General features: G+C 33.7%; 31 protein-coding genes and 1 pseudogene across 40 annotated transcripts; 31 read left to right on the top strand and 1 right to left on the bottom strand.

Annotated features, from left to right (window-relative positions):
* The first annotated feature begins 2,359 nt into the window (after positions 1–2,359).
* Positions 2,360–4,018, top strand: LOC135131721 (cytochrome P450 2J3-like). The gene is made up of 5 exons (XM_064059568.1): positions 2,360–2,672; positions 2,717–2,862; positions 2,914–3,075; positions 3,186–3,792; positions 3,843–4,018. The coding sequence occupies exons 1-5, from the start codon at positions 2,360–2,362 to the stop codon at positions 4,016–4,018; spliced, it is 1,404 nt and encodes a 467-aa protein (XP_063915638.1).
* Positions 4,019–10,020: 6,002 nt separating this feature from the next.
* On the top strand, positions 10,021–10,718 carry LOC135131722 (cytochrome P450 2U1-like). The gene is made up of 2 exons (XM_064059569.1): positions 10,021–10,492; positions 10,543–10,718. The coding sequence occupies exons 1-2, from the start codon at positions 10,021–10,023 to the stop codon at positions 10,716–10,718; spliced, it is 648 nt and encodes a 215-aa protein (XP_063915639.1).
* A 5,207-nt stretch (positions 10,719–15,925) lies between these two features.
* LOC135132692 (cytochrome P450 2J3-like) lies at positions 15,926–17,856 on the top strand. Its single transcript, XM_064060864.1, has 6 exons — positions 15,926–16,099; positions 16,155–16,467; positions 16,529–16,668; positions 16,720–16,922; positions 16,972–17,600; positions 17,649–17,856. The coding sequence occupies exons 2-6, from the start codon at positions 16,155–16,157 to the stop codon at positions 17,822–17,824; spliced, it is 1,461 nt and encodes a 486-aa protein (XP_063916934.1). The 5' UTR covers positions 15,926–16,099; the 3' UTR covers positions 17,825–17,856.
* Positions 17,857–20,208: 2,352 nt separating this feature from the next.
* Positions 20,209–25,704, bottom strand: LOC135131723 (cytochrome P450 306a1-like). Its single transcript, XM_064059571.1, has 6 exons — positions 25,647–25,704; positions 23,863–24,093; positions 23,669–23,814; positions 23,427–23,620; positions 22,769–23,370; positions 20,209–20,387 (listed from the first exon to the last, which is right to left on the bottom strand). Exons 1-6 carry the CDS (start codon positions 25,702–25,704, stop codon positions 20,209–20,211), a joined length of 1,410 nt encoding a protein of 469 aa, XP_063915641.1.
* A 42-nt stretch (positions 25,705–25,746) lies between these two features.
* Positions 25,747–27,508, top strand: LOC135131725 (cytochrome P450 2U1-like). The gene is made up of 5 exons (XM_064059573.1): positions 25,747–25,785; positions 25,872–26,188; positions 26,238–26,383; positions 26,447–27,292; positions 27,339–27,508. Exons 4-5 carry the CDS (start codon positions 26,770–26,772, stop codon positions 27,506–27,508), a joined length of 693 nt encoding a protein of 230 aa, XP_063915643.1. The 5' UTR covers positions 25,747–25,785; positions 25,872–26,188; positions 26,238–26,383; positions 26,447–26,769.
* On the top strand, positions 25,873–26,632 carry LOC135131724 (cytochrome P450 2J6-like). The gene is made up of 3 exons (XM_064059572.1): positions 25,873–26,188; positions 26,238–26,383; positions 26,447–26,632. Exons 1-3 carry the CDS (start codon positions 25,873–25,875, stop codon positions 26,630–26,632), a joined length of 648 nt encoding a protein of 215 aa, XP_063915642.1.
* Positions 27,509–27,764: 256 nt separating the features above from the next.
* Positions 27,765–29,681, top strand: LOC135131726 (cytochrome P450 306a1-like). The gene is made up of 7 exons (XM_064059574.1): positions 27,765–27,830; positions 27,875–27,940; positions 28,026–28,341; positions 28,391–28,536; positions 28,588–28,781; positions 28,836–29,458; positions 29,504–29,681. Exons 1-7 carry the CDS (start codon positions 27,765–27,767, stop codon positions 29,677–29,679), a joined length of 1,587 nt encoding a protein of 528 aa, XP_063915644.1. The 3' UTR covers positions 29,680–29,681.
* A 524-nt stretch (positions 29,682–30,205) lies between these two features.
* LOC135132755 (cytochrome P450 306a1-like) lies at positions 30,206–31,965 on the top strand. The gene is made up of 5 exons (XM_064060949.1): positions 30,206–30,518; positions 30,568–30,713; positions 30,770–30,972; positions 31,033–31,664; positions 31,717–31,965. Exons 1-5 carry the CDS (start codon positions 30,206–30,208, stop codon positions 31,890–31,892), a joined length of 1,470 nt encoding a protein of 489 aa, XP_063917019.1. The 3' UTR covers positions 31,893–31,965.
* Positions 31,966–33,458: 1,493 nt separating this feature from the next.
* Positions 33,459–35,319, top strand: LOC135132863 (cytochrome P450 2U1-like). Of its 2 annotated transcripts, XM_064061077.1 has the most exons (6): positions 33,459–33,495; positions 33,577–33,892; positions 33,942–34,087; positions 34,150–34,352; positions 34,411–35,033; positions 35,082–35,319. In XM_064061077.1, exons 4-6 carry the CDS (start codon positions 34,267–34,269, stop codon positions 35,249–35,251), a joined length of 879 nt encoding a protein of 292 aa, XP_063917147.1. In that variant the 5' UTR covers positions 33,459–33,495; positions 33,577–33,892; positions 33,942–34,087; positions 34,150–34,266; the 3' UTR covers positions 35,252–35,319. The 2 variants fall into 2 exon arrangements, with proteins under 2 accessions (XP_063917147.1, XP_063917148.1); XM_064061078.1 differs by having other exon boundaries at positions 33,577–34,087.
* Positions 35,320–35,679: 360 nt separating this feature from the next.
* On the top strand, positions 35,680–37,466 carry LOC135132364 (cytochrome P450 306a1-like). Of its 2 annotated transcripts, XM_064060437.1 has the most exons (6): positions 35,680–35,729; positions 35,815–36,130; positions 36,180–36,325; positions 36,377–36,570; positions 36,621–37,243; positions 37,289–37,466. In XM_064060437.1, exons 2-6 carry the CDS (start codon positions 35,815–35,817, stop codon positions 37,462–37,464), a joined length of 1,455 nt encoding a protein of 484 aa, XP_063916507.1. In that variant the 5' UTR covers positions 35,680–35,729; the 3' UTR covers positions 37,465–37,466. The 2 variants fall into 2 exon arrangements, with proteins under 2 accessions (XP_063916507.1, XP_063916508.1); XM_064060438.1 differs by lacking the exon at positions 35,680–35,729 and having other exon boundaries at positions 35,736–36,130; positions 36,377–36,583; positions 36,634–37,243.
* Positions 37,467–37,990: 524 nt separating this feature from the next.
* Positions 37,991–39,750, top strand: LOC135132363 (cytochrome P450 306a1-like). Its single transcript, XM_064060435.1, has 5 exons — positions 37,991–38,303; positions 38,353–38,498; positions 38,555–38,757; positions 38,818–39,449; positions 39,502–39,750. The coding sequence occupies exons 1-5, from the start codon at positions 37,991–37,993 to the stop codon at positions 39,675–39,677; spliced, it is 1,470 nt and encodes a 489-aa protein (XP_063916505.1). The 3' UTR covers positions 39,678–39,750.
* Positions 39,751–44,420: 4,670 nt separating this feature from the next.
* Positions 44,421–45,189, top strand: LOC135132365 (cytochrome P450 2J3-like). Its single transcript, XM_064060439.1, has 4 exons — positions 44,421–44,456; positions 44,538–44,853; positions 44,903–45,048; positions 45,112–45,189. Exons 2-4 carry the CDS (start codon positions 44,538–44,540, stop codon positions 45,142–45,144), a joined length of 495 nt encoding a protein of 164 aa, XP_063916509.1. The 5' UTR covers positions 44,421–44,456; the 3' UTR covers positions 45,145–45,189.
* LOC135131727 (cytochrome P450 2U1-like) lies at positions 45,189–46,212 on the top strand. Its single transcript, XM_064059575.1, has 3 exons — positions 45,189–45,313; positions 45,374–45,996; positions 46,043–46,212. The coding sequence occupies exons 1-3, from the start codon at positions 45,189–45,191 to the stop codon at positions 46,210–46,212; spliced, it is 918 nt and encodes a 305-aa protein (XP_063915645.1).
* Positions 46,213–46,686: 474 nt separating this feature from the next.
* Positions 46,687–48,449, top strand: LOC135131728 (cytochrome P450 306a1-like). Its single transcript, XM_064059576.1, has 6 exons — positions 46,687–46,707; positions 46,775–47,087; positions 47,138–47,283; positions 47,341–47,540; positions 47,593–48,221; positions 48,274–48,449. The coding sequence occupies exons 1-6, from the start codon at positions 46,687–46,689 to the stop codon at positions 48,447–48,449; spliced, it is 1,485 nt and encodes a 494-aa protein (XP_063915646.1).
* Positions 48,450–48,878: 429 nt separating this feature from the next.
* On the top strand, positions 48,879–50,791 carry LOC135132673 (cytochrome P450 306a1-like). Its single transcript, XM_064060838.1, has 6 exons — positions 48,879–48,994; positions 49,042–49,354; positions 49,408–49,553; positions 49,606–49,808; positions 49,859–50,460; positions 50,508–50,791. The coding sequence occupies exons 2-6, from the start codon at positions 49,042–49,044 to the stop codon at positions 50,681–50,683; spliced, it is 1,440 nt and encodes a 479-aa protein (XP_063916908.1). The 5' UTR covers positions 48,879–48,994; the 3' UTR covers positions 50,684–50,791.
* Positions 50,792–57,792: 7,001 nt separating this feature from the next.
* On the top strand, positions 57,793–59,671 carry LOC135132197 (cytochrome P450 306a1-like). The gene is made up of 6 exons (XM_064060196.1): positions 57,793–57,880; positions 57,926–58,238; positions 58,287–58,432; positions 58,483–58,685; positions 58,740–59,350; positions 59,398–59,671. The coding sequence occupies exons 2-6, from the start codon at positions 57,926–57,928 to the stop codon at positions 59,571–59,573; spliced, it is 1,449 nt and encodes a 482-aa protein (XP_063916266.1). The 5' UTR covers positions 57,793–57,880; the 3' UTR covers positions 59,574–59,671.
* A 55-nt stretch (positions 59,672–59,726) lies between these two features.
* Positions 59,727–61,672, top strand: LOC135132196 (cytochrome P450 306a1-like). 2 transcript variants are annotated; one of them, XM_064060194.1, is made up of 7 exons: positions 59,727–59,830; positions 59,907–60,222; positions 60,272–60,417; positions 60,470–60,672; positions 60,721–60,878; positions 60,993–61,340; positions 61,390–61,672. In XM_064060194.1, exons 2-7 carry the CDS (start codon positions 59,907–59,909, stop codon positions 61,563–61,565), a joined length of 1,347 nt encoding a protein of 448 aa, XP_063916264.1. In that variant the 5' UTR covers positions 59,727–59,830; the 3' UTR covers positions 61,566–61,672. The 2 variants fall into 2 exon arrangements, with proteins under 2 accessions (XP_063916264.1, XP_063916263.1); XM_064060193.1 differs by having other exon boundaries at positions 59,728–59,830; positions 60,721–61,340.
* Positions 61,673–62,598: 926 nt separating this feature from the next.
* Positions 62,599–64,288, top strand: LOC135131729 (cytochrome P450 306a1-like). The gene is made up of 5 exons (XM_064059577.1): positions 62,599–62,622; positions 62,670–62,982; positions 63,030–63,378; positions 63,434–64,062; positions 64,113–64,288. The coding sequence occupies exons 1-5, from the start codon at positions 62,599–62,601 to the stop codon at positions 64,286–64,288; spliced, it is 1,491 nt and encodes a 496-aa protein (XP_063915647.1).
* A 420-nt stretch (positions 64,289–64,708) lies between these two features.
* On the top strand, positions 64,709–66,909 carry LOC135132825 (cytochrome P450 306a1-like). The gene is made up of 7 exons (XM_064061027.1): positions 64,709–64,777; positions 65,056–65,144; positions 65,192–65,504; positions 65,553–65,698; positions 65,748–65,950; positions 66,007–66,635; positions 66,686–66,909. Exons 3-7 carry the CDS (start codon positions 65,192–65,194, stop codon positions 66,859–66,861), a joined length of 1,467 nt encoding a protein of 488 aa, XP_063917097.1. The 5' UTR covers positions 64,709–64,777; positions 65,056–65,144; the 3' UTR covers positions 66,862–66,909.
* Positions 66,910–66,999: 90 nt separating this feature from the next.
* On the top strand, positions 67,000–68,999 carry LOC135132826 (cytochrome P450 306a1-like). 2 transcript variants are annotated; one of them, XM_064061030.1, is made up of 6 exons: positions 67,000–67,098; positions 67,277–67,589; positions 67,639–67,778; positions 67,834–68,036; positions 68,085–68,704; positions 68,753–68,999. In XM_064061030.1, the coding sequence occupies exons 2-6, from the start codon at positions 67,277–67,279 to the stop codon at positions 68,926–68,928; spliced, it is 1,452 nt and encodes a 483-aa protein (XP_063917100.1). In that variant the 5' UTR covers positions 67,000–67,098; the 3' UTR covers positions 68,929–68,999. The 2 variants fall into 2 exon arrangements, with proteins under 2 accessions (XP_063917100.1, XP_063917098.1); XM_064061028.1 differs by having other exon boundaries at positions 67,639–67,784; positions 68,753–68,998.
* Positions 69,000–69,072: 73 nt separating this feature from the next.
* LOC135131730 (cytochrome P450 306a1-like) lies at positions 69,073–74,373 on the top strand. The gene is made up of 8 exons (XM_064059579.1): positions 69,073–69,260; positions 70,208–70,458; positions 70,508–70,575; positions 70,643–70,653; positions 70,719–70,910; positions 70,958–71,154; positions 73,774–74,145; positions 74,198–74,373. The coding sequence occupies exons 1-8, from the start codon at positions 69,073–69,075 to the stop codon at positions 74,371–74,373; spliced, it is 1,455 nt and encodes a 484-aa protein (XP_063915649.1).
* A 5,510-nt stretch (positions 74,374–79,883) lies between these two features.
* On the top strand, positions 79,884–80,300 carry LOC135131731 (cytochrome P450 2U1-like). Its single transcript, XM_064059580.1, has one exon. It carries the CDS (start codon positions 79,884–79,886, stop codon positions 80,298–80,300), a length of 417 nt encoding a protein of 138 aa, XP_063915650.1.
* A 334-nt stretch (positions 80,301–80,634) lies between these two features.
* Positions 80,635–82,653, top strand: LOC135132259 (cytochrome P450 306a1-like). Its single transcript, XM_064060287.1, has 6 exons — positions 80,635–80,746; positions 80,926–81,238; positions 81,288–81,433; positions 81,481–81,683; positions 81,732–82,351; positions 82,400–82,653. Exons 2-6 carry the CDS (start codon positions 80,926–80,928, stop codon positions 82,573–82,575), a joined length of 1,458 nt encoding a protein of 485 aa, XP_063916357.1. The 5' UTR covers positions 80,635–80,746; the 3' UTR covers positions 82,576–82,653.
* Positions 82,654–83,747: 1,094 nt separating this feature from the next.
* On the top strand, positions 83,748–86,774 carry LOC135131732 (cytochrome P450 2U1-like). Its single transcript, XM_064059581.1, has 9 exons — positions 83,748–83,782; positions 83,862–83,989; positions 84,039–84,184; positions 84,239–84,441; positions 84,490–85,109; positions 85,162–85,278; positions 85,988–86,194; positions 86,418–86,577; positions 86,633–86,774. The coding sequence occupies exons 1-9, from the start codon at positions 83,748–83,750 to the stop codon at positions 86,772–86,774; spliced, it is 1,758 nt and encodes a 585-aa protein (XP_063915651.1).
* Positions 83,954–90,715, top strand: LOC135132198 (cytochrome P450 2U1-like). 5 transcript variants are annotated; one of them, XM_064060200.1, is made up of 8 exons: positions 85,746–85,834; positions 85,882–86,577; positions 86,633–87,196; positions 87,247–87,659; positions 87,875–88,187; positions 88,234–89,773; positions 89,822–90,441; positions 90,490–90,715. In XM_064060200.1, exons 6-8 carry the CDS (start codon positions 89,736–89,738, stop codon positions 90,594–90,596), a joined length of 765 nt encoding a protein of 254 aa, XP_063916270.1. In that variant the 5' UTR covers positions 85,746–85,834; positions 85,882–86,577; positions 86,633–87,196; positions 87,247–87,659; positions 87,875–88,187; positions 88,234–89,735; the 3' UTR covers positions 90,597–90,715. The 5 variants fall into 5 exon arrangements, with proteins under 5 accessions (XP_063916271.1, XP_063916270.1, XP_063916268.1 ...); XM_064060198.1 differs by having other exon boundaries at positions 85,882–86,194; positions 86,241–86,577; positions 87,875–89,773; XM_064060197.1 differs by having other exon boundaries at positions 87,875–89,773.
* A 6,795-nt stretch (positions 90,716–97,510) lies between these two features.
* Positions 97,511–100,284, top strand: LOC135131737 (cytochrome P450 2U1-like; annotated as a pseudogene).
* A 338-nt stretch (positions 100,285–100,622) lies between these two features.
* Positions 100,623–102,422, top strand: LOC135132300 (cytochrome P450 306a1-like). The gene is made up of 5 exons (XM_064060348.1): positions 100,623–100,735; positions 100,783–101,092; positions 101,139–101,487; positions 101,543–102,171; positions 102,222–102,422. Exons 1-5 carry the CDS (start codon positions 100,712–100,714, stop codon positions 102,395–102,397), a joined length of 1,488 nt encoding a protein of 495 aa, XP_063916418.1. The 5' UTR covers positions 100,623–100,711; the 3' UTR covers positions 102,398–102,422.
* A 109-nt stretch (positions 102,423–102,531) lies between these two features.
* On the top strand, positions 102,532–104,539 carry LOC135132301 (cytochrome P450 306a1-like). Its single transcript, XM_064060349.1, has 6 exons — positions 102,532–102,640; positions 102,820–103,132; positions 103,182–103,327; positions 103,380–103,582; positions 103,631–104,250; positions 104,299–104,539. Exons 2-6 carry the CDS (start codon positions 102,820–102,822, stop codon positions 104,490–104,492), a joined length of 1,476 nt encoding a protein of 491 aa, XP_063916419.1. The 5' UTR covers positions 102,532–102,640; the 3' UTR covers positions 104,493–104,539.
* Positions 104,540–104,680: 141 nt separating this feature from the next.
* LOC135132303 (cytochrome P450 306a1-like) lies at positions 104,681–106,596 on the top strand. Its single transcript, XM_064060352.1, has 6 exons — positions 104,681–104,783; positions 104,836–105,145; positions 105,194–105,339; positions 105,389–105,591; positions 105,640–106,262; positions 106,314–106,596. Exons 2-6 carry the CDS (start codon positions 104,836–104,838, stop codon positions 106,487–106,489), a joined length of 1,458 nt encoding a protein of 485 aa, XP_063916422.1. The 5' UTR covers positions 104,681–104,783; the 3' UTR covers positions 106,490–106,596.
* An 8,070-nt stretch (positions 106,597–114,666) lies between these two features.
* LOC135132302 (cytochrome P450 2U1-like) lies at positions 114,667–116,519 on the top strand. 2 transcript variants are annotated; one of them, XM_064060350.1, is made up of 6 exons: positions 114,667–114,745; positions 114,804–115,113; positions 115,176–115,324; positions 115,374–115,579; positions 115,634–116,259; positions 116,311–116,519. In XM_064060350.1, the coding sequence occupies exons 2-6, from the start codon at positions 114,804–114,806 to the stop codon at positions 116,484–116,486; spliced, it is 1,467 nt and encodes a 488-aa protein (XP_063916420.1). In that variant the 5' UTR covers positions 114,667–114,745; the 3' UTR covers positions 116,487–116,519. The 2 variants fall into 2 exon arrangements, with proteins under 2 accessions (XP_063916420.1, XP_063916421.1); XM_064060351.1 differs by having other exon boundaries at positions 114,668–114,745; positions 114,883–115,113.
* Positions 116,520–121,581: 5,062 nt separating this feature from the next.
* On the top strand, positions 121,582–123,434 carry LOC135131738 (cytochrome P450 306a1-like). Its single transcript, XM_064059586.1, has 3 exons — positions 121,582–121,629; positions 122,419–122,755; positions 123,373–123,434. Exons 1-3 carry the CDS (start codon positions 121,582–121,584, stop codon positions 123,432–123,434), a joined length of 447 nt encoding a protein of 148 aa, XP_063915656.1.
* An 867-nt stretch (positions 123,435–124,301) lies between these two features.
* LOC135132200 (cytochrome P450 306a1-like) lies at positions 124,302–126,193 on the top strand. The gene is made up of 6 exons (XM_064060203.1): positions 124,302–124,410; positions 124,464–124,773; positions 124,823–124,968; positions 125,019–125,221; positions 125,270–125,883; positions 125,930–126,193. Exons 2-6 carry the CDS (start codon positions 124,464–124,466, stop codon positions 126,103–126,105), a joined length of 1,449 nt encoding a protein of 482 aa, XP_063916273.1. The 5' UTR covers positions 124,302–124,410; the 3' UTR covers positions 126,106–126,193.
* The last annotated feature ends 5,390 nt before the right edge of the window (positions 126,194–131,583 follow it).

A 131,583-nucleotide genomic window follows, 5' to 3' on the forward strand; every position in this document is an offset into this window, starting at 1 on the left:
ATAGATCACAAGTACAGACTCATCATATTTTGTACATTTTAGATATGATTTATTCCACAAACTTTTGAGCTGACGTCATCAAGTTTTTGGAGGGGATAAGCAAATATTTTTTGACTATAAATTTATTATGCTCTTTATAGCCTTAAAACATCTGCAACTTTTCAAAGCATTCTGGTTAGCAGATTAAAAATTAAATTTCAAAATGTTGTTTTATAATTTTAATTTTTTTTCCAAAAATCTGGACGTTTCGGGTGAAAAGTCGATTCAGAGTTGTAAACTACATGTGTAGGACTATGTTATTTTATACAATTGAAAACCCATTTACTATGTACAATTTTGAAGTGACGTCATCGCATTAGTGGTGGGGATGATTAGACAAATTTTGGTTAGCGTTTTACCATCTACATGATATTCTTAATATAAGTACAAAATTTCACAACAATCGGTCGAGTACTTTCGGAGATTATCTGTCTAATAAAAATCCGGGACGGCAGACGGACGGACAGACGGACGGACAGACGGACAGACGGACAGACGGACAGACGGACAGACGGACAGACGGACAGACGGACAGACGGACAGACGGACAGACGGACAGACGGACAGACAGACGGAAATGGGAGACCTATTTCTTCGTCTTCTAGGGGTCATGAAAGATCGAGAAAACGTAAAAGTAGAGAGTCGACCGACGGACTCGATTACAATACTTCCTTTGCTTACGCTCGGGAAGTAAAAATTAAAAATTTAGAAACGTCAAAAATTGAGAAATCGAAAAATTTAACACCCCCAAAACGGCAATATCAACAAATTGAGTAATTGAAGAACTGAAAATCCGGGAATCAAAAACTACAAAAGTAAAAAAATCAAAAAAATTGCAAAGCTAAATCAAAAAATTGAGAACTTAAAAACTCAAAAATTTAAAAATTTAAAATAAAAAAAATCGAAAATCGAAAATGGGGAAACGGAAAATTCCTCAAATCGAAGCAGAAACGCGAAAGATTTAATTATCTATAATTTAAGAACTGAAAATTTAAAAAATCGAAAAAGTCAAAATTGAAGAATCGAAATAGTGAAAATCCCAAAACTGAAATATCGAAAAACTGAAAAATCTAGAAATCAGAGACGAAAAATCGAAAATCTAAAAAATCGAAAAATTGAGAATCGAGAAATTGTACTTCAAAAACCGAAAAATTCAAAATCTAGAATTTAAAACTCGGAAAACCAAATATTTCAGAAATTGAAAAATCGAAATATTTGAAAAATTCCAAAATTGAAACATTGGAAAATTGAAACATTGGAAAATTGAAACATGGGAGAAAAATTGAAGAAACGAAAAATTGAAAATTTTCAAAACTGAAAAATCTAGAGATCGAAAAGTTGAAAAATCGAAGCAAAAAAATCGAAAATTTAAGAAAAACGAAGAACTGAAAACCTAAAAAACCTAAAAATTCCAAAAACTGAAGAACTGAAAAACTGAAAAGTCGAGAATTCGAAAAATGGGAAAAACCAAAAATTGATTAATCGAGAAAATGAGAAATCGAAAAACTGATAGTTTAGAAACATCAAAAATTGAAAAATCGAAAAGTTGGGTAATTGAAAAACTGAAAATCCAGAAATCCAAAAGTTCAAAAGTCGCATAAAACAAAAAATTTACAAACCAAAAAAGAAATTGAAGTAGAAACGCGAAAAATTGAATTATCTAAAATTTAAGAACCGAAAATTTGAGAAATCGAAACATCAAAATTGAGAAATCAAGAATTGAAGAATCGAAATAGTGAGAAATCCCAAAACTGAATATCGAAAAATTGCAAAATCGAACAAAAACTGAAGAATCGAGAAACTGAAAAATTTAGAAATCGAAGTCGAAAAATCGCAAATTTAAAAAATCCAAAAATCGAAAACGAGAAACTGAAAATTAAAAAACCGACAAATCATAAGAGCCAAAACCGAAAAACAGAAAAGTTAAAAACTGAAAAACTTAAAATGGACATTGGGATTAAAAAAGTATACGCTGGGGTACATAGTGAGAGAAGAAACAAAAAGGGAGAAAATGAGAGTGGAAGCGGGCAAAAGGGCGGTTGGATTTGAAGAGAAGTTTAGTGAAACCTTTGAAAAACCCTGTATATTGCTTTCGTCAAAAAAGTGATTGGTAGAAGTGATTAGTGTCGACTGGTGGTAGCTACGAAATAAGTGTGAGAACAACTGCGTAGTACTAAACTTGTTTTAATAATGATTCTTATTATTTCAAACGAAGCAACGAAAATACTTGTTCTACTAGATACTTTATGATTTAAGTTTTTATGTACCTTGTGGAAAATTGAAGGCGAATGAGGACATTATTATAACCCAGTCGTCAAAAATGATCGCGGCTTTGTGGTTCTTAATAATAATAATAGTGGTACTAATACTTCTGCCGAAAACTGGCAAAAAATGTCTCCCAGGCCCCTGGAACTTACCCATTGTAGGCTACTTGCACAAACTGGATCCAAAAGCACCTCACTTGACTTTAACAAACCTTGTCCAAAAATATGGACCCGTTTATAAAATCAAATTTGGCTCGCTTAATGTTGTCGTTATCGGTGATGGCAAAATATTAAAAAAGGTGTTAGCAAAGGACGAAGCGCTTGCAAGACCTCATCTTTACATGATAGACACTGTATTCGGAAACAAAGGTACTGCTTCTATAGAAAAGTTTGAAGACTGTATATTTTTACAGGACTCGTATTCACATCCCTTGATGTATGGAAGGACCAGCGTAGATTCGTAGCGAATTTTCTGAAAGGAGCAGGGATCTCTAAAATTTCACCAAATAAGAAAAACTGGGAGGAGATGGTGACCAAACAAATTGAAAAATTTGTACAAGTAAGTTGGTTGACAAAAAGTTTAGAACTTTTCACTCGAATTTGCAACTAGGCTGTGAAAACTCAAGCTCCTGGTGTACCAGTGAATCCTGCAGAACTTGTCACTCAGTGCGTCAGCAGTATCGCTGGTGGGTTATTTTTGGGCAAGGCGTCTTTGCTGGATGACAAACTGGTCACCGATTTGGTACACAATCTTGATAAACTAGTGGAATTTGTAACCTTTGGAGGTGCATTAAACTTTTTGCCCCTTTTACGGTATGCAGACAATTTATAACCAAACTATATTGTCTTGAACGTATCATTTTTTGTAGTTTTTTACCCTAGTTCAAAGCCACACTAAAGTCGGTAGACAAAATCGTCGGCAGAGTGCGCGAAATTCAACAGATCTTGATAAACGAATGTGAAAAATCCACTGGTGAAGATTCCATGCCAAATTTAATCGACGCGTTCCTTGTGAAAATGTCTAAAGGCAGCCCTAGCCATATCTACAACCTCGACCAACTAGATTTCCTCTTGTTTGACATTTTTCTAGCTTTCACTGAAGCTGTAATAACCACTTTCCTCTGGATTTTGCTATATTTAGCTCAGTACGACGAAGTCCAAACCCAGATACGACAAGAATTGTTTGAAGTATCGCGAGGTGAACAAGTAAAAATGGACGATTTTGCTCACTTACCCTATACCAAAGCAGCCATTGCTGAAGCCACCAGAATTCGAAGTTTAACACCAACTGGACTTCCGCACTATGCGACCGAAACCATTTGTGTTGAGGGTTTTACGATTCCCAAAGACGCAATGATAATGCCATTGTTGTGGGCGATTCATATGGATCCAGATGTGTACGAAAACCCGGAGGAGTTTTGTCCTGAGAGGTTTTTGGACGACGAAGGACAATTTTTCAAGCCGGATACGTTCGTTCCGTTTCATAGTGGTAAGATAGAAGAAGTTGTGAAGAAAAGAGGAGGGTTGACTTTTTTTTAGGGAAGAGAATGTGTCTTGGAGAAGAAATAGCGCAAACGATGATGTCGATTTTTGTTGCTACTGTCGTGAAGAATTTTAAAATCCAACGTCCTGACTCGTCGGTGCTGGATTTCACGGGTGTTTGTGGTGCTTTGCTAATCCCTAAACCCCAGAAGATAATATTTAAAGAAATATAGATGTGGAACTTTTGACATGGAAAATACTAAATAGTGTCATTTTAGTAGGTTTTTTCTTGTTTTGTAGTTTGTGCTTTTGTGTTTCATAGTCAATGTAACCCCAAAATATAGAAATCCTTCCTTAGAATTCTATATCAAGGTATCAACGTTATATTTTATTTTATTAAGGAATCTTCCAATTATAGGTTAGTTAACCAAACTCCTACAAAAAGTAACTGCGCATTAAATTGAAACATCGAAAAATGAAAAGATCGAGAAATCGAGAAGTCGAAAAATTGAGAAACTGAAATTGGCCAAAATCGAAAAATCGAAAAGTCAAAAATAGGAAAATTGATAAATCGGGAAACTGAACAATTAAAACATCGAAACTTCCAAATTTCGATAAATCGGGAAATCACAACACTGAAAAATCGAAAAATTTAATAAATAAAAAAAAAAAATGAAAATTTTAAAAACGAAAAATTGAAACATTTGAAAAATTGAAATATCGAAGAATTGAAATGAAAAATCGAGAAAGCGAAAAATCTAAAATTGAAAAACCGAAAAAGTAAAAGAATCGACACATCCAACAATTCAGAAGTAAAAAATCGGAAAATCGAAGATTCGAAATATTGAAAAATCCCAAAACTGAAATCGTAAAACTGGAAAATGAAAGAAAAACTGAAATATCCAAAAGGTGAGACCCTAAAAATTTAAAAACTGAAAAATCTAAAAATCAAAAAAGTGAAGTTGAAAAATCGCGACCTTAAAAAAAATGAAAAGTTGAAAAATTAAAATATGTATTAATTGAAAAATCAAAAAATTGAGAACTCGGAAAAGTCAAAAATTGAAAAAACGAAAAATCGAAATATTAAAAAATTGGAAAATTGAAGAATTGAAGAAATTAAAAGTCGAAAAACTCTGAGTTTATAAAAGTCAAATTTAAAAATTGAAAAATCGAAATATTTAAAACCGGGAAGTCGAAAAATCGAAAGATTAAGAAATTGAAACATTTGAAAAATTGAAATATCGAAGAATCAAAATGAAATATCGAAAAATCTAAAATTGAAAAATCCAAAATTAAAAGATTCGACACATCGAAAAATCCAGAAGTCAAAAATCGAAAAGTCGAAGATTCGAAATGTTGACAAATCCCAAAACTGGAAAATGAAAAAAAAACTGAAGAATGGAAAAATAAAAAAAGTGAAGTTGAAAAATCGCGATCTTAAAAAAATTGAAAAATTGAAAAATCAAAAACCTGAAAAATCGGAAAAAATGGGAAAATTAAAATATGTATTAATTGAAAAATTGAAAAATTGAGAATTTAGAAAAGTCAAAAATTGAAAAAACGAAAAATCGAAACATTAAAAAATTGTAAAATTTAAGAATGGAAAAACTGAAAAATCTCGAAACTGAAATATCCAAAAATTGAGAAACTGAAATATTGAAAAATCAAAAAGTCAAAAAAGTGAAGTTGGGAAATCAAAACCTTAAAAAATTGAAAAATTAAAACATCAAAAGCCTAAAAAATTGTAAAATTGAAGAATTGAAGAAATGAAAAGTCGAAAAACTGAGAATTTATAAAAGTCAAGTTTAAAAATTGAAAAATCGAAATATTTAAAAATCGTAAAATTGAAGAGGAGAAAAACTGGAAAAACGTAAAACTGAAACATAGGAAAATTAAAAATCGTGAATGAAAAATTGAAAAATTGAAAAATTGTAAAATTGAAAAATTGAATAATAAATAAACTGAAAGAAGAGTTGAAAAATCCCAAAACTGATTAATCCAAAATCTGAGATTATAAAAAATTGAAAAATTGGCAAATCGAAAAATCAAAAAAATGTAGAGGAAAAATCGAAACCTCAAAAAAATCGAAAAATTGAAATATCGAAAAGTTGAAGAATTGATAAACTGGAAAATCGAAACAGTCGAAAATCAACAAATGAGAAAATCAAAACATGTATTAATTGAAAAATGGAAAAATTGAGAATTTAGAAAAGTCAGAAATTGAAAAACTGAAATTTCGAAAACTTGAAAAATTGAGAAATCGAAAAATCAAAAAATTGAAGAGGAAAAATCGAAACCTCAAAAAAATCAAAAAATCGAAATATTTACAAATTGTAAAATTGAAGATTAGAAAAACTGAAGAATTAAAATGTTGAAAAATTGAGAGATCAGAAAGTCAAAAAGTGAAGTCGCAAACTCGAAACCTTAAAAAACTGTAACATTAAAAAATCAAAAATCTATAAAATTGGAAAATTGAAGAAATGAAAAGTCGAAAAACTGAGAGTTTATAAAAGTCAAATTTGAAAAACTGAAATTTCGAAAAATTGAGAAATCGAAAAATCAAAAAATTGAAGAGGAAAAATCGAAACCTCAAAAAAATAAAAAAATTGAAGAATTGATGAACTGGAAAACCGATAAATGGGAAAATCAAAACATGTATTAATTGAAAAACCGAAAAATTGAGAATTTAGAAAAGTCAAAAGTTGAAAAGTCGAAAAATCTAAATTATTAAAAATTGTAAAATTGAAGAATGGAAAAACTGAAATAACCAAAAACTGAGCAATTAAAAAGTTGAGAAACTGAGAAATCATAAAGCCAAAAAGTGAAGTCGCAAACTCAAAACTTTAAAAAACTTAAACATTAAAAAATCAAAAATCTATAAAATTGGAAAATTGAAGAAATCAAAAATTCGAAAAACTGGGAGTTTATAAAAGTCAAATTTGAAAAATTAAACATCAAAATACTTATTTAAAAAACGTAAAATTGAAGAAGAGAAAAACTGAAAAAACGTAAAATTGAAACATCGGAAAATTGAAAACCGAAAAACTGAAAATCGTAAAGTGAAAAGATTGAGAAATCGAACTAGCACAAATTTGACAATCGAAAAGATTAAGAAATTGAAACATTTGAAAAATTGAAAAATTGAAATATGGAAGAATTGAAATGAAAAATCAAGAAATCGAAAAATCTAAAAATAAAAAATCGAAAAAGTAAAAGAATCGACATATCGAAATATTGAAAAATCCCAAAACTGAAATATCCAAAAGGTGAGAATCTAATTGAAAAAATCAAAAACCTGAAAATTCGAAAAATCCAAAACCTCAAAACTGGAAAATCGGAACAGTCGAAAGTCAAGAAATGGGAAAATCAAGACATCGATTAATTGAAAAATCGAAATATTTAAAAATTGTAAAATTGAAAAATGGAAAAACTGAAAAATCTCGAAACTGAAATATCCAAAAAGTGAGAAATTAAAAAATCGAAAAATTGATAAATCAAAAAGTCAAAAATTGAAGTCGCAAAGTCAAAAGCTTAAAAAATTGAAAAATTGAAGAATTGAAGAAATGAAAAGTCGAAAAACTGACAGTTTATAAAAGTCAAATTTAAAAATTGAAAAATCGAAATATTTAAAAATCGTAAAATTGAAGAGGAGAAAAATTGGAAAAACGTAAAACTGACATCGGAAAATTAAAAATCGTGAATGAAAAATTGAAAAATTATAAAATTGAATAATAAATAAACTGAAAGAAAAATTGAAAAATCCCAAAACTGAAATATCCAAAATCTGAGATTCTAAAAAATTGAAAAATTGAGAAATCGAAAAATCAAAAAATTGAAAAATCCAAAAATTGAAGAATTGAAAAACTGGAAAATCGAAACAGTCGAAAATCAACAAATGGGAAAATCAAAACATGTATTAATTGAAAAATTTTAAAATTGAGAATTTAGAAGTCAGAAATTGAAAAATCAAAAAATCGAAATATTTACAAATTGTAAAATTGAAGATTAGAAAACTGAAAAATTAAAATGTTGAAAAATTGAGAGATCAGAAAGTCAAAAAGTGAGGTCGCAAACTCGAAATAATAAAAAACCGAAAAATCAAAAATCTGTAAAATTGGAAAATTGAAATGAAAAGTCGAAAAACTGAGAGTTTATAAAAGTCAAATTTAAAAAATTGAAATTTCGAAAAATTGAAAAATGAAAGAAAAACTGAAAAATCCCAAAACTGAAATATCCAAAATTGAAAAATTGAGAAATTGAAAAATCAAAAAAGTGAAGAGAAAAAATCGAAACTTCAAAAAAAATCGAAAAATTGAAGAATTGAAAAACTGGAAAATGGGAAAATCGAAAAATTGAAGAATTGAAGAACTGGAAAATCGAAACAGTCGAAAATCAACAAATGGGAAAATTAAAACATGTATTAATTGAAAAATAAAAAAAATGAGAATTTAAAAAAGTCTAAAATTGAAAAATCGAAAAATCGAAATATTTACAAAATTGTAAAATTGAAGATTAGAAAACTGAAAAATTAAAATGTTGAAAAATTGAGAGATCAGAAAGTCAAAAAGTGAGGTCGCAAACTCGAAACATTAAAAAACCGAAAAATCAAAAATCTGTAAAATTGGAAAATTGAAATAAAAAGTCGAAAAACTGAGAGTTTATAAAAGTCAAATTTGAAAAATTGAAATTTCGAAAAATTGAAAGAAAAACTGAAAAATCCCAAAACTGAAATATCCAAAATTGAAAAATTGAGAAATTAAAAAATCAAAAAAGTGAAGAGAAAAAATCGAAACCTCAAAAAAAATCGAAAAATTGAAGAATTGAAAAACTGGAAAATGGGAAAATCGAAAAATTGAAGAATTGAAGAACTGGAAAATCGAAACAGTCGAAAATCAACAAATGGGAAAATTAAAACATGTATTAATTGAAAAATAAAAAAAATGAGAATTTAGAAAAGTCGAAAATTGAAAAATCGAAAAATCGAAATGATTAAAAGTTGTAAAATTGAAGATTAGAAAAACTGAAAAATCTCAAAATTGAAATATCCATAAATTGAGATATTAAAAAGTTGAAAAATTGAGAAATCATAAAACCAAAAAGTGAAGTCGCAAACTCAAAACTTTAAAAAATTGAAACATTAAAAAATCAAAAACTTATAAAATTGGAAAACTGAAGAATGGAAGAAATGAAAATCAAAAAACTGAGAGTTTATAAAAGTCAAATTTGAAAAATTGAAAAATCGAAAAATTGAGTAATAAATAAACTGATAAATCCCAAAACTAAAATTTCAAAAAATTGAAAAATGAAAGAAAAACTGAAAAATTCCAAAACTGAAATATCCAAAAGCTGAGAATCTAATAAATTCAAACATTGAGAAATCGAAAAATCAAAAAAGTGAATAGGAAACATCGACACCTTAAAGAAATCCAAAAATTAAAAAATCGAAAAATTAAGAATTTAGAAAAGCCAAAAACTGAAAAATCGAAAAATCGAAATATTTAAAAATTGTAAAATTGAAGATTAGAAAAACTGAAAAATTAAAATGTTGAAAAATTGAGAGATCAGAAAGTCAAAAAGTGAAGTCGTAAACTCGAAACCTTAAGAAACTGAAACATTAAAAAAATCTAAAATCTATAAAATTGGAAAATTGAATAAATGAAAAGACGAAACACCGAGTTAAATTTGAAAAACTGAAATTTCGAAAAATTGAAAAATGAAAGAAAAACTGAAAAATCCCAAAACTGAAATATCCAAAATTGAAAAATTGAGAAATCAAAAAATCAAAAAAGTGAAGAGGAAAAATCGAAAAATTGAAATGATTAACAGTTGTAAAATTGAAGATTCGAAAAACTGAAAAATCTCAAAATTAAAATATCCATAAATTGAGAAATTAAAAAGTTGAAAAATTGAGAAATCATAAAACCAAAAAGTGAAGTCGCAAACTCAAAACCTTAAAAAATTGAAACATTAAAAAATCAAAAACCTATAAAATTTGAAAATTGAAGAATTGAAGAAATGAAAAATCGAAACACAGAGTTTACAAAAGTCAAATTTGAAAAATTGAAAAATCGAAATACTTATTTAAAAATCGTAAAATTGAAGAGGAGAAAAATTGGAATAAAACGTAAAACTGAAACATCGGAAAATTGAAAATCAACAGATCTTGATAAACGAATGTGAAAAATCCACCGGTGAAGATCCCATGCCAAATTTAATCGACGCGTTTCTTGTGAAAATGTCTAAAGGCAGCCCTAGCCATATCTACAATCTCGACCAACTAGATTTCCTCTTGTTTGACATTTTTCTAGCTTTCACTGAAGCTGTAATAACCACTTTCCTCTGGATTTTGCTATATTTAGCTCAGTACGACGAAGTCCAAACCAAGATACGCCAAGAACTCTTTGAAGTATCGCGAAGTGAACAAGTAAAAATGGACGACTTTGCCCACTTACCCTACATCAAAGCAGCCATTGCTGAAGCCACTAGAATCAGAAGTTTAACACCAACTGGACTTCCGCACTATGCGACCGAAACCATTTGTGTTGAGGGTTTTACGATTCCCAAAGACGCAATGATAATGCCATTGTTGTGGGCGATTCATATGGATCCAGATGTGTACGAAAACCCGGAGGAGTTTTGTCCTGAGAGGTTCTTGGACGACGAAGGACAATTTTTCAAGCCGGATACGTTCGTTCCGTTTCAGAGTGGTAAGATAGAAGAAGTTGTGAAGAAATGAGGAGGGTTGACTTTTTTTCAGGGAAGAGAATGTGTCTTGGAGAAGAAATAGCGCAAACGATGATGTCGATTTTTGTTGCTACTGTCGTGAAGAATTTTAAAATCGAACGTCCTGAGTCGTCGGTGCTGGATTTCACGGGTGTGTGTGGTGCTTTGCTAATCCCTAAACCCCAGAAGATAATATTTAAAGAAATATAAACCTTGTGACATGGAAAATACTAAATAGTGTCATTTTAGTAGGTTTTTTTCTTGTTTTGTAGTTTGTACTTTTGTGTTTCATAGTCTATGTAACCCCAAAATGTAGAAATCCTTCCTTAGAATTCTATATCAAGGTATATCTACGTTATATTTTATTTCGTTATGGAATCTTCCAGTTATAGGTCGCTTACGACTACATAAACTGGATTCCTTAATACCCTAATTGATCCTAACCAAACTTCTACAAAACATAATTAGAAAATTGACAAAAAATTAAATAACTGCACATTAAAATGAATATCCGAAAAGTAAAAAAAAATAATTGATAAACAAAAGTAGGCCAAAATCGAAAAGTTAAAAATATGTAGAAAAATTGATAAATCGATAAACTGAACAATCAAAAAAATCGAAAGATCAAAAGATCGAGAAATCGAAGTCCTGCTGAAGTCGGAAAATCGAAAAATTGAGAAACCGAAATAGGCCAAAATTGAAAAAGGAAAAGTTAAAAGTTAAAAAATTGGAGAATAAAAAAAACAAAAAAACTGAAAACTGAGAAACCGAAATAGGCTAAAATAAAAAATGGAAACGTTATAAATTGCAGAACTGATAAATAGAGAAACTGAATAATTAAAATACCGAATTTAAAAAATAGAATAAAAAAGTCGAAAATTTGAAAAAACGAAAAGTTGAGAAAGAGAAAATTAAAACCGGGAAGGCGAAAAATCTAAAGATTAAGAAATTGAAATATGAATTTGAAAAATTCGAAAAATTGAAATGAAAAATCTACAAATCTAAAAATCTAAAATTGAAAAATCCAGAAGTCAAAAATCGGAAAGTCGGATCGAAATATTAAAAAATCCCAAAAACTGAAAAATGAAAGAAAAACTGAAGAATGGCAAAACGGAAATATCCAAAAGGTGAGAATCTAAAAAATTTAACAATTGAAAAATCTAAAAATCAAAAAGTGAAGTCCAAAAATCGAAACCTTTAAAAAAATTGAAAAATCAATAACTTGAAAAATCGAAAAATTGAAAAACTGGAAAATCTAATTAGTCGAAATTCAAGAAATGGGAAAATCATAACACCGATTAATTGAAAAATCGAAAAATTGAGAATTTAGAAAAGTCACGAATTGAAAAATCGAAAAACCGAAATATTTAAAAATTGTAAACTGGAAAAACTGAAAAATCTCAAAACTGAAATAACCAAAAACAGAGAAATTAAAAAACTGAAAAATTGAGAAATCAAAAAGTGAAGTCGAAAAATCAAACCTTAAATAATTGAAAAATTAAAACATCAAAAATCTAAAAAATTGGAAAATTGAAGAATTGAAGAAATGAAAAGTCAAAAAACTGAGAGTTTATAAAAGTCAAATTTAAAAATTGAAAAATCGTAAAATTGAAAAAACGTAAAACATGCATTATTTGAAAAATCGAAAAATTGAGAATTTAGAAAAGTCAAAAACTAAAAAATCGAAAAATCGAAATATTTAAAACTGTAAAATTGAAGAATGGAAAAATTGAAAAATTTTAAAACTGAAATATTCAAAAACAAGAATTAAAAAGTTGAAAAATTGAGTAATCATAAAGTCAAAAAGTGAAGTCGCAAAATAAAAACCTTAAAAAAATCAAGAACCTATAAAATTGGAAACTTGAAGAATTGAAGAAATGAAAAATCGAAAAACTGAGAGTTTATAAAAGTCAAATTGAAAAATTTTTCAATTGGAAAAATTGAAAAATGAAAGAAAAACTGAAACATCTCAAAACTGAAATATCAAAAATTCTACAAAATTGAAAAATTGAAGAATTGAAGAACTGGAAAATCGAAACAGTCGAATATCAACAAATGGAAAAATCAAAATATGTGTTAATTGAAAAATCGAAAAACTGAGAATTTAAAAAAGTCAAAAATTGAAAAGTCGAAAAATCGAAATATTTAAAAATTGTAAAATTGAAGAATGGAAAGACTAAAAAATTCCAAAACTGAAATATCCAAAACCTGAGAAATTAAAAATTTGAAAAATTGAGTAATCAAATTCAAAAAGTAAAGTCGTAAAATCAAAACCTTAAAAAATTGAAACATTAAAAAATCAAAAACCTAAAAAGGTGAAGAATTGAAGAAATGAAAAATCGAACAACTGAGAGTTTATAAAAGTCAAATTTGAAAAATTGAAATATCGAAATGTTTAAAAAAATCGTACAATTGAAGAAGAGAAAAATTGAAAAAACGTAAAACTGAAACATCGGAAAATTAAAAAACCGAAAATCGTAAAATGGAAAATTTGAAAAATTGTAAAATCGAAAAATTGAATAATAGTTAAACTGAAATTTCGAAACATTGAAAAATGAAAGGAAAACCGAAAAATCACAAAACTGAAATATCCAAAAGCTGAGAATCTAAAATTGAAAAATTGAGAAACCGATAATTCAAAAAAGTGAAGTCGAAAAATCGAAACTTTAAAAATTTCGAAAAATTGGAAAATCCAAACTTGAAAAATCGGAAAATTGAAGAATTGAAGGACCGGAAAATCGTAACAGTGGAAGGTCAAGAAATGGGAAAATCAAGACATCGATTAATTGAAAAATCGAAAAATTGAAAATTTAAAAAAAATCAAAAATTGGAAAATTCAAAAATCGAAATATTTCAAAATCGTAAAATTGAAGAGGAAAAAAATTGAAAACACGTAAAATTGAAACATCGGAAAATTAAAAATCGAAAAATTGAATAACAAATAATCTGAAACATCCGAAAACTGAAATTTCGAACAATTGAAAAATGAGAACAAAATTGAAAAATCTCAAAACTGAAATATCCAAAATCTGAGAAATTAAAAAGTTGAAAAATTGAGAAATCAAAAAGTCAAAAAAGTGCAGTTGAAAAATCAGAACCTTAAAAAAATGAAAAATTAAAAACCTAAAAATTGAAGAATTGAAGAATTGAAAAATCGAAATTTTTAAAAATCGTAAAATTGAAGAAGAGAAAAATTGTAAAACGTAAAACTGAAACATCGGAAAATTGAGATATCGAATAATTGAAAATCGAAAAATTGAATAAACTGAAAAATCCCAAAAGCGAAATTTCGAAAAATTGAAAAATAAAAGAAAAATTGAAAAATCCCAAAACTGAAATATCCAAAATCCGAGAAATTACAAAACTGAAAAATTGAGAAATCGAAAATTCAAAAAAGTGAAGTCGAAAATCGAAACCTTAAAAAAATCGAAAAATTGAAAAATCAAAAACCTGAAAAATCGAAAAATTGAAGAATTTAAAAACTGAAAAAACAAATAATCTGAAACATCCCAAAACTGAAATTTCGAAAAATTTAAAAATTGAGAAATCAAAAAGTCAAAAAAGTGAATTCGAAAAATCAGAAAATTGAGAAATTAAAAACCTAAAATTTGAAAAATTGAAGAATTGAAGAAATGAAAAATCGAAAGTGAGTTTATAAAAGTCAAGTTCGAATAATCGAAAAATTTAAATATCCAAAAATCGTAAAATTGAAGAAGAGACAAATTGGAAAACGTAAAATTGAAACATCGGAAAACTGAGACATCGAAAAATTGAAAATCGTGAAATTGAGAATTGAAAATCGGAAAATTGAATAAACTGAAAAATCCCAAAAAGTGAAATTTTGAAAAATTGAAAAATTAAAGAAAAACTGAAAAATCCCAAAACTGAAATATCCAACAACTGAGATTCTAAAAAACTGAAAAATTGAGAAATTAAAAAGTCAAAAATGTAAAGTCGAATTGGAACCCTAAAAAATTGAAAAATCAAAATCCTTAAAATTGAAAAATTGAAGAATTGAAGAAATGAAAAATCGAAAAAGTAGGAGGTTATGAAACTCAAATTTGAAAATTAAAAAATCTAAATATTTAAAAATCGCTGAATCACTGAAGAAGAGAAGAATTGGAAAAACGGAAAATTGAAACATCGGAAAAAAGAAATCGAAACATTGAAAATCGTGAAATTGAAAAATTGTAAAATCGAAAAATTGAATAATCCCAAAACTGAAGTTTCCAAAAGTTGAAAATTTAAAAAATTGAAAAATTAAGAAATCGAAAAATCGAAAAATTGAAGTCGAAAAATCGAAACCTTAAAAATACGAAAAATTGAAAAATCAAAAAGCAGAAAAATCGAAAAATTGAAGAATTTAAAAACTGAAAAAACAAATAATCTGAAACATCCCAAAACTGAAATTTCGAAAAATTGAAAAATTGAGAAATCAAAAAATCAAAATGAAGTCGAAAAATCAAAACATTAAAAATTGAAAAACTAAAAACCTAAAAATTGAAAAATTGAAGAATTGAAGAAATGAAAAATCGAAAAAGTGTGAGTTTATAAAAGTTAAATTTGAAAAATTGAAAAATTGAAATATTTAAAAATCATAAAATTGAAGAAGAGAAAAATTGGAAAAACGTAAAATTGACACATCGGAAAATTGAGATATCGAAAAATTGAAAATCGTGAAATTGAAAAACTAAAAATCGAAAAATTGAATAAACTGAAAAATTCCAAAAGTGAAATTTCGAAAAATTAAAAAATGAAAGAAAAACTGAAAAATCCCAAAACTAATATTTCCAAAAACTGAGAAATAAAAAAATTGAAAAATTGAAAAATTAAGAACCTGTAAAATCGAAAAATTGAAGAATTGAAAACTGAAAAATCTAAACAGTCGAATTTCAAGAAATGGTAAAATCCAGACATCGATTAATTGAAAAATGGAAAAATTGATTGAGAGTTTATAAAAGTCAAAAATTGAAAAATCCAAATATTTAAAAATCCTAATATTGAAGAGGAGAAAAATTGGAAAAACATAAAATCCAAAAATTGAATAATAAATAAACTGAAAAGTTCCAAAACAAAAATTTCGGAAAATTGAGAAAATTCAACACATTTCGAACGCAATCCCCGTACATTTTGATACAGAAACTGTATAGAATTACTAGAAATACCAAAAGAAGAATAGATAAATTCATAAATGTTAAAACATTCATTGACAAACTAGTAAAATGAAACAGGTACCACTAATACAAATATCATTAACATAAATTATATTCAAAAGTGTATTTGGGTGAGCAAGTATTATATTTATAGCTTGATGTCTTAACCACAAACTTGTTTGAGTTCGTAGTTATTTTATGCAAAATGATAAAAACAAACTCTTTATAGAGCGAGTTAAATTTTGCTGCCTTGTAAGTCGAATTCTGCGACGTTTTGGGTGCAGTAATAAAAAAACAATTACAATTTTATTATACTCGAACCTGAACTTGTTTGATTTTTTTAAATTTCTAAGTAAAGTAAAGTGAAAATTTTATCACTATCGTGACGTGCTCCGAAAATAATCCACCTAAAGAAACGAAAAGAAATATTTCCAAAAGGTATGTATTTTACTTGCACCAGAAAATATAAATAATATATATAAATATTTTTCAGATGGTTATGGCCATTTATGTTTTAATAATAACAATACTAATACTTCTATTGAATTACTTCCGCGGCAAAAAACACCTTCCAGGCCCTTGGAATTTACCCATTGTAGGCTGCCTCCACAAACTCGATCCAAAAGCACCACACTTGACTTTAACCCAATTTGTGAAAAAATACGGACCCGTTTATGGCCTCAAACTCGGCTTGATCAACGTTGTTGTCATAGCTGACGCCAAAATATTAAAAAAAGTCCTAATAAAGGACGAATCTGTTGCAAGACCGCCACTCTTCATGACAAACACTGCATTCCAAAACAAAGGTATCCAGTATCCACCAACCTCGAAAAAAAATCCACATTGGAAGCTGTGTTGTTCTTGCAGGAATCCTCTTCACGTCTGTGGAACGATGGAAAGATCAGCGTAAATTTGTAACAAATTTTTTGAAAATGGCCACTCGAGTCTCACCAAACAAGAAAAAATGTGAAGCGTTGATAACACAGCATGCCGAAAATTTTGTACAAGTGAGTTGGTTGGTACTATGAAATCTGAGTAACTATTTTTGCAATTATTAGGTTGTCAAAAATGAGGCTGATTGTGTGGCACTGGATCCTTCAAAACTGGTGACCCATTTCGTAGGTGGTCTAGCTTGTGTGTTACTTTTGGGCAAACCATTTTCGTTGGAAGACACCACGGTTACTGATTTAGCACGCAATCTTGACGATGTGGTTAAAACCATAGCTTTTGGAGGCCCACTGAATTTTTTGCCATTTCTACGGTGAGGGAAAACTTTGTAGCCAAATTATTATACATTGGTTATTTTTTAGGTTTTTACCACAGTTCAGAAGAACACTAGCTACACTAAAAGACGCCGTTCATAAAGTGCGTCAAGTACAAACCAAACTGGTAAACGAGTGTGAAAAATCCATGCATGATGACAATAAAGACTCAGTGCCAAGCTTAGTAGAGGCCTTTCTACTACAGATGTCCAAAGACAGTCCTAAAGACATTTACAACCTTGATCAACTACACTACCTCATATTCGACGTTTTTATAGCTTTTACTGAAACAACCACAACGTCTCTACTGTGGGTTATATTATACCTGGCGCAGTACCACGAAGTCCAAAATAAAGTACGACAAGAAATTTTTGATGTGTTACGTACTGAAACAGTGGAAATAAATGACTTTGCTAACTTACATTACACTAAAGCAACCATTGCTGAAATTGCTAGAATTAGAACTGTGGTACCACTTGGAGCACCACATTGCGCCTCCGACAATATCTGCATTGAAGGTTTGACAATTCCAAAAGGTGCAATGATAATGCCGTTGTTATGGGCCATCCACATGGATCCGAGTGTTTACGAAATGCCGGAAGAATTTCGTCCTGAGAGATTTTTGGACGACGATGGAAAATTCTTTAAACCGGAATCATTTGTTCCATTTTCTTGTGGTAAGGCGGAAAATGTACATAGTAGTAACGTAACGGTGTTTGTTTAAGGTAAAAGAATGTGTGTCGGAGAAGGACTAGCACAAGAGATGACGTTAATATTTGTTGCTAATGTTTTAAAGAACTTTATAATCGAACATCCTGAGTCATGTCCTATAGATCTGACTTATACTTGTGGTGCTTCAATAACTCCTAAACCACAGAAAGTAATATTTAAAGAAATATAACTTACAAAATAATGTAGTGTGTAATAATAATCCTCGTTCCCGAAGGTGGCTTTTGTATAAACCCACACTCCTCTTCTAGAGGTTCCGTGATCGAGGTCTTTCTTGAATACCCATTGCGACTTCCGCGTCCAGGCTTTCTTTAGCGAACGCCGCCCGGCCGCCGTCACCGACAATGAGTCACCCATTATCGTCGCACATACTAGAAACCCCATAGGCGTCCTACTGAACTGAAAAATGAGCCTTGGTATACATCGACAATAACCTAACAGAAAAATAACGAAACATGCAGAAGTTGTTAAAAGGAAACGCTGTGAAAGAAAGACAAAAAAATATTTTTAATAAATGGACAAAAATGGATTTAGGACAAAGTTAATCAAGAATTGAAGCAACAAAAATGTCTCAATATGTTTTATAACATAAATATAATAAATAACACTATCTGCTATCTGCTCCAGTTTTTACGCTCAGGAATGAAAAGAGCGCCAAAAATGCAAAAAAAAAACAATTAAAAAAATAAACAAAAAAGGACGACAAGAAAATGTGAAGAAAGGAATCAAAAAGCGACAAAAAAGCAAACAAAATTTTTACTAAAACAAAACAACAAAAAAGGTGGTCACAAAAAGGGACATACACAACAAAGCGGAAAAATGGCGACAAAAAAGAGCCACAGAAAAACGCCAAAAAACAATAAAAATGCACCAAAAAGTACAAAATAGAAGAGAGCAAAAAAATTGAGGTTAAAAAGGGAAGTCAAAAAGTGACAAAAAATACATAAAAAGATGGCAAAAGGGCCCCAGATAGATGACAAAAAAGGCGCCATAAAGGAGAACTAAAAGAACGAGGTAAAGAAAAGTTTCAAAGAAAGCTACAAAAAAGAATGAAAAGACTCTAAAGAAGAGTAACAAAAGCATAGGGCTAAAAGAAGGAGTTAAAAAGGGCATAAAAATGTGACAATAATACAAAATAAAGTAAAAAAAAGGAACGAATCCAAAAAAAAGGCCACAAAAAGCGACAAAAAGGTGCTTTAAAAAAACGCTAAATAAAACGAGAAAACAGTGTTAAATTGAAATATCGGAAATTAAAAAATTTGAAATTGAAAAATTAAATTGAAAAGTGAAAGAAAGACTGAAAAATCTTAAAACAGAAATGTCCAAAAGCTGAGAATCTAAAAAATTGAAAAATTGAGAAATTAAAAAATTGAAGTCGAAAAATCGAAACCTTAAAATACGAAAAATTGAAAACTCAAAAACCTGAAAAATCGAAAAATTGAAGAACTGAAGAACTGGAAAATCGAAACAGTGGAAAGTCAAGAAATGAAAAAATCAAGACATCGATTAATTGAAATTTTGAAAACTTGAGAATTTAGAAAAGTCAAAAATTGAAAAATCAAAAAATCGAAATACATATTTAAAAATCGTAAAATTGAAGAGGAGAAAAATAGAAAAAACGTAAAACTGAAACATCGGAAAATTAATAATCGAAAAATTGAATAACGAATAATCTGAAACATCCGAAAACTGAAATTTCGAAAAATTGAAAAATGAGAAAAAAACTGAAAAATCTCAAAACTGAAATATCCAAAAACTGAGAAATTGAAAAATTGAGAAATCAATAAGTCAAAAAGTGAAGTCGAAAAATAGAAACCTTCAACAATTGAAAAATTGAAAAATAAAACACCTAAAAGACTGAAAAATTGAAGAATTGTAGAATTGAAAAATCGAAAAAGCGAGAGTTTATAAAAGCCAAATTTGAAAAATTGAAAATTCGGAATATTTAAAAATCGCAAAATTGAAGAAGAGAAAAATTGGAAAAACGTAAAATTGATACATCGGAAAATTGAGAACTTGAAAAATGGAAAATCGTGAAACTGAAAAATTAAATTAAAATAATAAATAAACTAAAAATCCTAAGACTGAAATTTCGAAAAGTTGAAAAATGAACAAAAAACTGAATAATCCCAAAACTGAAATATCCAAAAACTGAGAAATTAAAAAACTGAAAAATCGGAAAATCAAAAAAATGAATTCCAAAAATTGAAACCTTAAAGAACAGAAAAATTGAAAAATCAAAAACCTGAAAAATCGAAAAATTGAGGAATTGCAAAACTGAAAAATCGAAACAGTCGAAATTCAAGAAATGGGAAGCTCAAAACATCGATTAATTGAAAAATCGAAAAATTGAGAATTTATAAAAGTTAAAAATTGAAAAATCGAAAAATCTAAAAACTGAAAATCGTGAAATTGGAAAATTGAAAAATTGTAAAATTGAAAAATTGAATAATAAATGAACTGATAAATCTCAAAACTAAAATTTCAAGAAACTGAAAAATCTCAAAACAGAAATATCCAAAAGCTGAGAATCTAAAAACCTGAAAAATTGAGAAATCAAAAATTCAACAAAGGGAAGTCGTAGAAGTTTGTATAAACCCATACTCCTTTTCTAGAGGTTCCGTGATCGAGGTCTTTCTTGAATACCCATCGCGACTTCGGCTTCCAGGCTTTCTTTAGCGAACGCCGCCCGGCCGCCGTCACCGACAATGAGTCACCTATCACCGCCGCACATACTAGAAACCCCATAGGCCTCGTACCGAACTGAGAAATGAGCCATGGAATACATCGACAATAACCTAACAGAAAAATAACGAAAAATACAGAAGTTGTTAAATGGAAACGCTATGAAAGAAAGACAAAAAAAATTTTTTCTTTATAAATGGACAAGAATGGATTTAGGACAAAGTTAATCAAGAATTGAAGCAACACAAATGTCTCAGTATGTTTTATAATATAAATATAATAACACTTATCTGCTATCTCCTCCAGTTTTTACGCTCAGGAATGAAAAGAGCGCTAAAAATGCAAAACAATGAACAAAAATATGGAAAACGATGAAAAGCAATTAAGAAAAGAGACAAAAGGGGACGACAAGAAAATGTGAAGAAAGGAATCAAAAAGCGACAAAGAAGCAAACAAAATTTTTACTAAAAAAAAACAACAAAAAAGGTGGCAACAAAAAGGGACATACATAACAAGGCGGAAAAAAGGCGGAAAAACGGCGACAAAAAAAGCGCCACAGAAAAACGCCAAAAACAATAAAAATGCACCAAAAAGTACAAAATAGAAGACAGCAAAAAAATTGAGGCTAAAAAGGGTAGTCAAAAAGTGACAAAAAATACATAAAAAGATGGCAAAAGGGCCCCAGATAGATGACAAAAAAATGCGCCATAAAGGAGAACTAAAAGAACGAGACAAAGAAAAGTTTCAAAGAAAGCTACAAAAAAGAATAAAAAGACTCTAAAGAAGAGTAACAAAAACATAGGGCTAAAAGAAGGAGTCAAAAAGGGCATAAAAATGTGACAATAATACAAAATGAAGTAAAAAAGCCAAAAAGGGCCACAAAAAGCGACAGAAAGATGCTTTAAAAAAGTGCTAAATAAAACAGTGTAAAAGCAATTAGTGGAAAGTTATTTCAACAGAATTTCCCTCGGGAACCCCCAGGAGCGGTTCTAGATTCTTAGGGACCTATGCTATTATTTATTTGGGACCTTTTTTCCTACTATATGAATAGGAGTTGGTTAGGAAATTTAATTTACATCTTATCAATACTTTAATATATGTAATTAAAAAATCTCCAAAGAAAGCAACTAAAAAAGTAGTAAAAAACGATACAAAAAACAGTCAAAATGTAACAAAAAATGCGGTAAAAAATGCCAACAACAAAAAGCTGCACAAAGAGGTACGCAAAAATATAAAAAAATGGCGATAAAAATTAGAAACAAGGAAACCTGATAAAAAAAATTGGCATAAAAGAGAAGAAAAATAACCAATAAAGGTCACAAATAAAGAGGCCACAAAAATGTGAGCAAAGAATGGGAAAAAGCGACACAACAAGTCGTCAAAGGAAAATGACAGACAAGGCGAAAAAAATCAACTACTAAAAAATTAAGGAAATAAAAGCGAAAAAAGCTATTTAAAATAGAAAACAAAAAGTGCCAAATAAAACGACAAAAAGCTCCAAAAAACACAAATAAAAACCGGAAATAAGACGACAAAAAAAGAACAAAATTATTTTCATGGCAATTTTTTAAATAACTGAGGAGAACAGAAAAGGTAGTTTCCAAAAAATGTTGAAACCGGTTGATTTAAGTAGGAACAATTGCTGTCCCTATAGAGTTTTCTGCAAATTAAGTATTTGAACAATTTTCTCCCAAGATTTTCAAATGACAGTAAAAAATAGCAAAACAATTTCCAAAAATATTCCAAAGAAAACTGAAAATGTCTTTATTCGAATAGAAAAGCATTCCTATTTATGGGGGATTTTCAACCCAACAGAAACACGAAAAATAATTGCCAAAAATTTTCCAAAAAAACATATTAACACTGGAAATTTCCAGTAAATTATTATCATTCCCATGGCATTTCCATGGAAATTTTTTCAGAATATTATTATTGATGATAGTATTGTTTGTACGACGAATACGATTACGATCCTCTGAAAGCAAATGTGGGTTTATTTATTATTTAAGTTCCGCAGTCGAGGTCTTTCTGGAATACCCATCGCGACTTCATAAGCGGCGTATGGGTTTATTTCGTAACAATAGATTTTTACATTTCATGCTAAACTAAACTAAACTTTTCACTAAACAGATTTTTGCAGTCATAGGTATAATATATTTTAAAAAATAGAAAATGTGAACATACATAGAACATAGAAAACACGGATCTTATATTTTTCTAAAAACAATTTCTTGTGGTTTAGGGCGTAACGAGGCACCACAAGTACCACTTAAATCAACTGGAGAAGTGTCAGTTCGTTGAATTTGAAAGTTCTTCAGGACATCGACGACAAATATTGACATAATCATCTGTGCTATGTCTTCCCCAGGACACATCCTTTTGCCTTAAACAAACACCTTCACCCTCCAACCACGTAAAACTTCCACCTTACCACATTGAAATGGAACGAATCCCTCTGGTTTAAAAAATTTTCCATCGCTGTCCAAAAACCTTTCAGGACGAAATTCCTCTGGCTCTGCGAAGACGTGTGGGTCCATATGAATCGCCCACAAGAGTGGCATTAACAGCGTACCTTTCGGGATGGTAAAATTTTCGATGCTAATATTTTCAGAAGCGTAGTGCGGGAATGCTATGGACGCTATAGATCTAATTCTAGCTACTTCGGCCAAGGTTGCCCTAGTATAATGTAAATTTAAAAAGTCGTCCACTGGTCTATCAAGAATTTCTTGTCGCACTCTATTTTGCACTTCTTCATGTTGGGCTAAATATAGTACGATCCACTGAAGGGAAGTTGTAGTGGTGTCAAAAAAAGCTAGAGATAGGTCAAGCAAAAGGTGGTGCAGCTGATTAAGGTTGTAAATGTGTTGATTGTCTTTGGACATCTGCATCAGAAAAGTTTCGATAAGACTCGACGGAAGATCAGTTTTACTGTTAGATTTTTCACACTGACTTAACAGTTGGTTTTGAATTTTACGAATTCTGTGGAGAACCTGGTCTATCAAAGTTAAGTGTTTTTTGAATATCGGCAAAAAGCTGCAAAATCAACTTTAAATTTGTGCCTCACCATGAGTCATAAATAGTCATAGTACCGTAAAAATGGAAAAAAGTTTAACGGACTTGCCAGTGCTTTAGTTATTTCCTCCAAACAGTGTGAAAACTCAGTGACCGTATTCTTGTTCATTGAAAATGAATTGCCCACAAATAGCGTACCAGTAATATTCACAATATAGTGACTTATAAGTTCCGACGGATTTATAGCTACACCGTCATGGTTTTTTACAACCTAAGATCGGAAAAATTGTTAATAGCAAAATGTGAAACTTTTGCTTACTTGTACAAATTCTTGAGAGTGCTTTCTTATTAACGCCTCACATGTGCTCTTATTTTGCGAAGCCCTGGAACCTCCCACTACCTTCAAAAAATTTTGAACAAATTTACGTTGGTCTTTCCATAGATCTACGTCTGTGCATATGAGTCCTGCAAAAACAAGAAAGCTTCCAGTGTGGTTTTCCCCTAATTTGATACCTTTTCGTTGGAATACGATGTCTAGTACGTAGAAAGGGGGTCTTAGAACTGTGTCCTGTCTTGTTAACAATTTTTTTAGTATTTTAGCGTCGGCTATAACCGCTGCAGACACCATGCCAAGTTTGATGCTATAAACTGGTCCATATTTTTTAGCAAGTTCTGTAAAAGTCAGATGAGGTGTTAATGGATCAAGTTTGTGTAAGTAGCCTATAATTGGTAAATTTAATGGTCCTGGAAGGTCTGTCTTTTTACGGAAAAGTTTCAGAATAATTATTGTTAGTATTATTAAAATAAACACCGTGGAAATCATCTGAAAGATTTGGTTTTTAGTTAAGTAGTGTAAATTTTATTCTTCTGTGTAGTAAAAACGTAAAAACTTATAATATTAATTTATTCAAAAACACTGTCAAAAAATTTCTGCTCACAAAAAGTTACTACTCTTATCATGAATTTTTGAACGATGTGATTGTACTTAAGTAATGTGTCACTTTATATGCTATAACACCTGTAAGAAATGACGTGTGCAAGCATTTATTCATATTATGTAAAAGCACAAATATGTTATTATTATTATTATTAATATTATTAGTTGGGTCTTATATAGATGAGTAATTAATAAAAGTGTGCACGTAAATACTTGATTCCACTTTACAAAAAATCGGCATTTAATAAGCTGAAACAAGAAATATTTATTAGATAAACGTGTTGTAAATTGTTATTTACGTCAAAGTTGGTAATGGGCGCTTAAAAAAAACCATTAACTACGAGTTGTAAATTTTTCTTTACCATAACCGACTTTGAACACTTAAGAATTTGTTAAAATTTTATTTATTTACACAAAGCCAGGTTGAAGACTATTAGAAAATAACTCTGCAACTATGTAAGTAAAAATGGGTTTCAGTGAAATGCATGGATTTTGAAAGTGTCCGGTGGAAAAAAAAACGGTAAAAATTCTCTGGTTTCCTTCTGGAATAAAAATTATCCAGAGCTGGTTTATACAAACGAAAAGATTTGATAGGCACGATAAATTTTTAATCAAAGTATATTTACTTATCCCCTCCAAAAATTGATGACGTAAGCTCAAAATTTTGCCGAATAAATTGTACCTAAAATGTGAGTTTTTACTTGTAATTCATCATTGCATTCATATTTTTTATTGATCAAGTTAAAAACGAGTCACCCCATTTTCCCGAAAATGTGAAAATACAAACGTCTTGATTTAATAAGAATATAATAATGACATTCAGAACATTTTGTCAATTGTAGCTTACTATTTAATAGTTTTGATCCTCGGTTTTGAGGGGACGAACTCATTCAAATCAAACGAATTTCTACGTGACATTCTTCCGATGTATAAACATAAACACCTTCAAGTTGTTTTTCTTTTCGAAGATAACCTAAGGACGTACAATAATGTAGTTCATCGAGCAATTTGGTACTTTCATATTTTCTCGATATTTCATAACCCCTAGACAAGGCCGTAGTCAGGGGGAGGTTAGCGAATGCTGATCCAGAGTCCAGAAGTCATCTAAAAATCCTCAAAAAATTCAGGGTAATAGATAGTGACGTGCTGATTCCAAAAATATAGCATGATTAGCTATAGATGGATTTAACAGTGCGAAATTATCGTCCAAACAGTATCGAATGTTAAGACTATAATGAGGCGGAGTACCATTTTGTTGACCCCATCTGAGCATTAACGACCTGGATCTTCAAAATTCGAAAAAGTGCACGGCCTCAAAAAAAGCAATTAAATTATTGTCAAAAACAACCATTTGATGTACGATTATTATGTCTCAAAAAGGAAGGTCGCGACTGTAAAATAGCGCAAGTATACACCATATTGGCGTAGATAACATATTTTGACTTAGTCGTAGTACGGAGCTCATTACTACAGCGTTATAAAATAAATATCGTACAAAGGTAACAAAGCAAACATTTAAAATTAAACTAGTCTACTTAAACTAAAAGTAGAGAATAAAGGCAAATATACCGACATTTATTTTCAGGATGATCACAGCTGTGTCTGTCGTAATAATAACAATATTAACAATACTCTTGTTGGTAAATTCTCGTAACAAGAAGTGCCTTCCCGGGTTATGGAATTTGCCAGTTATAGGTTATTTACACAAACTGGACCCAGTGGCACCTTATTTGACTTTAACAAAGCTTGTCCAAAAATATGGACCTGTTTATGGCATCAAACTCGGCTCGATTAACGTTGCAGTCATAGCTGATGCCAAAATATTGAAGAAGGTGTTAGCAAAAGACGAAACGCTTGAAAGGCCGCCTCTCTACATGATAAACACAGCATTCAAACATAAAGGTACTAGCACTAAGAAAAACATACACTGGAAACTTCAAAATTCTTGTAGGAGTGGCTTTTGCGCCTGTTCATCTATGGAGAGAACAACACAAATTCCTGGCAATTTTTTTAAGAACAGTCGGAGCCGCTAAAGTTTCACCGAATAAGAAAGCGTGTGAGGAGTTAGTAAAAAATCACGCCGAAAAATTTGTACAAGTAAGCTATAGAAAAAAAGATGGTCTTCTAGAAATTGTTGTAAATACAGAAGCAATTTTTTAGACTGTGAAAAATAAAGTTTTGTGCGTCCCAGTAGATCCTTTAGAATTGCTCACCAATTACGTAAGCGATATCGCTGGAATTTTGTTTTTGGGTAAACCATTTTCGTTAAATAACAAGATGATTGCTGATTTACAACATTGTTTTAACATGATAGCTAAATCAGTGGGATTTAGGATTTATACTTAGATTACATATTTAATAAAACGTGGTGATTTTTTTTAAGTTTCTTACCACAGTTCAAACACGCAGTACCAGCACTAAAAGACGCCGTGAACAAAGTTGCTGAAATTCACACCCACCTGATCCACGAATGTCAAAAGTCCATGTCTACCGACGATTCTCCCTCGAATCTTATTGAAGCATTTCTGTTACGAATGTCTAAAGAAAGTCCTAAGCATATTTACAACATCGAGCAGCTGAATTACCTTTTGTATGACGTTTTTATTGGTGCTACTAGTAGTACCACAAGTTCCTTATTCTGGGGTTTGCTATATTTGGCCCAGTACGAAGACGTGCAAAGCAAAATACGACAAGAACTCATGGAAGTGTTGCAAAATAAAACGGTGGAAATGGAAGACTTTGAAAATTTACACTACACTAAAGCAGCTATTGCCGAAATGATGAGAATTAGAACTATAGCACCATTAGGAATACCGCACTACGCTTCTGAAGATATTTGCGTTGAAGGATTTACAACTCCTAAAGGCACAATGATAACGCCATTATTATGGGCCATTCACATGGATCCAAAAGTTTACAAAGACCCAGAAGAATTTCATCCTGAAAGATTTTTGGACAAGGATGGAAGATTTTGTAAATCGGAGCTACTTCTTCCTTTTTTAACTGGTAAGATAAGACTTGTAGACTAACTAAAATGTAATTTTTTTTCAAGGTAAAAGAATCTGCGTTGGAGAAGAACTAGCAATAATAATTATGTCAGTACTTATTGCTACTCTTTTACAGAACTTTAAAATAGAACGTAGTGACTGTCTAGATTTTGACGGTTATTATGGTTGTACGCTGAAACCTAAATCCCAACAAATAATTTTTAGAAAAATATGAGTGTCATTTTAGCAAGGTTCTACATTACTAAACATGCGTAATTATATTAATTTTTAATTGCTTTACAAATGGATTGAGTCTATTGGTGCTGGTTTAAAATATATTAATGTACTTAATAAACAATTCTATAAATATCACTAATTATTATGTATTAAAAGAACACGTTGTGGATCGAAAAGTTATCGTCCCAAGGTATTGAATATTAAGACCATAATGAGGCGGAGACCCATCTTGTTGACCCCATCTAATTACTAGAATGTACATAATTATTATTATCAAAAACAACCACTTGAAGTCGGATTATTATCTCTCAAAAAAGAAGGTCGCGACTGTAAAATAGTGCAAACATACATTATATTTGCGTAGATAAGATATTTGAACTTAGTCACATTACAGAGGTTACCAGTACAGTGTTGTAAATACCGTACAGAGGTAACAAAGCAAACATTTAAAATTAAACTACATACCCGTCTAAAAATAGGGAATAATAACAAATATTGCGACATTTATTTTCCAGATGATCACAACTGTGTCTGTCGTAATAACAACAATACTAACAATACTCTTCTTGGTAAATTTTCGCAACACGAAGCGCCTTCCAGGACCATGGACTTTACCAATTATAGGTTACTTACCCAAATTAGACCCATTGGCACCTTACTTGATTTTAATAAAGCTTGTCCAAAAATATGGACCTGTTTATCGCATCAAACTCGGCTCGATTAACGTTGCAGTCATAGCTGATGCCAAAATATTGAAGAAGGTGTTAGCAAAAGACGAAACGCTTGCAAGGCCGCCTCTTTATATGATAAACACTGCATTCAAACACAAAGGTATCAACATCAGGAAAAACATACTTTGGAAACGGTACCATTGTTGTAGGATTGGCTTTCGCACCTATGGATCTATGGAAAGAGCAACGTAAGTTTTTAGCAACTTTTTTAAGAACAGTCGGAGCTGTTAAAGTTTCACCAAAGAAGAAGGCATGTGAGGCGTTAATAAGAAAACATGTCGAAGAATTTGTACAAGTAAAATGTATAGATCAAAATACGAAATGTAATTTTTCGCAATTTTTTTAGGCTGTGAAAAGTAGTACCCCAATAGATCCTTTAGAATTGCTTCTAAATTACGTAAGCGATATCGCTGGAATGTTGCTTCTGGGCAAACCATTTTCATTGGATAACAAAATGATTGCTGATTTGCAGCAAAACTTTAACGTCATAGCTAAATCGATAGCATTTGGAGGACCATTAAACTTTTTGCCTATTTTACGGTACCAATCCGTGTGATTTATGATTAAGTTATACAAACTTAAATTTTTTTTAAGTTTCTTACCACAGTTCAAAAACACAATATCAGCACTCAACGAAGCCGTTACAAGAGTTACTGAAATTCAAAATCAGCTGATAGACGAATGTAGCATAGCAATGGGTACCACAAATTCTGCCTCCAATCTCATTGAAGCCTTTCTCTTGCGAGTGTCCAAAGGAAGTCCTAAGCACATTTACAATATCGAGCAGCTAAATTTTCTTTTATTAGACGTTTTTATTGGTTCTACTAGTAGTACCACAACTTCTTTGTTTTGGATGTTATTATATCTAGCCCAGTACGACCAAGTGCAAAATAAAGTACGACAGGAACTCTTTGAAGTACTACAAAATGATCCAGCGGAAATGAAACACTTCGAAAGCTTACATTACACAAAAGCAACTATTGCCGAAGTGACCCGAATTAGAACCATAGCTCCCTTAGGAATACCGCACTACGCTTCTGAAGATATCTGCGTTGAAGGGTTTACAATCCGTAAAGGTACAATGATAACGCCACTATTATGGGCCATCCATATGGATCCAAATATTTACGAACGACCGGAAGAATTTCGTCCTGAAAGATTTTTAGATGCCGATGGAAAATTCTGTAAATCGGAATCGCTTCTCCCTTTTTTATCCGGTAAGGTAAAACGTGGACAATTCAGTAATAATAATATTTTTCAAGGCAAAAGGTTCTGCGTTGGGGAAGAGCTGGCAATGATGATAATGTCACTGTTTATTTCTACTGTTTTACGGAATTTTAGAATCCAACGTCTTGATTCCTTTGAAATAGATTTTACTGGTGATTACGGTGTTACGTTAAAACCAAAACCCCAAAAAATAATGTTTGTCAAAATATGAGTGTCTTTTAGCGAGATTCCAAAATAGTTTACTTGTTGTTTTTTTCTACTTGTTTACATTGTTTCAAATTTGTATTACAGTTTCTCAAAATAGTTACAAAACTCCTGTATTGTAACAACTGAAAAAAAAATAACGCTAATTGTGGATGGTAAAATGAAATACTCTATGACACCTACGGTCAAATAATAGTCAAATTGTTTTTCAAATAGCCAACTAGAGAAGTTTTTCTTCGGTCATATGGTACCAATGTTGTGTCACTGTTTATTCTAAATTGACCCTCGGTGTTCAATTTTATTTGGCCTTTCCAGCCTCATTATTTTTAATCGCTATTAATTTTTTCATACCTTGGCCTTTCTTAACATTGTAAATATATTATAAATACCTCAATACGTTTGCAGAAAAGTATTACTTAGTATTAAATTGGTGTGTCAAGGTAAAGAATAATTCATTTAAATAACCATGTGCTTTATTTTATTTCTCCAGTACTGCAACAAGTAATAATAAACAAACCGACATTTGTTTTCAGATGATCGTAACGGTATTTGTACTAACAATAATATTGCCAGTAATTTTCTGGAAAAATGTTTATCGTAAAAAGTGCCTTCCAGGACCCTGGAATTTGCCAGTTATAGGTTACTTACATAAATTAAATCCGGCGGCGCCTTACTTGACTTTAACCGAACTTGCCAAAAAATACGGTCCTGTGTATAGCATTAAACTCGGCTTCGTCAACGTTGTAGTCATAGCTGAAGTGAAAATATTGAAAAAGGTGTTAGCAAAGAATGAAGCACTCGAAAGACCGTCTCTGTATATGACAAACACGACATTCGAAAACAAAGGTACTACTTTTGAACCAGACAAACATCGAAAATTTCACTATCGTTGTAGGACTCGCTTTCACACCTACCGATCTATGGAAAGATCAACGCAAATTTGTGGCAAATTTTTTAAGAACAGTCGGAGCCGCTAGAGTTTCGCCAAATAAAAAGAAATGTGAAAGGTTAATCAGCATCCAGGCTGAAGAATTTGTACAAGTGAGTAATTGGAAGAAGTCGTGATGTGGATAATTTTTTTTCGTTTCAATCTTCAGGCTGTGAAAAGTCAAGGTTATAGTGTACCAATGAATCCTTTAGATTTGCTTAACAATTACGTATGTGGAATTGCCAGCACGTTGTTTCTTGGCAGACAATGTTCAATGGGTAACACAATGGTTGCCGATTTAGCACACAATCTCGACACCATAATTAAACTAATAGCCTTTGGAGGCCCAATGAATTTCTTGCCTTTTTTACGGTACGTCGTGGATTTATAGTCAAACTATTAATTTTATCATTTTGTTGATTATTCTTCTAGTTTCTTACCAAAATATAAAAGAACATTGACAGCACTAAAGGAAGCCGTTGGTAGAGTTCGTGAAATTCAGAAGACACTGATAAACGAATGTAAAAAATCTATGTCTAACAATGTCAACACGAATTCTCCGATGGGTCTTATCGAGGCATTTCTGCTAGAAGTGTCCAGAGGAGCTCCTAAACATATTTACAACCTTGACCAGCTCCATTATCTTCTCTTTGACACCTTCATTGGTTTCACTGAAGCCACCATAAGTACCTTACTTTGGATTTTGCTATATTTGGCTCAGTACGACGAGGTGCAAACTAAAATACGACAAGAACTTGTAGAAGTTTTGCAAGATAAAAGAGTAGAAATGGAGGACTTTGTAAATTTGCATTACACGAAGGCAGCAATTTCTGAAGTAACAAGAATCAGAACTGTAGCACCCCTAGGGTTACCACACTGGGCATCCGAAAATATTCACGTTGAAAATTTTACTATTCCGAAAGGTTCCATGATAATGCCATTATTGTGGGCAATTCACATGGATCCGAAAATCCATAAAGACCCGGAGGAATTTCGTCCTAAGAGATTTTTGGACGATGATGGATCTTTTGTCAAACCCGAATCATTTCTTCCGTTTCAAATCGGTAATACAGAATGAGTTTACAAAGAACTGAAACATCTAGAGATTTGTTTTAGGTAAAAGAGTCTGTGTTGGAGAAGAAATAGCACAAATCATGATGTCGATATTAATAGCTAATGTGCTGAGGAATTTCAAAATCGAACGTCCTGACTCGTCTCCCTTAGATTTCACTGGTGTGTGTGGTGCTTTGCTAACCCCTAAAGCACAAAAAATTATATTTAAAAAGTTGTAACTTCCTGAAACATTATTGTCTGTTCTATCACGTGTCGTTGTTTTTGTTAATAATAAATGTAATTTTCCAGTAAGAGATGTAAGTTTATTTGGACTTTAGTTGTAGTGACAGGTAATGACTAGGTATAAATATTATTACAACATAGTATAGTGAACCAAGACCTATAAGGTTATATGGCCATCATTAAAGTAGTTGACCGCAAATAAATACCCCCTTTGTGTAGTTCGCACTAAGCTTACCGGTTGGCAATAAATCACCTTCTAAACATTTCTTGCTGATATTTAACAGGGCCGGCTTTCAAAGCGAGTGGTTATTTCGGAACCCTCAGCGGCTGCAGGTAGTAAAGAAATAGTGGAGTGGTGGATTTTCATATTTAGTGAAAGCCGCCCCTGAACGAAACCACAAGAGCCGGTCGAGCTGCAGTGGACACGTTATTTACGACCCTAAAACCTTTTCTATTGTAAACAACTTAACTTCGACACAATGGGATGATTTTATGATGGCCATATAACCTTATAACTCTTGGTTCACTATACTTATACGAATGTATTATGTTTATCCACAACCGTGAACATAATGTATCTATTACACCTCACTTCTTCTAAAATCCATAGTACTGTTACGTCAGGAACCCATATGCCGCCCCGGTACGACACCTATGGGTACCTATGTACGGCGATGATGACTCATCGTGTCGCTAAAGAAAGTCCTAGAAGCGGAACTCGCGATGGATTCCAAAAAGACCTCGATCACAAAACCTGTAGAAGGACAGTATGCGTCTAAAAAGAGTCCACCTGCAGGAACGATTATTATTCAGCGAGTTCAGTCCACGAGAGTACAGTCAAGTTGCGCCAAATTTATTTTGTACATAATCGCTGTGAAATCAGTGGTGTTTAACCCACGCCGATAATTATCACCCGTGCAACGAAACACTGGCAAAAATGGAGAAAATGGACGAAAAAATGGAAATGATGGACGCAAAAATAGACAAACAAAAAGATGACATAATCAGCAGCCTAACTGAAAAATTTCAAAAGGAAGTGGAAGCCAACAAAAGTGAAATAACAGGATTTAAGAAACAAATGATGGACATAGAAACTAATTAACTTGAAGGTTATACAAAATCTTGTCGGAGAAAATGTGGTCTTAATGGATCGAAAAATAAAAGAGGAAGTCGAACATCAACTCAAGAGTGAGTTCGAGAAATCAGTACAGGAATGTATGGAAGATAGAGTGACGATCAGCACTAAGGAAGGGCACGCCTGTGCGTTTCTAGTGTGTACGACAATGATGACTCATTGCTGGTGATGGCGGCTGGAGAAAAGTCTGGAAGTGGAAGTCGTGATGGGCAATCTCGAAAGACCTCGACTGCGGAACCTCTAGAAGGGAATATGGCTTTAAATAGAGGCCACTTTTGGGAACTAAACTAACTAAATTATTGTAAAAAATAACCACTTGAAGTAGGATTATTATGTCTCAACAAGTAAGGTCGCGACAGTGAAATAGCGCAAGCATACATCACATTTGCGTAGATAAGATATTTTGACTTAGTCACACTACGGAGGTCATTAATACAGTGTTATAAAATAAATACCGCACAAAGGTAACATAGCAAATATTTAAAATAAAACCAATCTTGTAAAAGTAGAAAATAATGACAAATATACCGACAATTACTTTCCAGATGATCACAGCTCTGTCTATCGTAATAACAACAATATTAACAATACTCTTGTTGGTAAATTTTCGTAACAATAAGTGCCTTCCCGGGCCATGGAATTTGCCAGTTATAGGTTACTTACATAAACTGGACCCAGTGGCACCTTACTTGACTTTAACAAAGCTTGTCCAAAAATATGGACCTGTTTATGGCATCATACTCGGCTCGATTAACGTTGCAGTCATAGCTGATGCCAAAATATTGAAGAAGGTGTTAGCAAAGGACGAAACACTTGAAAGGCCGCCTCTTTACATGATAAACACAGCATTCAAACATAAAGGTACTAGCATCAAGAAAAACATACTCTAGGAAGTTCAAAATTCTTGTAGGAGTGGCTTTTGCGTCTGTTGATCTATGGAGAGAATAACGTAAATTTCTGGCAATTTTTTTAAGAACAGTCGGAGCCGCTAAAGTTTCACCAAATAAGAAAGCGTGTGAGGAGTTAATAAAAAAGCACGCCGAAAAATTTATACAAGTAAGTTTTAGAAAAAAGGTGGTCTTCTAGAACTTGTTGTAAATACAGTAAAAATATTTTAGGCTGTGAAAAATTAAGCTTTTTGCGTCCCAGTAGATCCTTTAGAACTGCTCACCAATTACGTAAGCGATATCGCTGGAATCTTGTTTTTGGGTAAACCATTTTCGTTAAATAACAAGATGATTGCTGATTTACAACAGAGTTTTAACATGACAGCTAAATCAGTAGGATTTGGACGGCCACTAAATTTCTTACCCATTTTACGGTATATATGATTTATACTTAGATTACATATTTAATAAAACGTGGTGATTTTTTTTAAGTTTCTTACCACAGTTCAAACACGCAGTACCAGCACTAAAAGACGCCGTGAACAATGTTGCTGAAATTCACACCCACCTGATCAATGAATGTCAAAAGTCCATGTCTACCGACGATTCTCCCTCGAATCTTATTGAAGCGTTTCTGTTACGAATGTCTAAAGAAAGTGCTAAGCATATTTACAACATCGAGCAGCTGAATTACCTTTTGTATGACGTTTTTATTGGTTCTACTAGTAGTACCACAAGTTCCTTATCCTGGGGTTTGCTATATTTGGCCCAGTACGAAGACGTGCAAAGCAAAATACGGCAAGAACTCATGGAAGTGCTGCAAAATAAAACGGTGGAAATGGAAGACTTTGAAAATTTACACTACACTAAAGCAGCTATTGCCGAAATGATGAGAATTAGAACTATAGCACCGTTAGGAATACCGCACTACGCTTCTGAAGATATTTGCGTTGAAGGATTTACAATTCCTAAAGGCACAATGATAACGCCATTATTATGGGCCATTCACATGGACCCCAAAGTTTACAAAGACCCGGAAGAATTTCGTCCTGAAAGATTTTTGGACAAGGATGGAAGATTTTGTAAATCGGAGCTACTTCTTCCTTTTTTAACTGGTAAGATAAGACTTGTAGACTAACTAAAATGTAATTTTTTTTTTCAAGGTAAGAGAATCTGCGTTGGAGAAGAACTAGCAATAATAATTATGTCAGTACTTATTGCTACTGTTTTACAGAACTTTAAAATTCAACGTAGTGATTGTTTAGATTTTGACGGTCATTATGGTTGTACGCTGAAACCTAAATCCCAACAAATAATTTTTACAAAAATATGAGTGTCATATTAGCAAGGTTCTACATTACTAAACATTGCGTAATTACATTAATTTATAATTGCTTTACAAATGGATTGAGTCTATTGGTGCTGGTTTAAAATATAGTAATGTACAATTATACTTAATAAACAATTCTATAAATATCGCTAATTATTTTGTATTAAAAGAACACGTTGTGGATCGAAAAGGTATCGTCCCAAGATATTGAATATTAAGACTATAATGAGGCGGAGACCCATATTGTTGACCCCATCTGAGTACTAGGATGTACATAATTCGAAAAAGTGCACGACCGCCAAACAAGCAACTAAATTATTATTATCAAAAACAACCACTTGAAGTCGGATTATTATCTCTAAAAAAAGAAGGTCGCGACTGTTAAATAGTGCAAACATACATTATATTTGCGTAGATAAGATATTTGAACTTAGTCACATTACAGAGGTTACCAGTACAGTGTTGTAAATACCGTACAGAGGTAACAAAGCAAACATTTAAAATTAAACTACATATTCGTCTAAAAATAGAGAATAATAACAAATATTGCGACATTTATTTTCCAGATGATCACAGCTGTGTCTGTCGTAATAACAACAATATTAACAATACTCTTCTTGGTAAATTTTCGCAACAAAAAGCGCCTTCCAGGGCCATGGACTTTACCAATTATAGGTTACTTACCCAAACTAGACCCATTGGCACCTTACTTGACTTTAACAAAGCTTGTCCAAAAATATGGACCTGTTTATGGCATTCAACTTGGCTCGATTAACGTTGCAGTCATAGCTGATGCCAAAATATTGAAGAAAGTGTTAGCAAAAGACGAAACGCTTGCAAGGCCGCCTCTTTATATGATAAACACTGCATTCAAACATAAAGGTATCAACATCAGGAAAAACATACTTTGGAAACGGTACCATTGTTGTAGGATTGGCTTTCGCACCTGTGGATCTATGGAAAGAGCAACGTAAGTTTTTAGCAACTTTTTTAAGAACAGTCGGAGCTGTTAACGTTTCACCAAAGAAGAAGGCATGTGAGGCGTTAATAAGAAAGCACGCCGAAGAATTTGTACAAGTAAAATGTATATATCAAAGTACGAAATGGAATTTTTAGCAATTCTTTTAGGCCGTGAAAAGTAGTGCCCCAATAGATCCTTTAGAATTGCTTTTAAATTACGTAAGCGATATCGCTGGAATGTTGCTTCTGGGCAAACCATTTTCATTGGATAACAAGATCATTGCTGATTTACAGCAAAACTTTAACGTGATAGCTAAATCGGTAGCATTTGGAGGACCATTAAACTTTTTGCCTGTTTTACGGTACGCGTGCAATGTATGCTTAAGTTATGCAAACTTAAAATTTTTTTAAGTTTCTTACCACAGTTCAAAAACACAACATCAGCACTCAACGAAGCCGTTACAAGAGTTACTGAAATTCAAAATCAGCTGATAGACGAATGTAACAAAGCCATGGGTACCACAAATTCTGCCTCCAATCTTATTGAAGCCTTTCTCTTGCGAATGTCCAAAGGAAGTCCTCAACACATTTACAATATCGAGCAGCTAAATTTTCTTTTATTAGACGTTTTTATTGGTTCTACTAGTAGTACCACAACTTCTTTATTTTGGATGTTATTATATCTGGCCCAGTACGACCAAGTGCAAAATAAAGTACGACAGGAACTTTTTGAAGTACTACAAAATGAACCAGCGGAAATGAAACACTTCGAAAGCTTACATTACACAAAAGCAACTATTGCCGAAGTGACCCGGATTAGAACCATAGCACCCTTAGGGATACCGCACTACGCTTCTGAAGATATCTGCGTTGAAGGGTTTACAATCCGTAAAGGTACAATGATAACGCCACTATTATGGGCCATCCATATGGATCCAAATATTCACGAACGACCCGAAGAATTTCGTCCTGAAAGATTTTTAGATGACGATGGAAAATTCTGTAAATCGGAATCGCTTCTCCCTTTTTTATCCGGTAAGATAAAACGTGGACAATACAGTAATAATAATATTTTTCAAGGCAAAAGGTTCTGCGTTGGGGAAGAGCTGGCAATGATGATAATGTCACTGTTTATTTCTACTGTTTTACGGAATTTTAGAATCCAACGTCTTGATTCCTCTGAAATAGATTTTACTGGTGATTACGGTGTTACGTTAAAACCAAAGCCCCAAAAAATAATGTTTGTCAAAATATGAGTGTCTTTTAGCGAGATTCCAAAATAGTTTACTTGTTGTTTTTTTCTACTTGTTTACATTGTTTCAAATTTGTATTACAGTTTCTCAAAATAGTTACAAAACTCCTGTATTGTAACAACTGAAAAAAAAATAACGCTAATTGTGGATGGTAAAATGAAATACTCTATGACACCTACGGTCAAATAATAGTCAAATTGTTTTTCAAATAGCCAACTAGAGAAGTTTTTCTTCGGTCATATGGTACCAATGTTGTGTCACTGTTTATTCTAAATTGACCCTCGGTGTTCAATTTTATTTGGCCTTTCCAGCCTCATTATTTTTAATCGCTATTAATTTTTTCATACCTTGGCCTTTCTTAACATTGTAAATATATTATAAATACCTCAATACGTTTGCAGAAAAGTATTACTTAGTATTAAATTGGTGTGTCAAGGTAAAGAATAATTCATTTAAATAACCATGTGCTTTATTTTATTTCTCCAGTACTGCAACAAGTAATAATAAACAAACCGACATTTGTTTTCAGATGATCGTAACGGTATTTGTACTAACAATAATATTGCCGGTAATTTTCTGGAAAAATGTTTATCGTAAAAAGTGCCTTCCAGGACCCTGGAATTTGCCAGTTATAGGTTACTTACATAAATTAAATCCGGCGGCGCCTTACTTGACTTTAACCGAACTTGCCAAAAAATACGGTCCTGTGTATAGCATTAAACTCGGCTTCGTCAACGTTGTAGTCATAGCTGAAGTGAAAATATTGAAAAAGGTGTTAGCAAAGAATGAAGCACTCGAAAGACCGTCTCTGTATATGACAAACACGACATTCGAAAACAAAGGTACTACTTTTGAACCAGACAAACATCGAAAATTTCACTATCGTTGTAGGACTCGCTTTCACACCTACCGATCTATGGAAAGATCAACGCAAATTTGTGGCAAATTTTTTAAGAACAGTCGGAGCCGCTAGAGTTTCGCCAAATAAAAAGAAATGTGAAAGGTTAATCAGCATCCAGGCTGAAGAATTTGTACAAGTGAGTAATTGGAAGAAGTCGTGATGTGGATAATTTTTTTTCGTTTCAATCTTCAGGCTGTGAAAAGTCAAGGTTATAGTGTACCAATGAATCCTTTAGATTTGCTTAACAATTACGTATGTGGAATTGCCAGCACGTTGTTTCTTGGCAGACAATTTTCAATGGGTAACACAATGGTTGCCGATTTAGCACACAATCTCGACACCATAATTAAACTAATAGCCTTTGGAGGCCCAATGAATTTCTTGCCTTTTTTACGGTACGTCGTGGATTTATAGTCAAACTATTAATTTTATCATTTTGTTGATTATTCTTCTAGTTTCTTACCAAAATATAAAAGAACATTGACAGCACTAAAGGAAGCCGTTGGTAGAGTTCGTGAAATTCAGAAGACACTGATAACCGAATGCAAAAAATCTATGTCTAACAATGTCAACACGAATTCTCCGATGGGTCTTATCGAGGCATTTCTGCTAGAAGTGTCCAGAGGAGCTCCTAAACATATTTACAACCTTGACCAGCTCCATTATCTTCTCTTTGACACCTTCATTGGTTTCACTGAAGCCACCATAAGTACCTTACTTTGGATTTTGCTATATTTGGCTCAGTACGACGAGGTGCAAACTAAAATACGACAAGAACTTGTAGAAGTTTTGCAAGATAAAAGAGTAGAAATGGAGGACTTTGTAAATTTGCATTACACGAAGGCAGCAATTTCTGAAGTAACAAGAATCAGAACTGTAGCACCCCTAGGGTTACCACACTGGGCATCCGAAAATATTCACGTTGAAAATTTTACTATTCCGAAAGGTTCCATGATAATGCCATTATTGTGGGCAATTCACATGGATCCGAAAATCCATAAAGACCCGGAGGAATTTCGTCCTGAGAGATTTTTGGACGATGATGGATCTTTTGTCAAACCCGAATCATTTCTTCCGTTTCAAATCGGTAATACAGAATGAGTTTACAAAGAACTGAAACGTCTAGAGATTTGTTTTAGGTAAAAGAGTCTGTGTTGGAGAAGAAATAGCACAAATCATGATGTCGATATTAATAGCTAATGTGCTGAGGAATTTCAAAATCGAACGTCCTGACTCGTCTCCCTTAGATTTCACTGGTGTGTGTGGTGCTTTGCTAACCCCTAAAGCACAAAAAATTATATTTAAAAAGTTGTAACTTCCTGAAACATTATTGTCTGTTCTATCACGTGTCGTTGTTTTTGTTAATAATAAATGTAATTTTCCAGTAAGAGATGTAAGTTTATTTGGACTTTAGTTGTAGTGACAGGTAATGACTAGGTATAAATATTATTACAACATAGTATAGTGAACCAAGACCTATAAGGTTATATGGCCATCATAAAAGTAGTTGACCGCAAATAAATACCCCCTTTGTGTAGTTCGCAGTAAGCTTACCGGTTGGCAATAAATCACCTTCTAAACATTTCTTGCTCATATTTAACAGGGCCGGCTTTCAAAGCGAGTGGTTATTTCGGAACCCTCAGCGGCTGCAGGTAGTAAAGAAATAGTGGAGTGGTGGATTTTCATATTTAGTGAAAGCCGCCCCTGAACGAAACCACAAGAGCCGGTCGAGCTGCAGTGGACACGTTATTTACGACCCTAAAACCTTTTCTATTGTAAACAACTTAACTTCGACACAATGGGATGATTTTATGATGGCCATATAACCTTATAACTCTTGGTTCACTATACTTATACGAATGTATTATGTTTATCCACAACCGTGAAAATAATGTATCTATTACACCTCACTTCTTCTAAAATCCATAGTACTGTTACGTCAGGAACCCATATGCCGCCCCGGTACGACACCTATGGGTACCTATGTACGGCGATGATGACTCATCGTGTCGCTAAAGAAAGTCCTAGAAGCGGAACTCGCGATGGATTCCAAAAAGACCTCGATCACAAAACCTGTAGAAGGACAGTATGCGTCTAAACAGAGTCCACCTGCAGGAACGATTATTATTCAGCGAGTTCAGTCCACGAGAGTACAGTCAAGTTGCGCCAAATTTATTTTGTACATAATCGCTGTGAAATCAGTGGTGTTTAACCCACGCCGATAATTATCACCCGTGCAACGAAACACTGGCAAAAATGGAGAAAATGGACGAAAAAATGGAAATGATGGACGCAAAAATAGACAAACAAAAAGATGACATAATCAGCAGCCTAACTGAAAAATTTCAAAAGGAAGTGGAAGCTGTAGTATAGTGTCAATAAAATGAGTAGGGAAAATTGTTAACGTAAGGAATATATATAAGAGGTGATTGTACAGTTGGATAGTGTGGATTAGGTAGTGTTAGAATAAAGTTCTAAAACGCAACCTGCGTTTCTGTGACCCTCCCCCCCCGTACTCAGTGCCTAAAATGTAAGCAGACAACAAATATAACACGGCATATGAATGTTGAATATTACATGGCGACCGTGACAGGACCTAAATGATGATTCCAGGATAATTGAAACTGAAACCCGTTGTCAGAGGAAAAAAAGACATGGGCAGTAAAACGTCGAAAGAAGAAGTCATAATTGCGCAAACAGCAAGCGGGGATGCGACCATAACGAAGACGGATTGGATTTTAATCTGTTTGACGGTTGTGTTGGTAATTTTATTACTATGGCTGGGAATCAAAAAGTGTAAGAAAATGCTAAGAAAAGTGGTACGTCAAGAAATCCATAAGAATGAATTGGAGCATTCCAGGGACGCTACTACAGAGGCATAGTGATGTAGTGTTACAGTGCAGTGATTGAATGGAAAGTGAAAATCAAGTTAAGTTTTAATCTATTGAAAGTGGGAAAAAGTGGTTAAGTTCGTGAAATTGCGCATAAGGTATTGTAACAGGTTTTCAAAAAGGAAATATGTCGGGTTAACATCGGTCAAAGGAAGTGCAAAGTACATTTTCACTCGTAGGAAATGAAAATTGGAACTTCAGCAAATTTAACTAGTTATTGCATCGAGAATTTTTTGTTTTTGCATGTTAGATATAAAACTTGGGTTCATTGTTATTGCTGATCGTTGTAATTATTGTTTGATTTATCGTAAAATGTTTAATATGCTAATTTGGTATGAAAGGTTGAGAAACTTTTGATGGAGTTAAACTTAACGGGCATTCATAACAAATTAAAAGAGATAAGAACTTATTTAATAAAAATCGGTCGGGATAGGCGCACTATTGAGTGTGTAAATAGGAAGATAAATGAAGCAAATCAAACTTATAAATGTTTAGATCAGGTAAACAAGCAGGTTAAATTAGAGGTAACAAATAAGGAGTATACTGACGAAGATATTCAAAAATTAAATGCACTAAATGGTGAGATACGAAAGATATACAAAGAAATTTTAAATTTTTCAAAAAGTACCAGTACGAGTGTCGGCCCCAAGATGGCATTTGATCTTAAAACGGCTGTTAGTCTATTACCTGTCATGAATGATGATGAGGCTGTAACAATGCAATTGATTGACGCAATAGAACTTTACGATACTATGTTAGAATCAACCGGTAAACCTTCTTTAATAAATTTTGTCTTGAAAACACGTCTTTCAGTTGGTGCGAAACTTAGACTTAAATCGAATTACGATAGTGTTGCTTTGCTCATATCGGATATGAAAACACATTTGATTACAAGGAAAAGCGATACCGCTTTGCAAACGAAATTAATGCGCGCCACACAAGGAAATAAATCCGTTTCAGATTTTGGTAAAGAAATAGAAGAAATATTTGTTAATCTTACTATATCACAAGCTAATGGCGATTCGACAGCATTTAATATTTTAAAATCAGTGAATGAAAAAAATGCTATTAAAAGATTCGCGGATGGCTTGCGTAATCAAAAATTAAGTACCATTGTTGCATCTAGAAATTTTTCATCTCTTAAAGACGCGATTCAAGTAGCGCAGGATGAAGAAATATCACGCTTCGGTCCAGAAAATCAAATTATGACAGCAAATCACAATAAACGGAATTATAATAACGCTAGCAAGAAATATAAATCAAACCAAGGTTCGGATTATTCACATAAAAATTGGAACTATTCACACAAATTTAGTAGAGATAATAACGCAAATGGATCAAGTTATGCAAGAGGGAATACATCAAACACAAATCGTAATTTTAATAGAAACAAATACTCAACAGGGAAAGTTTTTAATCATAACCATAACAACAATTCATTTCGTAAATACCAATCAAATAAACAAATTAATCATGTCCAAGAAACGACGAAACAAAACACAGAAGTAGGAACCCGTAACCACCAGTTTTTTCGAGAAAGTAATAATTAATGAAATTTGTGAATGCAATGGCACCTCATGGGTAAATTTTGGAGTAAACGATAATAATTTTAGTTTTTTTAGTAGATACGGGAGCTTCATTGTGTGCTATTAAGCATGAATGTTTATCTAGCGATACTGAAATAATAAAAGAAAAATTGAAAATTAAGGGGATTACAGGTTATATTTTTTCAGAAGGGTACGTTCATTTAAAATTGAAATATAATGGAAAATATTTTGTTCAAAAATTTTACGTATTTAAAAATTTATCGTGTTCAACAAATGGCATTATAGGTAAAAATTTTCTGAAAAAGTTTAGAGGAGTTATTGATTTTGAAAAGGATACTTTACTTCTGTCACATTTTAATAAAAAAACTATAATACCGTTACGTTCTGATAATGATGATATTATTGCAATTCCACCGCGATGTGAGTTTGTTTTTTGGTTATCGACAAAAATTAAAGAAGATTGTGTTATTGTGTCAAAAGAATTATGTTCTGAAGTCTTTATTGCCAACAGTATTGTTAGACCAAAAAATGGTAAAATTCCGGTCAAAATTCTCAATACAAGTGAAACTGAAGTATGTTTGAAAAACTGTGTACCTGAGTTGCAAAGATTATGTGAATATAACATATGTAAATTTGAGAGAAATACAGTTCTGGTTGATAGAGTAGAAAATTTATTAAATTTGTTAAACTTAAAGTCGTTAAATCCACAAGAACATAAAACAATTGAAAATATTTGTGCTAAATACGCTGATATATTTCATTTACCAGAAGATAAATTATCGACTACTAATTTATATAAAAACAATCCATTAAACTGAAGGATAATACAAGTTCTATTTATGTCAAACCCTATAGGATTCCACAAACACAAAAACTAGAAATCGAAAAACAAATACGTAACATGTTAAAGGATGATATAATAGAAGAATCTAAAAGCGAATATTCGTCACCACTTCTTCTAGTTCCAAAGAAAAATGATAAAAATGGGGAAAAGAAATGGAGAGTAGTTATCGATTATAGGTTACTTAATCAAAAAATTGAGGACGATAAATTTCCCTTACCGAATATAACACGGCATATGAATGTTGAATATTACATTACCAACAAAAGTGAAATAACAGGATTTAAGAAACAAATGATGGACATAGAAACAAATTAACTTGAAGGTTATACAAAATCTTGTCGGAGAAAATGTGGTCTTAATGGATCGAAAAATAAAAGAGGAAGTCGAACATCAACTCAAGAGTGAGTTCGAGAAATCAGTACAGGAATGTATGGAAGATAGAGTGACGATCAGCACTAAGGAAGGGCACGCCTGTGCGTTTCTAGTGTGTACGACAATGATGACTCATTGCTGGTGATGGCGGCTGGAGAAAAGTCTGGAAGTGGAAGTCGTGATGGGCAATCTCGAAAGACCTCGACTGCGGAACCTCTAGAAGGGAATATGGCTTTAAATAGAGGCCACTTTTGGGAACTAAACTAACTAAATTATTGTAAAAAATAACCACTTGAAGTAGGATTATTATGTCTCAACAAGTAAGGTCGCGACAGTGAAATAGCGCAAGCATACATCACATTTGCGTAGATAAGATATTTTGACTTAGTCACACTACGGAGGTCATTAATACAGTGTTATAAAATAAATACCGCACAAAGGTAACATAGCAAATATTTAAAATAAAACCAATCTTGTAAAAGTAGAAAATAATGACAAATATACCGACAATTACTTTCCAGATGATCACAGCTCTGTCTATCGTAATAACAACAATATTAACAATACTCTTGTTGGTAAATTTTCGTAACAAGAAGTGTCTTCCCGGGCCATGGAATTTGCCAGTTATAGGTTATTTACACAAACTGGACCCAGTGGCACCTTATTTGACTTTAACAAAGCTTGTCCAAACATATGGACCTGTTTATGGCATCAAACTCGGCTCGATTAACGTTGCAGTCATAGCCGATGCCAAAATATTGAAGAAGGTGTTAGCTATTGACGAAACGCTTGAAAGACCGCCTCTCTACATGATAAACACAGCTTTCAAACATAAAGGTACTAGCATCAAGAAAAACGTATTCTGGAAGCTTCAAATTTCTTATAGGAGTGGCTTTTGCGTCTGTTGATCTATGGAGAGAGCAACGTAAATTTCTGGCAATTTTTTTAAGAACAGTCGGAGCTGCTAAAGTTTCACCCAATAAGAAAGCGTGTGAGGAGTTAATAAAAAAGCACGCCGAAAAATTTGTACAAGTAAGTTATAGAAAAAAAAATGGTCTTCTAGAAATTGTTGTAAATACAGAAGCAATGTTTTAGACTGTGAAAAGTAAAGCTTGTGCGTCCCAGTAGATCCTTTAGAACTGCTCACCAATTACGTAAGCGATATCGCGGGAATGTTGTTTTTGGGTAAACCATTTTCGTTAAATAACAAGATGATTGCTGATTTACAACAGAGTTTTAACATGATAGCTAAATCAGTGGGATTTGGAGGTCCACTAAATTTCTTACCCATTTTACGGTATATATGATTTATACTTAGATTATATATTTAAATTTAAAACGTGGTGATTTTTTTTAGTTTCTTCCCACAGTTCAAACACGCAGTACCAGCACTAAAAGACGCCGTGAACAAAGTTGCTGAAATTCACACCCACCTGATCAATGAATGTCAAAAGTCCATGTGTACCAAGGATTCTCCCTCGAATCTTATTGAAGCGTTTCTGTTACGAGTGTCTAAAGAAAGTTCTAAGCATAATTACAACATCGAGCAGCTGAATTACCTTTTGTATGACGTTTTTATTGGTTCTACTAGTAGTACTACAAGTTCCTTATCCTGGGGTTTGCTATATTTGGCCCAGTACGAAGACGTGCAAAATACAATGCGACAAGAACTCCTAGAAATATTGCAAAATAAAACGGTACAAATGGAAGACTTTGAAAATTTACACTACACTAAAGCAGCTATTGCCGAAATGATGAGAATTAGAACTATAGCACCTTTAGGAATACCGCACTACGCTTCTGAAGATATTTGCGTTGAAGGATTTACAATTCCTAAAGGCACAATGATAACGCCATTATTATGGGCCATTCACATGGATCCAAAAGTTTACAAAGACCCGGAAGAATTTCGTCCTGAAAGATTTTTGGACAAGGATGGAAGATTTTGTAAATCGGAGCTACTTCTTCCTTTTTTAACTGGTAAGATAAGACTTGTAGACTAACTAAAATGTAAATTTTTTTCAAGGTAAAAGAATCTGCGTTGGAGAAGAACTAGCAATAATAATTATGTCAGTGCTTGTTGCTACTGTTTTACAGAACTTTAAAATAGAACGTAGTGACTGTCTAGATTTTGACGGTCATTATGGTTGTACGCTAAAACCTAAATCCCAACAAATAATTTTTACAAAAATATGAGTGTGAATGGATTGGGGCTGGTTTAAAATAAACTTAGTGCGTAATAAATTATTGTCTTTTCTCTAATTTTCCCTACTTTCTTCTTGTACAATTTCAAACATGTCTGCATGTTTATTTTATTCATCTACAGTTTCTTCTAGATGATCTTATCAAAATTTCTGGTCTTCTATTGTATAGTCTAACAAATGAAGGACCTACCTGTAGCTAACTAGAGGATTTTTTCTTCGGTCATATGGTACCTACGTTGTATCATTGTTTATTCTAAATTGACTTTCAGTGTTCACAGTGGACTTAACACATTTTTTGTAAAGTGGTACCTACATTGTATTTGGCCTTTGGAACCCCATTATTTTTAATAGGTACTAATTTTTGCATACGGTGTTCTTTATTGACGTAGTAAGTATATTATAAATACTTCAACACATTTCCAGAAAAACATTTTTTAATATTAACTTGATGTGTTCAAGGTAAAGAATGGTGAATATAAATAGCAATGTGCTTTGTTTTATTTCTCCAATACTATAAAACAAATAATAATAAACAAACCGACATTTGTTTGCAGATGATCGTAACGCTATTTGTACTAACAATAATATTGTCAGTAATTTTCTGGAAAAATGTTTATCATAAAAAGTGCCTTCCAGGACCCTGGAATCTGCCAGTTTTAGGTTACTTACATAAATTAAATCCGGCGGCGCCTTACTTGACTTTAACCGAACTTGCCAAAAAATACGGTCCTGTGTATAGCATTAAACTCGGCTTCGTCAACGTTGTAGTCATAGCTGAAGTGAAAATATTGAAAAAGGTGTTAGCAAAGAATGAAGCACTCGAAAGACCGTCTCTGTATATGACAAACACGACATTCGAAAACAAAGGTACTACTTTTGGACCAGAACAAACATCGAAAACTTCACTGTCATTGTAGGACTCGGTTTCACACCCATCGATCTGTGGAAAGATCAACGCAAATTTGTGGCAAATTTTTTAAGAACAGTCGGAGCCGCTAGAGTTTCGCCAAATAAGAAGGAGTGTGAAAGGTTAATCAGAACCCAGGCTGAAGAATTTGTACAAGTGAGTAATTGGAAGAAGTCGTGAAGTGGAAAATTTTCTTTTGGTGTCAATTTTCAGGTTGTGAAAAGTCAAGCTTGTGTACCACTGAACCCTTTAGAATTGCTTAACAATTACGTTTGTGGAATCGCCAGCAGGTTATTTCTGGGGACACAATTTTCAATGGATAGCAAAACGGTTGCCGATTTAGCACACAATATCAACACCATAATTAAATTAGTAGCCTTTGGAGGCCCACTAAACTTCTTGCCTTTTTTACGGTATGCTATGGATTTACGATAGTCATACTATTAATTTTATCGTTTCTTTAAGTTTCTTACCAAAATATAAAAGATCATTAACAGCACTCAAAGAAGCCGTTAGTAGAGTTCGTGAAATTCAGAAGACACTGATAACCGAATGCCAAAAATCCGTCTGTAACGTCAACACAAATCCTCCATTAGGTCTTATAAAAGCATTTCTGCTAGAAATGTCCAAAGGAGCTCCTAAACATATTTATAACCTTGACCAGCTGCATTATCTTCTCTTTGACACCTTCATTGGTTTCACTGAAACCACCATAAGTACCTTAGTTTGGATTTTGCTATATTTGGCGCAGTACGACGAAGTGCAAACTAAAATACGACAAGAACTTGTAGAGGTTTTGCAAGATAAAAGAGCAGAAATGGAGGACTTTGTGAATTTGCATTACACCAAAGCAGCTATTGCTGAAGTAACAAGAATCAGAACTGTGGCACCTCTGGGAATACCACACTGTGCGTCCGACAATATTTGCGTTGAAAATTTTACTATTCCGAAAGGTTCAATGATAATGCCATTATTGTGGGCAATTCACATGGATCCGAAGGTACACAAAGAGCCGGAGGAATTTCGTCCTGAGAGATTTTTGAACGATGATGGATTTTTTGTTAAACCGGAATCATTCCTTCCGTTTCAAAGCGGTAATACAGAATGAGTTTACAAAGGATTGAAACGTATAGAGATTTGTTTTAGGTAAAAGAGTCTGTATTGGAGAAGATATAGCACAAATCATGATGTCGATATTAATAGCTAATGTGTTGAAGAATTTTAAAATCGAACGTCCTGACTCGTCTCCAATAGATTTCACTGGTGTCTGTGGTGCTTTGCTAACCCCTAAAGCACAGAAAATTATATTTAAAAAGTTATAACTTTGTGAAACATTGTGGTACTTCTACCACTTGGCAATAATAATATTTCTCTATATGCTAAACATTTTGTTCCAAGGCAATCTCCTTCTTTTCCTATATTTAGCATAGTACGTAGACGTGCAGAATAAAGTTCGAGAAGAACTTGCACCTCTGCAATATAAAACCGTCGACGGGTTTACAATTCCCAAAGGTACGTTAATAGTACCGTTACCATGTGCGAATCATATATTTGTCGCATTAGTAAAGTGAACCATGCAGAATAACTAAAAATATAAATATTTGTTAAATGAAATGTTAAAATTGGTGTTTTTTTTTAAGATTTTTATTTTGTGCATTAAAAATGTTTACAATAAAACCATGCAGATACATTTTTGTCTACTAATGCATGTAAATTTTACTTGACCTTGCTAGTTTTGAAAAGATACCTGTTGATATTTTCACTGTTGAGTATGAACAACTGCATTACATACACCTTCAATATCGTACCGTGATTGTAGTACCTCGTTGTACTATACTGAAGAATTATAACATTAAATTTAAATACGGTATGTATGCACAGTCCAAATACAATACACAAATGAAAATTTTTCAGATGATTGGAACAATATTTGTCGTAATAATTATAACAACACTACTTCTTTTTACTCTATTTCGTGACAAAAAAAGTCTCCCAGGACCATGGAATTTGCCAATTATAGGTTACCTACACAAACTAGACCCAACGGCACCTTATTTAACTTTAACAGAACTTGTCGACAAATATGGTCCTGTTTATACCATTAAACTTGGCCTAATTAATGTTGTAGCTAAAGCTGATGCGAAAATAGTGAAAAAGGTTTTAGCAAAAGACGAAACTCTTACAAGACCGCCTCTCTATATGTTAAACACGATTTTCGAAAACAAAGGTACTACTTTTGGAAAAAACATAGTCTGAAAAATTTACCTACCGTTATTCTAGGATTTGCATTTGCGGCTCTCGATCTCTGGAGAGACCAACGCAAATTTGTGGCAAATTTTTTGAAAACAGTGGGAGCAGTCAGAGTTTCACCAAATAGAAAGGCGTGTGAAGCATCAATAAGAGAATATGCAGAAGAATTTGTACAAGTGAGTTGATAAAACATTGTTTCAATTGAAGATTTGTTGACTAAATATTTAGGCTGTGGAAAGTCAAAACCATTCTGTACTATTGGATCCTTCAGAATTTGTTACCCTCTATGTAAATAACGTCGCCGGGAGCTTGATTCTGGGCAAACAGCTTTTATTGGATAAAAAGACGGCTGCTGATTTAACAGAAAGTCTTGATAAAGTAGCTGAATCCATAGCGTTTGGAGGTCCCTTAAACTTTTTACCTTTTTTAAGGTATGTGTAAACTTGTAGTCCTATCACACAATTTAATTTTTTCCTTCAAGTTTCCTACCAAAATTCAGAAAATCAATAAACGAGTTAAAAGAAGCAATGAACAGGGTTCGTAAAATTGAACGAAAAGTGATAGACGAGTGTCAAACGTCTTTCAGTGAAGACACTCCATCGAGCGCTGTTGAGGCATTTCTGTCGCAAATGTCCAAAGGAGCTCCTAGACATATTTACAACCTTGACCAGTTACACTACCTCCTATTTGACCTTTTTCTGGCCTCCACTGAAAGTATCATAACCACTTTACGTTGGACACTGTTATATTTGGCTCAGTACCAGGACGTGCAAAATAAAATTCGACAAGAACTCCTAGAGATGGAAATGGAAGATTTTGCAAATTTACATTACACTAAAGCAGCGATTGCTGAAGTGAGTAGAATTAGGACCTTAGCACCGTTGGGAATACCACACTATGCGGCTAAAAATATTTCCGTTGAAAATTTTAACATTCCCAAGGGTGCAATGATAATGCCGCTATTATGGGCAATCCACATGGACCCGAAAGTCCACAAAGACCCGGATGAGTTTCGTCCTGAAAGATTTCTGGACAGCGATGGAAATTTTTTTAAGCCGGAATCGTTCCTTCCGTTTCAGACTGGTAAGACGGAATTTGTAGAAAACTGAGAGTGCAGACTTCTGTTTAAGGTAAAAGAATGTGCGTTGGCGAAGACCTAGCTCACATGATGTTGCAAATATTTGTTGTTAATGTTTTGAAGAACTTTGAAATCGGACGTCCTGAGGGTTGTTCGTTGGATTTTACTGGTGTTTGTGGTGCTTCGCTGACCCCTAAACCACAGAAGATCATTTTTAAGAAGATATAAGTGCAAATTTGCTAAAGTCGGCTACAAAGTTACATAATAATAACATCTAGGAGTATTTTATAATTCACTTTTAGGAATAAAATTATTAATGTTGTTTAGACAGAATAATACGGGATTTTTATATATTCAGTGAAAGTTTTTGTTTCCTTACAGATACAAGTTGATAAAATTATCGCTAATAGGGAGGAGAGTAACAGTCGAATCTTTTAAAATCAATTAAACAAGATGTAAACATTTCTAGGCTCGGGAAGTTCAATATCAACAACCTACGTAGTTGCCCAATAAAAGTCATCTTAGAGAGTGATTCGGAAGCAGTTAATCAAATTCTCCTACATAGAAAACAGAAACAAATTTAAAAATTCGTTATATTAAAGGCATCCTTAAAGATCATTTCTTTAAATTAAGTCAATATCTCGATTTCAACTTGCACTGGTGGGACCAATTTAAAACCCCAAACTTGGGTTTCTACCTCTGATAAACCCCCAAACTCTTCTTCTTTTGGCATTCCCTCTACAGCTTTTCTGTCAATATTTACGCGGGTTGCGTTCTAAATGTGTTGGAAATATTGTTTAGTCTTATCTTAGCAAGTACTAGTCCCGTCCACCCGCTTCCTATATTGTCTTAAAGAGTGTCATTAGCCAAAGTTAGTCTTATTTTTAGCAAGTAATAACCCCGCCCACCCACCCACGATATTCTCATTCTAAGGACTAGTTTTATTTCTGTTCAGTATGGGATCCACTTTCATTCAGAGCAGATAAAATAAATCACTGAAATGGAGCTGGGGTGGGTGGGCGGGTTTAATTATATGTTCTTCTGCAAATGGGAGTGCGGCTGTTAAAAAAAAAAAAAAAAAAGCCTAACAGTAATTTTTTTGGTTATACTCCTACTATTTACCTCTAGATTTATTTCTTATTTTGTAAGAAGAAAATGAGAAGACGGATGGGTGGGCGGGCCTAAGTTTAATTTTTCTTGCAGAGTCCTTTATAAGCCAAGAATAGCCCCGCGGATTTGAAGCCTCTTCATTCTTGCAACTACTGTTAATTTTTTTTAATGTTATCTTAGCAAGTATTAGCCCCGCCCACCCGCCCTTTATTGTTTTAAATGGTATCATTTGTCAAATTCAGTCTTATCTTAGCTGATGCTTGACCCGACCAGCCACCCTTTATTTTCTCAGAGGGTATGTCATTTGCCAAACTGAGGCTTATCTTAGCAATTAATAACCCCGCCCACCCACCCACGCTATTTTCATTCTAAGGACTAATTTTATTTTTGTTCAGTATGGGATCCATTTTCATTCAGAGCAGATAAAATAAATTTCTGAAATGGAGACAGGGTGGGTGGGTGGGGTTAATTATATATTCTTCTGCAGAATGGGAGTGCGGCTGTTAAAAAAATTGGTCTAAAGAGTTTAGACAGTACTTCCCTCGCTGTCGGAAACTTGACGACTGCATGCCTATTGTGTTTTTTTTCTCATTACATTTTTGCAAGGACACGTATATCAGTTGGGATAGATGTAGTGTAATACTAAGAATAAAATTATTGTATTCTCAAATTTTCGGGAAAATGAATTGGGTCGTTTTGAATATTGATTTGTCATAATCAATAAAATAACGAAACAATTTACTCACGTATACGTATCAGAGGCAACTGAAAATCGTGTATGTATAAACATTCTTAATTTAAGATGACAGGCGTAACAGCATACGTGAGAGTCAAACAGAGAAACTGTAAACAAAACGACCATCGGTTTTATTGCTTCGACTTCCGCTTATTATATAAAACATTGGGTTTTATTTTAATTCTTGACGGTGAAATTCACAATTGGTTGATTATCATGTCTATTTCACATTCGCGGAACCAAGTGAGCGCATAAAACAAATGCAGGTCTGTAATGTTAAAGTCGATGTAAATAAGCGTGCTACCCTTATGTTTCAACCGAGTTTTTCCTTTAACAAATTTTGTGTCTACCAAATTGGGTTGGTTGGGGTGTAATACTAATAATAAGTGTTGCCTTTAATTTAATCAATAAAATAAATTGACTTCATTAATTTTTTTGAACCACCTCTTAAGAAAATCTAAAAAATATGAATGGAATGATAAATCACAAGTACAAACTCATCATATTTTTTGCATTTTAGATAGGATTTATTTAGCAAAATTTAAGGGTGACGTCATCAATTTTTTTAGGAGCGATGAACAAATACATTTTGAACAAAAGTTTACCATGCTTATAATAACTTTAAAATATTCCCAAGATTTCAAAGCATTCGGTTTTGTAATTCCTGATTAAATCGATAAAATAAATTCACGCCTTCATTAATTTTTTTGAGTCACCCTGCATATGCAAATCCAAAAATATGAATGGAATGATAAATCACAAGTACAGGCTCATCATATTTTGTACATTTTAGATACGATTTATTCGGCAAACTTTTGAGCTGACGTCATCAGTTTTTTGTAGAAGATAACCAAATATATTTTGACTAAAAATTTATTATGCTCTTTATAACCTTAAAACATCTGCAAGATTTCAAAGCATTCGGTTTTGTAGTTCCTGATTAAATCAATAAAGTAAATCTACGCATTCATTAATTTTTTTGAGTCACCCTGTATATGCAAATCGAAAAAATTTGAATGGAATGATAAATCACAAGAAGAGACTCACCATATTTTGTACATTTTAGGTAGGATTTATTCAGCAAAATTTTGTGGTGACATCTTAAATTTTTTAGGGGGGACGACCAAATACGTTTTGATCAAAAATTTACCATGCTTATGATAATTTTAAAATATCTTCAAGATTTCGAAGCATTCGGTTTTGTAGTTCCTGAGTAAATCAGTAAAATAAATTTACGCTTTCATTTATTTTCTTGAATCACCCTGTATATGCAAATCCAAAAAATTTGAATGGAGTGATAGATCACAAGTACAGACTGATCATATTTTGTACATTTTAGATATGATTTATTCGGCAAATTTTCGAGCTGACGTCATCAAGTTTTTGGAGGGGATAAGCAAATATATTTTGACTAAACATTTATTATGCTCTTTATAACCTTAAAACATCTGCAAGATGTCAGAGCATTCCGTTTTGTAGTTCCTGATTAAATCAATAAAATAAATTTACGCATTCATTAATTTTTTTGAGTCACTCTGTATATGCAAATCCAAAAAATATGATAAATGACAAGTACAGGCTCGTCATATTTTGTACATTTTAGATATGATTTATTCGGCAAACTTTCGAGCTGACGTCATCAAGTTTTTGGAGGGGATAAGCAAATATATTTTGACTAAACATTTATTATGCTCTTTATGACCTTAAAACATCTGCAAGATTTCAGAGCATTCCGTTTTGTAGTTCCTGATTAAATCAATAAAATATATTTACGCATTCATTAATTTTTTTGAGTCACCCTGTATATGCAAATCCAAAAAATATGAATGGAGTGATAGATCACAAGTACAGACTCATCATATTTTGTACATTTTAGATATGATTTATTCCACAAACTTTTGAACTGACGTCATCAAGTTTTTGGAGGGGATAAGCAAATATTTTTTGACTAAAGATTTATGATGCTCTTTATAGCCTTAAAACATCTGCAACATTTCAAAGCATTCTGGTTAGCAGATTAAAAATTAAATTTCAAAATGTTGTTTTATAATTTTGATTTTTTTTCCAAAAATCTGGACGTTTCGGGTGAAAAGTCGATTCAGAGTTGTAAACTACATGTGTAGGACTATGTTATTTTATACAATTGAAAACCCATTTACTATGTACAATTTTGAAGTGACGTCATCGCATTAGTGGTGGGGATGATTAGACAAATTTTGGTTAGCGTTTTACCATATACATGATATTCTTAATATAAGTACAAAATTTCACAACAATCGGTCGAGTACTTTCGGAGATTATCTGTCTAATAAAAATCCGGGACGGCAGACGGACAGACGGACAGACGGACGGACAGACGGACGGACAGACGGACAGACGGACAGACGGACAGACGGACAGACAGACGGAAATGGGAGACCTATTTCTTCGTCTTCTAGGGGTCATGAAAGATCGAGAAAACGTAAAAGTAGAGAGTCGGCCGACGGACTCGATTACAATACTTCCTTTGCTTACGCTCGGGAAGTAAAAAGAGTAATTTTTTTGTTATACTCTTTATCTTAAGATTTATTTCTTATTTTGTAAGAAGAAAATGAGAAAACGGGTGGGTGGGAGGGGCTAAATTTAACTTTTTTTTGCAGAATCCTTTAGAAGCAAGGAGTAGTTCCGCCGATTCGCCTCCTCTTCGCTCTAGTAACTATTCTTCATATTGTATAGATTTATCTTAGCAAATACTAGCCCCGCCCACCCGCCCTCTATGTTGTGCAAAAGGTGTCATTAGCCAAAATCAGTCTCGTCTTAGCTGGTGCTAGACCCGCCCACTCATCCTCTATTTTCTTAGAGGGTATGTCAGTCTTGTCTTAGCAATTATAAACCCCGCCCACCCACACACACTAATTTTATTTTAAGGACTAATTATCTTAGCAAGTATTAGCCCCGCCCAACCACCCACGCTATTCTCATTCTAAGGACTAATTTTATTTCTGTTCAGATAAAATGAATTTCTGAAATGGAGACGGGGTGGGTGGGTGGAGTTAATTATATTTTTTTCTACAGAATGGGCGTGCACTTGTTAAAAAAAGAAAAAAAGGCCTAACAGGTTTTTTTTGTTATACTATTTACCTTAAGATCTATTTTTTATTTTGTAAGAAAAAAATAAGAGAAAACGGGTGGGTGGGCGGGGCTAAGTTTCACTTTTTCTTGCAAAGTCCTTTATAAGCAAGGAATAGCCTTGCCCATTGGCCTCCCCGTCATTCTAGTAACTACTGTTAAGTTTGTTTAGTCCTATCCTCGCAAGTATTAGCCCCGCCCACCCGCCCTTTATTGTCTTAAATGGTGTCATTTGTCAAAATCAGTGATATCTTAGCTGGTGCTTGACCCGGCCAGTCACCCTCTATTTTCTTAGAGGGTATATCATTTGCCAAAGTGGGGGTTCTCTTAGCAATTAATAACCCCGCCCACCCACCCAAGCTATTCTCATTCTAATGACTAATTTTATTTTTATTCAGTGTGGGATCCACTTTCATTCGGAGCAGATAAAATGAATCTCTGAAATGGAGCTAGGGTGGGTGGGCGGGGTTAATTATATTTTTTTCTTCAGAATGGGAATGCGGCTATTAAAAAAGAAAAAAAGACCTAACAGTTTTTGTTTGTTATACTATTTATCTTAAGACTTATTTCTTATTTTGTGAGAAGAAAAGGAGAAAACGGGTGGGTGGGCGGGGCTAAGTTTAACTTTTTCTTGCAGAGCCCTTTATAAACAAGGAATAGCCCCGCCCATTCGCCGCCTGTTCATCCTATTAACCACTCTTAATATTGTTTACTCTTATCTGAGTAAGTACTAACCCCGCCCGCCTGCCCGCCCTCTATGTCGTAAAGTGTGTCATTTGCCAAAATCAGTCTTATCTTAGCAGGTGGTAGACCCACCCACTCACCCTCTATTTTCTTAGATGGTAGGTCAATTGCCAAAGTGAGTCTTATCTTAGCAAGTAGGTACTAACCCCGCCCATCCACCCACGCTATTCTCATTCTAAGGACAAATTTTATTTCTGTTCATTACTGGATCCACTTTAATTCAAACCAGATAAAATTAATCACTGAAATGGAGGCGGGGCGGTTGGGCGGGGTAAATATATTTTCCTCTGCAGAGTCCTCTATAACCAAGGAATAGCCCCGTCGATTCCCCTTCTCTTTACTACTCTTAATATTGTTTAGTCTTATCTTAGCAAGTACTAGCCCCGCCCACCCACCCACGCTATTCTCGTTCTAAGGACTAATTTTATTTCTGTTCAATATGGGATCCACTTTCATTCAGAGCAGATAAAATGGATCTCTGAAATGAAGGCGGGGTGGGTGGGCGGGGTTAATTATATGTTCAACTGTAGAATAGGAGTGCGGCTGTTAAAAAAAAGGCCTAACAGTAATTTTTTTGTTATATTATTTACCTTAAGATTTAGTTCTTATTTTGTAACAAGAAAATGAGAAAACGGGTAGGTGGGCGGGGCTAAGTTTAACTTTCTTTGCAGAGTCCTTTATAGGCATTTGATATTGATTGGAGTTTTATAAATAATATTGATAATGTTGAAGAAGCATATTCCGAATTTTATGATACTCTGTACAGTTTATTTGACTCAACCATGTCCAAATATTCTTTCTCAAATCTCCAACGCCAGTATTAAATCCCTGCTTGGTTTAGTAGTGACGTCATTAATTCTATTCGGTAAAAAAATAGTGCTTTTAAGAAATAAGTACAAAAAGAGTGGATCTTCACAATCATAAGACGCATTTAAACGTCTTCATTTCAACTCCAAACAACTTACTTATTAATATTGCTTACAAAAAATACTTATCTGACTTAGAACAATCCATACCTGTTGATTCCAAAAAGTTCTGGAGCTTTATTCAAAGCAAAAAAGAACATCTAGATTCTAGAATAGAAAGTCAATGAGTTATATAATATAATATAATCCATGTGAAATTGTAGACGCTTTTGCAGACTTCTTCAATAGATTTTAGATCCGATAAATTTTACATCTATTTGTGATTTTCCGCTAATGTCCAAAATTCAAAAAATAACTTCCACAAAGATATGAGTTGTATAATTATCTATGTGAATATTTGTTTACAATAAAAACAAAATTTTAAAATTGGTTGTCTTTTTATTCAACGGACTTTTATTATGTTGCACTATTTGCAGTAAAACCAGTTTTTGGAAAAATGTAAACGTTAAATACGAGTATGTATTAATGTTTTGCAAAATGGAGTACCCTAAACTAAATTAAAATATGATCCAACTAACTATAAATCACGTTGGTTTTATGGCGCAGGAATACAACGTAACATTTGTTGTAATTTTAGGGACGTGATATACACACTTATTGATAATCAGCATGCTAATAAATGTAAATTTTATTTAGCCTTGCTATGTCTACATTTATCGTCAAAATCGCTATTTTCTTTTTAGGCTTTTTACATTGTTGATAGTCTTGTTGAGTATAAACAACTTCATTACAAATTATTTTCACCGTGTTGACAAGACATCGTTTAAGTACAACTGAAGAAATATACACTAAAACAATACAGTATGTACAGTACAAATAGAACAAATAAACCAAAATTTTTTTCAGATGATCGTGACGATATTTATCGTCATAATTATAACAACACTATTTTTGTTCACGATTTTCCGTGACAAAAAATGTCTTCCGGGACCATGGAATTTGCCCATTGTAGGTTACCTACACAAACTAGATCCAGCAGCACCACACTTAACTTTTACAAAACTTGGACAAGAATATGGACCTGTTTACAGTGTTAAACTTGGTTCTGTTAACGCCGTCGTTATAACTGACGCTAAAATACTAAAAAAGGTGTTAGCAAAGGACGAAACACTTGAAAGACCGCAGCTCTATCTTTTAGACAGGGTATTTAATCGAAAAGGTACTAGATTCCGAATAAACTATATAGAAAACTTGATAGTCATTGTAGGGATCTTAATGTTGCCTGTCGACATATGGAAAGATCAACATAAGTTTTTGATAAATTTTTTTAAAATAATAGGAGCCAGTAGAGTTTCCCCAAATAAGAAAACCTGTGAGGCGTTAATAAGAAAATATTTGGAAGAATTTGTACAAGTAAGTGAGTTAACGGAAGATTCTTTGATAAATTTCCTTCCACTGTTCAGATTATTAGAAGTGAAGATCATTGTGTAACAATGGATCCTACAGAATATATAGCCCACTGTGTTAATAATATCGCTGGAATGCTACTTCTGGGTAAATCATATTCCTTGGACGACAAAACAGTTACCGACTTAACACAGAATCTTGATGAGGTAGTTAAACGCATGACATTTGCAGGTCCATTAAACTTCTTGCCATTTTTACGGTATGTGAACGGTTTAGAGGAAAACACGAAAATTTAAAATATGAATGTTTCCAGTTTCATACCAAAGTACAAAAGATCACTAGCTTCCTTAAAAAAATCCGTTCATGTCATTCGTGATATTCAAAAGAAACTTATACATGAGTGCCAAGAATCCATGTCTAGTAATAAAACAGAAGTTCCGTCAAATCTCATTCAAGCATTTCTCCTCCAGATGTCTAGAGGCAGCCCTGAGCACATTTACAACCATGACCAACTACAATACCTTTTATTCGACCTTTATCTTGCCATCACTGAAACTACCAAAACCTCCTTTCGTTGGATTTTATTATACTTGGCCCAGTACGAAGAAGTACAAAATAAAATACGACAAGAACTACTAGAGGTAGAAATGGATGACTTTGCAGACTTACACTACACCAAAGCGACTCTCGCTGAAGTGGCCAGAATTAGAAGTGTAGTACCAATTGGCGTACCACAATTGGTTTCCGAAAATATTTGCGTGGAAGGATTTCCCATTCCAAAAGGCGCAGTGATAATGTCGATGTTATGGGCGATCCACATGGATCCGAAAGTTTACGAAGAACCGGAAGAATTCCGCCCTGAACGATTTCTAAACAACGATGGAAAATTTTTCAGACCGGAATCGTACCTTCCGTTCCAGACCGGTAAGACAGAAAACGCATAAAACGAGAAGTGCAGAAATTTGTTTAAGGTAAAAGAATGTGTATTGGAGACGACTTAACACAGATGATGTTGTCGATGTTTGTTGGTATTGTGTTGAAGAATTTTAAACTTGCACCTACTGACTCTTCCCCGATAGACTTCACCGGCATTTGTAATTCTACTGTGTCTCCTAAACCCCAAAAAATAGTCTTTAAACCGATATAGGGTATTAAATAGGGTTTTTGTGTGTTAGAGAATTTATCAATAGTTTTATGGTATGTACCAAGGTGGATTTGTCTATTAAATGGAGTACAAGAGTTTAACAGCCTGAATTTTATTTATACTTTATCATGTTTACGGATTTTTCTACAGAGATTATTTGCATCATTATTAATAATAAATGTGAACATAGTGCATTTTGTTAATATCGCATGAGTTAAAGTGCATTATTCGGTTCAGGAGTGCTACCTTCGCCCAAAAATGTAAGCAGCGTTTGTATTTTGCTTAAGTGCTATAAACTAAATATAATATTTATTATAAATGATAAAATCTTTTCAGATGGCCACAACTGTAGTCGTCTTAATAATAATAATAATACTACTACTTTTGGTGAAAATTTTTCACGACAAGGAAACTCTTCCAGGACCTTGGAATTTACCAGTAATAGGTTACTTACATAAGTTAGATCCAATAGCACCTTACTTGACTTTAACAAAACTTGCGCAAAAATATGGACCCATTTATAGCATCAAAATCGGCATGGTTAAAGTTGTAGTCATAGCTGATGCCAAACTATTGAAGAAGGTGTTATCAAAAGACGAAACACTTATCAGACCGTCTCTCTATTTGATAAATACCTCATTCGAACACAAAGGTACCTTTCACAGCGAAGTTCCAACGAGAAATTTTTCCTATTGTTGTAGGAATGTCACATGCTCCTATTGACGTATGGAAAGACCAACGTAAGTTTGTGGCAAATTTTTTGAGAACAGTAGGAGCCGCTAAAGTTTCTCCCAACAAAAAAGCTTGTGAAAAATTGATAAGAAAACATGTCGATGAATTTGTACAAGTAAGTTAGAAAAAGAAAAAAGTGACACATGTGTTATTATTTTTTCAATTAGGTTGTTCAAAATCAAGCTTTTTGTCAACCCCTGGACCCGTCGGAACTTATAACCCATTTGGTAAGCAGTACCGCTAGCAGTATATATTTAGGTAAACCATTTTCCTTGAATGACACCAAAGTTGCTGATTTAGCACAGAATGTTCACGTATTTACTAAATTGATAATGTTCGGAGCTCCACTGAACTTCCTGCCAGTTCTACGGTATGGTTTGTAATTAAATAATAATAGTTTAAAATACGATAGTTGCAGATTTTTGCCACCATACAAAAACAAATTAAAATCGCTGAAAAAAGCCGTTCGTAGAGTTCATGAAATTCAAGCAACGCTGATAGATGAATGTGAAAAATCGACTTGTGTGGATTCTAGGTTGAATCTTGTTAACGCCTTTCAACTACAGATATCTGAAGGCAAGCCTCAACATATTTACAATATGGATCAACTACATTATCTTTTATTTGACCTTTATGTCACTTTCACTGAAACTACGATGTGTTCCTTACTTTGGATTTTACTCTATTTAGCCCAATACCCCGAGGTTCAGAATAAAATGCGACAAGAACTCTACCACGTGGTACAAGATAAAACAGTTCAAGTGGACGATTTTGCAAACTTACACTATATTCGAGCAACTATTGCCGAAGTTGCCAGAAATAGAACTTTAATACCGTTAGGAATACCACACAGCGTCTCCGAAAAAATTTGCGTTGATGGATTTACTATCCCAAAAGGTGTAATGATAATGCCTTTATTATGGGCGATCCATATGGATCCAAAGTTTCATAAAGAGCCGGAAGAATTTCATCCTGAAAGATTTTTAGACAGCGATGGAAAATTTTCTAAACCGGAATCATTCCTTCCGTTTCAAAGCGGTAAGATGAAAGTTATGGACGACTGAAAAATTTAGAGTTTTGGTTTTAGGTAAAAGGAAGTGCATTGGTGAAGATGTAGCAGAAATAATGACGTCGATATTTATAGCTGGAGTGTTGCAGAATTTTAGAATTGAGCAAGTTGACTCTACACCATTAGATTTTACTGGTATTTGCGGTGTCACACTGGCACCTAAACCGCAGAAACTGATCTTTTCAAAAATCTAACTAGGCACTAAGTAAAATATAACATAACAAACAATATTTGTGTGTGTATATCTATGTTTGGGTTGTAACCTATCTAGAATTCAATAAAGATTATATTTTTATGGAAAGTCGTCTTTTTATTACGGTTTTGCATCTCAACGACGATTGTTCTTAAGAAGTTTACGGAGTGCTCGCACTGACGCGACTGCGCCGAGTGACGCAATTCCGTCAGCGAAGAGTGAATTGCGCGGAGATCCGCAATTCTACATAACCAGTGAAAATTATGAGAAAACTAACCTTAACTGAATGTCAGTTGATGATTTTAAAATCCATATCCACGACATAATAATAACAATATTTTTAATAATTTTTAAGTGTTAGTCTCGCTGAAAAAAAGACTATTTCTGTAAATTATTAAAAATGATGCACAATTGGAAAGCCAGAAGCAGATGTTTTGCAGATTTCAAATTAAATGTCAAAATGTGGTTTCCCAATTTTGATTTTTTTTGTAAGACTATGTTATTTGATACAATTTAAAACCTATTTACTATGTACAATTTTGAAGTGACGTCATCACATTAGTGGCGGGGATGATTAGACAAATTTTGGTTATTGTTTTACCATCTACATGATATACCTAGTGTAAATACAAAATTTGATAACAATCGGCCTAGTACTTTCGGAGATTATCTGTCTAATAAAAATTCGGGACGGCAGACAGACGGACAGACCTATTTCTTCGTCTTCATTAAAGCGTTTCGTGATATCTGGACGACTTTAAAACACCGGTGTTTGAAAAGCTTGATTACGCAAGAATTTGCGTATTTCAAACCATAATTATGATGCAAGTTTAATAATAAAGTTTAAAACATGTTTAATTACTATATTTATTGATGTAAATTGCATTTAACCTTGCAAGGTTTAAGGTATACCTCCTTCTAACCAGCTACTTTGTTGTCGTACTATCAGTGGTACTGCTGTGTATAACAATTTCATTACAATTGTATTTAATATCGTGTCTTCCTTACCAAACCACGCGTTAATTTAGTGAAGAATGACAACACTAAAATTAAATTCAGTATGTACAGTACAAATACAATAAATAAAACAATATTCGCTTTTTAGGTGATCTTAACTATACTTATCGTAATAATAATAACAGCACTACTTTTTATCACTATTTTCCGTGATAAAAAATGTCTTCCAGGACCATTTAATTTACCAATTATAGGTTACTTACACAAACTAAATCCAGTAGAACCACACTTAACATTAACAAAACTTGTTCAAAAATATGGACCTGTTTATAGGGTTAAACTTGGTTTTTTAAACACCGTCGTTATAGCCGACGCAAAAATACTAAAGAAGTTGTTAGCAAAGGATGAAACACTTGAAAGACCTCCACTCTATATGTTAAACACCGTATTTAATCGCAAAGGTACTTGATTCGGAATAGAATTTTGGAAATTTTATAAGTATTTGTAGGGATACTTACACTGCCTCTTGAACAATGGAAAGATCAACGTAAGTTTGTAACAAATTTTTTAAGAATAATGGGAGCCAGTAGAGTTTCCCCAAATAAAAAAACGTGTGAGGCGCTAATAAAAAAACATGTTGAGGAATTTGTACAGGTTTTTAAATGTACAAATCGTTGTGTGTCAATGGATCCTTCCGAATATGTAGCCCGTTGTGTTAGTAATATCGCCGGTATGATACTTCTGGGCAAATCGTTTTCGATGGACGACAAGACGGTTATTGATTTAGCAGAGAACCTCGACGAAGTTGTTAAAGCCGTAGCATTTGGAGGTCTATTAAATTTCTTGCCATTTTTACGGCATGTGAATGATTTAGAAGCAAAATACATAAAGTTAAAATTTGAATATTTTCAGTTTCTTACCAAAGTTCAAAAAATCAGTAGATTCAGTAGAAAAAACTCTTCATATAGTTCGTGATGTTCAAAAAAAACTTATAAACGAATGCCAAGAGTCCATGTCGAGTCTCAAAACAGATGCTCCATCTAATCTTATTCAAGCATTTCTCCTCCAGATGTCTAAAGGTGGCCCTCAGCATATTTACAACCATGATCAACTTCACTACCTTCTATTTGACCTTTATTTGGCTTTCACGGAAACCATCAAAACCTCCTTTGGTTGGATTCTATTATATCTGGCCCAGTACGAAGAAGTGCAAAATAAAATACGACAAGAACTTCTAGAAGTAGTGCAAGATAAAACAGTAGAAATGGATGAATTTGTGAACTTACACTACACTAGAGCAGCTATTGCTGAAGTGGCCAGAATTAGAACTGTAACACCATTGGGAGTACCACAATGGGTGTCCGGAAATATTTGCGTGGAAGGTTTTACAATTCCGAAAGATACAATGATAATGCCTTTATTATGGGCAATCCACATGGATCCAAAAGTTTACAAGGAACCGGAAGAATTTCGCCCTGAAAGATTTCTGGACGATGCGGGAAAATTCTTCAAACCGGAATCATTCGTTCCTTTTCAAACCGGTACAAAGGTAGAATATGTGTAAGACGGAGAGAATAGAAATTTGTTTAAGGTAAAAGAATGTGCGCTGGCGAAGAAATAGCAAAAATGATGATGAACATATTTGTTGTTGTTGTGGTGAAGAATTTTAAACTTGCACCGCCTGATTTCTCTTCGATAGATTTCACTGGAGTTTCTAATGCTTCCCTCTCTCCAAAACCACAGAAAATAATGTTTACGAAAATATAATTGAGTAATTATTAAAATTGGTAGTAATATTAATTATATTGGTATGGGTAGTTTACGTGTTCTAAAAGTTGGATTTGTGTATTAAAAACCAGAAAACCAAGTTTTTTGTCAATTTTTCTATTAGCCTATACTCTAGTTGTACTATCACTCAGTTGTATAAACAGTACCAATGCAAATGCAACAATCTAAAACAAATCTTCAAACATCCATGACAATGTGAAAATACGAGTTATTATACAATTACTCATCACTTCTTCCACTGACAGAAAATAATGCAAAATAACTAACAATAATGTAGCTTGTCTTTTTATAAACAAAAATAATGTTTCCAGCAAAACCAGTTTTTATAAAAATAAAAGTGCCTGTTTAACTTAATTATCGAATGGCATTGAAAATTCTATATCTAGATTTGATATCAGTGTTGACTAATGTTTTGAAAAAAATTGGTATAGTAGAAAATACATCGGAACATTTGTTAGAATCGTCTGGGTATGTTAGTCTTGCTAAATTTAGGATTCTCGTTTAAATAGCTACCTGTTTTTGTCATTGTTGATTGTCTTGCTCAGTATAACACTATTGTTTTAAAGGCCTCATTATGCACGCATCTGCTTGTTTAATACAGGATTATGGAGGAAATACGAGTTTAATCAGAAAGTCTATTAATTACAACTTTTATTTATTAACATAAATTGTACTTGACCTTGCTAGGTTTAAGTACATCGTTTAAGTATTTAACTATCTGATTTTTGCATTATTAATTTTCTTAGTTGGTTTAAACAACTTTATTCCATATCAGACCGTCTTTACAAACCATCGTTTCAATATACTGAAGAAATACAACACTACAATTAATACAGTATGTAGAACATAAATACAATAAACAAACAAAAAATCGTTTTTCAGATGATCGTGACGATATTTATAGTCATAATAATAACATTACTCCTTTTGTTCACGATTTTCCGTGATAAAAATTGTCTTCCAGGACCATGGAATTTGCCCATTGTAGGTTACATACATAAACTGGACCCAGCAGCACCACACGTAACTTTAACAAAACTCGTTCAAAAATATGGACCTCTCTATAGGGTCAAACTTGGGTCGATTAACGTGACCGTCATAGCTGATGCTAAATTACTAAAAAAAGTCTTATCAAAAGATGAAACACTTAGGAGACCGCCCCTCTACGTTATGAACAACGTGTTTAATAACAAAGGTACTAGATTCGAAACCACCTACTTTGGTAACTTTACAGTCGTTGTAGGGTTCTTTATGTTGCCTATTGAGCAATGGAATGTTCAACGTAAGTTTCTAACAAATTTTTTAAGAATAATAGGCGCCAGTAGAGCTTCCCCAAATAAGAAAACGTGTGAGACGTTAATAAGAAAACATGTTGAAGAATTTGTACAAGTAAGTGGGTTAACAGAATTATTTCTATAATAATAGTTTCAATAATCAGGTTATTAAATGTCAAAATCGTTGTGTATCAATGGATCCTTCAGAATCTCTATCCCGTTGTGTTGGTAATATCGCTGGTATGATACTTCTGGGCAAAACATTTTCGGTGGATGACAAGACGGTTATTGATTTAGCACAGAACTTTGATACGGTATTGGAAGCTATAGCGTTTGGAGGTCCATTAAACTTCTTGCCATTTTTACGGTATGTGAATTTTTGTCGAGGCAGAAGGCATACAGATAAATTGTGAGTATTTCTAGTTTCTTACCAAAGTTCAAAAAATCACTAGCTTCACTAAAAAAGGCTGTTCATATAATTCATGATCTTCAAAAGAAACTTATAAATGAATGCCAAGAGTCCATGTCCAGGGTCAAAACTGATGTTCCATCTAACCTTATTCACGCATTTCTCCTCCAGATGTCTAGAGGCAGCCCTGATTACATTTACAACCATGATCAACTTCACTATCTTTTATTTGACATTTATATTGCTTTCACGGAGACCACGAAAACTTCGTTTGGTTGGATTTTACTATATCTGGCCCAGTACGAAGAAGTGCAAAATAAAATACGACAAGAACTTCTAGAACTAGTGCAAGATAAAACTATCGAAATGGATGACTTTGTGAATTTACACTATACTAAAGCAGTTATTGCTGAAGTGGCTAGAATTAGAACTGTAGCACCTTTGGGAGTACCACAATGGGTATCTGAAAATGTTTGCGTGGAAGGTTTTACATTTCCCAAAGATACAATGATAATGCCTTTATTATGGGGAATCCACATGGATCCAACAGTGTACAAAGAACCGGGAGAATTTCGCCCTGAAAGATTTCTAGACGATGATGGAAAATTCTTCAAACCGGAATCGTTCCTTCCTTTTCAGACCGGTACTAAGGTAGAATATGCATAAAACAGAAAGTCTAAAAATTTGTTTAAGGTAAAAGAATATGTATTGGAGAAGAATTAGTAAAAATGATGGCGTCCATATTTGTTGTCATTGTGGTGAAGAATTTTAAACTTGCACCGCCTATTTTCGCTTCGATAGATTTCACTGGCGTTTCTAAAGCTTCTCTCTCTCCAAAACCACAGGAAATAATGTTTAAGAAGATATAAATGTCTATGTAATTAATACTGTTACTGTTAGTAATACTGTACTTACTTTATGATGAAAGAAAATTGCGCCAAGGTCAAAAGTTAAACTTGCACCTTGTTTAAAAAGACCTTGCTTCCAGTCTCTTGTTCTTTTTAAAAAATAAACTAGTCCGGTCGGACGAAAACCGGCTGACTAATAACTCCATTAATGAAATATTTGCTTCGTAGTTAAACAAATAAGTGTGCAATTTGAAAAACGTAAGTATACTATTTAATTCACTTAAATCATCTTCTGTTTATTAAAACTTAATACATCCATGTTATTAATATCACTTTTATACTCAACTAGTCTGTTCGAAAACCGGTAGTGTATATACTTTATGTTAATTGCTCTATGAAACGTAGTTACCATGATAAATCAAAAACTGTTTTTCAGATGGCCACCACTATATTTATCATAGTGGTTATAGTAATCCTGCTTTTTGTGAAAATTGTCCTCGACAAAAAATATCTTCCAGGACCTTGGAATTTACCAGTGATTGGTTACTTACATAAGTTAGATCCAACAGCACCTTACTTGACTCTGACAAAACTTGCCCAAAAATATGGACCGATTTACAAGATCAAACTTGGCACGTTTAACGTCGTAGTCTTGGCTGACGCTAGAATATTAAAAAAGGTATTGGCAAGAGACGAAACACTTGAAAGATCGCCTCTCTATTTGATTGATACCGTATTTGAAGGCAGAGGTACCGTTTCTAACGAAATCAAAACAACAAATCTTGTCTATTATTGTAGGTCTTGCACATGCTAATATTGATCTATGGAAAGACCAACGCAAGTTCGTGTCAAATTTTTTAAGAGCTGTAGGAGCCGCAAGAGTTTCTCCTAATAGGAAAACTTGTGGGACATTGATAAAAAAACATGTTGACGAGTTTGTACGAGTAAGTTAGAAAAAGAAAAATTGGCAAATGCATTTTTTCCACCACTTAGGTTCTAAAAAGACCAGCTTTTTGCAAACCATTGGATCCTTCAGAACTTGTAACCCATTTAATAAGCAGTACCGCTAATAGTTTATTTCTGGGAAAACCATTTTCTTTGAGTGACAAGAAAGTTACTGATTTAGCACGGAATATTCGCGCATTCAATGAATTATTAATGTTCGGAGCTCCACTGAACTTCTTGCCATTCTTACGGTACGGTTTGTAACAAAATTATAATAATTTAAAACACGATTGTTACAGTTTCTTGCCACCATACAAAAAAAAGATAACATTGCTAAAAGAAGCCGTTCATAGAGTGCGTGACATTCAGGGAAAACTGATACACGAATGTGAAAAATCGACTTGCAAGGATTCTCAATCAAATCTTGTTAAGGCCTTTCAATTACAGATATCCGAAGGCAAATCTGACAATATTTACACTCTTGATCAACTACATCGCCTTTTCTTTGACCTTTACGTTGCTTTTACGGAAACTACTATAAATTCCTTACTTTGGATCTTCCTATATTTAGCCCAACACGTTGAAATTCAGAACAAAATTCGACAAGAACTCCTTTGGGTTTTACAAGGTGAATTACTGGACTTTAAGGATTTTGAAAATTTGCATTACACTAAAGCAACTCTTGCCGAAATTGCCAGAATTAGAACCGTAGTTCCATTAGGGGTACCACACTATGCCTCCGAAAATATATACCTTGATGGGGTGACGATTCCAAAAGGCACAATGATAATGCCATTATTGTGGGCAATCCACATGGATCCCAAAGTCTACAAAGACCCGGAAGAATTTCGTCCTGAAAGATTTATAGACAGCAATGGAAAGTTTTTTAAACCTGAATCATTCCTTCCATTTCAAAGCGGTAAGATGAGATATGTTAAAAAGTGAAAAAGACAAACTTTTGTTCCAGGTAAAAGGATGTGCGTTGGCGAAGACGTAGCAAACATGGTAACGACAATATTTGTTGCTGGTGTTTTGCAGAATTTTAAAATCGAGCCTGTTGACTCTTTACCGTTAGATTTTACTGGTACTTGCGGTGCCGCACTTAGCCCTAAACCACAGAAACTTGTCTTCACGAAGATCTGACGGGATACTTTAAAATGTAGAATGTAGTATACAGAATATAGAATTTAAAATATAATGTCATTAAAATTTTAATAAAAGCTGTAGTATTTTCTTTATATTTTCATTTTCTGTAGTTTTTTTGTATACAATTATTATTATTATATTATGACAATTTACAGCGTCAAACTAGGCATGTTTATTTTTGTGGTGATCATGGCCCAGGATAGAAGGGACACCTCGATTTCGCCGAGTGAGGCAATTCCTTCTACGACAAAAGGATTGCGCGGAGAGCCGCTATTCAACTCCAGCCGTAACGAGAGGACTACCTCGCGCAACGCATTTATCCTCGCCCAGTGAATAAGCTCAGTGCCATCCGGACCCTGACGTTCATCAATCAATCAAATATTTGACTTGCACATATTTATCTCAAAAAATTGCTAGTACCACCCCTTCTTTGTTTAATTTAATTCTGGAAAAGTGTTGAGAATTAAAAACTTTGTGCACTCATATTCAAAAGTAGCAATTTTAAAATTTAGAAAGTTTGTTTTAATGTTGATTAATGTTTGGGAAAATGAAACACCTACGTTGTGCTCTTGTTTTGAATTGGTTAGTTTATGCCGTTGACCTAAAAACAAACATGTATTTCAAAATTATTAAAACAAAAACAAAAATTAAAAAAAAAATATGGTAAATATCTATCAGAGATTCCGATTCTGATCTTTTGTTGGTTACACTTTTTTGCGCGTGGAAGTTTTCGTGAATAACCCTGTATATTTTCATTATACACGAGGAAACGTATTTGTTGTTAATGTGGTGAAGAATTTTAAAACATGTTTATTATATCTATTGTCTCGCCTGCTTGCTAGTCTCGGTTGCGCCTCGGCTATCAATCTGCAAACTCGACTATAATAATCAGTTTTTCGTCCTTCGTACATAAATAACTATTTTGTTTTGGAACTGTTTAAAAACCTGAATTTAATTCTATTTTATAATGGCTACGGATTTTTCCACAATTAGACATTATTTATTATTACTTATTATATATAAAAATGCAACGTAATGCATGTATCTGCCTTATTAATATCGAGCAATGTTAAAGTGCACCATTTCTAATTCCCAACTCTATCAAGTCTGTTCAAGAACCAATAGAGTAAAATTAAATAACCGTATGTGTTTTGTGTTAATTGTTCAAAGCAAAATTGTTAAATCATAAATGAAAAAATATTTTACAGATGGGTGCAGCTGTATTTGTAGTAATCATAACAATTATAATAATACTACTTTTGGTCAACATTTTCAGAGACAAAAAATGTCTTCCAGGACCATGGAATTTCCCTATTATAGGTTACTTACATAAACTTGATCCGCAAGCACCTTACTTGACCTTAACAAAACTTGTCCAAAAATATGGACCGATTTACAGCATCAAACTTGGCATGGTAAAAGTTGTAGTCATAGCTGACGTTAGAATAATAAAAAAAATATTGGCAAAAGACGAAACACTTGGAAGACCGCCTCTCTATTTAGTTACTACTGTATTTGAAGGCAAAGGTATCACCTACAACGAAATGATAACGAAAAATTTTCACTAATATTGTAGGACTTGCACAAGCTGATCTTGATCTATGGAAAGACCAACGGAAATTTGTGGCAAATTTTTTAAGAACAGTAGGAGCCACTCAATTTTCTCCTAACAGGAAAGCCTTTGAAACGTTGATAAAGACGCACGTTGAAGAATTTGTTCAAGTAAGTTAGAAACAGATAAAAAGCATTTTATTTCATTGCTTTTTCAATACTTTGGTTGTAAAAAGTCAAGCGTTTTACAAACCCGTGGATCCTTCGGAACTTGTATCCCATCTTGTAAGTAGCATCGCTAGCAATTTACTTCTGGGCAAACCATTTTCTTTGAACGACAAGAAAGTTGCTGATTTATCACGGAATCTTAACTTTTTCAATAAGTCAATACTGTTCGGAACTCCATTGAACTTACTGCCATTTCTACGGTATGGTTTTCAGTTAACTTGCAACAATTTGAAATTGGCTGTTGCAGTTTCTTGCCGCCATACAAGAAAAAATTGACGCTGGTAAAAGAAGCTGTCCAAAGAGTTCGCGAAATTCAAAAGAAACTGGTACAGGAATGTGAAAAAGCGTCTTGTGTGGATTCTCCGTCAAATCTTGTTGAAGCTTTTCAACTACAAATATCCGAAGGCAAGCCTGAACACATTTACAATGTCGACCAGCTGCATCGTCTTCTATTTGATCTTTATGTCACTTTTACTGAAACAACGACAAATTCCTCACTTTGGATTTTACTCTATTTCCCAGGCAACATGATGTCGTCTTTTTCACGTGAATAAATGGTCATCATTTACGTCATAGTGACCAAACATTTCACGTGATATTGACGTACCAATGACGGTCAAATGTCTCGTCTAGATGACATCATTTTCTCACGAACTATTGACGTGATGTACTGACGTCTTAGAGTCGTCATTTTGTAACGAATTATTGACGTGATTTACTGACGTCCTAGAGACGGCATTTATTGTCCATTTTAAGACGTTTTTTATATTTTGATTTTTAGAAAAAAATATGCAATAAATAAAACGCTGAAATAATTTTATTTTTTTATATTGTTTAGCTTAAATAAAATATTATAATTCGTTACAATCACCAAGTAAAGCCCAAAACAAAGTATATATTAATTAAAGCTAAAACAAATTAGTGTAAAAAAATTAAATTTACTACAATTTTGTACAACCAACAATGAACTTCAATAAACAAATAAAAAATATGTCAATTAAACAAATTAAAGATAAACCACTCCTAAGAACACAAACAAATCTACATACAGGTAATTACGAGTATAATTAGTATAAACAAAAAAAAGGATATTGTACAATTTAATAAAAAATAAACGTTGCAATAAAATAAGCTATTTAAAGAAAAATCAGTTTTAAAAACACAAAGAAATCTATTTAGTTACAAAGAATATTAAACAAAAAACTATAATAAACTATAGATCAGTCTTAAAAACACAAACAAATCTATTTACAAAAAATTTAAAAAAAAACTAGAATAAAGGGAAAAGACAATTGAATCGCATTGTTGAAGTTACTTGATTGAAAATACACTGTAAAACCACAGTATATGTAAAACTATCTAATTCACGACGACTTGACTATCCCCAACACACAAAAAAGTACCGTTAAGAATTAATTCTGTTTTAACAATCATATCAATAACCTAAGTTTTTTAAGTTTGCCTCAATTTATTGCACTGAAAAGAAAAACCCGTTAGAGTGCATGGATTAATGGAAATGCATTCATTTTTTCATCTATGGGCAATAGCAAACATTTGAGTATTATTAAATTTAAGGGATTACAGCTTAAAGCAGAAAACTAATTATGTACTTTAAAAATGCTAAATTTACTTGAATGTAACGGATAATCGTAAAATGGTTGCATTGACAAAAACGTACAGCCTATCAGGAAAATCTCGTTGTCAATACTTTTTACAATGAAGCGAAATGTGTATGTGTAGATAGTAAGTTGCCAAAAAGTATCGTAGTATTACAGGCATCTACCGGTATATAATATCCAATATTAATGTTATATATGTATATATGAATTCATTGTATTTTTTTTAACTTACAAAGAAATCTGCTTGTTCTATTATGCAAACATAATCTTGTAATTCGTCAAAATTTGTTTAGGTGTGGTTTTGGCGGCATAATTTCTATTTTTGTTTTCTTTTTCAGTTGTCAGATTTGATGACGTTTCCATGTTGGAGATTTTTTCACTCGTTTCCTTTAGCATTTCTTTCGTTTCGCACATGTGTTTTGTATTTGTTTCAAATCTAAAATAAAATTATGTTCATTAGCATTAGTTCATAAAAAATTGCAGTAACATACCTTTTCAATATTTTATAGCGCCTCATTTTCAAAAACATTCACCGTAAGTTCTTCATAATCAGTGAGAGTATCTTCAGTGATTAATGGTGATCTTTCCAGCTTATCTGAAAAAACTGCTTTTGTTATCTACGTACAGTTATCAAAAATAACAGAAACACGTAAAAATTAAAATGATTACTTTATTAGATATTAACTTACCTAGTATAAATAAGTACAACCCACACTGCGTTAAAAATGAAGTGAGTAACGGATACACGACAAAGTTTCGGTGGTTGAGAACCAACTGGAAATATTGGAATGCTTCTCTGTGAAGTGCAATAAACATAAATACCGAAAAAAGGGAAAGTTCGAATGCACACCCCAAACATCTGATGTATTGTATAGTAGGTAAATACGGATAAAAATAAATTTAATAAAACTGAATATTAATCACTCTCGAATTTTTTTGGTAACCATCATCACTTTATAAACGTCTTTATAAAATCAAAATTCGACGAAGGAATTCTTCAAAACTTTGTCCCGTTTTAGGGACAATGGACAAAGAATTTTTATGACATTGTTTGTGTCGCAGGTATACGCTCAACCCCGGATGTTCTATTTATAATTTGCCAAGCAGGTACTTACAACACTTTCACAAGTAAACAAGTTTTCAGAAATAATTATTTTATTAGAAATTATTAGAAAGAAAAAAATTGTCTTTGGTGTATTTCTAACAAAGCCGTTGTATTTTTTGCTCTAAATATAATTAAGCATTATGAAGGCCACTTTTTAAAGGATACGACGACCCACATCTAATTGATCATATAATCTATAAAAAATGACGAAGAAAGGACGGCCTTTTGACGTCATTAATTGACGTCAGAAGTAAGTCATAAAAATCTCGTCATTTTCACGTGATTTTTTGGGCGAATGACGTCGCCGACGAGTTATGACCAAAAATTGACGTGAATTAGACGACAGTCTGCTGCTTGGGTTGGTCCAATACCCTGAGGTTCAGAATAAAATACGACAAGAACTCTCCCACGTGTTAGAAGATAAAACGGTAGAAGTGGACGATTTGATCAACTTACACTACATTAAGGCAACTATTGCCGAAGTCGCCCGGATTAGAAGTTTAACACCATTGGGAATTCCACACAGTACCTCTGAAGAAATTTGCATTGAGGGATTTACGATTCCAAAAGGTGTAATGATAATGCCGTTATTATGGGCAATACATATGGATCCACAATTTTATAAAGAGCCGGAAGAATTTCGTCCTGGAAGATTTTTAGACAGTAATGGACACTTTTTTAAACCGGAGTCATTCCTTCCGTTTCAAAGCGGTAAGAAGAAATATATAAGGAACTGAAAAATATACATAGAGTTTTGTTTTAGGTAAAAGAATGTGCATTGGTGAAGATATAGCAAAAACAGCGGCAACAATTTTCATTGCTGGTGTTTTGCAGAATTTTAGAGTCGAGCGTGTTGACTCTACACCATTAGATTTGACTGGTATTTGTGGTGCCACACTAATACCTAAACCGCAGAAACTGATCTTTACAAAAATTTAATTAGGCACTTAGTAAAATATAACATTTTAAACTATGTTTGGGTGATTTCTTTAAATTTTAAACTTTAAAATTGTTTTTGCAATAGCAATGCTTTTCAAGTTTGATTTGCGCATGTCCGGCGTTAAGACAGGTGGTTCTGCTTTATTCTTTCCGCTATGAACTTCGAATCACACAGTGATAATGAAGAAAAATTAGTGCTACTTGTCTTTTATTAATATTAAAGTATTCCTCGTTATCTAGGCGACTTTAAAACACTGCCTGATTACGCAAGCATTTTAGTATTTCAAACCATGATTAAGATGCAAGCATAACAAGAAAATTTTTTAATTACTACATATATCTATTGACGTAAATTATAAATCACCTTTTGTTCGGGTTTCGGTTTTACCTACCAACCGCAACCCTTGTCAACAAGCGTCCCCAACTTTCTCTTCTACCTGCAATGTATCGTTTCCGATTTTAACAACTTTGTACATAGACTTCGAACCGTTAACAACAAGTAAATACAGTGTTACACAGCACATGTTTGTGTATCATTTATATCAATCTTTTTCGGTACGTATGTATGAATAACAATCATACATCCAACATTGGTCCTTCGAGCCGGATCTCTCCACATGTGTGATCCAGTGCTGTGAATTCAACAATAAAACGCGGTGGTGCCATTTTTCGACGCCTGTATCGGGAGACGTGATCTACCGGCCATCGGAGTTCCCTACCGGACAGGAGAGCAGCGAATCCAGCCCATCCAGTCGTTTCATCCAAGGTTCCAAGTGACCTTATCACGTTTTTGGTAATTTTCGACGCCTGTATCGGGAGACGTGACCTACCGGCCATCGGAGTTCCCTACCGAGCAGGAGAGCAGCGAATTCAGCCCATCCAGTCAATTCACCCAGGCTCCAGGTGATCTTATTACGGTTTTGGCAATTTTCGACGCCTGCATCGGAAGACGGGATCCAGCCATTGGAAATTCCCAACCGGACAGGAGAGCAGCGAATCAGTCTAGCCGTCCCAGGTGCCAGAGGGCCTTATTGCGGTGAGTGGGTTCCAACTATTCCTTTTCTTTATCTATTTCCGGTCAAGCACGCATTCGACCGTAATTGCACGTCATTTTATTTGAATTTCATTGGCAAGTACCATTTACCTTGCCCGAACTGTACCAGTTTTACGTATTTCAACTAAGCGGTTTTTCAAATGGTTATGACGCGTTCGCAAACTTTCGATACTCCACACATGGCAGGCGCGGAAGGTGACGACAATGCCGAAACATTTTCGGACTCAAATCCTACACCAGAGGATGCAGGAAATTTACAAATTTTATTCTTAAAAAGAAATCGCATTCACGACGAAATATCGCGTTTCAAGTTGTGGTTTGAAACAAACAATCTAAGTACATCCGCTTCTGGACTGAGAGTAAGATTGCGCGATTTTGTACGTATTAAGGCTCAGTTTGACAAAATCCATTCTCAGATTGAAGCTCTTGATGACGCCACCCCCAATTTAGAACAAGCTACCACAAGACTTTATTTTGAAAACGCGTATTACGATTTATGTGCAGATGTCGAAGATGCTATTGAACAAAAACGCGTTAACACATCTTCACCTGCACCGCAAGGTAACGCACCTACGAGCACACCGTCACCATCGGTGCAGTCGCTCCCGATTGTTATTAAACCGTTTAGCGGAATTTATACTGAATGGCTACCTTTTTATAATACACTTAAAACACAAAAGGTGTCTACATTTACAGCGGCAGTAAATCGCAATAGTACACAATCCACTTGTTATTTTTGTAAAAAATCTCATTTAATTTACAACTGTGTTACCTTTTTAAAACTCAGTGTTTCGGAAAGAAAGTCTCAGGTAGATAGGTTGAAATTATGTCAAAATTGTCTCAAACCATCGCATACGTCCGATAGCTGTAAATCTATGTCATGTAAATTATGCCAATTGAAACATAATACACTTTTACATAGTGACCAACCCTCCCATTCAAACGAAAACCAGCCCAGTACCAGTGGAGTTTATTGCTCATCCGCCCTTTTTCCACAAGCCGTTTTCTCTACAGCAATAATTCTAATAAAGGATTGTAAAAACAAATTTCAAAAATTCCGGGCTTTGTTAGACGTGGGTTCAGAATCGCATTTTATTACTGAAGCCGCCACTAACAAATTGGGTTTAAGTACAGAAAATGCAAATGTGGTCGTAGCAGGTATTCAATGTTCAAATACGACCGCTAGACAAAAGGTTCAGGTACAGATCGAGTCGTTGCATTACTCATTTACAACAGCTTTAAATTGTCTGGTAATCCCAAAAATTTCGAAGAACATACCTGTCCGTACCTTTTCTAAAGATGAGCTGGACATACCTGAAGCGGTAAAACTTGCCGATCCTAATTTCACTTTGTCACAGCCAATCGATCTGTTAATCGGAGCTGGATTATTTTGGCAACTGTTATGTGTAGGTCAAATTCAAACGATAGGACATGGCTTAATATTACAAAAAACTTTATTAGGTTGGATTGTAGGAGGGCCATTGCATGGATGCCCCACCAGTAACACTCGTCAAAATCTACATTGCGCCGTCGATAATGTCAATTTAGAAAAGCAAGTCGAAAAGTTTTGCAAACTTGAAAGCCATTCAAGCGATGACAAGTCGCTCACAGCTCCTGAAATGCAACAGGAGAACTATTTTATTAACAATGCCACTCGATTGTCCAACGGACGATTTCAAGTCAAATTAACCTTTAGCAAGAGTTTCCCAATTTTGAGGAATTCGAAAGAAATCGCGCTTCAACGATTGTACTCATCGGAACTTAAGTTCGCAAAAAATATTATGTTAGAAATCAACTATCATAATTTTATAAAAGAAAACATTAATTTAGATCACATGCTTTTACTAGGTTCATTTATAGAGCAAAAAACCGAAAGTAAACCCCATCATTTTTTGCCTCATCATGCGGTTTCCAAAACTGACGGGGTCACTGAAAAGATTTGCGTAGTGTTTGATGGGTCAGTCAAACCATCAGTCGGAAAAAGCATAAATGCTTGTCTCAGTACAGGGTCAAAAGTACAAAACGACATTTCCGATGCAATAATTCAATCTATAACGCATGAGGTCGCTTTTACTGCGGATATTTGTAACATGTATCATCATATTTTATTTCAACCCGAAGACAGACGATACGAACAAATTTTGTGGCGGGATGATTCTCATTTGACAACTAACCACATGAATTTTCATTTCATTCCGCCTTCCACACCACATATGGGGAATGTCTGGGAAGCAGCGGTCAAATCTGCGAAAAGTCAGCTGAAGCGCGTTACTGGTGCATTTTTATTTAATTTCCAGGAAATACAGACGTTGCTAATACAAGTCGAAACGTGCTTGAATTCGCGCCTGTTAACCACCATGTCCAAAGATCCATATGACCTAACTCCTTTAACTCCCGGTCATTTCCTCGTTGGAACCCCTCTAAATGCTGTTCCAGAGAATAACGTCACCACGGTCTCAACGAACCGGCTCTCCAGGTGGCAACAATTCAGTCGCACTCAGCAGCAATTTTGGAAACGGTGGACAGCAGAACATATGGGTCAACTTCATCATCACCCAAAATGGACCAAGGCCAGCCACAAGGGCATAAGGTGGACGATTTGGTGGTCATTAAGGAGGACCACACACCCCCGCTTATATGGACCACTGGGACGCGTTATTACTGTTCATCCCGGTCTACATGACCCCATTCGCGTAGTGACAGTGAGAACCGCGCATGATGTGATTAACCTGCAAGTGACTAAGCTGTGTGTGCTTCCGACATAAACAAATGTGCAGTGTCTAAATTTACCCCTGTTTTTTTTTTCTGTGTTCTGTACTCTATTTTATTGTCAATGTATGCACCTGTCATGTAGACATATTATGTAATTCATATTTGCAATTGTTATACTTTTTCATGTTGAAAGTTAGTTCTTTCAAGGCGCCGGACCATGTTCGGGTTTCGGTTTTACCTACCAACCGCAACCCTTGTCAACAAGCGTCCCCAACTTTCTCTTCTACCTGCAATGTATCGTTTCCGATTTTAACAACTTTGTACATAGACTTCGAACCGTTAACAACAAGTAAATACAGTGTTACACAGCACATGTTTGTGTATCATTTATATCAATCTTTTTCGGTACGTATGTATGAATAACAATCATACATCCAACACCTTTCTAGATTTAAATACGTTTAGCTGGTTACTAAACACATCCTTGGTTTTCCACTATTAGTAGTGCTAGTATGACAATTTCATTACAATTATTTTTAAGATCGTGTCGTGCTTATAAAACTGAAGAATGGTAACACTAAAATTAAATCTAGTATGTACAGTACATATACAATTAATACAACAAAATTCGTTTTTCAGGTGATATTAACTATATTTATCGTAATAATAATATCAACACTACTTTTGAGGATGATTTTCCGTGCCAAGAAATGTCTTCCAGGACCTTTTAATTTGCCAATTATAGGTTACTTACACAAACTAGATCCAGCAGGACCACACTTAACATTCACAAAGCTTGTACATCAATATGGACCTGTTTATAGGGTTAAACTTGGCTCTATTAACACCGTCGTCATAGCCGACGCAAAAATACTGAAGAAGTTGTTAGCAAAAGACGAAACACTTGGAAGACCTCCCCTCTATATTTTCTACACCGTAATTGATGGCAAAGGTACCAGATTCCGAGTAGAATTTTGGAAATTTTACAATTGCTGTAGGGATCCTTTCATTGCCTATTGAACAACTGAAAGACCAACGGAAGTTTGTAATAAATTTTTTAAGAACGATAGGAGCCAGTAGAGTTACCCCAAATAAGAAAACGTGTGAGGCGTTAATAAGAAAACATGTTGAGGAATTTGTACAAGCAAGTGAGTTAAGATAAGAAGTAGTGTTTTAATTAATGTTTAGGTTATTGAATGTCAAAATCGTTGTGTATCAATGGACCCTTCAGAATATCTATCTCGTTGCGTTAGTAATATCGCTGGTATAATACTTCCGGGAAAATCCTTTTCGTTGGACGACAAAACGGTTACTGATTTAGCAGAAAACATTGATAAAGTAATTGAAGCCATAGCTTTTGGAGGTCCATTAAATTTTTTGCCATTTTTACGGTACGTGAATGCTTTAGAAACAAAATATATAAAGCTAAACTACTGCTAATTCTGACGTGTCATATACAAAAATGTATTTTTTGTCTTTTGGCTAAAATAAACTTATACTTAATATTTCCAGTTTCTTACCAATGTTCAAAAGAACACTAACTTCACTAAAAAAGGCTGTTCATATAATTCGTGATGTTCAAAAGAAACTTGTAAATGAATGCCAAGAGTCCATGTCTAGTGTCAAAACTGATCCATCTAATCTTATACAAGCATTTCTTCTCCAGATGTCTAGAGGCAGCCCTGAACACATTTACAACCATAATCAACTTCACTACCTTTTATTTGACATTTAGATTGCTTTCATGGAAACCACCAAAACCTCCTTTGGTTGGATTTTACTATATCTGGCCCACTACGAAGAAGTGCAAAATAAAATACGACAAGAACTTCTAGAAGTAGTGCACGATGAAACAGTAGAAATGGATGATTTTGTGAACTTACACTATACTAAAGCGGCTATTGCTGAAGTGGCTAGAATTAGAACTGTAACACCATTTGGAATACCACAATGGGTATCCGGAAATGTTTGCGTGGAAGGTTTCACGATTCCCAAAGATACCATGATAATGCCTTTATTATGGGCAATCCACATGGATCCAAAAGTTTACAAAGAACCGGAAGAATTCCGCCCTGAAAGATTTCTGGACGATGATGGAAAATTCGTCAAACCGGAATCATTCCTTCCTTTTCAGATCGGTACTAAGGTTGAACATGTATAAGACGGAAAGTACAGAAATTTGTTTAAGGTAAAAGAATGTGTATTGGAGAAGAAATAGCAACAGTAATGATGTACATATTTGTTGTCATTGTGGTGAAGAATTTTAAGCTTGCACCACCTGATTTCCCTCCGATAGATTTCACTGGCATAACTAAAGCTTCTCTCGCTCCAAAACCACAAGAAACAATGTCTACAAAGATATAAATGTGTATATAATTAACAAAATTAGTAAAACTGAATCTTTTTTTTATAATTATTTTATAGTGAAACAAAGTGGTGCCAAGGTCAAAAGTTAAACTTGCACCTGGTTTAAAACAACTTGCTTCCAGTCTCTTCTTCTTTTTAAAAAATAAACCAGTCCGGTCGTACGAAAACCGGCTGAGTAATAACTGTATAAATGAAGTATTTGCTTCGTAGTTAAACAAATAAGTGTGCAATTTGAAAAACGTAAGTATACTATTTAATTCACTTAAATCATCTTCTGGTTATTAAAACTTAATACATCCGTGTTATTAATATCAATTTTTATACTCAACTAGTCTGTTCGAAAACCGGTAGTGTATATATTTAATGTTAATTGTTAAATGAAATGTAGTTACCATGATAAATCAAAAACTGTTTTTCAGATGGCCACCGCTATGTTTGTCATAATGATTACAGTAATCCTGCTTTTGGTGAAAATTATCCGCGACAAAAAATATCTTCCAGGACCTTGGAATTTACCAGTGATTGGTTACTTACATAAGTTAGATCCAGCAGCACCTTACTTGACTCTGACAAAACTTGCCCAAAAATATGGACCGATTTACACCATCAAACTTGGCATGGTTAACGTCGTAGTTTTAGCTGACGCTAGAATATTAAAAAAGGTATTGGCAAGAGACGAAACACTTGAAAGATCGCCTCTCTATTTGATTGATACCGTATTTGAAGGCAGAGGTACCGTTTCTAACGAAATCAAAACAACAAATCTTTTCTACTATTGTAGGTCTTGCACATGCTAATATTGATCTATGGAAAGACCAACGTAAGTTTGTGGCAAATTTTTTGAGAACAGTAGGAGCCACTAGAGTTTCTCCTAATAGGAAAACTTGTGATACGTTGATAAAGAAACATGTTGAAGAATTTGTACAAGTAAGTTAGAAAGAGAAAAAGTGACATGCATTTTTTCCACTACTTAGGTTGTAAAAAATCAAGCTTTTTGTAAACCACTGGATCCTTCAGAACTTATCGTCCATTTGGTAAGCAGTACCGCTAGCAGTTTATTTTTGGGCCAACCATTTTCTTTGAACGACAAGAAAGTTTCTGATTTAGCGCGGAATATTCACGTCTTCATTAAATTGTTAATGTTTGGATCTCCGATGAACTTTCTGCCATTTTTACGGTACGGTTTGTAATGAAATTATAATAATTTAAAATTCGATTGTTGCAGTTTCTTGCCACCATACAAGAAACAATTAACGTTGCTAAAGGAAGCCGTTCATAGAGTTCGTGACATTCAAGGAAAACTGATAGACGAATGTGAAAAATCGACTTGCAAGGATTCTCAGTCAAATCTTGTTAAGGCCTTTCAGTTAAAGATATCCGAAGGCAAATCTGACAATATTTACACTCTTGATCAACTACATCGCCTTTTGTTTGACCTTTACGTTGCTTTTACGGAAACTACTATAAATTCCTTACTTTGGATCTTCCTATATTTAGCCCAACACGTTGAAATTCAGAACAAAATTAGACAAGAACTCCTTTGGGTTTTACAAGGTGAATTACTGGACTTTGAGGATTTTGAAAATTTGCATTACACTAAAGCAACTCTTGCCGAAATTGCCAGAATTAGAACTTTATTACCACTAGGAGTACCGCACCATGCCTCCGAAAATATATACCTTGAAGGGCTGACGATTCCAAAAGGCACAATGATAATGCCATTATTGTGGGCAATCCACATGGATCCCAAAGTCTACAAAGACCCGGAAGAATTTCGTCCTGAAAGATTTATAGACAGCGACGGAAAGTTTTTTAAACCGGAATCATTCCTTCCATTTCAAAGCGGTAAGATGAGATATGTTAAGAAGTGGAAAAGACAAACTTTTGTTCCAGGTAAAAGGATGTGCGTTGGCGAAGACGTAGCAAACATGGTAACGACAATATTTATTGCTGGTGTTTTGCAGAATTTTAAAATCGAGCCTGTTGACTCTTTACCGTTAGATTTTACTGGTACTTGTGGTGCCGCACTTAGCCCTAAATCACAGAAACTTGTCTTCACGAAGATCTGACGGGGTACTTAAAATTGTAGAATGTAGAATGCACAAAATAGAATTAAAAATATATTGTCATTAAAATGTTAATAAGAACTTTAGTATTTTCTTTATGTTTTCATTTTCTGTATTTTTTTTGTGTACAATTATTATTATTATAATATTATGACAATAGAGAGACAGATACAGAGCAGTAGAACAAGGACACCAAATATTTACACTCAGTGATAGGTTACTTACATAAACTTACTTGACTCTAGAACTTGCCCAAAAATATAGACCAATTTACAATATCAAACTAGGCATGTTGTGTCATACTGGACTCTAGATTATTCAAAAAGTGATTAGCAAAAACACGAAACAATTGAGAGGTCGCCTTGGTCCAGGATAGAAGGGAAACCTCGATTTCGCCGAATGAGGCAATTCCTTCTACTACGATCTCTACAAAAAATGACATTTTATATACTAATTCCCGAACGAAAAATCGACTATTTTTGAAGGCTAGTACATATTTTTCGTCCGCAAACCCTTTTCGTCCGCCGTGGGTACTGTGATAGGGCACTATGCGAGATCGGCGATTGGATCATTTTCGTACATCCACGATTTGATAAAAACATAGGCATAGACTATCATTTGCTGTCGTCAAATTAATTTATTTAAGGCGAGGTGAGTGCTTACTTTGATAAAGGTCGACGAAAAAATGTAATATGCACCTCGACGAAAAGCTGTCTATTGTCTCGCCTGCTTGCTAGTCTCGGCTGCGCCTCGGTTATCAATCTGCAGACTCGACTATAATAGACAGTTTTTCGTCCTTGGTACATAAATAACTATTTTGCTTGCGAACCGTTTAAAAACTTCAATTTAATTAGGTCTTTAATGGCTACGGATTTTTCCACAATTAGACATTATTTATTATTACTTATTATAAAAATGCAACGCAATGCATGTATCTGCCTTATTAATATCGAGCAATGTTAAAGTGCACCATTTCTAATACCCGACTCTATCAAATCTGTTCAAGAACCAATAGAGTAAAATTAAATCACCGTATGTATTTTATGTTAATTGTTCAAAGCAAAATTGTTAAATCATAAATAAAAAAATATTTTTCAGATGGGTGCAGCTGTATTTGTATTAATCATAACAATTATAATAATACTACTTCTGGTCAACATTTTCAGAAACAAAAAATGTCTTCCAGGACCATGGAATTTCCCAGTTATAGGTTACTTACATAAACTTGATCCAAAAGCACCTTACTTAACGTTAACAAAACTTGTCCAAAAATATGGACCGATTTACAGCATCAGACTTGGCATGCTCAGTGTTGTAGTCGTAGCTGACGTTAGAATAATAAAAAAAATATTGGCAAAAGACGAAACACTTGAAAGACCACCTCTCTATTTAGTTACTACTGTATTTGAAGGCAAAGGTACCACCTACAACCAAACGATAACGAAAAATTTTCACTAATATCGTAGGACTTGCACAAGCTGATCTTGATCTATGGAAAGACCAACGTAAATTTGTGGCAAGTTTTTTAAGAACAGTAGGAGCCACTAAATTTTCACCTAATAGGAAAGCGTTTGAAACGCTGATAAAGACGCACGTTGAAGAATTTGTTCAAGTAAGTTAGAAAAAGAAAAGATGCATTTTATATCATTGCTTTTTCAATACTTAGGTTGTAAAAAGTCAAGCATTTTACAAACCCGTGGATCCTTCGGAACTTGTATCCCATTTTGTAAGTAGCATCGCTAGCAATTTACTTCTGGGCAAACCATTTTCTTTGAACGACAAGAAAGTTGCTGATTTATCACGGAATCTTAACTTTTTCAATAAGTCAATACTGTTCGGAACTCCATTGAACTTACTGCCATTTCTACGGTATGGTTTTCAATTAACTTGCAACAATTTGAAATATGGCTGTTGCAGTTTCTTGCCGCCGTACAAGAAAAAATTGACGCTGGTAAAAGAAGCTGTCCAAAGAGTTCGCGAAATTCAAAGGAAGCTGGTACATGAATGTGAAAAATCGACTTGTGTGGATTCTCCGTCAAATCTTGTTGAGGCTTTTCAACTACAAATAGCCGAAGGCAAGCCTGAACACATTTACAATGTCGATCAACTACATCGTCTTCTATTTGACCTTTATGTTACTTTTACTGAAACAACGACAAATTCTTTACTTTGGATTTTACTCTATTTGGCGCAATACCCTGAGGTTCAGAATAAAATACGACAGGAACTCTTCCACGTGTTAGAAGATAAAACGGTGGAAGTGGACGATTTGGTCAACTTACAATACATTAAAGCCACAATTGCCGAAGTCGCACGGATTAGAAGTTTAACACCATTGGGAATTCCACACAGTACCTCCGAAAAAATTTGCATTGAGGGATTTACGATTCCAAAAGGTGTAATGATAATGCCGTTATTATGGGCAATACATATGGATCCACAATTTTACAAAGAACCGGAAGAATTTCGTCCTGAAAGATTTTTAGACAGTCATGGACATTTTTTTAAACCGGAGTCATTCCTTCCATTTCAAAGCGGTAAGAAGAAATCTATAAGGAACTGAAAAATATACATAGAGCTTTGTTTTAGGTAAAAGAATGTGCATTGGTGAAGAGATAGCAAAAACAACTGCAACAATTTTTATTGCTGGTGTTTTGCAGAATTTTAGAGTCGAGCGTGTTGGCTCGACACCATTAGATTTGACTGGTATTTGTGGTGCCACACTAATACCTAAACCGCAGAAACTAATCTTTACAAAAATTTAATTAGGCACTTAGAAAAATATAACTTATCAAACTATGTTTGGGTGATTTCTTTAAACTTTAAAATTGTTTTTGCAATAGCAACCACACAGTGAGAATGATGAAAGCATACATTAATTCGCATTTCAAACAATAATAATTTCAATTTTTATATTTATTTCTTAGATAAATAAAAATTAGTGCTACTTGTCTTTTACTAATATTAAAATATTTCTCGTTATCTAGGCCACTTTAAAACACTGCCTGATTAAACAAGCATTTTAGTATTTCAAACCATGATTAAGATGCAAGCATAACAAGAAAATTTTTTAATTACTACTTATATCTATTGACGTATATTATAAATGACCTTGCTAGGTTTAAATACGTTTAGCTGGTTACTAAACACATCCTTGGTTTTCCACTATTAGTAGTGTTAGTACAACAATTTCATTACAATTATTTTTAAGATCGTGTCGTGCTTATGAAACTGAAGAATGGCAACACTAAAATTAAACCCAGTATGTACAGTACATATACAATTAATACAACTAAATTCGTTTTTCAGGTGATCTTAACTATATTTATCCTAATAATAATAACAACACTACTTTTGAGGACGATTTTCCATGCCAAGAAATGTCTTCCGGGACCTTTTAATTTGCCAATTTTAGGTTACTTACACAAACTAGATCCAGCAGGCCCACACTTAACCTTAACAAAGCTTGTTCAAAAATATGGACCTGTTTATTGGGTTAAACTTGGCTCTATTAACACCGTCGTCATAGCCGACGCAAAAATACTGAAGAAGTTGTCAGCAAAGGACGAAACACTTGGAAGACCTCCCCTCTATATTTTCTACACCGTATTTGATGGCAAAGGTATCAGAATCCAAGTAGAATTTTGGAAAATTTACAATTGTTGTAGGGATTCTTTCATTGCCTATTGAACAACTGAAAGACCAACGGAAGTTTGTAACAATTTTTTAAGAACGATAGGAGCCAGTAAATAAGAAAACGAGTGAGGCGTTAATAAGAAAACATGTTGAGGAATTTGTACAGGTTTTTAAAAGTCGAAATCGTTGTGTGTCAATGGATCCTTCAGAATATGTATCCTGTTGTGTTAGTAATATCGCTGGTATGATACTTATGGGCAAAACATTTTCGTTGGACGACAAGACGGTTACTGATTTGGCAGAGAACCTTGATAAAGTAATTGAAGCCATAGCTTTTGGAGGTCCATTAAATTTTTTGCCATTTTTACGGTATGTGAAAGCTTTAGAGGCAAAACACATAAAGTTAAACTCTGAATATTTCCAGTTTCTTACCAATGTTCAAAAGAACACTAACTTCATTAAAAAAGTTTGTTCATATAATACGTGACGTTCAAAAGAAACTAATAATTGAATGTCAAGAGTCCATGTCCAGGGTCAAAACTGATATTGCAACTAATCTTATTTAAGCATTTCTCCTCCAGATGTCTAGAGGGAGCCCTGAACACATTTACAACCATGATCCTCCTTTGGTTGGATTTTATTATATCTGGCCCAGTACGAAGAAGTGCAAAATAAAATACGACAAAAACTTCTAGAAGTAGTGCAAGGTAAAACAGTAGAAATGGATGATTTTGTGAACTTACACTATACTAAAGCAGCTATTGCTGAAGTGGCTAGAATTAGAACTGTAGCACCGTTTGGAATACCACAATGGGTATCCGAAATTGTTTATGTGAAAGGTTTTACAATTGCGAAAGATACAATGACAATGCCTTTATTATGGGCAATCCACATGGATCCAAAAGTTTACGAGAATCTCGCCCTGAACGATTTCTGGACGATGAGGGAAAATTCTTCAAACCGGAATCATTCATTCCCTTTCAAACCGGTACTAAGGTAGCATATGTATAAGATCGAGAGAACAGAAATTTGTTTAAGGTAAAAGAATGTGCGCTGGCGAAGAAATAGCAAAAATGATGATGAACATATTTGTTGTTATTGTGGTGAAGAATTTTAAACTTGCACCGCTTGATTTCTCTTCGATAGATTTCACTGGCATAACTAAGGCTTCTCTCGCTCCAAAACCACAGCAAATAATGTTTAAAAAGATATAAATGTGTATATAATTAAGGATACTGAACAATATCTTTTATTATAATTATTTTATAGTGAAAGAAAACGGTGCAAGGTCAAAAGTTAAACTTGCACCTGGTTTAAAAAAACTTGCTTCCAGTCTCTTCTTCTTTTTAAAAAATAAACTAGTCCGGTCGGAGGAAAACCGGCCGATTAATAACTCTATAAATGAAGTATTTGCTTCTTACTTAAACAAATAAGTGTGCAATTTGAAAAACGTAAGTACTGTTTACTTCACTTAAATTATCTTTTGTTTATTAAAAACGACAAACTAATTATTGTTTTGCAACTTAATTCATCCATGTTATTAATATCGAACGGTGCTAAAGTGCATCACTTTTTATACTCAACTAGTCTGTTCAAGAACCGGTAGTGTATATGTTTTATGTAAATTTCTCGCAATAATCATGATAAATCAAAAAGTGTTTTTCAGATGGCCACCACTATTTTTATCATAATAATTATCGTAATTCAGCTTTTGGTGAAAATTGTCCTCGACAAAAAATACCTTCCAGGACCTTGGAATTTACCAGTGATTGGTTACTTACATAAGTTAGATCCATCAGCACCTTACTTGACTCTGACAAAACTTGCCCAAAAATATGGACCGATTTACAAGATCAAACTTGGCATGCTTAACGTTGTAGTCTTAGCTGACGCTAGAATATTAAAAAAGGTATTGGCAAGAAACGAAACACTTGAAAGATCGCCTCTCTATTTGATTGATACCGTATTTGAAGGCAGAGGTACCGTCTGTAACGAAACAACAACAAATCTTGTCGATTATTGTAGGTCTTGCACATGCTAACATTGATCTATGGAAAGACCAACGCAAGTTCGTGTCAAATTTTTTAAGAGCTGTAGGAGCCGCAAGAGTTTCTCCTAATAGGAATACTTGTGGGACATTGATAAAAAAAATGTTGATGAGTTTGTACAAGTAAGCTAGAAAAAGAAAAATTGGCACATGCATTTTTTCCACCACTTAGGTTCTAAAAAGTCCAGCCTTTTGCAAACCATTGGATCCTTCAGAACTGGTAACCCATTTAATAAGCAGTACCGCTAATAGTTTATTTCTGGGCATACCATTTTCTTTGAGTGACAAGAAAGTTACTGATTTAGCACGGAATATTCGCGCATTCACTGAATTACACTATGCAACACTAAAAAATTCACAGAAAGTTCAGATAGTGTTTGAGGTTGGGTATACTCCATATAGTAAAGAAAAAAATGTTTTATACTCACATCACATCACAAAACATAGATAACGGGTGTTTTGTTTTTCTTACTTTTTGGGACACTTGATTGCATTTAATCGTAAAAATATCGCTTTTATGTACCCACCCATGCTTGCAGACTTCTGTTGGTGTCTTCAGAGGGATACTGCGAGATCTGACTACAATAGGAATGCCAATCGTTCGAAAAAAAAGACCTTTTTCAATGAAAAATTAAGTATTGTTTTATTAATTTTGTATGATTTCAAAAAATTCAATAAACACTTTTCATTTTGATACCTGATATGATAGCTTGGGTACCTATACTCCATATAGTAAAGAAAAAAATGTTTTATACCCATATCACATCATAAAACATAGATAACGGGTGTTTTGTTTTTCTTACTTTTTGGGACACTTGATTGCAGTTAATCGTAAAAATATCGCTTTTATGTATCCACCCATGCTTGCAGAGTTCTGTTGGTGTCTTTAGAGGGATACTGCGAGATCTGGCTACAATAGGAATGCCAATCGTTCGGAAAAAAAAGACCTTTTTCAATGAAAAATGAAGTATTGTTTTATTAATTTTGTATGATTTCAAAAAATTCAATAAACACTTTTCATCTCCAAACCTGATGTGATAGGTTGGGTACCTATACTGCATATACTAAAGAAAAAAATGTTTTATACCCATATCACACCACAAAACATAGCTAACGGGTGTTTTGTTTTTCTTACTTTTTTTGACACTTGATTGTAGTTAATTGTAAAAATATAGCTTTTATGTATCCACCCATGCTTGCAGACTTCCTTTGGTGTCTTCAGAGGGATACTGCGAGATCTGGCTACAGTAAGAATGCCAATCGTTCGAAAAAAAAGACCTTTTTCAATGAAAAATGAAGTTTTGTTTTATTAATTTTGTATGATTTCAAAAAATTCAATAAACACTTTTCATTTTGAAACCTGATGTGATACGATTCTTTCAAGCATAATCCTCAATTGAGTTTGAGGTAAGAAATTTTAACTGCATACTGTGCATTCTGTGAATTTTATTTTTTTTTAATTTGTTGCATAGTGTTATTAATGTTCGGAGCTCCACTGAACTTCCTGCCACTCTTACGGTACGGTTTGTAATTAAATTATAACAATTTAAAACTCGATTGTTACAGTTTCTTACCACCATACAAGAAAAAAATAACATTGCTAAAAGAAGCCGTTCATAGAGTGCGTGACATTCAAGGAAAACTGATACACGAATGTGAAAAATCGATTTGCAAAGATTCTCAGATAAATCTTGTTAAGGTCTTTCAATTACAGATATCCGAAGGCAAATCTGACAATATTTACACTCTTGATCAACTACATCGCCTTTTGTTTGATCTTTACGTTGCTTTTACGGAAACTACTATAAATTCCTTACTTTGGATCTTCCTATATTTAGCCCAACACGTTGAAATTCAGAACAAAATTCGACAAGAACTCCTTTGGGTTTTACAAGGTGAATTACTGGACTTTGAGGATTTTGAAAATTTGCATTACACTAAAGCGACTCTTGTCGAAATTGCCAGAATTAGAATTTTATTACCACTAGGAGTACCGCACCATACCTCCGAAAATATATATATTGAAGGGCTGACGATTCCAAAAGGCGCAATGATAATGCCATTATTGTGGGCAATCCACATGGATCCCAAAGTCTACAAAGACCCGGAAGAATTTCGTCCTGAAAGATTTATAGACAGCGATGGAAAGTTTTTTAAACCTGAATCATTCCTTCCATTTCAAAGCGGTAAGATCACATATGTTAAGAAGTGAAAAAGACAAACTTTTTTTCCAGGTAGAAGGATGTGCGTTGGCGAAGACATAGCAAACATGGTAACGACAATATTTGTGCTGGTGTTTTGCAGAATTTTAAAATCGAGCCTGTTGACTCTTTACCGTTAGATTTTACTGGTACTTGCGGTGCCGCACTTAGCCCTAAATTACAGAAACTTGTCTTCACGAAGATCCGACGGGATACTTTAAAATGTAGAATGTAGAATGCAGAATATAGAATTTAAAAGATAATGTCATTAAAATTTTAATAAAAGCTTTAGTATTTTCTTTATATTTTCATTTTCAGTAGTTTTTTTTGTGTACAATTATTATTATTATATTATGACAATTTACAGCGTCAAACTAGGCATGTTTATTTTTGTGGTCATCATAGCCCAGGATAGAAGGGACACCTCGATTTCGCCGAGTGAGGCAATTCCTTCTACGACGAAAGGATTGCGCGGAGAGCCGCTATTCAACGCCAGCCGTAACGAGAGGACTACCTCGCGCAACGCATTTATCCTCGTCCAGTGAATTAGCTCAGTGCCATCCGGACCCTGACGTTCATCAATCAATCAAATATTTGACTTGCACATATTTATCTCAAAAAATTGCTAGTACCACCCCTACTTTGTTTAATTTAATTCTGGAATAGTGTTGACATTTATAAACTTTGTGCACTCATATTCAAAAGTAGCAATTTTAAAATTTAGAAAGTTTGTTTTAATGTTGATTAATGTTTGGGAAAATAAAACCCCTACGTTATACTCTTGTTTTGAATTGGTTAGTTTATGCCGTTGACCTAAAGACAAACATGTATTTCAAAATTATTAAAACAAAAACAAAAATTAAAATAAAATTATGGTAAATATCTTTCAGAGATTCCGATTCTGATCTTTTGTTGGTTACACTTTTTTGCGCGTGGACCTTTTCGTGAATAACCCTGTATATTTTCATTATACACGAGGAAACGTATTTGTTGTTAATGTGGTGAAGAATTTTAAAATATGTTTATTATATCTATTGTCTCGCCTGCTTGCTAGTCTCGGTTGCGCCTCGGCTATCAATCTGCAAACTCGACTATAATAGACAGTTTTTCGTCCTTGATACATAAATAACTATTTTGGTTTGGAACTGTTTAAAAACCTGAATTTAATTCTATTTTATAATGGCTACGGATTTTTCCACAATCTAATATATAAAAATGGATGTTGGTATATATATAGTTGTTATACCGCTTACACAGTCCCGACTCGCTATATCTAGTAAACGTTACCAGACCTTTTGAGACGTTACCAGACCCGGGTTCGGGTCTGATAACGTTTAACCATGTATATCGCCTTCTTGAGCCCAGTACAATTAAAAATTGAAATAAAAAAGTGGGTCTGGTAAAACTGTTGAACGTCAAATTTTATACAGAAATAGTTCATTCCCCTTTTCTGCAGAGGGCGTCGTGTCGCTTAGCTGTATATAATATCTGCCTGCATAAAATCGTCCACATCGGACCAACGTTACCAGATCCGTAAATCTGCAACACTGCATTCTAGCAGATCAGTTCAGTATTTAAGAAAATCATGAGTGCTTTTCTTATTCTACTTGTATCTGACTGCTTGCATTAAGTAAAAATATGTTATTTGAATTAATAAAGCATTTTTACAATGAATCGTTTGAGGAATGGCTAGTTTCATGTTTTCTCGATGTTACATAACTCTTATTAGATCTAGAATATGAAAAATTATGTCTTTCATTGTCATTTGTCCGCCGTTCTTATTAGAGACAATTTCCAAAATTATATACTATACAGATTATTTTGAAATTATAGATACAGTTTAGGATTATCGTGGAGACGGGGGTAAAATGCTAATTAACTAAATACATAATTCAGCCTTATGTTTAATAAAAATAATAAAGATAAGGTTTTTTAGTTTAAATATACCATATGTTCGAAAAAAAAAAGCCCGGGACCGTAGCTATCTTATTTTTTTGAATAGATCAAATTAAATCATTTTAAATGTATTGCGATCTTAATTGTAAAACTGATTTTTAACTTTCTTTTTTTTGCCTATGACATTCAACTTTTGTTTTTTAAATGACATCCTAGATATTTTTTTTAATTCTTGTGATTTTTTTTTTCTGAATACATTGATGTACCATGTTTCGCATTTTGTTAAAAAGTTGTGGTAAAAATTAATTTAATTTTTTTAGCAAGGTAACTGTGACGGAAAAATGTACCAAAATTTTTGTTACATAGCAAGTTTAACACGGTTTATAACACTTATTAATGTATAGGAGTTTTAAATTTGAAAATTAAACTTCTATACGAAAACATTATTAACTCAAGACATTTTATTGCAAATATGATGTATTAAATTATTAATGTTTGAAAATATTAACGTATTATGTACACTATGATACATCAATAAATTTAGAAAAAATCTCTACATGAATCTTAAAAAAATATTCAGAGTGTCTGGTGTGATTTAAAAAACAAAAGTTCTATGTCGTAGATAAAAACAAATGAAAGTTAAAAATTATTTTTTTTAAATCAGATCGTTGTATTTATATTTAGTAGACGATATATGTCAATTTTTTGAAAAATATATAAAAATTATACAATATTTGACAATTAATTTCAGAAATTAGAAAACGACTCCGCAAAATTTTGCATAATTATGCCTTAGTGCTCATTCACAAAGGGCATAAAGCATAAGGTGTCATAAGCATTAATGCATATGAATTTATGTTTAGTGCTCTATGGTTGTATTCGTTCACAATGAGCATAAGTGCTCATTCACAATAGGCATAAAGCATAAGGATGTCCTAAGCATTATGCTCATTGTAAACGAATAGAAGCATAATAGAGCACTAAACATAAATTCTTATGCATTAATCCTTATGACATCCTTATGCTTTATGCCCATTGTGAATGAGCATTTATAGTTATAATGAACGTGGTCAGGTTAGGTCACCAAAGCGTTTAACTGAATGTAATTTGAAAAGTGCAAAATTGTATACTTCTGTAAGTGTAGTTTTTTTTTAATCCTCTCTTATTTTCAAATTCGCTATAATGATCTACGTATCCATATTTTACTTAATTTTTATTTGAAGATAGGAACTTGATTATATTCTAAATTAATTGATTCTCACTTAATATTAATTGACAGAAATCATTTTTTAACTACATCTAATTTGTACATCTACTGGTAGATTTCGACAACAATCTTTTTAAAGCAACATTTAGTTTTTATTCAACTTTTTTTTAATGAATATATTTGTCGGCAAATGTTTTATTTATTTCTGTTCGTTAGAATTTCGCATTTAGTTAATTTTTTACTTACTGAGCGTAAGTAAAGGAAGTATTGTAATCAAGTCCATCGGCCGACTCTCTACTTCTACGTTTTCTCGACCTTTCGTTACCCCTACAGGACGAAGAAATAGGTCTCCCATTTCCGTCTGTCCGTCTGTCTGCAGACCTGGATTTTTATTAGGCAGATAATCTCCGAAAGTACGGGGCGATTGTTGTCAAATTTTGTATTTACGAGTATATTAGGAATATCATGTAGATGGTAAAACGCTAACCAAAATTTGTCTAATCGTCCTCACCAACAATGTGATGACGTCACTTTAAAATTACACATAGTAAATGGGTTTTAAATTGTGTGAAATAACATAGTCCTACACATGTAGTTTATGACTTCGTATTGAGTTTTATCCGAAAAGTGCAGAATTTTGGAAAAAAATCAAAATTATGAAACATCAAAATTTTGCGGTATAAATTTTATTCACATTTTTTGAATTTGCATAAACAGGATGACACAAAAAAATTATTGAATGCGTGATTTATTTTATTAATTTAATCAGGAACTGCAAAACCGAATGTTTTAAAATCATGGAGATGTTTAAGATTATCATAAACATAGTAAATCTTTGATCAGAATGTATTTGCTCATCCACCCTAAAAAACAATTGATGACATCACCTCAAAATTTTGCTAAATAAATCCTATCTTAAATATGCAAAATATGATGACTTTATACTTGTGATTTATCACTGCATTAATATTTTTTAGATTTGGTTATACAGCTGTCTCAAAAAAATTAATGACTGAAAATCAGTATTTTCTTAAAATTCAAAAAATAACGCTTGGCAAACAGGTATCAAATTCCCGCAAGGGTGTCCAAAATGCGAGGATAGCAGTTTCTTGTTCCATAGTAACCTATCCTTTAATAATTTTTGGAATTATTTTCGCAATAATTTATCGGTTTGGCTAACCAGACGTATTTCGGAGATGAAATTTTGCATACAGTATTTATTTTTCATGTTTAATCAAGTGATGCAAATTAATTAAAGTTAATTATTTCAAAATTAAATTAAGGCATGGAAAATTTACTTTTTCAAGATAATGATTATTCTCACCGGCTCATATTAATCCTCATCTATCAAAATACCTACATTTCAAATTTCATAACAATCCGTTCAAAAATACCTGAGTTATTGTGCCCGAAAGTGTTACGTGGGACACCCGGTATACTTAGATGACAGACAATCTAGAGAAAGATGAAAGTCTTAAAATGTGTCTCAGCAAGCATAAGGATTATTTTGCAGGATTCATATGGTTCAGACAAAATATGTACACGAAAACTAAAAATGACACATGGACTTCACATGTACTAATTTCATTGTAGCGTTTGCCACGCTAAGTATTATTAAGGGATCGAGATCCTTCGAGGGCCTGTAAATTTGCAAACGTTTTATGCATTGAGTTTTGACACTAAGATTAATGCATTGAGTTTTGACACTAAGATTACCGATAATTCATGAAATTATTTTTTTCTATTTAACAATATAGACAGAGACAAGCTTAAAATTGCAGAAAATTATAGAGAATTTTGTTGTGCTTCTAAAGCTGCCAGCTAGGCTTAAAAACATTTTTTGGTGATTCTGTCTCGAAATCATTCATTAATTACGGCTATTAATAAACGATTTATATATTAATGGGTTAATACAGCAATCAGATATACCCCCGCGCACTTGATGTGAAATTTTTTATTTAAATGTTATAAATATCATGAAATTTGAAACTGATTTTTAGCAGTTTCGTGTATGAAATTGCAACCAACTCGTTTGTTAATAGGCGATTATTAATCGCCCTTATTAACAAGTATTGATTAAATAATTGCTATGGAGCATTGTAACTATTTTGAAGAGGGTCTTTTTAATACTAGTTTAGCGTTCTTAAATTTTTTAATTAATAATTTGAAATATTAAAGTTACTCTTAAAGAATATGCAATTTTAGATCTCTAAATCAATCTTAAAGTTTCTAACAGATATTGTACCATTTTGTGGTAAAAATTTCGATTTTTTAGGATGTTAATATTAAAAAATCTTAATTTGTGATTTATGTTATGTGTAAGAAAAGCTTAGATAACATATCATTTTTTTTTTACAAATCTGTAAGCCTAAGGTCAAATAAAAATTGCATTAATAAATCGCAAGTGTAAAATTATGTTATTTTATAAATTTTCTTAAAATTTTAGGTGGGAATAGGTGTCCAAATTTTGGTTGAACTAACTCGATAGACATGTACAACTAGTAAAAAGAAAATGTTACTAACGTCTATCAAACTTGCATATCTGTTAATAAAAAAATCTCCTTGGCGTTTATTTTATTAATGAGTTATCCGTTTGTCATGGCACTCATGGCGTCAAAAAGACAGGCAGATAAGATATATTTTTGGTTTTCCTTATTTTCTTTTGTGACACTTTTGCATATCCACTGGTTGTAAATCCAACTTTCAAGATACACAAGAAATTTTACAGATCAATACAATGTGAAGCGATTTTCCATAAATTTAATGTGGCAACAATGTCGGGATTGATAACGTCGGTTAACTGTGTTATTTATACTGAAATGGGACTGAGAAAGCTGTTGGACATAGTGGGTCTGGTAACGTTGGATGAATATGGTGTTAACTTTTTTCAAGGAATAATTTTACCCCTCTACTTTTTTTTAAGTTTGTTATTGCAAAAACCATTAAATTTATTATATTATACTCGGAAAAACAGCCGGGCTTGGTAACGTCTGTTTAATATGTTGGGTTTGGTAACGACGGTTGGATACGTATATATATATATATCTGTGATCGATAGACTCCGAAATCGTTTGACCGATCACCATGAAATTTGGCACATGTAAGTGGTTTTTCATGGAGAAGGTTTTTGTGGTATCCGCTTTGCTGTAACTAGCCACTAGATGGCGCTACAGCACATCAACTTCTACACCGTTCAACCGATCCTCATGAAAATTGGTACACGTTGGCATTTGACTATGGAGAATATTTTCGCCCTATTCATTTTGCTGTAACTCGCCACTAGATGGCGCTGCAACACATCAACTTCTGTACCAATCAACCGATCTTCATGAAAATGGATATACGTTGGTATTTGACCATGGAGAATATTTTCGCGTTATCGATTTTGCTGTAACTTGCCACTAGATGGCACTGCAGCACATCAGCCTCTCTGTTAAAGTATTATGAACTTAGAGAATCAGCGGCACCCATATATCGAATACTACTATATTGCTATCAGGCCTCAAAAGAGTCCGAAAACACAACGGCAAAGCAATATATCGGACCTCTTTTTCTCTCTATAGTACCAAACAGTACTGTTCATATACTCGTACTTGCTTGATTTTTAGTCGATAACGTGACTGTGTTTTGACATTTCATACGTTCGCTTCTATTTTGTGTACGTGCGCACAGACCCTCGGTACTTTTCTAGACAGAATATAATATCTTCCGTCTCCCTTTGTCCGTGAACACCGTTTCTATGTTACTTCTGAAGAGTTAGCAAGTATTAGATATATGGCGGCACCAATGACAGCATTGTTTTCGTTGGTATTACAACAAAAATCGTATTGACCGCAAAAGAAAATCATTAGTGATGTTCACTGTCTACAATCCTCAGTAATAACAAAGAGTGAATTACTAAAGATTATTGAAAATGCCATCCAAAAAATCAAACTGATTCCGCGCATTCCAATGGTTCCTACTGATTTGCCTTTTACATTCAAACGACTACAGTTTCCTGTGCGTCTTGCTTTCGCGATGGCAATCAACAAAGCCCAAGGGGCAGTCTCTACGCGTTGCTGGATTAAATTTAGGAAATCCATGTTTTTCGCATGGTCAACTGTATGTTGCTTGCTCCAGAGTAGGAATTCCAAAAACTCTGTACGTCTATACACCAAATCGAAAAACCAAAAATATTGTTTACCCACTAGCGTTACGATAGATGTTAGTATTGATTAAAATGTGTTCAAGTTGTTTCAGTTATAGTGGACCAAAAGCTATAAGGTTATATGGCCATCATAAAATCATCCCATTGTGTCGAAGTTAAGTTGTTTACAATAGAAAAGGTTTTAGGGTCGTAAATAACGTGTCCAATGGAGCTGGACCGGCTGTTGTGGTTTCGTTCAGGGGCGGCTTTCACTAAATATGTAAATCCACCACTCCATTATTTCTTTACTACCTGCAACCGCTGAGGGTTCCGAAATCACCACTCGCTTTGAAAGCCGGCCCTGTTAAATATGAGCAAGAAATGTTGAGAAGACGATTTATTGCCAACCGGGTAAGCTTAGTGCGAACCACACAAAGGGGGTACTTATTTGCGGTCAACTACTTTTATAATGGTCATATAACCTTATACCTTTTGGACTAGCATATATAGCGCATACAACAGTCAAAAATTTTGTTCATTCACGTGAATTACTAATACAAAAATGTGTACATTGTGTATACTAATGAAAATAAATGGAATAGCATCAATATGAGTTATCTTATTATTCAGTTTTCTACAACGCATTCTGCGCTCCAGACCATACATTTATATCCACATATATACAAAGTAAATATATACACAAGCAGGACAACGTCTGCCGGGTTCCGCTAGTTATATATAAAAATGCAACGTAATGCATGTATCTGCCTTATTAATATCGAGCAATGTTAAAGTGCACCATTTCTAATTCCCAACTTTATCAAGTCTGTTCAAGAACCAATAGAGTAAAATTAAATCACCGTATGTGTTTTGTGTTAATTGTTCAAAGCAAAATTGTTAAATAATAAATAAAAAAATATTTTTCAGATGGGTGCAGCTGTATCTATAATAATCATAACAATTATAATAATACTACTTTTGGTCAACATTTTCAGAGACAAAAAATGTCTTCCAGGACCATGGAATTTCCCCGTTATAGGTTACTTACATAAACTTGACCCGAAAGCACCTTACTTGACGTTAACAAAACTTGTCCAAAAATATGGACCTATTTACAGCATCAAACTTGGCATGCTCAGTGTTGTGGTCGTAGCTGACGTTAAAATAATAAAAAAAAATATTGGCAAAAGACGAAACACTTGAAAGACCGCCTCTCTATTTAGTTACTGCTGTATTTGAAGGCAAAGGTATCACCTACAACGAAATGATAACGAACAATTTTCACTAATATTGTAGGACTTGCACACGCTGATCTTGACCTATGGAAAGACCAACGTAAATTTGTGGCAAGTTTTTTAAGAACAGTAGGAGCCACTAAATTTTCTCCTAATAGGAAATCCTTTGACACATTGCTAAAGACGCATGTTGAAGAATTTTTTCAAGTAAGTTATAAAAAGAAAATATGCATTTTATATCACTGCTTTTTCAATACTTAGGTTGTAAAAAGTCAAGCATTTTACATACCCGTGGATCCTTCGGAACTTGTATCCCATTTTGTAAGTAGCATCGCTAGCAATTTACTTCTGGGCAAACCATTTTCTTTGAATGACAAGAAAGTTGCTGATTTATCACGGAATCTTAACTTTTTCAATAAGTCAATACTGTTCGGAACTCCGTTGAACTTACTGCCATTTCTACGGTATGGTTTTCAGTTAAATTGCAACAATTTGAAATATGGCTGTTGCAGTTTCTTGCCGCCGTACAAGAAAAAATTGACGCTGGTAAAAGAAGCTGTCCAAAGAGTTCGCGAAATTCAAAAGAAACTAACTGGTTCATGAATGTGAAAAATCGACTTGTGTGGATTCTCCGTCAAATCTTGTTGAGGCTTTTCAACTACAAATAGCCGAAGGCAAGCCTGAACACATTTACAATGTCGATCAACTACATCGTCTTCTATTTGACCTTTATGTAACTTTTACTGAAACAACGACAAATTCCTTACTTTGGATTTTACTCTATTTGGCGCAATACCCTGAGGTTCAGATTAAAATACGACAGGAACTCTTCCACGTGTTAGAAGATAAAACGGTGGAAGTGGACGATTTGGTCAACTTACAATACATTAAAGCCACAATTGCCGAAGTCGCACGGATTAGAAGTTTAACACCATTGGGAATTCCACACAGTACCTCCGAAAAAATTTGCATTGAGGGATTTACGATTCCAAAAGGTGTAATGATAATGCCGTTATTATGGGCAATACATATGGATCCACAACTTTACAAAGAACCGGAAGAATTTCGTCCTGAAAGATTGTTAGACAGTAATGGGCATTTTTTTAAACCGGAGTCATTCCTTCCGTTTCAAAGCGGTAAGAAGAAATCTATAAGGAACTGTAAAATATACATAGAGCTTTGTTTTAGGTAAAAGAATGTGCATTGGTGAAGAGATAGCAAAAACAACTGCAACAATTTTTATTGCTAGTGTTTTGCAGAATTTTAGAGTCGAGCGTGTTGACTCGACACCATTAGATTTGACTGGTATTTGTGGTGCCACACTAATACCTAAACCGCAGAAACTGATCTTTACAAAAATTTAATTAGGCAGTTAGGAAAATATAACATATCAAACTATGTTTCCACGCATTGAGAATGAAGAAAACATACATTAATTCGCATTTCAAACAATAATAATTGTAATTTTTATATTTATTTCTTAGATAAATACAAATTAGTGCTACTTGTCTTTTATTAATATTAAAATATTTCTCGTTATCTAGGCGGCTTTAAAACACTGCCTGATTACGCAAGCATGTTAGTATTTCAAACCATGATTAAGATGCAAGTATAACAAGAAAATTTTTTAATTACTATATCTATTGACGTAAATTATACTTGACCTTGCTAGGTTTAATTACGTTTAGCTGGTTACTAAACACATCCTTGGTTTTCCACTATTAGTAGTGTTAGTACAACAATTTCATTACAATTATTTTTAAGATTGTGTCGTGCTTATAAAACTGAAGAATGGCAACACTAAAATTAAATCCAGTATGTACAGTACATTTACAATAAATAAAACAAAATTCGTTTTTCAGGTGATATTAACTATATTTATTGTAATAATAATAACACTACTTTTGAGGATGATTTTTCGCGCCAAGAAATGTCTTCCAGGACCTTTTAATTTGCCAATTATAGGTTACTTACACAAACTAGATCCAGCAGGACCACACTTAACATTAACAAAGCTTGTACATCAATATGGACCTGTTTATAGGGTTAAACTTGGCTCTATTAACACCGTCGTCATAGCCGACGCAAAAATACTGAAGAAGTTGTTAGCAAAGGACGAAACACTTGGAAGACCTCCCCTCTATATTTTCTACACCGTATTTGATGGCAAAGGTACCAGATTCCGAGTAGAATTTTGGAAATTTTACAATTGTTGCAGGGATTCTTTCATTGCCTATTGAACAACTGAAAGACCAACGTAAGTTTGTAACAATTTTTTTAAGAACGATAGGAGCCAGTAGAGTTTCCCAAAATAAGAAAACGTGTGAGGCGTTAATAAGAAAACATGTTGAGGAATTTGTACAGGTTTTTAAAAGTCCAAATCGTTGTGTGTCAATGGATCCTTCAGAATATGTATCCCGTTGTGTTAGTAATATCGCTGGTATGATACTTCTGGGCAAATCGTTTTCGTTGGACGACAAGACTGTTACCGATTTAGCAGAGAACCTTGATAAAGTAATTGAAGCCATAGCTTTTGGAGGACCATTAAATTTTTTGCCATTTTTACAGTATGTGAATGCTTTAGAGGCAAAACACACAAAGCTAAACTGTGAATATTTCCAGTTTCTTACCAATGTTTAAAAGAACACTAACTTCACTAAAAAAGTCTGTTCATATAATTCGTGATGTTCAAAAGAAACTTATAAATGAATGCCAAGAGTCCATGTCCAGGGTCAAAACTGATGTTCCAACTAGTCTTATTCAAGCATTTCTCCTCCAGATGTCTAGAGGCAGCCCTGAACACATTTACAACCATAATCAACTTCACTACCTTTTATTTGACATTTATATTGCTTTCACGGAAACCACCAAAACATCCTTTGGTTGGATTTTACTATATCTGGCCCAGTATGAACAAGTGCAAAATAAAATACGACAAGAACTTCTAGAAGTAGTGCAAGATAAAACAGTAGAAATGGATGATTTTGTGAACTTACACTATACTAAAGCAGCTATTGCTGAAGTGGCTAGAATTAGAACTGTAGCACCATTTGGAATACCACAATGGGTATCCGCAAATGTTTGTGTGGAAGGTTACACGATTCCGAAAGATACAATGATAATGCCTTTATTATGGGCAATCCACATGGATCCAAAAGTTTACAAAGAACCGGAAGAATTTCGCCCGGAAAGATTTCTGAACGATGATGCAAAATTCATCAAACCGGAATCATTCCTTCCTTTTCAGACCGGTACTAAGGTAGAACATGTATAAGACGGAAAGTGCAGAAATTTGTTTAAGGTAAAAGAATGTGTATTGGAGAAGAAATAGCAACGATGATGATGTACATATTTGTTGTCATTGTGGTGAAGAATTTTAAGCTTGCACCACCTGATTTCGCTTCGATAGATTTCACTGGCATAACTAAGGCTTCTCTCGCTCCAAAACCACAAGAAATAATGTTTACAAAGATATAAATGTGTATATAATTAACAAAATTAGTAAAACTGAATCCTTTTTTTATAATTATTTTATAATGAAACAAAATGTTGCCAAGGTGAAAATTTAAACTTGCACCTGGTTTAAAAAAACTTGCTTCCAGTCTCTTCTTCTTTTTAAAAAATAAACTAGTCCGGTCGGAGGAAAACCGGCTGAGTAATAACTCTATAAATGAAGTATTTGCTTCGTAGTTAAACAAATAAGTGTGCAATTTGAAAAACGTAAGTATACTATTTAATTCACTTAAATCATCTTCTGTTTATTAAAACTTAATACATCCGTGTTATTAATATCAATTTTTATACACAACTAGTCTGTTCGAAAACCGGTAGTGTATATATTTTATGTTAATTGCTCTATGAAACGTAGTTTCCATTATAAATCAAAAACTGTTTTTCAGATGGCCACCACTATATTTATCATAATGATTATAGTAATCCTGCTTTTGGTGAAAATTGTCCTCGACAAAAAATATCTTCCAGGACCTTGGAATTTACCAGTGATTGGTTACTTACATAAGTTAGATCCAACAGCACCTTACTTGACTCTGACAAAACTTGCCCAGAAATATGGACCGATTTACAACATCAAACTTGGCATGCTTAACGTCGTCGTCTTAGCTGACGCTAGAATACTAAAAAAGGTATTGGCAAAAGACGAAACACTTGAAAGATCGCCTCTCTATTTGATGGATACTGTCTTTGAACGCAAAGGTACCATCTGTCACGAAATCATAGCAACAAATCTTGTCTATTATTGTAGGTTTTGCACATGCTAACATTGATCTATGGAAAGACCAACGCAAGTTCGTGTCAAATTTTTTAAGAGAAGTAGGAGCCGCTAGAGTTTCCCCTAATAGGAAAACTTGTGAGACGATGATAAAAAAACACGTTGACGAATTTGTACAAGTAAGTTAGAAAAAGAAAAAAGCGGCACATGTTTTTTTTTTTCACTACTTAGGTTGTAAAAAGTCAAGGTTTTTGCAAACCGCTGGATCCCTCAGAACTTGTAACCCATTTGATAAGCAGTACCGCTAATAGTTTATTTCTGGGCAAACCATTTTCTTTGAATGACAAGAAAGTTACTGATTTAGCACGGAATATTCGCGCATTCACTGAATTATTAATGTTCGGAGCTCCACTGAACTTCCTGCCATTTTTACGGTACGGTTTGTAATTAGATAATAACAATTTAAAACACGATTGTTACAGTTTCTTACCACCATACAAGAAAAAATTAACGTTGTTAAAAGAAGCCGTTTATAGAGTTCGTGACATTCAAGCTCAACTAATACACGAATGTGAAAAATCGACTTGCCTGGATTCTCAGTCAAATCTTGTTAAGGCCTTTCAATTACAGATATCCGAAACCAAATCCGACCATATTTACACTCTCGATCAACTACATCGCCTTTTGTTTGACCTTTACATTGCTTTTACTGAAACCACTATAACTTCCTTACTTTGGATTTTGCTATATTTAGCCCAACATGTTGAAGTTCAGGCTAAAATTCGACAAGAACTCCTTTGGGTGTTACAAGGTGAATCACTGGATTTGGGGGATTTCGAAAATTTGCATTACACTAAAGCAGCTCTTGCCGAAATTGCCAGAATTAGAACTGTACTACCATTAGGGGTACCGCACTATGCCTCTGAAAATATATACCTTGATGGGTTGACGATTCCAAAAGGCACAATGATAATGCCGTTATTGTGGGCGATACATATGGATCCCAAAGTCCACAAAGACCCGGAAGAGTTTCGTCCTGAAAGATTTATAGACAGCGATGGAAAGTTTTCTAAACCGGAATCATTCCTTCCATTTCAAAGCGGTAAGATAAGATAAGTCAAGAAGTGAAAAAAACAAACTTTTGCTTTAGGTAAAAGGATGTGCGTTGGTGAAGACTTAGCAAACATGGTAACGACAATATTTATTGCTGGTGTTTTGCAGAATTTTAGAATCGAACCTGTTAACTCTTTAGGGTTAGATTTTACAGGTAGTTGCGGTGCCACACTTAACCCTAAACCACAGAAGCTTATCTTTACGAGGATTAGGAAGGAAGAATTATTTTAAAATGTAAAATGTAGAAAATAGAATATAGACTTTTATTTACATTTTCATTTCGTGTATTTTTTTGTACAATTGTTAGAGAGAGCAGTAGAACAAGGACACAAAATATTTACAAACATCTCTTCAAATGATAAACTCAGGTCAATGTCACGGGCGTTCGAGTCTTTGATAAATCAACACTTTTTTCAAGAAAATTTTATCATTGCTAAAAATAAATAAAAATGTTATTGAAAATTATATCTAAAATTCAGTTGTGTTAGAAACGCATTTAGAACCATCAGTTACCAAACGAAGGTAAAAAAATACTTGATTATATTTATTTAAGTAAAGTGCATCTTCTTTTTAGATGTTACTTCCAATATTAGGTTTTCTGTTCGTCGTAATTATACTTTACATTTATTATAACTACCGGAGCGGCCTCCCGGGTCCTTGGAACTTACCCATCATAGGCTATTTGCACAAAATCGACCCGAACTTACCCAACATCACGTTCACAAAACTGGCACAAAAGTACGGACCTGTCTATAGCATAAAACTGGGATCGATGGACACCGTCGTCATTTCCGACCCAAAAATTTTGAAAAAAGTTTTAATGAAAGACGAGGCACTGGCACGGCCGCCACTTTTCCTTTTTAACATTTTGTTTGGCAATAAAGGTAATAAAAATTCTGAGTACATAAAACATAGACTCTATTTTGACACAGGTATTGTAACAAGTCCTACCAACATTTGGAAAGAACAACGCAAATTCATCCATAATTACTTAAGAACATCCGGCGCCACCAAACTTTCGTCAAAAAAGATAACATTCGAAGAACAAGCAAGAACATACGCTGAGGAATTCATAGACGTAAGCTTAGTACGATTTTTTGACTTTCGATTTTTTTTCTTAACTATAGCACATACTTGGGCAAGGAGATCGTGTAACTCTATATCCGTTTGAACCCATAGTTCACTACGTAGGTAGTATTTCTAGCACTCTTATTTTCGGAACTATATTTACTCGTGATGACGAAACCCTTCTAAAGATAGAGAACAATTTCAAAAAAATGATGTTGTTGGCACCAATAGGCGGTCCTTTAAATTACCTGCCATTTCTACGGTTTGTTAGTGCACTATTTTACCCCATTTCTGCTAACACTGCTTTCAGGTTTCTCCCGAAATTCAAACAAACAGTTGCATCTTTGACAAAAGTTGTTGAAGAAACTCGTCAAATGGTGTTTGAAGTTAGTCAGACCCACACAACGTTGAAACTCGACGAAAACTCTCCATCGAGTCTTACGGAGGCTTTCTGGTTACAAAGAGCGAAATTCGGTGATGATGAGAGTTACGATCCTGAACAACTGCGCTACCTTTTGTATCACGTGTTTGGTGCCAGTCTTGAAACGTCTGTAAATACGATAATGTGGTTTATTTTGCACATGGCACAGTACCAACAAGTGCAGGAAAAAGTACGCCACGAGCTTGTCACAGTTCTACAAGGGAAAGCCCCCACAGTACAGGATTTAACTAAACTGCCTTACACACAAGCCACTATTGCTGAAGTTTTCAGAATTAGAACGATAATACCTTTGGGACTTCCACATTACACGTTGCAAGATGTACAAGTAGACGATATTAAAATACGGAAAGGTACTACGATAATGTCTCTACTTTGGGCGATTCATATGGATCCGAAGGTATGGAAGGAGCCTGAAGAGTTCCGTCCAGAGCGATTTTTAAACGACGAAGGAAATTTTTTTTCGACGGAGTCGTTTCTTCCTTTCCAGGCTGGTAAGTAAATTTGGGTCTATGTAGCTGACAAGTTTGACGGTTTTATTATAGGTAAGCGGATGTGTGTTGGAAAAGATATGGGAAACATGATTATATTTCTATTTGTGGCAACTGTTCTTCAGAAACTGAAAATAGAAAGTTGTGACTCAGCACCAGTAGATATGTCGTACGTTTGTGGCTTTACGTTGATGTCTAAGCCACAAAAGATCACATTTGTGAGAATATGAGAATGTTAGAGATTTTCAAAATTGTACTGATGTCCAAAAAATAAATTACTTTGGTGCCAAAATTGTATTTCTTTGAATTGTTGAGTTGAGTAAATGATTATTTAATAGTGTTATTTTATTATTTACCAAACATGGTGGTTCTTGCATAATTTAACTTTTTCCTGTATAGGTTATCGCATTACATTTTGTTTATTGGTTTACATGAAAGTATGTATGTAATAAAGATTTCATAGTATAATATAGTATATTTTTATGAACGAAATTTCGATTTACCTTCTGTAAATAATGCAAATATGCAATATTTGTTCACTTTGAATTTAACATTTGTACATAAAAGTCTTGTCTCCACTGGCTGAATAATTCGTTCTCCGATCGAGATCTTTCTCGAATATCCATCGCGACTCCGCTTCGAGACTTCCGGTAACCGGCTCCTGACTTGTCTTTATGCGCCCGCCGCTCGGCCGTCGATGAGTCAACAACCTTCATCGACACATACTAGAAAAACCCATAGGCGTCGCACCGGGGCTATGGTTTTATTTCGTAACAATAGATATTGTGTGTGCTATTAATAATGTAGAACTTGATAAGACAAGACTGTTTTTGGCAAATGACATATCTTCCAAGAAAATAAGGGCGGGTCGGCGGGGCTAGCATTTTATCAGATGTGACTGATTTTGACACTGTTGGCCATTTTTCAACCGTTTTCGAAAATTAGCTAGACATGTTCTTGTAGCTTTCGACAACCAGAAGTCATTTTAGGCTTCGTTTCTTCGAAAATTTCTATCGTTTTCCCAAAATCGCCAGTTCAAATATATCAATTTTTGCAGTTCCATTAGTAGCAGTGAGCGCTTTTTTTTACTTTTGTCACATCCTAGATTCTATTAGTTTCCACTTCCACTCCATAGAAAAACATAATTAGCTCCGCCTACCCACCCGGCCTTCATTTCAGTGATTAATTTTATTCGGTCTGCATAAAATTAATGATCTTATACTTAACAGAAATAAAATAAATCGTTAGATTGAGGAGACTGGGGCTAGTACTTGCTAAGATAAAACTGATTTTGGCAAATGATATACCCCCTAAGAAAACAGAGGGTGGGTCGGCGGGGCTAGTACTTGATAAGACAAGACTGTTTCTGGCAAATGATATATCTTCCAAGAAAATAGAGGGCGGGTGGGCGGGGCTAGCATTTTGATTTTGACACTTTTGACATTTCTGACCATTTTCAACCATTTTCGAAAATTAGCTAGACATTTTCTTGTAGCTTTTGACAACCAGAAGTCATTTTAGGCCTCCTTTCTTCGAATATTTCTATCGTTTTCCCAAAATCGCCAGTTGAAATATATCAATTTTTGAAGTTCCATTAGTAACAGTGAGCGCTTTTTTTTACTTTTTTCACATCCTAGTTTCTATTAGTTTCCAATTCCACTCCATAGAAGAACATAATTAGCCCCGCCCACCCACCCGGCCTTCATTTCAGTGATTAATTTTATCCGGTCTGAATAAAATTAATGATCTTATACTTAACAGAAATAAAATAAATCTTTAGAATGAGGAGACTGGGGGTGGGCTCGGCTAGTATTTGTTAAGATAAAACTGATTTTGGCAAATGACATACCCCCTAAGAAAACAGAGGGTGGGTGGGCGGGGCTAGCATTTTGATTTTGACACTTTTGACATTTCTGACCATTTTTCAACCGTTTTCGAAAATTAGCTAGACATTTTCTTGTAGCTTCTGACAACCAGAAGTCATTTTAGGCTTCGTTGCTTCGAATATTTCTATCGTTTTCCCAAAATCGCGAGTTGAAATATATCAATTTTTGCAATTCCATTAGTAACAGTGAGCGCTTTTTTTTACTTTTTTCACATCCTAGATTCTATTAGTTTTCACTTCCACTCCATAGAAGAACATAATTAGCCCCGCCCACCCACCCGGCCTTCATTTCAGTGATTAATTTTATTCGGTCTGCATAAAATTAATGATCTTATACTTAACAGAAATAAAATAAATCGTTAGATTGAGGAGACTGGGGCTAGTACTTGCTAAGATAAAACTGATTTTGGCAAATGATATACCCCCTAAGAATACAGAGGGTGGGTGGGCGGGGCTAGTACTTGATAAGACAAGACTGTTTCTGGCAAATGAGATATCTTCCAAGAAAATAGAGGGCGGGTGGGCGGGGCTAGCATTTTGATTTTGACACTTTCGACATTTCTGACCATTTTTCAACCATATTCGAAAATTAGCTAGACATTTTCTTGTAGCTTCTGACAACCAGAAGTCATTTTAGGGCTTCGTTTTTTCGAATATTTCTATCGTTTTCTCAAAATCGCCAGTTGAAATATATCAATTTTTGCAGTTCCATTAGTAACAGTGAGCGTTTTTTACTTTTTTCACATCCTAGATTCTATTAGTTTCCACTTCCACTCCATAGAAGAACATAATTAGCCCCGCCCACCCACCCGGCCTTCATTTCAGTGATTAATTTTATCCGGTCTAAATAAAATTAATGATCTTATACTTAACAGAAAAAAAATAAATCTTTAGATTGAGGAGACTGGGGCTAGTACTTGCTAAGATAAAACTGATTTTGACAAATGACATACCCCCTAAGAAAACAGAGGGTGGGTGGGCGGGGCTAGTACTTGATAAGACAAGACTGTTTCTGGCAAATGACATATCTTCCAAGAAAATAGAGGGCGGGTGGGCGGGGCTAGCATTTTGATTTTGACACTTTTGACATTTCTGACCATTTTTCAACCATTTCAACCAGATGTCATTTTAGACTTCGTTTCGTCGAAAATTTCTATCGTTTTTCCAAAATAGCCAGTTAAAATACATATACCGATTTTTACAATTCCATTAGCAAATAGTATACAACAAAATATTTACGGTGGGCCCTTTTTTATTTTTTCACATCCTAGATTCTATTAGTTTCCACTCCTACTCCATAGGAGAACATAATTGGCGAGGTTGCTAAAACTGAAAATGTGTAATACAATTTTTATAAATCTGCTAATGTAATCAATAATTATTGATTTTGCTTTAAGCTCCGCCCACCGGTTCACGACAAATAAAAAAATCATCACAATTGAGAGAGGGTGGGTGGGTCGGGCTTATATTTTGCCTTTTTTTCTTAATATACGTAGTTTTCTTTCCACGACAAGAAACTGAGAACATGTTTAAAGTGGTAAATGACCGCAAAACCACTGTCCTTATTACATTTTATATTAACATTACATGACTTTTATAAAAAATCTAATATACATAATGTGGAATAGGTTTTGGACTTTTACGCTCGACATTCTATAAAAAAAGTTAAATATTCTGAAGCTAATAAAATTTAAACTAATTTGTGTTGATCTTTTCCTTGCAAAAATGTTAATCATGTTCTAAGTTTTTTGTTATGGCAAGATGGCTACATGTACATTAAGAAAAAAAGGCCAAATATAAACCCCGCCCACCCGCCCTATCTCAATTCTGATGATTTTTTTTATTCGTCGTGAGGCGAGGGGGCGGAGCTTAGCTGCAAAATCTTTACTTCTCTAAGAGAAATTAAAACCATGTTTTTGAGTATCGTGTTGTTCAAAGAATACTATGTAGGTATATTAAGAAAAAAGTAAAGCCAAAAATCATCACAATTGAGATTGGGCGGGCGGCCGGGGCTTATATTTTGCCTTTTTTTCTTAATATAGACACTTTAGAAAATTCCGAAAGGGTTAATTTTGGCTTTTTTTTTTACTTAATCTGGATAGTTTTCTTTGGGCAACACTGTTACTTAAGAACATGTTTCATATGGTGACTTTTTGTAGAAAAACGAGAATTTTGCAATTAAGCTCCTCCCAGCGGCTCACAGCGAATTAAAAAATCATTACAATCGAGACAGGGTGGGTGGGTGGGGCTTATATTTTGCCTTTTTTTCTCGATACACGTAGTTTTCTTTTCACAACAAAAAACTGAAAACATTTTTAAAGTGGTTATAATCATACACATATTACTTAGTCATATAATATCAGGAATATACATTTCGTCCAAGTTGATCAGAAATTATATTAAAACGTCAAGAGTCTCGTTAATCAAAATTTGTTTATGAGTGGACGTGTCACCACTGATTAGAAATTTTACATGCCAACATACCCTACTGATAAAACTGGTAATTTTTCCGTGATAAGTCAGTGATTATAATGCTCATGCAATGTTAGTTTTTGTAGTTCTGTTTAATGTTATACCGTGTGATTTTTTTAAGTTTCTACCTTAGTGGGCCATGACGCATCTGTTTGTCTGTCTGTCTGTCTGCCCTCTGTCCGAACTTTTGTTAGACAAATAATCTCCGAAACTACTGAACCAGTTGTCAAATTTTATATGTGGATTACGAATACCATGTAGATGGTAAAATTCCTACCAACCATTTGTTCACGTCATCGCCAAAATTTACAATAGTAAATAATATTTAAATTTTACAAGATAAGATACTCCGGTATATGTGGTTTATGAATCCCGCCCACTCGCCCTCTATTTTCATGGAGGGTATGCCATTTTCCAAAACCAGTCGTATCTTAGGAAGGACTAGCCCCGCCCACCCACCCTCTGTTTTTTTACAGGCTATATCATTTTCCAAAATCAATCTTATCTTAACAAGTACGAATTTTTTTTTCTTTAATTTATATTTACCAAATATATAGAAATTTTAGTGATTCCAAAAGCATTGTTTGTTATTTCAAATCCAACTCTCCTATGAATGAGTCGGGTTTAACCATTATTATCGGACGTTTCAGATGAAATTTCTAAATTGAAATCCGTAGAAAGTAAAATGGTACGTTTCACCCCACGTTTTTTATTTTTTTACTTGTTTGTCATCTATTTTAATGTGCCGTATCATTTTTTTTTAAGCAAGGAGGCCAATTTTGACGTTGAAGTTTTTTATAGATTTTTATATCTTTAAATATAATCCTGAGGAGTAATAAATCTAAGCCATGGTAAGATGGTATTTTAAAAACCATAAACCACAATTCACTATTCACTGCGTTTTACGCTTATCGGGGGATTGCATTTTATCTGTGCATCTGAGCAACCCGGGTCCGGTAGGCCCGCTGGTTGTATTTGTGTTATTAAATAAGAGTAATTTTAATAGTAAAAATATTTGTTTCAGGTATGTTATTATTTTTAGAAAATAAGAATTGCGTGTTACATAATGATTAATTTTTTCAATTAACACAAATTAGTTCTGTAATCGACTAATCGAATGTCCAATACATACATTTCTCTCGGATAAATCGCATATTTGTCACTGTTTTATATCTTTATTTTTCAGACAAATGTAGCATATCCGTTTTCATTTCTTCGATAACTCCAATGGTTTTCATAGAATCGTCCTTTGAAATATTCAAAAATATGCAAAATAACCCCAATTTCCCACCAATTTTCAACAGAATTTTCGAAATTTTACTTAATACATTTTCTTGTAGATTTCGGGCCTCAGAAGTCATATCCGTTTTCATTTCTTCGATAACTCCAATGGTTTTCCCAGAATCGTCCTTTGAAATCCTCAAAAATATGCAAAATAACCCCAATTTCCCACCAATTTTCAACAAAATTTTCGAAATTTCACTTAATACATTTTCTTGTAGATTTCGGGCCGTAGAAGTCATATCCGTTTTCATTTCTTCGATAAATCCAATGGTTTTTCCAGAATCGTCCTTTGAAATATTCAAAAATATGCAAAATAACCCCAATTTCCCACCAATTTTCAACAAAATTTTCGAAATTTCACTTAATACATTTTCTTGCAGATTTAGGGCCGCAGAAGTCATATCCGTTTTCATTTCTTCGATAACTCCAATGGTTTTCCCAGAATCGTCCTTTGAAGTATTCAAAAATATGCTAAATAACCCCAATTTCCCACCAACTTTCAACAAAATTTTCGAAATTTCACTTAATACATTTTCTTGTAGATTTCGGGCCGCAGAAGTCATATGCGTTTTCATTTCTTCGATAACTCCAATGGTTTTCTCAGAATCGTCCTTTGAAATATTCAAAAATATGCAAAATAACCCCAATTTCCCACCAATTTTCAACAAAATTTTCAAAATTTTACTTAATACATTTTCTTGTAGATTTTGGGCCGCAGAAGTCATATCCGTTTTCATTTCTTCGATAACTCCAATGGTTTTCCCAGAATCGTCCTTTGAAATATTCAAAAATATGCAAAATAACACCAATTTACCACCAATTTTCAACAAAATTTTCGAAATTTCACTTAATGCATTTTCTTGTAGATTTCGGGCAGCAGAAGTCATATCCGTTTTCATTTCTTCGATAACTACAATGGTTTTCCCACAATCGTCCTTTGAAATATTCAAAAATATGCAAAATAACCCCAATTTCCCACCAATTTTCAACAAAATTTTCGAAATTTCACTTAATACATTTTCTTGTAGATTTCGGGCCGCAGAAGTCATATCCGTTTTAATTTCTTCGATAACGCCAATGGTTTTCCCAGAATCATTCTTTGAAATATTCACAAATATGCAAAATAACCCCAATTTCCCACCTCTCAACAAAATTTTCGAAATTTCACTTAATACATTTTCTTGTAGATTTCGGGCCGTAGAAGTCATATCCGTTTTCATTTCTTCGATAAATCCAATGGTTTTTCCAGAATCGTCCTTTGAAATATTCAAAAATATGCAAAATAACCCCAATTTCCCACCTCTCAACAAAATTTTCGAAATTTCACTTAATACATTTTCTTGTAGATTTCGGGCCGTAGAAGTCATATCCGTTTTCATTTCTTCGATAACTCCAATGGTTTTTCCAGAATCGTCCTTTGAAATATTCAAAAATATGCAAAATAACCCCAATTGCCCACCAATTTTCAACAAAATTTTCAAAATTTTACTTAATACATTTTCTTGTAGATTTTGGGCCGCAGAAGTCATATCCGTTTTCATTTCTTCGATAACTCCAATGGTTTTTCCAGAATCGTCCTTTGAAATATTCAAAAATATGCAAAATAACACCAATTTCCACCAATTTTCAACAAAATTTTAGAAATTTCACCTAATGCATTTTCTTGTAGATTTCGGGTCGCAGAAGTCATATCCGTTTTCATTTTGAAATTTTCAAAAATATGCAAAATGACACCAATTTCCCACCAATTTAAAACGAAATTTTCATGTCATTTCTTCACTTTTTCATTGTTGGAGCTAACGCGAGGCGGGCTTGGCAGGTCCGTTTTGCCCTAGAATATGCCGATTATGTTTAAGTGTAAATCTTGGTATCTGTTTTCTTGTATTTGTAACATTTCGAAAATATCGAAAACAATCTGTATCTAGATATTTTTATCTTCCATATATCTGTATCTGTATCTAGATATTTTTAAAAGTATCTGTCCCCAACACTAGTTATTGTTTAATAAATCTACAAACCTGTCTACATTTCCGAAAACCTAGAAAATTTCTAGTGTTGTTCCAGTGTTCAAGAACCGTGAAAATATAGCCAATGATCGCCTTGTTAGTAATTTATGCTACATACCAAAAATATTTTAGGCAATTGTGACAGATATAGTCTATTTCTCTGTTAAATCTGCCATTATTGACGAACGACATGGATGTTTTAAGGGTCGCTCAACGACCTTAAATTTATTTGTGTTCACACAACTGAGATAGGGTGGGTGGCCGAAGCTACATTTTGCCGTTTTTCAAAATGTGTATAGACTTATTTCGACAATCAAAAACATTAAACATGTCTAAAATGGTAAATTTTTGTTTTTGTTTAGTCAACTTAAATCCTCCACTTTTCTTCTACAACACCCTTAAATACGGCAAAACTTGAACATCAAAGTTACTCACTTTATTTTGTACATAATTGTTGTGTAATTAGTCGTGTAAATCCGAGTTACTAAGTATAAATTGTTGAGTTTTACCCATGGCGATTTTAATTACCGATCAGCGTGACAATATTTATAAACGAAATTTCAATTTACCATCTGTTGTGAAACCAAAATTTTACATTTCTACATAAAAGTCAGATTTTATTAGACTATTCTTTTAATAACAGATATTATATGTTAATGAAATGCTAATAATTTAAAACGTAATAAAAATAAGAAGTCTTAATGAATTTAATGGACTTCAAGTTTTTATAATAACGTTATTGAAATAACAGGTAGATACCTTAGTTCTGAAGGTTTGTTATTGTTATTTGTTCCAGTGAAACTCAACCTTCGTCTTGGAAATCGTTAAATCTAAGAAAGGTGAATAAGTATTGTGTTGTACTTTCTCCAACAAATAAAACTAAAATCTGTATTTTAGATGCTGGAGGCTGTATTAGTCACAGTATTAATATCAATACTTTTATTATACTTCACTCATCGTAAAAAGCGACTTCCAGGGCCATGGAACCTCCCCCTTATAGGCTACATTCACAAACTAGATTTAGCAGCCCCCTACTTGACTTTAACAAAACTTTCTCAAAAATACGGACCTGTTTATGGCCTTAAACTGGGATCGATGGACGTTGTAGTCGTAGCCAACGGCAAAATATTGAAAAAAATTTTAGCCAGAAATGAAACGTTCGAAAGACCATCTATATACACGTTAAGAACCGTGTTCGCAGACAAAGGTACCCCTTTCAGAAAAACTCTACTTTAGAGAATTTGTTATTATTATTATTATTTTTGGTAGGACTCGTTTACACGAATAATTTAACTTTATGGAAAGACCAACGAAAATTTGTAAAAAAATTTTTTAAACTATGGGGGGCCAACAAAGTTGCATCAAAAAAGAAAACACTGGAAACGTTGATAAAGAAACGTTTAGACGAATTTATGCAAGTAAGTTGGTAACTTTTTAAATGTCTGTGTACGGTTTTTTCATAAATAGGTCATCACAACCCAGGGTGATCATTTCCCACTGGACCCTCACGAATTTGTAACTCGTTACGTAACTAATGTGTCTAGTACGTTACTACTTGGGAAACCATTTGCTTCGGACGATAAGAATCTTCTCATTCTCAAAGCAAATCTGGATAAAGTTGTGGAACTAGCAGGCCCCGGGGGGACTCCATTAAATTTCTTACCCTGTTTACGGTGTGTTGATGCTTTACACCATAACATAACTTACAATTTGACTATTTGTTGTAGTTTTCTACCCAAGTTCAATAAATGTCTAATTTCGTTGCAACAGGCCGTCGGTAAAGTTCGTGAAATTCAGAATCAACTCATAACCGAATGCGAAAAATCCATTACTGATACCAACGCAGATTCTCCATCAAATTTGATCGAGATGTTTCTTCTGCAAATGTCTAAAGGCCCGAAAGACATATACAATCTTGACCAGTTGCACTCTCTTTTATTTGATCTCCACAGTTCTGCTACCACAACTGTTACAACTTGGTTACTGTGGATTCTACTACACTTGGCACAATATGAAACTGTGCAAAACAAAGTTCGACGAGAACTTCTTCAGGTCGTACGAGGTAAAACAATCGAAATGGACGACTTCGCCAACCTACATTATACTAAAGCAACTATCGCCGAAGTGGCTAGAATTAGAACTATAGGACCACTAGGATTTCCTCACTATACTTCCGAGGACATTTGCATTGACGGTTTTCCCATTATGAAAGATACAACGATAATCCCGTTATTATGGGCAATTCATATGGATCCTAAAGTGTGGAAAAACCCTGAAGAATTTCGTCCCGAAAGATTTTTGAACGACGATGGAAAGTTTTATAAACCGGAAACATTTCTTCCTTTTCAAACTGGTAAGATGCAACACGTTGACTAACGAAAAGAAAATGTAAATATTTTTCAAGGCAAACGAATTTGTATTGGTGAAGAAATGGCCACAATGATGACATCGATGTTTGTCGCAACGGTTGTACGAAATTTTAAATTAGGATGTGTGGATTCGTCACCATTAGATTTTACAGGTGTTTGTGGTATTATGCTTAATCCTAAACCACAACAAATACTTTTTACGAGGTTATAGGTACTTAAAACATAATGTATACTATTCAATAAAATATTATCAATAAAAGGTCTTCAGATATTCACAGATCTTTGCGACATTATTTAAAAAGAAAATGCCTAAAATAGTTTTACTACAACAAAAAATTGCAATAAAAAGATGTTTTTGACAGTTTCGAAAAGACAGGCCCTTTCGAAGAAGTAATTATGAGGGTCTCGAACACATTTTCTGTAATGTAAAAATACACTGTAAAATGTTTTTTATTTTTTTTTTCATCAACTGTAGCGAAAATTTTATCAACAGGGGACCAAAATTTAAAAACATTAAAAATTATATGTTTCGGAAAGAGCTGCAATGACAAATTTGGCAACTTAATGAGAAAAAACAATATTTCACTGTAGATACTCTTAGCATATTCAGGGAACAGTTGGAATTTAAAGGGGGGCAAACCACAATATACAAAATTCTTAAGTCAATGGGTTATAAACATAAGGAAGTAAATGGTAGCAAAATTCTATGTGAACAAAAACATGTCGTTGCAGCCAAAAATTTTGCACTTCCAAGAAACTTCAGAAACTCGGGAAATTCAAGAAACCTCAGAAATTCGGACAATCCAAGAAATCTCAGAAGCCCAAGAAACCGAGAAAACTCAGAAATCAAAAATTTCAAGGAACCCAAGAAATTCGACAAATCCGAATTTGAAAAATTTAGAGAATCCAAAATTCTGAAGATTACCAATATTCTAGAACCGCACGAAAGCCAAGTCCAAGAAACTCAAAGTTCTTGGAATTATACACATTCTGAAAAATCGAAAATTTTGAACTCTCGAGAAACTCAAGAAACCTCACATACTCAGATAACTTAAGAAATTCTAGAAATCTCAGAAACCCTCAAATAACTTAAGAAATTCAAGAAATCTCGGAAACCTGAGAACCCAAGAAATTCGAGAAAATTAAGAAATCCAAAAAATCCAAGAAATTCAAAAAACTCAAGAAATCAAGAGATACAAGAATCCAAGATCCTGGAATCTATAAATATTCTTAAAAAAAACAAACATTTGGAACAAAACTTTAATATTTCGAGAAACCTAAGACCAAGAAACTTAAGCAAAGCAAGAAATCCAAGAAATTCAAACTTCTTAAAACATAAAAATTTTGGAAAATAAAAAATTGTTAACTCCTAAGAAACTTAAGAAACTCGAGAAATTCAAGAAACCTCAGAAACGTAGATAACCCAGGAAATCCAAAAAGTCTCAAAAGACCAAGAACCCAAGAAGTCCAAGAACCCAAGGAAAGCCAAAAAGACAACGAAACTCAAGAAACTCCGAAAATTCAAAAACTCAAGAAGCCCACGAACTCCGTGAACTTCAGAAATTCTAGAAATACAAGAAATTCAGAAAACCGAAATCTATAAATTATTATCAATATTCTAAAAATCAAAAATTTGGAATAAAATTTTAAAACCTCAAGAATCTTAAGCACACCAAAAAATCTAATAAATTCAAAATTCTTAAATATATAAACATTCTGAATCACAAAAAATATTGCACTCCCAAGAAACATAAGAAATTTGAGAAATTCAACAAACCTCAGAAACCCGGATAATCCTGGAAATCCAAGAAATCTCAGAAGCCCAAGAAACCAAGAAATCCCGGAAATAAAAAAAAACTGAAGAAACCCCAGAAATTCCAAAAACCCAAGGAAATTAAAAAATTTAGAAACTCCAAAATTGCGAAGATTACGAATATTCTAAAACCTCAAGAAACCCAAGGCCAAGAAACTTAAGAAATCCAACAAATTTAAAATTCTTGAAATTATACACTTTCTGAAAAGTCAAAAATTTTGAACTCTCAAGAAACTCACGATATTTAAGAAAGTCAAAAAATTCAAGAAATCTCAGAAACCCAACAGCCAAGGAGTTCGAGAAAATTAAGAAATCCAGTGGAACAACGAAACCCAAAAAATCCAAGGAATTGAAAAAATTCAAGGATTCTGACAACTATAAATTAAAAAAAAAAAGAATTTGGAACCAAATTTTAGTATCTCAAGAAACTCAAGACCAAGAAACTTAAGCACATTAAGAAATCCAAGAAATTCAAACTTCTTCGAACATATAAACATTCTGGAAAATCAAAAATTTTGAACTCCTAAGTAACTTAAAAAACCCGAGAAATTCAAGAAGCGTTAGAAACTCGGATAACCCAAGAAATCGAAAAATTCTCAGAAGCCCAAGAACCCAAGAAGTCTAAGAAAGCCAGGAAATCCAAAAAGACAACGCAACTGAAGAAATCCCGAAAATTCAAAAATCCGAGAAGCCCAAGAACTCCAAGAACCCAAGAAAATCGAGGAATCCAACAAATTCAAGAAATCTAAATATCTAAAAATTATCAATATTCTAAAAATCATAATTTTGGAACAAAATTTTAAAGCCTCAAGAAATTCAAAACCAAGAAACTTAGCCTCACATACTCAGATAATCCAAGAAATTTAAGAAATCTCGGAAATCTAAGAGCTCAAGAAGTATAAGAAAACCCAGAAATCCAGTGGCACAAGAAATCCTAAGAAACTTAAAATAAAAAAAACAAGCAGCCCAAGAGGTCCAAGGAACCAAGAAATCCAAGGAATCCGAGAAGATTATAAACATTCTAAGAAAATAAAAATTTGGAACAAAATTTTAAAACCTCAAGAACCGTAAGCACACCAAAAATCTAATAAATTCAAAATTCTTAAACATATAAAAATTCTGAAAAATAAAAAATTTTGCACTCCCAAGAAACTTTAACAATCCAAGAAATTCAAGAAATTTCAGAAACCCAAGAGCCCAAGAAATTCGAGAAAATTAAAAAATCCAGTGGAACAACAAAACCCAAAAAATCCAAGGAATTGAAAAAACTCAAGGAATCCATGATTCTGAAAACTATAAATTGAAAAAAAAAAAAAAGAATGTGGAACCAAATTTTAGTATCTCAAGAAACTCAAAACCAAGAAACTTAAGCAAATTAAGAAATCCAAGAAATTCAAACTTCTTCGAACATATAAACATTCTGGAAAATCAAAAATTTTGAACTCCTAAGTAACTTAAAAAACTCGAGAAATTCAAGAAGCGTTAGAAATCCAAGAAATCGAAAAATTCTCAGAAGTCTAAGAACCCAAGAAGTCTAAGAAAGCCAGGAAATCCAAAAAGACAACGCAACTGAAGAAACCCCGAAAATTAAATAAAATCGAGAAGCCCAAGAACTCCAAGAACCCAAGAAAATCGAGGAATCCAACAAATTCACGAAATCTATATTTCTGAAAATTATCAACACTCTAAAAATCATAATTTTGGAACCAAATTTTAAAGCATCAAGAAACTCAAAACCAAGAAACTTAGCCTCACATACTCAAATAATCCAAGAAATTTAAGAAATCTCGGAAATCTAAGAGCTCAAGAAGTATAAGAAAACCCAGAAATCCAGTGGCACAAGAAATCCCAAGAAACTTAAAATAAAAAAACCAAGCAGTCCAAGAGGTCCAAGGAACCAAGAAATCCAAGGAATCCGAGAAGATTATAAACATTCTAAGAAAATAAAAATTTGGAACAAAATTTTAAAACCTCAAGAACCGTAAGCACACCAAAAATCTAATAAATTCAAAATTCTTAAACATATAAAAATTCTGAAAAATCAAAAATTTTGCACTCCCAAGAAACTTTAATAATCCAAGAAATTCAAGAAATTTCAGAAACCCACGAGCCCAATAAGTACGAGAAAATTAAAAAGTCCAGTGGAACAACAAAACCCAAAAACTCCAAGAAATTCAAAAAACTGAAGAAACCCAAGAGATCCATAAGAAATTGAAAATTGTTAAAAATATAAACATTAATTAAATTTTGAACTCTCAAGAAACTTAAAGAACTCAGATAATCCTAGAAATCCAACTAAGAATTTCAAGAAACCCAAAAAATTTACCGAGACAAGGAAATCCAACTAAATACTCAACAAGACCAAGAAATTCAAAGAACTCAAAAAATTTGAGAGATTCGAGGAATCCAAGAAATCCAAATTTCTGAAAATTATCAACATTCTAAAAATCTTTGAGAACATATTTACAGTTTCTAAATTCTTGTGAAAATTTGACTTTCGTGTATTTGGATGAAACATGGATCTGTCAAAATGGTTCGTCCATTCGTCGCTGGGTGCAATCCCACCAAAATTAAAAGTGAAGGATCAAGGTTTACTATTCTCCACGGGGGTTGTTCAACGGGGTTCTTGGATGGTTGTAACAATTTTTTAAATTCATAAAATAACGATAGAGACTATCATAAAACGATAGACGGGATATTTTTTCAAAATTGGGTGGTTAATCAGCTCATTCCTGCTTTGGTAAAGTTGAACCAAAAAAGTGTGGTGGTTTTAGACAATGCACCGTATCATTCGGTTCAGTTGGATAAACCACCCACTTTTTGTAGTAAAAAACGTGAAATGTAGTAATCGCTCTTTAAACGTAGTGTAGAATTTGACAAAAAATTTTCGAAGAAACAGTTGTGGGATTTAATTAAACCCGTCAGAAACAATAGAAAAAAAAAATTGGTAGACGAGACATTAAGAGAAAGTGGCCATGAAGTTCTTAGATTACTTCTGTACCATTGTCAATATAATCCAATTGAAATGGCGTGGGGATTTTGTAAGAACTATTACAACAAGCATATAAATTCTCAACCTTCATTAAAAAATAGGGTGGAGAATTTAAGGTTTGAGGCGCTTTCTAAATGTAGTCCAAGCATGTGGCAAAATTTTTGTAAACATTGTGCAAAAGTTATTTTGGCAGATTGGGGAAAAAATATGGGAAATCTTTCGCACGAATCTATACCTCCTTTCATTATTTCGCAAGGTGAATCTGATTCAGAATCTGAATTAGAAAATGACGGTGATGATACAGATTTTCACAGCGAAATAATGGAAATGGAGTGAATTGTAGCTTTTCGATATTTTTACGCATCTTTCGTTCTAAATTTACCAAGATAGTATGTGAAAAACTACCTGACGTACAACAAAATAAGTATAATCTAGTTAGATCATCCACGTTGTTATTTTGCACCAAATTTTAAGCATTTTCATTTTTTTTTGTAACTCTTCATGGACCTGGAGAAGGCGTATAGTAACGTTATTATTAACAAGCGTTTGGTTTGGAAGTACTTAGTAAAAGCAAATAAAGATCACTTACGTAAGCATTAGTAATAGCGATATAGAAAAATCATTCAATTTAAGGCCAGAAAAATGTTTCCGAAGAGCTAAACTCATCAAAGCACTAGTGCAAGGTTGTTGTCTTTTACCAGCCCTTTTAGTAATCTTAGAAAAGTGAAAAAAGAAGTTGGAAGATATGGAAATAGGTTGTTCACAAAGGTCGAAATTCCTAGTTCCAAGAAGAGTGGGCGAGCAGAACGAACTGATGATTGAGAATTAAAGATGAGATGCTAAATGTGGCATGCGACAATAGTCGTACGGTGAACCCCCCTTCATATGAAAACAATGTTTAAGTGAAATTTTAGTGTTTGTTCCTTACATATGAAATAAACACTTACAAAGCCGAATAACTGTTTTAAATAGCGTAAAGTTTTATGCTTTCTAAGAAATGGATACCGTTAACTTGGTCATTGCTACTGAAAACTGAAAGTATCGGCAACAATGTTTATATATCTGGCATATTTTTTAACCTTTAATTTAATAAAACATAACGTAACCGAAAAAGTTCAGGGAATTTATATTCTTCTGCATCGAATACCAACAAACTCACTAGATTTTCATGGCCAACCCTACTATATAAAATCGTGAACGGATAATATTCATAAAACTTGTCAAAAATGGGGTCTCAAATTTTTCGAAACGCAATAATATAATTTCAGTTAGTCTTATTGATGCATTTATAACCGAAATGACCAGAAATGGTCCTGACACACTAAGCAACTTCCACAGCTACTTTTTGATTTGTTTGGTGCTGGTACCGAAACCACCGTCCATTCGATTCGGTGGCTTTTACAACACTTGGCACGGTACCAAGAAGCCCAAAGTAAAGTACGTCGGGAACTCTTGAACGTTTTGCAAGAAAAACCTCCTAACATGGACGATTTAGCCAAAGGGGGGTACACGGAAGCAACAATTGCGGAAACAGCCAGAATTAGAAGTATTGTTCCTCTAGGGTTTCCCCGCTATGCCAGGAAAGATTTTTGCGTCGATAATATGAAAATTAAAAAAGGTTCCTTAATCACACCGTTGCAACGCGTTGCTTTGGGCGATTCACATGGATCCCAAAGTATGTGGAAAAACCTGAAGAATTTTGTCCGGACCGATTTTTGGACAACGAAAGGAAATTTTGCAGACATGACATAATTTTTCAGTTTGTCGCAATTGTATGTCAGAAGCTGCAAGTGGAGTGTTGTAGTCCAGACGCGGTAGATTTTTCTTATGAATGCGGCCTGACGTTACAACCTAAGCCACAAAAACTGATGTTTGTGAAGACTGATTAAATAATCACCTCTTGTTTTTTGGTTTTTAACTTTATTAGTTATGTACAAAAGGCGGATAAACAAGTAATAAATATTTCACAGAAAACCATATAATACCAGGTGATTGCGAAATACATGTAAAAAAAAAATGGGGAATAGCTCACAATATGATTATGTCACTGGGTAAAATTCACGGTCATAAGTAGTAGCAGTGTCTAGAAAAAATTATTTGAAATTAAATGTAAATTGTTGTACGCGCCGCTGGACTGTTTTGTGACCTACATAATTACTACAATGAATGGAATAGAGCGAGTCGGATTAAAAATCAAAAAAGTGACTTTATCAGGCATTTATGGTGGAGTTTTCCCATGCAGATTGTGTCGATATGGTAATTGGTGTGGGCGAACATTTGCATGAGTGATAGAAAAACTCCGAGATCATGGTACCTTCAACTTCAAACTCACGATCGTGGCCGTGATAGGATAGAAAGAAGAAGTTGGATTTTCACAGCTTGTAGTGCATCCTACATTAAAAGAATACGGCCACATCCATACCACGTTGACAAAGTATAGGGTTTGGAGCCCGCTAATTGTCCACGTTGTGTAACTCACTTTTTGTCCGATCAAACTCCACATGCTCGTCCACAAATACGATTGCAAGAGACGGTTTTCGATAAATGTGTATCGGTTGTATGAAACAGTTCGTTTGTGGAAATCAACAGTGTCCAGAAATTATCGAAGAGCTTCAACGAGTGAAAGTGGTTTTTACCTATCAACACACCTCTTGCAACGCTCTGACGCCTGTATTGCTAGTCAAGGACAACATTTTCAACATTTCTTGTAAAAAGGTAGTAGCATTCTAAGTTGCTCTTATTTCTGTTCCAATAAACAATCTAAAATCGTTGTGACAAGGACCAAACATCCATCAGAATCAAAATTACCAAAAAACTTTCACATTGACCTTTAATGATGATGAATGAGTAAATGAATGAACGAATGATAAGCAGCAAAAAGTCGGTTTTACTTTTAATTGAAACTGAAAGTGTTTAGGTCGTTTTTATTCGAACGTTTTTCCAACTCTGTTTACAAGGTGGCTCAGTGCCTTCGTATCGAGGGTGGTTCATGGGGGTTTTGCCCCATTCGATTTTTAATTTGTTTTTTCTATATTTCGGCTCTACTAGGGTGGGGGATGCCGTGGTTAAAATATTTGCACTTATTTCGCAGTCACCCTGTATAACCTTTATCATTGAAAACACAAAAACATGTCTGTGTAAAAATATTTCATAAATAATTTAGTATCTTGTTTTTATTATGTAGATAATAGTAACAATTAAAATCGTTATAGAAAACAAACACTTTTGATAAGTTTAATTGACTCTGAACGTGTTTTTGAAAATACGTTATTTCTACGAGTTCCAGTGAAATTTCACCCTTCGTGTTGAAAATTGTTAAATTTAATAAAGGTAACTGTTCTATATATTGTCTTAAAACAAATAAAATTAAACCCCTATTTTAGATGCTTTTGGGTGCATTAGTCACAATATTGATACTTACACTTTTCTTATACATCACTTATCGCAAAAAGCGTCTTCCGGGGCCGTGGAATCTACCAGTTATAGGTTACATTCACAAACTAGATCCCGTAGCCCCTTACTTAACTTTGACAAAACTTGCTCAAAAATACGGACCTGTTTATGGCATTAAACTGGGGATGACGGACGTTGCAGTCGTAGCCGATGGCAAAATATTGAGAAAAATTTTAGCCAAAAATGAAACACTAGAAAGGCCACCTCTGTATATGCTAAATACCGTGTTCCAAGGCAAAGGTAACCCCTTCAGACAAACTCTACTTCAAAGGACTTATTATTATTGTAGGAGTCGTTTACACGAATGGACATGTTTGGAAAAAAAACCGTAAATTGGTTGCCAATTTTTTTAAAATGACAGGAGCGAACAAATTTTCACCAAACAAAAAATCGTGTGAAGCGATGATAGAAAAGTACGTTGACGAATTTATACAAGTGAGTTAATAAGGATTGTTTTCTTATTATATTATAAATTTCATGAACAGGTTGTGAAAACTCAAGGTGACTGTATTCCACTAGATCCTTGGGAACTTGTAACTCGTTACGTAACTAGTGTGGCTAGTACTTTACTTCAAGGCAAACCTTTTTCTTGGGACGATGAGAATTTTCTAGTTCTACGAAAAAATCTGGATGTAGTTGGTGAACTATCGGCTCCCGGAACTCCTTTAAATTTTCTACCCATTTTACGGTGTGCTAAAAATTTACCAAATAACAAATTATTGACTATTTCTTCCAGGTTTTTACCACAGTTCAAACAAAGCGTAAATTCACTCAAAGACGCCCTTCGTAAAATTCGTGAAATTCAGAGCAAACTGATAGATGATTGTAGAAAATCCACCCCCGAATTTCCTTCAAATTTTATCGAGATATATCTCTTGCAAATCTCTAAAGACACCAAAGACATATACGATCTTGACCAGCTGCCGTACCTCGTCTACGATCTCTACATGGGTTTTACCACAGCGCCTATAAGTTACATAATGTGGATTTTCCTACACATGGCGCAGCACGAAGATGTCCAAGACAAAGTTCGTCAAGAGCTTCTTGAGGTCGGGCAAGGTAAAAAGATCGAAATGAACGACCTCGCGAATCTACATTATACTAAAGCAACTATCGCCGAAGTTGGTAGAATTAGTACCACAGGACCACTCGGATTTCCTCGCTATACTTCCGAGGATATTTGTGTTGAAGGTTTTCACATTGCGAAAGGTACAACGATAATGCCATTACTATGGGCAATCCATATGGATCCTAACGTGTGGAAAAACCCTGAAGAATTTCGTCCTGAAAGGTTTTTGACCGACGATGGAAAGTTCTACAAACCGGAAGCGTTTGTTCCTTTTCAGATTGGTAAGATCAATTTGCACCGTAACAAAAAATGTAAATATTTTTCAAGGGAAAAGGATGTGTGTTGGGGACGAAATGACAACAATGATGGCATCCGTGTTGGTCGCAAGGGTTGTGCAAAATTTTAAACTAGGGTGTGTGGATTCGTCACCAATAGATTTTACAGGTGTTTGTGGAATTACATTCAATTCTAAACCACAGGAAATACTTTTTACGAAGATATAGGTCTTAAAACAGTAAATCGTACACTGCTCTTTTGAACGTACTGTATCTTATTCAATAAAATATTAGCAATAAAACTTTAACTACACAATTTGTTTTTATGTGTGAACAATACAAACTGTCGTCCCTTTTTGCAGTCTAAATTTTCACAAAAACAGCGTTCTGGCACTAACGACAATCCGCAGAATCCTGAAAAATCAATCGGACTGCATTGCTATCTGTGGTTGATCTTCCTGCTCTAAACCCTCCTTGATATTCTCCTACTGTTTGCGTGGTGAATTCTCTCATTCTAGTTCTTATGATCACCACTTTTGGCTGTTGTTCTTCCACCGTCTTGTCATTTAGTAGGTCTTCAAAATATTCCACCCATCTATCTAGTTTTTCTACTGTGTCTCTAATCAGTTGTCCTTCTTTATTACTCCCTCAGTATACCGTTCTCGTGCTCGCGATCTGTCTTGTCTTCCTGACTTCTTGGTAGAAGTTTTGTATCTCTTTGTTTAGGTAGTCTTTTTCTATTGCATTCTCTCTTTTTCCGTCTACATATTTGTTTGGCTATTTTGCTTTTTACTTCCCGAGCCTAAGCAAATGAAGTATTGTAATCGAGTCCGTCGGCCGACTCTCTACTTTTACGTTTTCTCGATCTTTCATGACCCCTAGAAGACGAAGAAATAGGTCTCCCATTTCCGTCTGTCTGTCCGTCTGTCCGTCCGTCTGTCCGTCCGTCTGTCCGTCCGTCTGTCCGTCTGTCCGTCTGTGCGTCTGTCCGTCTGTCCGTCTGTCCGTCTGTCCGTCTGTCCGTCTGTCCGTCTGCCGTCCCGGATTTTTATTAGATAATCTCCGAAAGTACTCGACCGATTGTTGTGAAATTTTGTACTTATATTAAGAATATCATGTAGATGGTAAAACGCTAACCAAAATTTGTCTAATCATCCCCACCACTAATGCGATGACGTCACTTCAAAATTGTACATAGTAAATGGGTTTTCAATTGTATAAAATAACATAGTCCTACACATGTAGTTTACAACTCCGAATCGACTTTTCACCCTAAACGTCCAGATTTTTGGAAAAAAAATCAAAATTATAAAACAACATTTTGAAATTTAATTTTTAATCTGCTAACCAGAATGCTTTGAAATGTTGCAGATGTTTTAAGGCTATAAAGAGCATCATAAATCTTTAGTCAAAAATATTTGCTTATCCCCTCCAAAAACTTGATGACGTCAGCTCGAAAGTTTGCCAAATAAATCATATCTAAAATATACAAAATATGGTGAGTCTCTTTTTGTGATTTATCATTCCATTCAAATTTTTTCGATTTGCATATACAGGGTAACTCAAAAAAATTAATGAATGCGTAAATTTATTGTATTGATTTAATCAGGAACTACAAAACCGAATGCTTTGAAATCTTGCAGATGTTTTAAGGTTATAAAGAGCATAATAAATTTTTAGTCAAAATATATTTGGTTATCTTCTACAAAAAACTGATGACGTCAGCTCAAAAGTTTGCCGAATAAATCGTATCTAAAATGTACAAAATATGATGAGTCTGTACTTGTGATTTATCATTCCATTCATATTTTTGGATTTGCATATGCAGGGTGACTCAAAAAAATTAATGAATGCGTGAATTTATTTTATCGATTTAATCAGGAATTACAAAACCGAATGCTTTGAAATCTTGGGAATATTTTAAAGTTATTATAAGCATGGTAAACTTTTGTTCAAAATGTATTTGTTCATCCCTCCTAAAAAAATTGATGACGTTACCCTTAAATTTTGCTGAATAAATCCTATCTAAAATGCAAAAAATATGATGAGTTTGTACTTGTGATTTATCATTCCATTCATATTTTTTAGATTTTCTTAAAAGGTGGTTCAAAAAAATTAATGAAGTCAATTTATTTTATTGATTAAATTAAAGGCAACACTTATTATTAGTATTACACCCCAACCAACCCAATTTGGTAAACACAAAATTTGTTAAAGGAAAAACTCGGTTGAAACATAAGGGTAGCACGCTTATTTACATCGACTTTAACATTACAGACCTGCATTTGTTTTATGCGCTCACTTGGTTCCGCGAATGTGGAATAGACATGTTTATAACCAACCAATTGTGAATTTCACCGTCAAGAATTAAAATAAAACATAAAACCCAATGTTTTATATAATAAGCGGAAGTCGAAGCAATAAAACCGATGGTCGTTTTGTTTACAGTTTCTCTGTTTGACTCTCACGTATGCTGTTACGCTTGTCATCTTAAATTAAGAATGTTTATACATAAACGATTTTCAGTTGCCCCTCATATTACTAGACAGCGGATTTCTGTCGTGCTACGTCACGATTATAGGGGGGGACGTGCTGGATCGCCGGGTGATAGATAATCACTGAATTTAATCGGTACTAATTCCATAAATATAATTAACGATTTATTAATCAAACGGCTAAGTAAATGAGAACGGGAATTAACAGCAGAGTGCAACGAAACAGCGTTATTCTAATCTCAAATAAACGAAGTGCAGTCCGCAACCGCAATGAATTCGCATCCCGTACGAGCCGTACCGAGTTTGGCCTTGCCTAGCCCGACAGAAATCCGCTCTCTAGATATTACACACCGGCGCCGTATACGTGAGTAAATTGTTTCGTTATTTTATTGATTACATATAAGAAATCAATATTCAAAACGACCCAATTCATTTTCCCGAAAATTTGGGAATACAATAATTTTATTCTTAGTATTACACTACATCTATCCCAACTGATATACGTGTCCTTGCAAAAATGTTGATGACGTCATCACAATTTTTTTTTAAATTCCCACTACAAAAGTGTAATGAGAAAAAAAAACACAATAGGCATGCAGTCGTCAAGTTTCCGACAGCGAGGGAAGTACTGTCTAAACTCTTTAGACCAATTTTTTCTTCATAATCTTTCATTTTTTGATTTGATCTTTTCCTATTGTAATCGAGTCCGTCGGCCGACTCTCTACTTTTACGTTTTCTCGATCTTTCATGACCCCTAGAAGACGAAGAAATAGGTCTCCCATTTCCGTCTGTCTGTCCGTCTGTCTGTCCGTCTGTCCGTCTGTCCGTCTGTCTGCCGTCCCGGATTTTTATTAGACAGATAATCTCCGAAAGTACTGGACCGATTGTTACGAAATTTTGTACTTATATTAGGTATATCATGTAGATGGTAAAACGCTAACCAAAATTTGTCTAATCATCCCCACCACTAATACGACGACGTCACTTCAAAATTGTACATAGTAAATGGGTCTTAAATTGTATAAAATAACATAATCCTATACATGTCGTTTACGACTCCGAATTGAGTTTTTACCCGAAACGTCCAGATTTTTGGAAAAAAAATCTAAATTATAAAAAAACATTTTCCAATTTAATTTTGAATCTGCTAACCCGAATATTTTGAAATGTTGCAGATGTTTTAAGGCTCTAAAGAGCATCATAAATCTTTAGTCAAAATATATTTGGTTATCCCCTCCAAAAACTTGATGACGTCAGCTCAAAAGTTTGCCGAATAAATCCTATCTAAAATGTACAAAATATGATGCGTCTGTACTTGTGATACATCACTCCATTCATATTTTTTGGAATTGCATATACAGGGTGACTCAAGAAAATTAATGAATGCGCAAAATTTATTTTATTTATTTACTCAGGAACTACAAAACCGAATGCTTTGAAATCTTGAAGATGTTTTAAAATTATCATAAGCATGGTAAATTTTTGATCAAAATGTATTTGGTCGTCCCCCCTAAAAAATTTATGACGTCACCACAAAATTTTGCTGAATAAATCCTATCTAAAATGTAGAAAATATGATGAGTCTGTACTTGTGATTTACCATTCCATCCAAATTTTTTCGATTTGCATATACAGGGTGACTGAAAAAATTAATGAATGCGTCAATTTATTTTATTAATTTAATCAGGAATTACAGAACCGAATGCTGTGAAATCTTGGAGATATTTTAAAGTTATCATAAGTATGGTAAATTTTTTATCAAAATTTATTTGCTCATCCCCCCCTAAAAAAATTGATGACGTCACCCTAAAATTTGGTGAATAAATCCTATATAAAATGTGAAAAATATGATGAGTCTGTACTTGTGATTTATCATTCCATTCATATTTTTTCGATTTGCATATATAGGGTGACTGAAAAAAATTAATGAATGCGTGAATTTATTTTATTGATTTAATCAGGAATTACAAAACCGAATGCTTTGAAATCTTGGAGATATTTTAAAGTTATTATAAGCATGGTAAACTTTTGTTCAAAATGTATTTGTTCATCCCCCCTAAAAAAATTGATGACGTCACCACAAAATTTTACTGAATAAATCCTATCTAAAATGCAAAAAATATGATGAGTTTGTATTTGTGATTTATCATTCCATTCATATTTTTTAGATTTGCTTAAGAGGTGGCTCAAAAAAATTAATGAAGTCAATTTATTTTATTGATTAAATTAAAGGCAACACTTATTATTAGTATTACACCCCAACCAACCCAATTTGGTAAACACAAAATTTGTTAAAGGAAAAACTCGGTTGAAACATAAGGGTAGCACGCTTATTTACATCGACTTTAACATTACAGACCTGCATTTGTTTTATGCGCTCACTTGGTTCCGCGAATGTGGTATAGACATGTTTATAATCAACCAATTGTGAATTCCACCGTCAAAAGTTAAAATAAAACCCAACGTTTTATATAATAAGCGGAAGTCGAAGCAATAAAACCGATGGTCGTTTTGTTTACAGTTTCTCTGTTTGACTCTTACGTATGCTGTTACGCTTGTCATCTTAAATTAAGAATGTTTATACATAAACGATTTTCAGTTGCCTCTCATATTACACACCGGCGCCGTATACGTGAGTAAATTGTTTCGTTATTTTATTGATTATAACAAATCAATATTCAAAACGACCCAATTCATTTCCCCGAAAATTTGGGAATACAATAATTTTATTCTTAGTATTACACTACATCTATCCAAGTGATATACGTGTCTTTGCAAAAATGTTGATGACGTCATCGCAAGTTTTTTTTCAATTCCCACTACAAAAATGTAATGAAAAAAAAAACACAATAGGCATGCAGTCGTCAAGTTTCCGACAGCGAGGGAAGTACTGTCTAAACTCTTTAGACCAATTTTTTGCATTATTTTCAGTTTATCTTGGATGCTGTTCAATTCCACCACAGCAATTCCCTCCTTCAACTCCCTTACTGTGCTTACTTCTACCCTTACTCCCAATTCTTTGTACATAAAATTTTTCATTGCCTCTCTTAAAATGCTCTGTTTGTTTTCATTTATTTTAATACCTTGTAATATTACATTTTTCTTCCTCTTTTCCTTTTCTAGCTTTTCTATTCTCTCTTTGGCAGCTATTTATTTCTGTTTTTAGCCCATCCAGTTCTCTTGCCATTTTCTCATTAGATTCTTTTAGTTG

Source organism: Zophobas morio, unplaced genomic scaffold (assembly GCF_036711695.1).
Source record: "Zophobas morio isolate AGI-343-1 ecotype UQ-CSIRO unplaced genomic scaffold, CSIRO_AGI_Zmor_V1 ptg000021l, whole genome shotgun sequence".
Taxonomy (NCBI): domain Eukaryota; kingdom Metazoa; phylum Arthropoda; class Insecta; order Coleoptera; family Tenebrionidae; genus Zophobas; species Zophobas morio.

Excerpts from the sequence above, each read along its gene's own strand:
- LOC135132755 (XM_064060949.1), top strand. The coding sequence starts at position 30,206 with ATGATCGTAACGGTATTTGTACTAACAATAATATTGCCAGTAATTTTC. Across the intron at positions 30,519-30,567 it reads CACGACATTCGAAAACAAAG|GACTCGCTTTCACACCTACC; the intron begins GTACTACTTTTG and ends CTATCGTTGTAG. Across the intron at positions 31,665-31,716 it reads ATTTCTTCCGTTTCAAATCG|GTAAAAGAGTCTGTGTTGGA; the intron begins GTAATACAGAAT and ends GATTTGTTTTAG.
- LOC135132673 (XM_064060838.1), top strand. The coding sequence starts at position 49,042 with ATGATTGGAACAATATTTGTCGTAATAATTATAACAACACTACTTCTT. Across the intron at positions 49,554-49,605 it reads ATGCAGAAGAATTTGTACAA|GCTGTGGAAAGTCAAAACCA; the intron begins GTGAGTTGATAA and ends CTAAATATTTAG. Across the intron at positions 50,461-50,507 it reads GTTCCTTCCGTTTCAGACTG|GTAAAAGAATGTGCGTTGGC; the intron begins GTAAGACGGAAT and ends CTTCTGTTTAAG.
- LOC135131723 (XM_064059571.1), bottom strand. The coding sequence starts at position 25,704 with ATGGTGTATACTTGCGCTATTTTACAGTCGCGACCTTCCTTTTTGAGA. Across the intron at positions 23,371-23,426 it reads AACTTTTTTCCATTTTTACG|CTTTTTGCCGATATTCAAAA; the intron begins GTACTATGACTA and ends TTGATTTTGCAG. Across the intron at positions 20,388-22,768 it reads ATTCGTTCCATTTCAATGTG|TATGTGCGGCGGTGATAGGT; the intron begins GTAAGGTGGAAG and ends TGGGGTTTCTAG.
- LOC135132365 (XM_064060439.1), top strand. The coding sequence starts at position 44,538 with ATGATCACAGCTCTGTCTATCGTAATAACAACAATATTAACAATACTC. Across the intron at positions 44,854-44,902 it reads CACAGCTTTCAAACATAAAG|GAGTGGCTTTTGCGTCTGTT; the intron begins GTACTAGCATCA and ends AATTTCTTATAG. Across the intron at positions 45,049-45,111 it reads ACGCCGAAAAATTTGTACAA|ACTGTGAAAAGTAAAGCTTG; the intron begins GTAAGTTATAGA and ends GCAATGTTTTAG.
- LOC135131721 (XM_064059568.1), top strand. The coding sequence starts at position 2,360 with ATGATCGCGGCTTTGTGGTTCTTAATAATAATAATAGTGGTACTAATA. Across the intron at positions 2,863-2,913 it reads AAATTGAAAAATTTGTACAA|GCTGTGAAAACTCAAGCTCC; the intron begins GTAAGTTGGTTG and ends ATTTGCAACTAG. Across the intron at positions 3,793-3,842 it reads GTTCGTTCCGTTTCATAGTG|GGAAGAGAATGTGTCTTGGA; the intron begins GTAAGATAGAAG and ends ACTTTTTTTTAG.
- LOC135131731 (XM_064059580.1), top strand. The coding sequence starts at position 79,884 with ATGGAAACCACCAAAACCTCCTTTGGTTGGATTTTACTATATCTGGCC.
- LOC135132301 (XM_064060349.1), top strand. The coding sequence starts at position 102,820 with ATGGCCACCACTATATTTATCATAATGATTATAGTAATCCTGCTTTTG. Across the intron at positions 103,328-103,379 it reads ACGTTGACGAATTTGTACAA|GTTGTAAAAAGTCAAGGTTT; the intron begins GTAAGTTAGAAA and ends TTCACTACTTAG. Across the intron at positions 103,583-103,630 it reads AACTTCCTGCCATTTTTACG|TTTCTTACCACCATACAAGA; the intron begins GTACGGTTTGTA and ends CGATTGTTACAG.
- LOC135132197 (XM_064060196.1), top strand. The coding sequence starts at position 57,926 with ATGATCGTGACGATATTTATCGTCATAATTATAACAACACTATTTTTG. Across the intron at positions 58,686-58,739 it reads AACTTCTTGCCATTTTTACG|TTTCATACCAAAGTACAAAA; the intron begins GTATGTGAACGG and ends GAATGTTTCCAG. Across the intron at positions 59,351-59,397 it reads GTACCTTCCGTTCCAGACCG|GTAAAAGAATGTGTATTGGA; the intron begins GTAAGACAGAAA and ends AATTTGTTTAAG.
- LOC135131730 (XM_064059579.1), top strand. The coding sequence starts at position 69,073 with ATGACAATTTACAGCGTCAAACTAGGCATGTTTATTTTTGTGGTGATC. Across the intron at positions 70,459-70,507 it reads TACTGTATTTGAAGGCAAAG|GACTTGCACAAGCTGATCTT; the intron begins GTATCACCTACA and ends CTAATATTGTAG. Across the intron at positions 70,911-70,957 it reads AACTTACTGCCATTTCTACG|TTTCTTGCCGCCATACAAGA; the intron begins GTATGGTTTTCA and ends TGGCTGTTGCAG.
- LOC135132363 (XM_064060435.1), top strand. The coding sequence starts at position 37,991 with ATGATCGTAACGGTATTTGTACTAACAATAATATTGCCGGTAATTTTC. Across the intron at positions 38,304-38,352 it reads CACGACATTCGAAAACAAAG|GACTCGCTTTCACACCTACC; the intron begins GTACTACTTTTG and ends CTATCGTTGTAG. Across the intron at positions 38,758-38,817 it reads AATTTCTTGCCTTTTTTACG|TTTCTTACCAAAATATAAAA; the intron begins GTACGTCGTGGA and ends TTATTCTTCTAG.
- LOC135132364 (XM_064060437.1), top strand. The coding sequence starts at position 35,815 with ATGATCACAGCTGTGTCTGTCGTAATAACAACAATATTAACAATACTC. Across the intron at positions 36,131-36,179 it reads CACTGCATTCAAACATAAAG|GATTGGCTTTCGCACCTGTG; the intron begins GTATCAACATCA and ends CCATTGTTGTAG. Across the intron at positions 37,244-37,288 it reads GCTTCTCCCTTTTTTATCCG|GCAAAAGGTTCTGCGTTGGG; the intron begins GTAAGATAAAAC and ends ATATTTTTCAAG.
- LOC135132826 (XM_064061028.1), top strand. The coding sequence starts at position 67,277 with ATGGCCACCACTATATTTATCATAGTGGTTATAGTAATCCTGCTTTTT. Across the intron at positions 67,785-67,833 it reads ATGTTGACGAGTTTGTACGA|GTTCTAAAAAGACCAGCTTT; the intron begins GTAAGTTAGAAA and ends TCCACCACTTAG. Across the intron at positions 68,705-68,752 it reads ATTCCTTCCATTTCAAAGCG|GTAAAAGGATGTGCGTTGGC; the intron begins GTAAGATGAGAT and ends CTTTTGTTCCAG.
- LOC135132300 (XM_064060348.1), top strand. The coding sequence starts at position 100,712 with ATGGCAACACTAAAATTAAATCCA. Across the intron at positions 101,093-101,138 it reads CACCGTATTTGATGGCAAAG|GGATTCTTTCATTGCCTATT; the intron begins GTACCAGATTCC and ends CAATTGTTGCAG. Across the intron at positions 102,172-102,221 it reads ATTCCTTCCTTTTCAGACCG|GTAAAAGAATGTGTATTGGA; the intron begins GTACTAAGGTAG and ends AATTTGTTTAAG.
- LOC135132692 (XM_064060864.1), top strand. The coding sequence starts at position 16,155 with ATGGTTATGGCCATTTATGTTTTAATAATAACAATACTAATACTTCTA. Across the intron at positions 16,669-16,719 it reads ATGCCGAAAATTTTGTACAA|GTTGTCAAAAATGAGGCTGA; the intron begins GTGAGTTGGTTG and ends TGCAATTATTAG. Across the intron at positions 16,923-16,971 it reads AATTTTTTGCCATTTCTACG|GTTTTTACCACAGTTCAGAA; the intron begins GTGAGGGAAAAC and ends GTTATTTTTTAG.
- LOC135132303 (XM_064060352.1), top strand. The coding sequence starts at position 104,836 with ATGTTACTTCCAATATTAGGTTTTCTGTTCGTCGTAATTATACTTTAC. Across the intron at positions 105,146-105,193 it reads CATTTTGTTTGGCAATAAAG|GTATTGTAACAAGTCCTACC; the intron begins GTAATAAAAATT and ends ATTTTGACACAG. Across the intron at positions 105,592-105,639 it reads AATTACCTGCCATTTCTACG|GTTTCTCCCGAAATTCAAAC; the intron begins GTTTGTTAGTGC and ends CACTGCTTTCAG.
- LOC135131722 (XM_064059569.1), top strand. The coding sequence starts at position 10,021 with ATGTCTAAAGGCAGCCCTAGCCATATCTACAATCTCGACCAACTAGAT. Across the intron at positions 10,493-10,542 it reads GTTCGTTCCGTTTCAGAGTG|GGAAGAGAATGTGTCTTGGA; the intron begins GTAAGATAGAAG and ends ACTTTTTTTCAG.
- LOC135131729 (XM_064059577.1), top strand. The coding sequence starts at position 62,599 with ATGACAACACTAAAATTAAATTCA. Across the intron at positions 62,983-63,029 it reads CACCGTATTTAATCGCAAAG|GGATACTTACACTGCCTCTT; the intron begins GTACTTGATTCG and ends AAGTATTTGTAG. Across the intron at positions 64,063-64,112 it reads ATTCGTTCCTTTTCAAACCG|GTAAAAGAATGTGCGCTGGC; the intron begins GTACAAAGGTAG and ends AATTTGTTTAAG.
- LOC135132302 (XM_064060350.1), top strand. The coding sequence starts at position 114,804 with ATGCTGGAGGCTGTATTAGTCACAGTATTAATATCAATACTTTTATTA. Across the intron at positions 115,580-115,633 it reads AATTTCTTACCCTGTTTACG|TTTTCTACCCAAGTTCAATA; the intron begins GTGTGTTGATGC and ends TATTTGTTGTAG. Across the intron at positions 116,260-116,310 it reads ATTTCTTCCTTTTCAAACTG|GCAAACGAATTTGTATTGGT; the intron begins GTAAGATGCAAC and ends ATATTTTTCAAG.
- LOC135132200 (XM_064060203.1), top strand. The coding sequence starts at position 124,464 with ATGCTTTTGGGTGCATTAGTCACAATATTGATACTTACACTTTTCTTA. Across the intron at positions 125,222-125,269 it reads AATTTTCTACCCATTTTACG|GTTTTTACCACAGTTCAAAC; the intron begins GTGTGCTAAAAA and ends TATTTCTTCCAG. Across the intron at positions 125,884-125,929 it reads GTTTGTTCCTTTTCAGATTG|GGAAAAGGATGTGTGTTGGG; the intron begins GTAAGATCAATT and ends ATATTTTTCAAG.
- LOC135132259 (XM_064060287.1), top strand. The coding sequence starts at position 80,926 with ATGGCCACCGCTATGTTTGTCATAATGATTACAGTAATCCTGCTTTTG. Across the intron at positions 81,239-81,287 it reads TACCGTATTTGAAGGCAGAG|GTCTTGCACATGCTAATATT; the intron begins GTACCGTTTCTA and ends CTACTATTGTAG. Across the intron at positions 82,352-82,399 it reads ATTCCTTCCATTTCAAAGCG|GTAAAAGGATGTGCGTTGGC; the intron begins GTAAGATGAGAT and ends CTTTTGTTCCAG.
- LOC135132196 (XM_064060193.1), top strand. The coding sequence starts at position 59,907 with ATGGCCACAACTGTAGTCGTCTTAATAATAATAATAATACTACTACTT. Across the intron at positions 60,223-60,271 it reads TACCTCATTCGAACACAAAG|GAATGTCACATGCTCCTATT; the intron begins GTACCTTTCACA and ends CTATTGTTGTAG. Across the intron at positions 60,673-60,720 it reads AACTTCCTGCCAGTTCTACG|ATTTTTGCCACCATACAAAA; the intron begins GTATGGTTTGTA and ends CGATAGTTGCAG.
- LOC135131727 (XM_064059575.1), top strand. The coding sequence starts at position 45,189 with ATGTTGTTTTTGGGTAAACCATTTTCGTTAAATAACAAGATGATTGCT. Across the intron at positions 45,314-45,373 it reads AATTTCTTACCCATTTTACG|TTTCTTCCCACAGTTCAAAC; the intron begins GTATATATGATT and ends GATTTTTTTTAG. Across the intron at positions 45,997-46,042 it reads ACTTCTTCCTTTTTTAACTG|GTAAAAGAATCTGCGTTGGA; the intron begins GTAAGATAAGAC and ends ATTTTTTTCAAG.
- LOC135132863 (XM_064061078.1), top strand. The coding sequence starts at position 34,267 with ATGATTGCTGATTTACAACAGAGTTTTAACATGACAGCTAAATCAGTA. Across the intron at positions 34,353-34,410 it reads AATTTCTTACCCATTTTACG|TTTCTTACCACAGTTCAAAC; the intron begins GTATATATGATT and ends ATTTTTTTTAAG. Across the intron at positions 35,034-35,081 it reads ACTTCTTCCTTTTTTAACTG|GTAAGAGAATCTGCGTTGGA; the intron begins GTAAGATAAGAC and ends TTTTTTTTCAAG.
- LOC135131732 (XM_064059581.1), top strand. The coding sequence starts at position 83,748 with ATGTCTTCCAGGACCATGGAATTTCCCAGTTATAG. Across the intron at positions 84,185-84,238 it reads ACGTTGAAGAATTTGTTCAA|GTTGTAAAAAGTCAAGCATT; the intron begins GTAAGTTAGAAA and ends TTCAATACTTAG. Across the intron at positions 86,578-86,632 it reads AATTTTTTGCCATTTTTACG|TTTCTTACCAATGTTCAAAA; the intron begins GTATGTGAAAGC and ends GAATATTTCCAG.
- LOC135132825 (XM_064061027.1), top strand. The coding sequence starts at position 65,192 with ATGATCGTGACGATATTTATAGTCATAATAATAACATTACTCCTTTTG. Across the intron at positions 65,699-65,747 it reads ATGTTGAAGAATTTGTACAA|GTTATTAAATGTCAAAATCG; the intron begins GTAAGTGGGTTA and ends TTCAATAATCAG. Across the intron at positions 65,951-66,006 it reads AACTTCTTGCCATTTTTACG|TTTCTTACCAAAGTTCAAAA; the intron begins GTATGTGAATTT and ends GAGTATTTCTAG.
- LOC135131738 (XM_064059586.1), top strand. The coding sequence starts at position 121,582 with ATGGACCTGGAGAAGGCGTATAGTAACGTTATTATTAACAAGCGTTTG. Across the intron at positions 121,630-122,418 it reads TTATTATTAACAAGCGTTTG|CTACTTTTTGATTTGTTTGG; the intron begins GTTTGGAAGTAC and ends CAACTTCCACAG. Across the intron at positions 122,756-123,372 it reads CGATTCACATGGATCCCAAA|AAAAACTCCGAGATCATGGT; the intron begins GTATGTGGAAAA and ends CATGAGTGATAG.
- LOC135131725 (XM_064059573.1), top strand. The coding sequence starts at position 26,770 with ATGTCTACCGACGATTCTCCCTCGAATCTTATTGAAGCATTTCTGTTA. Across the intron at positions 27,293-27,338 it reads ACTTCTTCCTTTTTTAACTG|GTAAAAGAATCTGCGTTGGA; the intron begins GTAAGATAAGAC and ends TTTTTTTTCAAG.
- LOC135131724 (XM_064059572.1), top strand. The coding sequence starts at position 25,873 with ATGATCACAGCTGTGTCTGTCGTAATAATAACAATATTAACAATACTC. Across the intron at positions 26,189-26,237 it reads CACAGCATTCAAACATAAAG|GAGTGGCTTTTGCGCCTGTT; the intron begins GTACTAGCACTA and ends AAATTCTTGTAG. Across the intron at positions 26,384-26,446 it reads ACGCCGAAAAATTTGTACAA|ACTGTGAAAAATAAAGTTTT; the intron begins GTAAGCTATAGA and ends GCAATTTTTTAG.
- LOC135131728 (XM_064059576.1), top strand. The coding sequence starts at position 46,687 with ATGGTGAATATAAATAGCAAT. Across the intron at positions 47,088-47,137 it reads CACGACATTCGAAAACAAAG|GACTCGGTTTCACACCCATC; the intron begins GTACTACTTTTG and ends CTGTCATTGTAG. Across the intron at positions 48,222-48,273 it reads ATTCCTTCCGTTTCAAAGCG|GTAAAAGAGTCTGTATTGGA; the intron begins GTAATACAGAAT and ends GATTTGTTTTAG.
- LOC135131726 (XM_064059574.1), top strand. The coding sequence starts at position 27,765 with ATGTACATAATTATTATTATCAAAAACAACCACTTGAAGTCGGATTAT. Across the intron at positions 27,831-27,874 it reads ATTATCTCTCAAAAAAGAAG|ATAAGATATTTGAACTTAGT; the intron begins GTCGCGACTGTA and ends ATATTTGCGTAG. Across the intron at positions 29,459-29,503 it reads GCTTCTCCCTTTTTTATCCG|GCAAAAGGTTCTGCGTTGGG; the intron begins GTAAGGTAAAAC and ends ATATTTTTCAAG.
- LOC135132198 (XM_064060201.1), top strand. The coding sequence starts at position 89,736 with ATGTTCGGAGCTCCACTGAACTTCCTGCCACTCTTACG. Across the intron at positions 89,774-89,821 it reads AACTTCCTGCCACTCTTACG|TTTCTTACCACCATACAAGA; the intron begins GTACGGTTTGTA and ends CGATTGTTACAG. Across the intron at positions 90,442-90,489 it reads ATTCCTTCCATTTCAAAGCG|GTAGAAGGATGTGCGTTGGC; the intron begins GTAAGATCACAT and ends CTTTTTTTCCAG.